Here is a 144,179-nt window from a genome sequence, read left to right on the forward strand (position 1 = left end):
TGGTGCCATATCTAAATTACTGTTGTGACCGGCAATTACTCCGGTTAAGTTATCTCCTTGTACACCTACCACCATTTTTTTTTTTACCTCAATCCCTGAAAAAAAAAAAATGAATAAGAAGTGTGTGTACCTGAAAATAGTGCTATTAAAAACTATAGGTCACCCTGAAAAAAAGGCCTAACACAGCTTTGTAGATGGTAAAATAAAAAAAGTTGAGTGTAAGAATATGACCATCATTTTTAATGCACAGTAAACGCTGTAAAAACAAAACCCACACTTTTTTTTTATTCACCCCACAAAGTTTTTTTCCCCTCCATTTTCAATACAAGATATGGTAAATTAAATGGTGCTATTAAAATCCCTCATAAAGCCATGTAAATAGAAAATAAAAAAGTAATGGTTTTTGAAAGGTAAGGATGACAATATTCTTTAAAAATTTTGGGGTTTTGCCACCTTGGTCTTACAGGTACACCCATTGACTGAAGAAAATAATGCACTAAGGAGTTGTTGGACTTGAATTAAACTTTCTATGTGTGAATGTAACGATATATGTAAGTGACTACAATATTTGAGCAAAAAGATAAGTTTATTTGGGAATAGAAAGTAGGCCCTAGTACCCTATTGGGTCAGCTCTTGCCTGGATACAAGATTGGATACAGTGGAGGCATTAAAGGGGTTCTCCAGGAATTAAAAAAATGAAAATATTAAAATATTATTTTATAATAAACATATTCACAAATACCTTTCATTACTTAGAATGGCTTGTTTTGTCTAGGGAGCAATCATTAGGAGAAATAAAATGGCCGCTGTCCTATCAGTACACACAAAACCTGTCCTAATCACACAGGAGGACAAGTCAATTCACCACAATGAGCCAAAGTGCTGCCTCATCCTCCTCTGTGCTTTGCTTGTCAGGAATCATAATCCTGAATACAGGTGAATCTCTGTGGGAATGGAGATGATGAGGAGACATGAAAGGAGGGTGAGGTGTGGCTAATGAGCAGCAGCACTTGTATGCAGTCTCCATTACCACAGTCTGTCTTCTCTGTACTTCATGTCTCCTCATGAACTAAATTCTCCAGACATTCAGCTAAAGTTCTTATCATTTGTATTCAGGATAATAATCCCTGACCAGCAGAGAAGAGGATGAGGCAGATCTTTAGCTCAGTGTTGTAAAGTAACTTGTCCTCATGTGTGATTAGGATAGGTTTTGTGGTTTTATTTCTCCTGATGATTGCTCCCCAGACAAAACAAGCCATTATAAATAATGAAAAGGTATTTGAGAATATATTTATAATAAAGTAATATTTAAGTATTTTCATTTTCTTAATTTCCAGAGAACCCCTTCAAGTTCCGTATGGCATTTGCATAGTTAAAGCTGGGCCTGTAGATCCTGTACACGTACATTGGGCCTGTAGGTTGGCGAAGCTGGCATCTCAGCAGGTCCCATAAATCTCGATTGGGAATAAATCTGGGGCCAAGAAAGTGTTGAAATGCAGTGGAGACATTCCTGGGAAAGCCTTGCTGTGTGTGGTCGAGCATTATCCTGCTAAAAATGGCAGTTGGAAGCCCTGCATGATTGGCAACACGTTGTCTGCACATATTACTGAGCCGTTAAGTGTCCCTCATATCACTACTAGGGGTGACCAACTGTTGTATGCAATGGGTCCCCAGATCGGCACACCAGCAGTTGGGGCAGTATGTCACTCCATAGCAAAGGCAGGATTTAAGTTGTCACCATGAGGCCTCAATACAGAAACTGGATTCATCACTAAAGAGTCCAGCTTTCTTGTTCAGGACACCACTAAGGCAATGGTGGCTGGCTGACAATGGCAGGACACGTAGTGGGTGTCTTGACACCAAATATCCTTCTGCTAAGCACCTGGAAATGGTCCTGGAAGAGACAGAAGCATGTAATGAAGGGTGTCACCTGTGTTTGGATAATAGAAAATGAAACTGGGAGCTGATCTTGCTTGTTGGTGGATCAAACAATCCTCTCTACTCGTGGTTTGTCTAGACTGCCCAGGTTCGGTGGTTCGCTCTTTATCTTTGTGCTCTAACAGCTAGGTCAGAATGGCCTTAATGGTGGGACAGTTCATCAATGATGCACCCCCTCTCAAAGTCTGTCAACTGAGCATGTCTTTGAATGCATCATAGAGGCATGGCTTGAAGTCAAAGATTTCACACTAAGAGGTACACTTCCCAAACATAGCCTCTGAGAGCCTTTTGCACCCTCTTTTGGTAAGACCCAGTTGTTTTTTTTTTTTATCAGACCACATCTATAACTGTTTACATATCTGCCATAACTGCATGTTGAGTTTTGGAGCAATTCAACATTTTTATCTGGGTGCATTCTTTTTTGTCAATGAGTGTAAACACGTAATCGTTCAGTTTACGACTTCTGTGAAGGGAAAATGTTATCTGAAGGGTAATCCTAAAGATAAGTTAGTGTAGAATTGTGGTGACCGTATGACATCTGTTGCTCTAGTAACGGGCCTAGATAAAGATGTCCACAGAAGGGTATTACACTGAATAGTGAAACGTGTGATGCTCTCAGTCACTACAGTGGGCTCTCTATTGTTACACTGATTGGCTGAAAAAGCTGAGCAAAAATTATATACAGAAAACTATCCACCAATATTTATTTTTGAAATGTAAAACAATTACATAGAATAGTCACATATAGGTTGTCAACCCGTTTGGGTCATTTATATCGCATGCATACTGGGAGTGCATGGAGCAGCCTCAAGAGCTAAGCCAGCTACACAGGCAGCGGGTACTGGCTGTGTAATACAGCTGAGATCTACCTTCTATGACTGAGATTGATCTGATCCTGGTTAGTCAAAGCAACCCTCTGGCTAAAGAAAAAAAAAAATCCCAGTAACTGGGGAATGAACAGCACACTTACCTTTTTAGCTGAAAATCCATCAATATCTGGTTTCCTCTTCTGCCATCCAAGACAGCCACACTGCTTTTCAGACTGCCTGATGCATACTGTGTATTTTGGAGCCCAAGACACCTCCTGCTGACCTTGGATTGGCCAGCAATGCTCATGTGAACAATGCTGGCAAATCCAAGAGCAGGGCTGGGCAAGTAGAACGTGTCTTGGGCTACCAGTGCACAGTGTGCATTGTGCATCAGAATGTCTGAGCAGTGGTGTGGCTATCCTGGACTGCTAAAGAGGAGCACATGAATTAGTGAGTCTCCCGCTAAAATTATGAAAAGGAAGTCATACAGTGTGCTGTCCGCATCCGTATTTCCGGAGCCCGGCCCTGAACTTCCGGTCCTCGGATTCGGAAAAAAATAGAACATGTCCTATTCTTAGCAGTTCTCTGGGGGTGACGGCCAGGTGTATTGCGGATCCGCAATACACTACGGACGTGTGAATGGACCCTTATTGTAATATTTTTTTTTTTCTTGAACCAGAGGCTGTGTTAAAACTTCAGTAGTAAGCGTGGTATCCGAGTAGTTAGCCAATAAAAGGGTTCCCTCTGAGCCACCATGTCATGGCAGCCATGGTAATCTTCCTATTAAGCCCTAAGCCCTGCTAAACTAAATGGTGTCATGAAAAGATACAACTTGTCCTGCAAAAACATGCCTTCATACGGCTATGTGAACAGAAAAGTAAAAACGTTATGGCTCTTGGAAGGTGGAGAGAAAAAATAAAAAATGTTTAGTGTCAAGGGGTCAATATGTTATATAAAAATGATAACTATGTCCCTTTAAATGTGTGTAAGTAACTATAAATGCAATACAATTTTCTGCTTCCCCTGAACTACAGAGAATATTTTATATACGTTTCAGTCCCTTGAATATCTTTGTCTAGCAGCATAACACAAGCACAAGACAGTGAGTCATGAACACATACAAACATTTATTTTAAATATGCAATTGATATTAAATACAGCATATAAGCAAATCTTGGCAGTAAAAACAGCTCTGGCCAACTCATCCGTCTAGTAAAGGCTGCATAAAATGTGCAATCTGCTTAAAAATAAGTTGTTTTGTGGCCCAGTACAAGTTACAAAAAAACATAGTAGATATTGTAGCTATTTACCCCCCTCCCAAATTTAATAAATTACAAAGTTTCTTTTTACAGGTAAAGGTAAGCACTTGCTGTGTGAGTACATAGTCCGCTCTTACCTTTACAAAATGAATAAGAAAGCTGAAGTCTTTGTATGCCTCGTGCCAACACGGTGGCATAAGATATCTGAACTGTAGTAAGCTTTGTTTGTTTCTTGCAGCACTTTTGGGCACATACTATTTTCTAGGGAAAAAAGCTGCCAGTCTCTGCTTTTTGATTGGAAGGATATGTATCTCTTGGGAATTTACTTTCTTTATCTTCATGCCTCTGTTCTTCACTTGCTTTCGTAAAGCATCGGAATTCTCTCTCACCTCTGTCTGACTCTTCATATCGTAGCTCTGCATCATAGAGTCCTGGGGCAAATCTCTCTTAAAGGAAAAGTTTTTGGTTGAAACGCCAGAAAGTCCTTTTATTTTGCCACAAAATATGGCAGGAACGGCATCTTTCACAGAAACAATGACCTTTGCTGTTTGGGAACTGCTCACCAGCTCAATGTTGTTGGACATTTTCGGCTCATAACTCACTCTGCCGCTTGGCTCGGAAACCCATTTTGGTTGGCGCAATACTTCAGCAGTGTTGGTGCAGATGACTCTGTTGTCCTGTTTCTGTGTCAGTTCATTTTGGACTAAGGAAGAGTTCAAGGTTGTAGCAGGGAAGCTTTTACCTGTGGAAGGACCTACAAGGTCACACTGTGACATACTTGATGCAGATGTGCCAACTTGAGTACTAGTGCTTGCACATCTCTTGTGTACAGGGACTGAGAGATCTAAAACACCATCCTCCTGGAGAACTTCAGCACTTGTATCATTGTCAACCAGTGGCTCAGTTTTCATGGAAAGATCAAGCGCTTCATTTTCATTATTTATTTTAATGACAGAGTGTCGATGGAACTGTGGAAATTCAGTTTTTGCTGTGTATTCAAAAGGTTTAGTTTCTTCTTTCTCTTGGGTAGTTTGGGTAGCTTTGCAACTCTTCAGGATTTCTACTGTAGATTTAGGAAGGTCCACATTTCCCTTACCGTCCTTTTCAGTCTGTGGCACTGGGATTGGGATTGGTATAGGCAGAGGCACTGGTAGGGGAACAATGACAGGATATGGAACCAGGAGGGTGGCTGGTGGAACTAAAGGAGCTAAAGGGGAACTGAAGACTGGAGGGGGAATGGGGTTTATATCTGGAGATGAATGACAAGGAGAGGGTGTGCCTAAACTTGGGGGAGGAAATAAATCCTGTAGAACAGCTGAAAAGCCTGGTGTTTGAAAAACTGGAGGAAGTACAGCTTCCTGTACAGGACTGGACATTTTTTGGTCTAATATTTGTGGCTGACCAACAGTAGTAGCAGTCGTTCCTGGGAAAAGGTGGTTCTGGATGGTGGGGCCAGGGCATGGAGATGCTTGAGGCAACACCAATGGAGAGTTCAATTGCTGAAAAACATGCTGCTCCAAAAGTACGGGCAGTGGTACAGGACCTTGTGTTGTTATAACATAGGGTGTGCTGCTGCTGCTGGTGTTTATTTGAGGTGGTGTGCCACTTGCAACCTGCCAATGTACCTGGTAGTACAACAGGGCTGTCTCCCAAGCAAATAGGTTGAAGAACAGTTGCAGCCACTTTCAGTGCTACCCCACTCTGGGAATCAGATGAGGGGCTATGGACAGGGGCAGCCGGCAGAGTAACAAGGGGGGAGAGCGTTTTTTTCATTAGACCAGATGGGTTAATATTCCAGGCTTCTGCAGTAATCAGCTGTGTGACCCCATTCTCCAGCTTGTTTGGGATAGTGGAGGGATTGCCATTCAAGTCCATTTGCAGATCTGGTGTTTCTTTATAGAGTTCTTCCATCTTCCCACTGCTTTCCCACTGACTTTGGGTTGTTACTAGTGTTTACATGGCATTGTAGAATCATCTGGACATCCCGTTATGCAGGGAATATGTGCATCATGTTAAGAGCTTCAGAAGCAAACAGAAAAAGAAAAAATGTTAGATATTTTACAGCTATAATTCTAAAAAACCGAAGTATAAAGAGTGACAAACTTTATATTCCACAGATTTCCATTCCATTGCATTGTTAATCGCCGTGCAGCCATTGACAATGCAGACTGGCTATACAGTACGGTCTTTATTTGTTATTTGGCCTAACTGGCTGCGGGGTACTAAACCGCGCACAGTGGCTGTACGCTAATGCTTTCTCATAAAATGAAGACTAGTAAGATGATTTCCCTGGTAACAACAGCTGATTCCAGGGCATCCCAGAGGCAAGACATTCTCTTGATCAGCTCATTGACGAAGGACATTTCATGTGAGAAGGGATACCCCTTTAAATGCACACAGCCACTGTGACACCTGTTTGTGACTAAAATATCTGTTCTGAAGAATCAATGTTTGCTTTCCCTAGGATTTTAATCAATGCCCTTTCCCATGGCTTATCCTGGCACCCATCTGATGTGATGTCAGTGTCCCTGCTGAAGCCTATAGATTAACTATTGTAACAACTAAACACCGTGCAGAAAGTGATTGGAAATCTGATGCTTTTCGTGTAACTTACTGTAGACACTTGTGAGCCGGAAATGCTGGTGACACTTATTAATCTGGCTACACTTATTGTGGTGGGAAGCCATGCTGAAGGCTTTATACACATGCTCCTGTATTATGCTTTCTTTCTTTTCCTTCCACGCTGGCAGGCTTTGTGAATCTGTACGCATTCCCACTTGAAATGCTTGTCCACACTTACAGGTAAGGCAGCGCTGTCAAGAAGCTCTCATACATAACACAGCACACAATGACCCTTGCAGGAGCTTATTAATCTGCTGCAGAAGAATGAAGGAGCTGGCCTATTACGCCTGACACACATCACAAATTAGCAGTGTAGTTACCACCAAGTCATGCATGTGACAGATGCTGACAGACCCTTTCCTTGTAACGGAAACAAATGAAAACCTTAAACTGACCTTTTCAGCGTCAGTTTTCTAAAACTGTGATGACCTTCAGTAAATGCTAATCCGGCTCTCAACTAATCTACACATCACATCAAGCCCACAGAGAGAGACAACTCTAGACAGTGTCATTTATGTGCATGTCTATCAATGCTGAGCACGTTTGAATCTTTAGCACCAGATGCAGTCATAGCCCAACATGTATTCAAATATCAATGCCAAAACCTAAAATAATAATGCTGTTTTCTTGGAGAATCCAAAGTGCCTCCAAATAACAGATAAAATATAGGGAGATAGCTGTTGATCATGATCTACTGGAAATGTTGCGGCCATTACCGAGTAGATCACCAGGCGGTTGTTAGTCACTTTTATTGGGGCAACTTTGTCACACATTATTGGGAACATAATTATGGCAATATTAATAGGGGCACTATGATAGCACATTACTGGTCGAAATCTTGACATTATTGAATAATTTTTTTTTATAAATACAAGGAATAATTCCATAATATAGCACATTCAATTGAAATGACATGCTTTATTTTAAAGGGAACCTGCCACCATGAAAATGCAAAGTGAGCTATAGGCACCAACTTATAGAGCAGAAGGAGCTGAGCAGATTGACAGTTTTATGGGAAAAGATTTAGTATAACTTGTATTTCATTCATTTAGTCCTGCTCATTCTGGACTTTAAAGGCAGGGAAATGGTCCTATAAGTGACTGACAGCCTCCCCTCTATGACTCTGTACAGACAGAGAGCAGTCAGACACTAATAGGACTGCTTCACTTCACAGCCCAGAATGAGGGGGAATATAAATGTATAAAATACAAGTTAGGCCCCTTTCACACGGGCGAGTATTCCGCGCGGGTGCGATGCGTGATTTGAACGCATTACACTCGCACTGAATCCTAACCCATTCATTTCTATGGGGCTGTTCACATTAGAGTTGTTGCGATACCAAATTTTTGATTTGGTTTCGATACCATGAAAAAGTATTGCGATACTCGATACCATTCGATACCACGCAAAAAAAATAAACAAAAAAAGCCACGTGCATTCCTCATTTTTAAAAATGGCGAATCGCGCAGTTTTTATTTTATTTTTTCTGTTCCGGCATTCACCACCTAGATTTTTTTTTATATTTTAATAGTTTGGACTTTTCTGACGTGGCGACGTAATATGTTTATTATTTATATATTTTATATGTGAAATTGGGAAAAGGGGGTGATTTATACTTCATATTTTAGTGGGGGTTTTTTTTGTTTTTTTTTTACACTTTTTATTTAATAACTATTTCCCCTCCTTAGGGGCTAGAACCTGGGATCTTTCATCCCTTTTCCTATTCAGCCTGATAGATCTCTATCAGGGTGAATAGGACTTCACACTGTCCCTGCTGCTCTGTGCTTTGTGCACACAGCATCAGGGATGTTACCATGGCAACCAGGGCTTCTGTAGCGTCCTGGCTGCCATGGTAACCGATCGGAGCCCCAGCATTACACTGCTGGGGCTCCGATCAGAAGCTGCCACTGCACCACCAATGAGGGGAGGGGAGAGGTCCCTGATTTTAATACTGGGGGGTTGAGATGGGCCGGCGCACTGTGCCACCAATGATTTTAATGGGTTGGGGGGCACACTGCACCACCAATGATAATTACCCCTTTATACAGGAGGCGGGTACTGGCAGATCAGCGGCAGTTAACTGCCGCTGATCGCAGCTCCCTGTCAGGGGCAGGGTGCCGGCAATGCGATTCTGCTGCCAGCACCCGCCTCCTGTATGTGTTAGACTGACTACTATATGGGACTCCAGACTTTCACTATCAGGCCACACAGAGCGGCGCCCAGCGATGTCCCAGCACTCACCATTAGTCCTGGGCGCCGCTCCGTTCGCCTGCAGTGCTCCATTACTGTCTCCTCTCCTGCTCCACATGCTGCTGATTACTATCGGAGCGATGGGAGGAGACATCAGCTTCACTAGTGGGCGTTCCTTCTCCCTGGCTGTAGCGCTGTCCAATCGCAGCGCAGGGAAAAGGAACGCCCACTAGTGAAGCTGATGTCTCCTCCCATCGCTCCGATAGTAATCAGCAGCATGTGGAGCAGGAGAGGAGACAGTAATGGAGCACTGCAGGCGAACGGAGCGGCGCCCAGGACTAATGGTGAGTGCAGAGACATCGCTGGGCGCCGCTCTGTGTGGAAATAAACCTATCATTGGTGGCGCAGTGCGCCCGCCCCTCCTCCGCCCCTCTCTTCTCATTGCCGCCCCTCTCTTCTCATTGCCGCCCCTCCTCCGTGGTGCCGCCCCTCTCTTCTCATTGCCGCCCCTCCTCCGCCCCTCTCTTCTCATTGGTGGCAGCGGCAGCAGCACAGGGGGGAGGGAGGACAGCTTCCTTCTCCCCGTGCTGCTGAGAGAACATGAGCGCGCCGATAGCAGCGCGCTCATGTTCAGAGATACTAGACTGCGCAGAAGCGCAGCCCAGTATCGAAAAAACGGAAATCCCGGTATCGTATCGATACTGGGACAAAAGTATCGATTGGGTATCGAAATTTCGATACCCGCAACAACCCTAGTTCACATGAGCAGTGATTTTCACGCATCACTTATGCGTTGCGTGAAAATCGCAGCATGTTCTATATTCTGCGTTTTTCACGTAACGCAGGCCCCATAGAAATGAATGGGGTTGCGTGAAAATCGCAAGCATCCGCAAGCAAGTGCGGATGCGGTGCGATTTTCACGCATGGGTTCTAGGTGACAGTCTATTCACTGTATTATTTTCCCTTATAACATGGTTATAAGGGAAAATAATAGCATTCTGAATACAGAATGCATAGTATAATAGTACTGGAGGGGTTAAAAAAAATAAAAACGTTAACTCACCTTATCCTCTTGATCGCGTAGTTCCCGGTCCTAGCTGTGGGCTAAAGGACCTGTGGTGATGTCAGATCACATGCTCCATCACTATGGTGATGGACCATGTGATTGGAGCATGTGATCTGACGTCACCACAGGTCATTTAGCCCACAGCTAGTAAAGAAGGGACCGGGAACTACGCGATCAAGAGGATAAGGTGAGTTAACTTTTTTTATTTTTTTTAACCCCTCCAGTACTATTATACTATGCATTCTGTATTCAGAATGCTATTATTTTCCCTTATAACCATGTTATAAGGGGAAATAATACAATCTTCAGAACATCAATCCCAAGCCCGAACTTCTGTGAAGAAGTTCTGGTTTGGGTACCAAACATGCGCGATTTTTCTCACGCGAGTGCAAAACGCATTACAATGTTTTGCACTCGCGCGGAATAATCGCACATTTTCCCGCAACGCACCCGCCTCTTATCCGGGCAAAAAAACTGACGCCCGTGTGAAAGAGGCCTTATACTGAATCTTTTCCCATAAAACTATACATCAATCTGCTCAGCTTCTCCTGCTCTATAACCTGCTGCCTGCAGGTCTAACACCATGTTCAACATGACAGGTTCCCTTTAATGGGTCACTTTTATGGGGACTAGTGTTGAGCAAAGCAAAGCATTTGAAATGGAATTCGGTCTGAAAATATTTATATATAACCGTTTAGACATTAATGGCTGTGTGTTCAGTTATTTTGACGGCACACTATACACTGACTACTTGGTATCAAAGTGTCCAATCTTCAGTGTTGTCCCATGAAAAGACATGATAAAATATTTACAAAAATGTCAGGGATGTACGCACTTTTTTACAATAGTGTACCTTTACAGTTCTAAGTTTGACTGTGATATCCTGTCACAAAAGCCAATACATAAATCAATCAAAAGTTTTTTGCCGTTGTTTACCTCACTCCTTAGGCCTTATTCACATGTCAGTGTTTTGGTCAGTGATTTCCATCAGTGATTGTGAGCCAAAACCAGGATTGGAGCCTCCACAGAGATAAGGTATAAGGGAAAAATCGGCACCTATTCTGTGTTTAGAGCCGCACCTGGAGTAAAAAACACTGATGGAAATCACTGACCGAACACTGACTGTGTGAATAAGGCATTAGATTCTTTCATACGGGCGAGTTTTCTGTGAACACTTTGTACCCGCACTGAATCCTGACCCATTAATTTTAATGGGGCTGTGTACATGTGCAATGTTTTTCACGCATCACTTGTGCTTTGCATGAAAATCGCAGCATGTTCTATATTCCCCATTCATAGAAGTAAATGGGGCTGTGTACATGTGCAATGTTTTTTACGCATCACTTGTGCTTTGCATGAAAATCGCAGCATGTTCTATATTCCCCATTCATAGAAGTAAATGGGGCTGTGTGAAAATCGCATTGCATTGCATTGCATCCGCAAGCAAGTGCGGATGCTATGCGATTTTCACGGATGGGTTCTAAGGAGATGATATTAAATCGGAATGAGGTCCATTCACTGTATTATTTTCCCTTCTAACATGGTTATAATGGAAAATAATAGAATTTTTGAATACAGAATGCTAAGTAAAATGTCCATTAAGGGACATTATACTTAGTAGCATTCTTTAATACAGAATGCTATTTTCTATTATAACCATGTTATAATGAAAAATAATAAAATCTACAGAACCCAAACCCGAACTTCAGTGAAGAAGTCCGGGTTCGGGTCTGGGTACCACATTCAGTTTTCTATCATGCGCGTGCAAAACGCATTAAAATGTTTGCACTTGAGCGGAAAAAACTGAACAGCGCAATCGCAGACAAAACTGACTGAAATTGTGTGTGCATTCGCGCGGGTTTCCCCGCAATGCACCCGCAACTCATCCGGACCTCTTCCACGACGCACGTGTGAAAGGGCCTTAGAGGATAAGACTACATTCACACAAGTGTCAAATAAATCCGCCAGGCTGTTCTGGCAGAGAGTAACCTGTTGGAGTTCTCTGGATCCAGCATAGCCGAATACTGCCGTGTGCCCCACTGGACATTGTTGACTATAATGGTATGTGGCAGAGATTTGACCGTTCCCAGGCTACATGCTGGGATTTGGCTGGACAAAAACCAATGCATGTAGCAATTTTTGTCTGTCCGAATCCCAGTTGACATGCTGGGGAGTGGCCTGATCCCCAGCATATCCTATTAGAGTCAATGCACTATCCGGCTATGCTGAAACCTGCAAACTCCGGCAGGCTGTTCTCTGCCGGAACAGTCTGCCGGAACAGTCTAACTAACCTTTTTTATAACTTTAAAACTATTCTAAATACCCTAAAAAAAAATGTCCAAGATGAGATGAGGTTGCTGTGCTACGCGTTTCCGTAGTTCTCATGCACAGCAATGAGAGCTGCTGAAACAGCAAAAGGCCAGGGGAGGTGGCCAGGCCTCATCTCGCCTTATTAAAAGCGAGATAAGACAACCCCTTTAATGTGAAAGCCGCATTATATACTACTCCGATCAGAGCATCTCCACAGAGTTGTCAGTAAATGGGCAAATTGTTTTCTTGAATCTCCGAATGTTGCAGATTACATGCTAGGATATATGAAGCATCCAAGAGTCTAATTATTGGTGTTTGAATTCCTGCATTTGGAATATACAAATTGTACGGTGAAAGGGAAAAACAAATGGTCCATTTCCTAAATATTTCATCCTCCAAAACATAAAGCATGCAAGGAATAAGCTTATCTGGAGATGTCAGCGTTGCCAAGCAGACAATTGTGCACTTAATGGCAGTGCTTTGAAGGTTACACTACACAGCACACAAGTTCATGTGAGGTTCAGCTGCTCCTTTCTCGAGCAAGCAACTAAAGCAGCAGACAAGGGATCTTCTTTTGTTTTGCAGGATAGATGAAGCTGGTGGCAGGGAAGCTGATCTGCCAGCAAAACACAATAAAGTACAACGTGCATGTTTACAATGCTCAATGCTTCAAAACCCGGGCCAAATGAACACTACAGGAATGGGAGGTATGAAAACTGCAGTTCTATTCATTTACAGTAATAAACCATTTCAGTATGTACTGTGACATGGAAGTACACAAGAAAACCAACGCTTCAGACAGGGGGAACATTGCCAGACCATACACAAGATAATGTTCAACCAAGAGTCAAGACCACCCAATTGGATGTCCAAGAAAGCTGGCATGATACTGGTGCTAAGGAAACTGACTTGGTTGTCCATAGTAATCCGATTCCATCTTTTATTTTTTCAGAGCTCCTCTGGCAAATAAAAGGATCGATCTCATTGGTTGCTATGGCCAACTGAGGCAGTTTGGAGGAATGTCCCCCAATGTTTTTTTATTTACCTTTTTTTTTTGGAGCGCAATACGCTGCAGCCAGATGTTACACCAATAGGATATTACAAAATGTGCAACAAACACAGCTTTTTTTTGTAGAAGAGCCCCATTCACACAGGGTTTTTGCCAGGGAAGTTTGGAGTGGAATCTGGTAGCGGCGCTTGATCAGCCTCCCACTGTTTTTAATGGGAGGCTGCGCTGCACTTAATGCAGCTGTGGTTTATCAGTTTATAGCTGCGTAAGAATGTTTAGGTATCATTTAAAAGCCAAAAATGCAAAGAAAAAGATGTAACATGGCAACACCCTAATGGGGTTTTTTATGGAAATAATGTATTTATTTTTTAAATGGGCCACAAAGGTAGCTGCAACTATCAGGCATAATTAGTTCACTTACACAATGTGAACTCCGGAAGCCTGATCCGGCAGAGGTATAAACAGACGGAGTTCAAAAAATCATGCATGCAGTGCTTTTTTGTCTGGCTTTTGACTAGATCCCCTTTGATCCCATTGTAGTCAATGGGGATCCGGCGGTGGGCAGCCCTATCCGGCTATGCCGGATATGGTAAGTTTCGTCTGTCTATTCCTCTGCCGGAGTTCACATTGCATATGTGAACGTAGCCTTATACTTATCCTTACCTTCTGGCTTCGGCTGAAAAACCTACAGGAAAATCTTGTATTCCTCTCAGTGGGAGAGAGAATCCTTGACTGACAAATCAGCCCCCCACTAATGGGTACAGTGAATTGAAATTAAAACTACTCTATTATTTTATATATCTGAATTAGAAATACGAGTGTCATAGCATTCTCACTGTTAGGCCTCATGCACATGACCATTTGTTTTTTTGCGGTCCGCGGTTCCGCAAAAAATGGAAGCCATCCATGTGCCTTTCGCAATTTTTGGAACGGAGCGGATGGCCCATTGTAGAAACGTAAAACGGACAAGAATAGGACATGCAATATTTTTTTTTTGCAGGGCCTCAGAACTGAGCAACGGATGCGGACAGCACACGCAGTGCTGTCCGCATCTTTTGCGGCCCTATTGAAGTGAATGGGTCTGCATCCGAGCTGCAAAAATGGCGTCTCGGATGCGGACCCAAGCAACGGTCATGTGCATGAGGCCTTATTGTATCAGTGCACTGACTACTGTCAGTTTTCTTAGCGCTGTTATGGACAGGTGTATCTGATAACCAGTCCGACTATTGCTGACAACAGACACTCGCATGTTTTAAAAAATCTCAAACATCATGCATGTGTCCTCCCAGTAGTCAGTGGACTGAGATAATAAGACCTCTTTCACACGAACGTAAGGGCTCCATGCCCATGCTGTGGACCACAAATCACTTGAATGGGGTCCGCGATCCGTCCGTTCCACAAAAAGATAGAACAAGTTCTATCTTTTTGCAGGACGAAAGAACAGAACACCACAGAAGCACTCCATAGTGCTTCCGTGGGGTTCCGTTCTGTGCTTATATTCCGCACCGCATCTCCAGATTTGGGGACCCATTCAAGTGAATCGGTCCACATCCGTGATTCAGAATGCACATGGCTGGTGAGCCGTGTATTGCAGAACCGCTGTATGCGGTCTGCAGCACGGGCACGGAGCCCTTACGTTCGTGTGAAAGAGGCCGAAGAGTGAGAATGTCGTGACACCTATGACACTCATATTTTTAATTCCTTTTTTCAGTTCAGATCCATATATATCTTAAAGGAAATACAATATAATTAGTTGCAATCCCCTAGGATACTTACCTCCCTATATATACATTTTCTTCTACAGGAAAATCTACCACAAAACCTCCTCCAAAAACTCTCTTTGTGAACCCTTAGTTTTCCTTTAAACCTTGAGTCACATTTACCTGCTCCATTGCAATAGGCTGTGATGAAGGTGTCCAACTACGGGAAATCACAGGGGGTATTACAAAACAGTGCTCCAAGGATTCAGCCCCAACCCCTGGTGCTCCAACTTGCTCATTTGCAGATTAATAAAAATGTAAATATGATTAGCTCCATCAGGCAGTAAGCCCAGTTTAAGGCCTATTGCACACGACCGTATGGCTTTTTCAGTGTTTTGCGGTCCGTTTTTCATGGATCCGTTGTTCCGTTTTTCGTTTCCGTTGTGTTTCCGTTTCTGTTCCGTTTTTCCGTTCCATTTTTCCGTATGGCATATACAGTATACAGTAATTACATAGATAAAATTGGGCTGGGCATAACATTTTCAATAGATGGTTCAGGAAAAAACGGAACGGAAACGGAAGACATACGGATGCATTTCCGTATGTGTTCCGTTTTTTTTGCAGATCCATTGACTTGAATGGAGCCACGGACTGTGATTTGCGGGCAATAATAGGACATGTTCTATGTAAAAACGGAAATACGGAAACGGAATGCATACGGAGTACATTCAGTTTTTTTTGCGGAACCATTGAAATTAATGGTTTCGTATACGGACCGTATACGGAACGCAAAAAACGGCCAGTAAACGGGGAAAAAAAACGGCCGTGTGCAATAGGCCTAATAGTGTTGACCATGCTGACAAAGCCAAGTTGTATAGTTTTGTGACCAGTGAGCTCTAACACAATTCTCCTTTCTACTGATCCAGTGTATTTTAAGGTGGAAATCTCTGTTCCCAGGCATAATTATCTTCTTTTGCTATATATAGGAGGAAATTACACAGATCGGTAGTGACTGTAGAGATACTTCCATCAACTATGCTTACTATAACATTTGGATTAGGTCAGATAATACAATTCGAGAAAGGACTTCTCACATCATTTTTTAGGTGGGCAGAAGGCAATGGATTCCAAAATGTTCATATGTACTGACATCATATAAGCAAATAAACTGCCTTGTGTTGAATTAAGAGGGAAAGCAAGACTAGATGATTGGACCTCTACTGCCAAGAATAACGTCATCTACCTGCAGCATTATGAGCAAATATTACACCTTCCACAGCTGCGTATATTCTTATTAAATCCAAGAAGTTATAATTGAGGATTTAACCAGTTCTAATTGTAGACCTGCTCATGCACAGTATAGTGGAGTGAAGCTGGTAAGGATCAATTGTCACCATGCTTCAGTGCATCTGCTGACAGGAGGTATGGCTTCAGTTTTTTCACATTAAAGACAGTGTAGTCGTATGGTCTGATTCTGTCTCAACAAGCCAAGGTGCTTATGAAAGTTATTTTAATTTGATTAATTGCAGTTAATCATGCTGGCAGAAAATGCAATCTACAACAGCCACATTATACACATGATTTAGTATAAACATTGCAATCTACACTGGATAATGTCCTGTCATGAGTACTACAGCCCCAACCTGCAATGGTAAACACTCAGAGCCTGAAATCTATAGCATTCTTCTTGCTTGATGCAATTTTTTCAGCCTTGAGATGCCATAGAGTTAAGGCTACTTTCACATTAGCGTTCGATCGGATCCGTTCTGAACGGATCCGATCATAATAATGCAGACGGAGGCTCCGTTCAGAACGGATCCGTCTGCATTATTTTTAGCATATAACAGCTAAGTGTGAAAATAGCCTCGTACGGATCCGTCCAGACTTTCAATGTAAAGTCAATGGGGGACGGATCCGCCTGAAGATTGAGCCATATTGTGGCATCTTCAAACGGATCCGTCCCCATTGACTTACATTGTAAGTCAGGACGGATCCGCACGGCCAGGCGGACACCCGAACGCTGCAAGCAGCGTTCAGCTGTCCGCCTGTCCGTGCGGAGGTGAGCGGAGCGGAGGCTGAACGCCGCCAGACTGATGCAGTCTGAGCGGATCCGCTCCATTCAGACTGCATCAGGGCTGGACGGCTGCGTTCGCGTCCGCTCGTGAGCTCCTTCAAACGGAGCTCACGAGCGGACCGACGAACGCTAGTGTGAAAGTAGCCTAATTCTGGTACAAAGTCCACGTGCAAACTTATGGGGTCACTTATCGAACTGGTGTTAAGTAGAACTGGCTTAGTTGCCCATAGTAACCAATCAGCTTCTATCTTTTATTTTGGAATATGAAAGGTGGAATCTCATTGGTTGCTATGGGCAACTAAGCCAGTTCTACTTTACACCAGTTTGATAAATGACCCCATAAGTGTTATAGGCATAGGTAGAAAATGGTTCGGATGACCTCATTGGGCTCACTGACATCTGTGGGGTGCAAAATCTGATGGATGACAAATGCACGTATTCTCGATGTGTCATATGTAATATGCTAACATGTCTAGCTCATACACATCTGCGGTATGCAAAATATCTGCTCTCCATAAAGGGTAATGATATCCTAGACATTAAAGGGGTTTCTCAAGGAAAACTGTTGGTCTATTCTTCATATGGACCCTCAATATGTGAATGCTTGGCTCCGACCCTCATGAGCAAGGTAATGTTTTCTAGTATAAAACATACCAGACATTAAGCCCGTTACAATAACGGGCGCTAGAACAGTAGTGCATAAACATTAGTAGGAACAGTCTATATTTAATGGCAAGGGAACTTGACCACATTGTATGGCTGAGACTGCTGGCACTATAGCTGGTGGCGCTGGCACTGTGGCTGGTGGCCAAGACTGTTTGCTGTGGCTGAAACTGCTGGCACTGACTGCTGGCTGTGGCTGAGAGTGCTGCCTGCCGCTGGTGGCTGAGACTGCTGGCACTGACTAGTGGCTGTAGCTGAAACTGCTGGGTGCAGCTGGTGGCTGAGACTGCTTGCACTGACTGATGGCTGTGGCTTGTGGCTGAGACTACTGGCACTGAGTGCTGGCTGTGGTTGAGACTGTGGCTGAGACTGACTGGTGGCTGAGACGTCTGGCACTGACTGGTGGCTGAGACGGCTGGCCCTGTGACTGGAGGCTGTGGCTAGTGGCACTGACTGCTGGAGCTGACTGGTCGTGCTGAGACTGTTGTCAGCGACCGGTGGCTGAGACTGTTGTCAGTGGCTGCTGTCTATGGCTGAGAGTGCTGGGACTGTGTGGCTGTGTGATGCAGAGACAGTAATGTCGGCGCGCAGTGCGCACTCATGTGGGCGGCGGTGATTGGGCGGTGTGCTGGTGTGGGCGGTACAGGTAGCGTTTGGAGCGCCGTGTGTTGATTGGTATGCGCGCCACGCATGCCCAGTTCAATTATCGGCATACACACACGGACGCGCAGCCCTGAGCACGTACACAGGGCTTTTATTACTATGGATTAGGGTTAATTTACACTGCATTTTATGCGTACTTGTTGGCATAAATCAAGAGATACTCCCAAAATTTACTCCTACATGTCACCCATGTACTTCCACAGCTTTTGTTAAGCACAAGATAATAATAAAAATAAAAAAAGCAATGAATGACTACGAACCATGGATTGGGTGCAGAAGAGAGGCATGTTGTCCTATGATCTGCTGCACAAGGAATGTAAAAAAAATGCATGTTTGCAGAAGCTATTGGAGATGGTGGCACCTTCCCAAATGAAAGAAACATAGATGTGAAAGCCAATTACTGAAGAACATTTGACCTTGCATTTCCGGGCAACTGAGCATTCTTATGAAGATTTAAAGATTACAAATGGTAAATCGCTATAAAGGCTTGGTTGTATTGTTCCTGAGATGTGTTCTGTCATTAAAAGATGGATATATGAATGCAAATGAATGAATGTTTATTAAAATCTATTACAATTACAATCCAGGGAAGGAAATGATTAAGGAAAACCAACTCAAATATTGATTTAATATTGCAGGAACAGACACAATGTACAATGTGCCGACATGCAGTGAATGTGCTGAACCAGACTCGAGTATGTTAGTAAATGTATTTGAACTTGTTTTGCCTAATCTCCAGAGTATGGTGATTGTCAGTGACTGTCCAGCAGAAAAGGCCACACTTGGACCTCCTGAAGTGAAATGTGAGTCTTTATTACCTCCATTAGGACTCTCTTTCACATACCAAACATATACATTCCAATCACACATGCAGTCATCAATAAAAAATAAAATAAAACAAGCTTTTTTGCTCTTGTGTTTTAGGGTGGTGTCAAACACACTTCTTTTTGTGGCAGTTTTTGACCCAAAGCCTGAAGTGGGTCTAATAAAAGTCCTTCCTTTATATCTCTCATTGCCCTTCTTATCCACTTCAGGCTTTGGCTCCAAAAACCGCCACAAAAAGCAGTATGTGTGACAACACCCCTAGAGCTCATGCACACGAACATGTGCCAGCCATGGCCGTATTGAGACCTACAAACAACGGGTTGTCAATATACGGGCGCCAGCCGTGTGAGCACCACATCACAGATGATCCTGAAGATACAGATCTGAGGCATAGAGCAGAAGGCCACAGAAGCACTACGGGGCACTTTCGTGGCATTTCAGTCAATGCCTCCACTCAGCGAAAAAAACTAAACATGTTCTATTTTTTGGAGGTGCAGACAGATCGCGGACCCAATTTGAAGTGGTCTGCATCTACCACCGCAGGACACTTGGGCGGTGCCCATGCATTGGGGCTGACATTTGCGGTCACCAATGCATGGCACAGGCAGGACATGTTCATGTGCATGAGCCCTTACTAAGGGCAGACTGAATAAAGAAGCAGTTATTAAATCGCTAGAGGTCTGCCTGACATGCCTGCATAAAGTGCAACAAATCAAGGATGCATAAACTGTTGTGATAAAGCATTATGACAAACTAAAGAAAAGTTAACTTTATATTGTGGACTTTTCATATTTCATACAGTGGTAATCATACTTCGCTGAACTCTGCCCCTGGGTTCTGGCTCCATCACTGCCCAGCCACTGTGTGTGGTCTGTCAAAGTCTACAAAGGTGAACAATCCCTTTAACCCCTTTCCGACATCCGCTGTACATGTACAGCGGATGTCGGGTCTTTAAAGAGGACCTTTCACCTCTCCTGATATGCCTATTTTAATAGCTTCATGCATTCCCCATGTAATAACAATTCTGGAGCATCTGTTCTTATGGCTCTATGATGTACCATTCCTTTATTATTTCTACTAGAATTTATGAATGAATTGCTAGCAGTCTGCAGTAAGGCCCCTTTCACATGAGAGAGTTTTAAGAGGCGGTGCAATGCGTGACGTGAACGCATAGCACCCGCACTGAATCCTGACCTATTCATTTCAATGGGTCTGTGTACATGAGTGTTTTTTTCACACATCAGTTCTGTGTTGCGTGAAAAACGCAGCATGTTCTATATTCTGCGTTTTTCACGGAGCCCTGCCCTTATAGAAGTGAATGGGGCTCCAATGAAAAATGCATTGCATCCGCAAGTAAGTGCGGATGCAATGTGTTTTTCACTGATTGTCTCTAAGAGATGTTGTTTGTAAACCTTCATTTTTTTATCACGCACATGAAAAACGTATCAAAACACATTGCACCCACGTGGAAAAAACTGAACAACTGAACACAATCGCAGACGAAACTAACCGAACTTACTTGCAAAATGGTGCAAGTTTCACTGAATGTACCCTGAACGCATCTGGAGCCAATCCGTCACGCTCGTGTGAAAGAGGCCAAAGGGTACAGAGGGGAGTTACCCAGTTGGGGATTTGTACCTGCACAGTTTGAAAATAGCAGCACTGATTAGATAGAGTGAGTCTGTGCAGGTACACCCCCAACTGGTTACCTTCCCTCTGTACCCTTACTACAGACTGCTAGCAATTAATTTATAACTTTTAGTAGAAATAATAAAGGAACGGCACAACATAGAGCCATAAGAATAGAAACTCCAGAATTGTTATTACAAGGGGAATGCATGAAGCTATTAAAACAGGTATGTCAGGAGCGGTGACAGGTCCTCTTTAAAGATGGCACTACTCCGGTGTGAAGTGAGGACCATAGTTGCTGGACACAGCAGACACCTGAGGCTAATTTCTAGGATCTGACACTGACTTCTGCCCGCTGGACCCTATTGACCATAATAGGGTATGACATCCACTACCCAGCAAACCCGGCTACCCAGCTTCATGTCCCCAAATAAACTGAATAAAAAATGAATACAATGTCATACACACTCCAAAATGGTATCAATAAAAACTAGTGATCATCCCACAAAAAAATGGCTTGTACACAGTGGCGTGCCTAGGGTGTTAGGCACCTGGGGCAGGTCCTTTCTATGCCCACCCCCCGAATACTTAACCACATACCTCTTACATCCAGGAACATCTCCTGTCATGTAGACCTTCTCTTTCCTCTTCTCTGTTAGACCGCCATGACAAATTCTTTCAGCCGCATTTCGTCTCTACAGAGTTTGTAATACAGACGCGTTATATTTCTCAGTTTTTCCATCAACCTCCTCATCCTGGTGTTCCCACAGTGTCCACCTGCTGCCACCCCCAATACTGTGCCTGTTGTGCCCCCCAATGCCCCAGGTACTACACTGCTGAAAAAATAGTGACCCCAGAAGACATAATTTGGGTCATTCATCAAAGTGGTGTAACGTAGAACTGGATTTCCAAAAGAGCTGTCAAAAATGAAAGGTGGAATCTGATTGGCTGCTATGGGCAACTAACCCAGTTCTATACGCCAGTTTGATAAATTACCCTAAATATCCCTATAGTGTCTACAGCAGTTATAGTGTCCCCCTACAGTGCCCCCAGTAATAATAACACTCTATATTGTGCTCCAGGTAATAATCACTGTATAGTGTCCCCAGAAATAATAGAATTGCCCCTACAGTGCCTCCCCAATAACAACGCCCCCCCCCCCCACACTGCTCCCACACAGTAATTTCCTCCACACTGCCCCCCACACAGTAGTTTCCCCCACACTGCCCCCCACACAGTAGTTTCCCCCACACTGCCCCCCACAGTAATTTCCCCCACATTGCCCCCACAGTAATTTCTCCCACACAGTAATTTCCCCCACACTGCGTCATATAGTAATGTGCCCCACAGAGTAATTTCCCCCACACAGTAGTTTCCCCACACACAGTAATTTTCCCCCACACAGTAATTTCCCCCAATAACAACGCCCCCCACACAGTAATTTCATCCACACTGCCCCATATAGTAATTTTTCCCCCACAGTAATTTCCCCCACACAGTAGTTTTCCCCCACACTGCCCCCCACACAGTAGTTTCCCCCACACTGCCCCCACACAATAATTTCCCCCACACTGTTCCCACAGTAATCACCCCCCACAGTAATTTCCCCCACACTGCCCCCACACAGTCGTTTTCACCCACACTGCCCCCCACACAGTAGTTTCCCCCACACGGTAGTCTCCCCCACACTGCCCCCAAACAATAATTTCCCCTACACAGTAGTTTCCCCTACAGTAATTTCCCCCAATAACAACGCCCCCCACACAGTAATTTGCTCCACACTGCCCCCATATAGTAACTTGTCCCGCACAGTAATTTCCCCCACACAGTAGTTTCCCCCTCACTGCCCCACACACAGTAGTTTCCCCCACACTGCCCCCCAGACAGTAGTTTCCCCACACAATAGTTTCCGCCACACTGCCCCCACACAGTAGTTTCCCCCACACGGTAGTTTCCCCCACACTGCCCACCACACAATAATTTTATATCAAGACACGGAGGCTCATATTTGCTTAACTCTTTCTTTACTGGAATTTAGCAGCAAAGACAATTGAAGAAAAAAAAACCATAAGAGTAACCATGGTAACAACTCCACCCCTTCTACCCCTATATAAGGGACATCTCTGGCTGGCCACTTCCTCTTTCTTTGCTGCTCCAGCAGATAAGTACCTTGATTATTTTCTCTATACTAGGTTTTTAGTGGTATTATCATTTATTATCTTTATTATTCTTATTCTTTTAGTACTTGGAGATATTTTTGCCCTTTTAGGTTTTAGGGCTCTTGTGCCTGCCCTATTTGTCCCCACAGCTTCCGACTGTATTTTACCCCTCCCCATTTCGGTTTTTATATGGTCCGTTTACTTGCACGTCCCTTTAGTCCTTTTGCCATTTTATCAAATTGCCGCCTATTGTTTTTTCTTCATCCCGGCTCGCTGCACATTCCCTCCGTGGTCTGGGCAGTCTTGCGGCCATTCCCCCCCCCCTCTCTTCTCCTTACCTCTCCCTTGTTCCCGGCCTTCGCGCGCTTTGTAATCTCGCGAGGGACGGGATTTTCTCTGCCGCAGCCTTGCTTGGTCTCTCCGGCGCTGAGATCTCGCGATTCGGGGCGAGATTTGCGGACGTCATCTTGCCTGAGACTCCGCTCATTGGCCCTTACACTAGGGAGGTGTAGGCTTGTGCTAGCCACTCCCCCTCTAGTGTCCGTTTTCCCTCAGTGCCTCCGGCGTTTTCTTCTGAGTCGCATTACTGTTCGCTTTCTCCATCTCTTACGTCGGTGTTTGCTGTTGGGGTGACTAACTCCTTCAGTTTAATAGTTCACTATGTCTACTGTTCCTGCCTCCCCGGCCGTCTCTATTCAGGATAGACACTCAGGTCAGGTACCTACCCCCACTCCTCACAGAGTTAATGAGTCCTCTACCCCTGTGGCTCAGGCTTCTGGCTTGCAGCAATCTATTTCTGATGCTATAGTTGCGGCAATGGGGACCATGTCAGCTTCTCTGACTCAATCAATTTCACAGGCCCTCGTGTCTCACCCTGTTTCTGATATGCCCCCTCCTGCCTCCAGAACACTCATGAATGATGGCTCTGTCCCATCAATTGACTGCGCGAATAAGTCGCGTAAAAGAGCTAACCCGCGCCCGGCAGAAAGGGCACGATTATGGAAAACCGCCCGGGCTCTTCCGGAGCCGGTTTCTGATTCAGACGCAGAGTCTGTTGAGGAGGCTTTTGAAAATTGGTCCAATCATTCAGGGGATGATTTAAATGATATAGCAGTTGACCCTGCACTTGAAGGCCCGTCTCTGACAACGGGTGTCATAGTTGAACCTACGTTAGACGTCAAGGACGCAATTATTGACCCTATGGGGGACCCCCTTTTTAACCCTGACCAGTTGCATCACCCACGGTCCTCGGAGTGGCTTCCCGCCACCCACGTGACCCAGTATCTGGAAGCTAGAATCCGCACGCCTCTTTCCAAAGAGGCCCGCAGCAAGCTTCGGGCGGAATGCCCTCGTCCCCTTATCCCTAATAGGATATGTGAAACCCCTAGCGTTGACCCTAAGGTGGTCCAATTCCTAGCTAAATCTGGGTTTAACCCACGCAAGGGGCTTGACTCTGCCTTAAAAGCGTGTCAAGATAAACTTCTGGATGTCACTGGCCCTCTCGCCAAAATTTTTGATTTAGCCGAGGCTGCTAGAATGGCCGGCACGCAGGTAGATCCTGAAGACCTTAGTGGCTGGGCCCAAAGGGCCATATGTTTGATAGGCAACGTGAATACTTCCATTGCCATTGAGAGGAGGAAAGCTATTTTAATGAAGATTGAGCCCAAACTGGCCAATTTGTCCCTATCTGAATCGGGTAAAGAAGCTCAGGGCCTCCTCTTTGGGGATCCTTTCATAAAGGAGCTAGGCAAATATGTAGGGGCCTTTACGGCTCTTGATAAGGCGCAGAGCTCAATGCGCCGTGTTTTCCAGCCTCGTTTTTCCTCCAGGGCCGGCAGTCTCAGGGGCCGACTGTCCGGCCGCTCCAATTTCCAGCCCAGAGGCACAGGCAGAGGCTCCTTTAACTATCGTCAGTCCCTCCAGGACCCCAAATATCAGCCAACCTTCTTTCCTTCACGAGGAGGTTTTTCCCGCTCCAGAGGTTTCCGAGGCGCTCCAGGATCCAGACGCCCGTATGGTAAGTCATCTCTGTGTGCCATATCCTATTTCACATCAGGTTGGGGGAAGACTCCGTTTCTTTTCCCATGCGTGGTCAAGGATAACCTCAGATCAGTGGGTCCTCTCCACGGTTCAGGGGTTCATCATCGAGTTGGTGTCCACCCCAAGGAACCTCCCTCACATTCAGAGTTTTCCTTGCTCAAACCTAACCCAGTCCCTCTTGGACGCGGAGCTTGCATCACTTTTCCAGAAACAGGCGATAGAGTTATCTCCCGTTCCTCATTCAGGAATACTAAGCAGTATCTTCCTGGTCCAGAAAAAGGGTGGCCAATTTCGTCCAGTCATAAACCTCAAGCAGTTGAATGTCTTCGTTCGTTACAGACATTTCAAGATGGAGGGCATCCATCTGTTGAGGGATATGCTGCAACCAGGAGACTGGTTCGTAAAATTAGACCTGAAGGATGCATATCTCACAGTCCCGGTGGCTCCGGCATCCCGCAGCCTCCTTCAGTTTCATTGGAAAGACCAAATCTGGCGCTTTACTTGCCTCCCGTTTGGTCTGTCCTCCGCACCATGGTGCTTTACAAAACTCATGAAACCAGTGGTGGCCTGGCTCAGAGGGAGGGGGATTCGTCTGATCATTTATTTGGACGACATCCTGATTATGGCCCAAGGTCCTCTCCTTCTGCTTGGTCACCTGAGGTTGACCAAAGACCTTCTTCAAGACTTAGGATTTATTCTCAATCTGGAGAAGTCTTGCCTCATTCCGGCCACGTCCATAGAATTCCTAGGGTTTACCATAGATTCTGGGAGTCAAACGCTCAGCTTGCCTGCAGTCAAAGTCAAAGCGATCCGCAAAGAGATTCGTCATTCTCTCGCCCTCCCACAGGTTTCCCTTCGTCAGCTAGCTCGTCTGATAGGTCTTCTTTCCTCGTCCATCCAGGCGATCTTCCCAGCTCCTCTCCACTATCGAGCTCTTCAGAGGCTCAAGATCGCTCACCTCAGAGCGGGGGCCTCATATTCGGACACTCTGGTTTTGGATACGGAAACCAGACACGAATTGGTGTGGTGGATCCACAACTTGGCAGTGTGGAACGGCCGTGCCATTTTTGGCCCACGTCCGGACCTGGTCATCGAGTCGGATGCCAGTCTCATGGGCTGGGGAGCCCATTGTCAGGGGATATCCACGGGAGGAGCATGGTCCCCAGACGAGCTGCACTTGCATATCAATGCTCTCGAGCTCTTAGCGGGGTCCTTTGCGATCCGCAGCTTTGCACAGGACTCGGTTCGAGCGTGTATTCGTTTACGGATGGACAATATCTCCGCTGTCCGTTATGTGAACTGCCTGGGTGGGACACGTTCCAAGGTTCTATGTTCTCTAGCCAAAGACTTTTGGGAATTTTGCCTTTCCAGGGGAATATCGGTTGTGGCCGAATACCTTCCAGGACTCCACAACACTTTGGCCGACTGGAGTTCTCGCTGTCTTTCAGATTCCAGCGACTGGAAGTTGGATTCGACGGTTTTCCAAGATATTCTATATCTTTGGGGTCCGTTATCCATCGATTTATTCGCGTCCCGGTTGAACGCTCAACTCCCCAGATTTTTCAGTTGGCGTCCGGACCCGGAGGCAGAGGCGGTGGATGCCTTCCTCCAGCCCTGGGGGGAATCTCTTCTCTACGCCTTCCCTCCGTTCGCACTCATCCCACGGGTGCTTGCTCACGTTTGTCACCAACAGGCTCAATTAGTCTTGATAGTGCCATACTGGAGGACTCAGTCTTGGTTCCCCCAGTTACTGAACCTTTTGTCGGAGGAGCCTCGGCTCTTACCGTCTTTTCCTCGGCTTCTACTCGACCCTTATGGTCGTCCTCACCCTCTACTTCTAGACGGGTCGCTTCTTCTTCTCGCATGTCGAATTTCAGGGGTTCCTGGGATTCCTCGAGTTTTTCGGCGGCGACTAGGCAGCTATTGGAATCTGCATGGGCTCCGGGCACTAGACGAGCCTATCATGCCTCATGGGACGTCTGGTGTCGTTGGTGCGATCCACGGGACTTGGATCCCGTACAAGCTCCTGTAACAGAGATTCTTCAATTCCTCACTTCACTCTTTGAGGCGGGGAAGGCTTTCCGTACTCTCAACGTGTACCGTTCTGCCATTTCTTCCAGGCATGCCGGTTTTGACGGGTTCCCCGCCGGCCAACATCCCTTAGTGTGCAGATTGTTACGCGGTTGCCGGTTAGCTCGGCCTCCTAGACCTCGTTTTACTTCCACTTGGGACGTTGCTACAGTTCTCAGATTTCTGGAGTCTTGGCCTTCCAACGCTTTGTTGTCTCTTCGTCAACTTTCGGCCAAGTTAGTAACCCTTCTTTGCTTGATTTCGTGCAAACGGGTCTCGGACGTCCGCGCTCTAGATTTTGACGCACGCTATTTTACTCCGGATGGGGTTCTGTTCAATATATCTAGACGTACTAAGACGGGTATTAAGTCCGTTTCTTATCCGTCTTTTCCTTCGTCTCTGCAGTTATGTCCGGTGGCTTGCTTGCGGGAGTATGAAGCTCGCACGCTGCCTTTCCGCGATGAAAATGCCCCTCAGCTTTTCATTTCCTTCCGTCGGCCTTTTTCTCCGGTTACCAGTGTCACTCTGTCCCGTTGGGTTAAATGGATCTTGTCCCTTTCAGGTATTGACACATCCATATTTACCGCGCATTCGGTGCGCGGTGCAGCGGCTACCTCTATGTCCATAGCTGGTGCTCGTTTGGAGGATGTTTTAAGACTGGCGGATTGGTCCCGAGTCGCTACCTTTCGAGAGTTCTATTTTAGACCGGTTCCTCATGCTTTTTCCTCTGTGATTGCTCAGCTTTAAACTAGCAAATATGAGCCTCCGTGTCTTGATATAAAATTCAGGATTTTCCTAAGTTATGACGTAAAGTCATGATTTTATGAAAGACACGGAGGCGAGTATTTCCCACCCGTTAGTTCTTTTACCCATCCCACTGATTTTTGGTATTTCTTAACTATCGCTTATATTAGCTTTAACATTATTGGTGTATTGTTCATTTATTTATTGATCCGTGTTTAAATTCTCGGATCCGGATACTTATTATTATATTACCATGATTTCCCATTTTTTCCTCCAGGTTAAATGCCTTCTGTCAGATTTCTCCAGAAAGATCGCTTTCTACCATCGGTTCCCAGGTTGTTGCACCTTTCTGATACTCACCTTCCAGAGGTTCCGTTGGCTATTCCGCGGCTGATGTTCCGGCTGCTGTTGTCCGTTTCAGGGTTCAGTTTTTTCGCCGTTTGAAGACTGCAAAGAAAGAGGAAGTGGCCAGCCAGAGATGTCCCTTATATAGGGGTAGAAGGGGTGGAGTTGTTACCATGGTTACTCTTATGGTTTTTTTTTCTTCAATTGTCTTTGCTGCTAAATTCCAGTAAAGAAAGAGTTAAGCAAATACTCGCCTCCGTGTCTTTCATAAAATCATGACTTTACGTCATAACTTAGGAAAATCCTGAATTTCCCGCCCAAACTGCCGCCACACAGTAGTTTCTCCCACACTGCCCCCCACACAGTAGTTTCCCCCACATTGCCCCCCACATGGTAGTTTCCCCCACACTGCCCACAACACAATAATTTCCCGCCCAAACTGCTGCCACACAGTAGTTTCCCCCACACTGGTTCCCACACAGTAATTTCCCCCATACACAATAGTTTCCCCCACACAGTAATTTCCCTCACACAGTAGTTTCACACAGTAATATCCCCACAGTAATTTCCCCCACACAGTAGTTTCCCCCACACTGCCCCCATATAGTAATTTGCCCCCACATAGTAATCCCTCCAATAATTATTTGCCTCCACATAGTATTCCCTCCCACAATAATTTGCCCCCATACAGTACCCCACCATAATATTTTCCCCCCACATGTCGTCCTCCAAAGTGGCCACATAAAATAAAAAAAATACAAAAAAGAAATAAAAGCGAAATACTCACCTGCGCTTGCAGAAGAGGAAGGCGCGCACACTTCACGTGCTGCTGCGTCCCGACACAGGCACGCGATGACGTCATCACGCAAGGCTGCGCCGAGATTTCACTACTGCATAGGCCTCAGGCCTACTAGGCCTGAAGCCTATGGCAGTAATCGGCGGCGGGGCAGAGAACTATGCGCTCCCGTGCCCTGCCGTAGTATGTGGGCGGCAGCGCTCCAGCAATAAGCGCTTCCATCTGTATTGATGGAAGCACTCATTTCTTCTGGCACCCCCCTGAGAGCCGGCACCTGGGGCGGTCTGCACCCTCGGAGACGCCACTGTGTACACATAACTATAAAAAGTTATGTCAGAATACAGAAATGGAAAGAAAATATTTTTTTCCAGAGTTTTTATATTTTTTCAGTGTTAAAACATAAGAAACACTATATAAATGTGGTATTATTGTAATCGCATTGACCTGGGGAATTAAGTAACCAGTCAGTTTTACTGCATAGGGGATGCCATAAAAACCATAAAACTGTGGGAGAATTGAATTTTTTTCCAATTCCACCCCTTTTAGAATTTTTTTCTAGCTTCCCACTACATCATATGCAATATTAAATGGTGCCATTAGAAAGTACAACTTGTCCTGTAAAAAAAAAAATCCCTCATATGGCTATGTAAACAGAAAAATAAAAAAAGTTATGGCTCTGGGAAGGCAGGGAGTAAAAAATGAGAAAGCAAAAATGGAAAAATCGCCATGTCAGGAAAGGGTTAGGATTACAAGTGGGCAAGGGGTGAAAAAAATCCAACAGCATCAATTCCATTTTCTAAGTTATAATCGGTGCCTGGCCATTATGAACAGTTATTTGTAATGACTTTCCCTTCTCCAGCCAGTAGACAAATGTTCGGAATTGGTTATTCTAACAAAATGTTATCTAGTGTATGGCCAGCCTAATGTGAGGACTTGCAAGTTAAAAATGTCAGCGCGATTTGTGAGATAAAAAAATCTGACATTTACAAAACTGCTGTTGTGTTGGCATCAGCTATGGAAAAACTGCAGAGTGATGAAGAATCCAGCTTTGCCCTGCAGAGTCTCAGAAACTGGTGTTATTGGGGATTACTGTATCCCGTCAGCCTTCTATGTACTGTAGCACACTTCATAATATACAGACAACCCAATTTTTTGTAGCAAGGCTTAAAGGGCTTCTGTCACCCCCAATTGTGCAATTTTCATTAGCCGACATTAGCTATTTGCTAATGTCAGCTGAGTGCAATCATACATGTCCTACCTTTGTCTATGGCTTATTTCTTGTAAAAATCATACTTTTATCATATGCAAATTTCTTCACCACCGCATCTGCCGCTTCTAGACACGCCCCATCTCCTCTTGATAGACAGGGCCAGCAAGCGCTCTCCTCCTCCAGCTGACCCCGTCTGGTGCTGAATTCCTGCGCCGTAGCGTTCCTCAATCGGCGCAGGCGTACTGAGTGAAGGACGATAATCGGCAGTCTTCTCTTCCGGGTGTAGTGTGACATAATCGGCGCAGGCGCACTGAGGAAGGAGCTGGCAAGCGTGCGTCCTTCACTTAGTACGCCTGCACCGATTGAGTAACATTATGGCGCAGGCGCGGGAATTCAGCAGCAGACGGGGCCAGCGGGAGGAGGAGAGCGCTTGCTGGCTCTGTCTATCAAGAGGAGATGGGGCGTGTCTAGAAGCGGCAGATGTGGCGACTACCAGCAAGTACACGCCCAACTTGCTGGTAGTGAAGAAATTTGCATATGATAAAAGTATGATTTTTACAAGAAATAAGCCACAGACAAAGGTAGGACATGTATGATTGCATTCAGCTGACATTAGCAAATAGCTAATGTCGGCTAATGAAAATTGCACAATGGGGGATGACAGAAGCCCTTTAACTGAGATTATTTTCAACTCACTCTAATCTCTCAAGCATTACATTACTGAGATGTGTGCTGGGCTAAAGGGGGTATTAGGGTTCAGCCACATGTCGCGGCTGTGCTGCGTTTTGCATGCAGCAAAAATGTGTTTGTTTTTTTCCCTTCTGCTTCATATACACCACACAGGCGCGCATGTGGCTGCACCATCACACTGCCCCATGTTCCAGCTAGACAAGTGGCAATCAACAACAAATTTGTTGGCGCTCATTTGCATTGACTGATGCAAAGTTTATAGGGGTGGAATGATTGTCTCCCCCATTCAGTTGTACTGATTATCAAAGGGGCCATGTGCTGCCGATAATCGAGGACCTTTTATGCCGCATAAAAGATGCGATCTGCCGACAAGCCAGCATTTGCCCATTTGTCAGATGATCTGCAGCACAATTAGGGTGGTTTCACACGTGGCCGATTTTGTGGCAGAAAATTCAGCAACTATAAATCAGTTCCTTTCATTTTAATGGGGCTGAAAAGACATGGATTTCTGCAAGTACATTAAGGTAAATAGAACTGTCTTTCAGTTGCTGAATTTTCTGCCACAAAATCTGCTGCGTGTGAAGGACTGATTATCAGAATCGTGCATTCTTATGAACTCTTGTTGCGGAAAATTGGCCAAAAAGGAGGCCAAATAAGGGTGGCTGTACACGGTGTGGATTATGTGCAGTTTTCCACGTGGAAAGAAAATCACAGAGTAAGGGCTTATTCACACGAACACAAGGGCTCCGTGCCCGTGCTGTGGTCCGCAATGTGCAGGCACCGACCGCGGATCACTTGAATGGGGTCTGTGATCCGTCCGTTCCGCAAAAATATAGTACAAGTTCTATCTTTTTGCGGAACATAAGCACGAACCCAGACACCAGTAAAGCACTCTGTAGTGCTTCCGTGGGGTTCCGTTCCGTGCTTCGGCACCACACCGCATCTCTGGATTTGCGGACCCATTCAAGTGAATCGGTCCACATCCGTGATGCGGAATACACACGGCTGGTGACCTGTGTATTGCGGAACTGCTGTATGCGGTCAGCAGCACAGGCATGGAGCCCTTATGTTCGTGTAAATAAGCCCTAACACCTTATTCACACGTCAATGTTCGGTCAGTGATTTCCATCAGTGATTTTGAGCCAAAACCAGGTGCAGCTCTAAACACAGAACAGGTGCAGATCTTTCCCTAATACCTTATGGCCCCTTTCACACGGGCGAGAATTCCGCACGGGTGCAATGCGTGAGGTGAACGCATTGCACCCGCACTGAATCCGGACCCATTCACTTCAATAGGGGTGTTCAGATGAGCGGTGATTTTCACGTATCACTTGTGCGTTGCGTGAAAATTGCAGCATGTTCTATATTGTGCGTTTTTCATGCAACGCAGGCCCCATAGAAATGAATGGGGACGTGTGAAAATCGCATAGCATCCGCAAGCAAATGCGGATGCAATGCGATTTTCACGCATGGTTGCTAGGATATTATGTTAGTAAATTGATAAAAATCAATTTACTGTATTATTTTCCCTTATAACATGGTTATAAAAGAAAATAATAGCATTCTTAATGCTACTAAAATGTGGCTTGAGGGGTTAAAAAAAAAATATTAACTCACCTCATCCTCTCGTTCGCGCAGCTGGCATTGTCTTCTTTCAGGACCTGCAAAAGTACATTTGATGACGTAATCGAGCTCACCACGTGGTGAGCGCAGTGATGTCGGTGCAGGTCCTGCTGAATGAAGATATAGTGAATACTAATAAGCGCTTCCATTATGGAAGCGCTCATTAGTACCAGGGGACCGGGAAGCAGTGAACGCTCTGTACTCACCACTTCCTGGTCCTCGGCTGTCGGCTGTGCAGGGCTGCGCACAGCGTGAGGTCGCTCTGTGACCTCACGCTGTGCGCGCCAGTTTAGAGCACAGTCGACTGAGGAGGGAGAAAATGGCAGGCGGCGTCCGTCCAGGAGCAGGAGAGGTAAGTGTTTTTTTATTTTATTTTATAAAAAATGTGGCTGCTGGGGGCATTATGGGGGCTAATAGGAGGCATATGGGGCTAATAGGAGGCATATGGGGGCTAATAGGAGGCATATGGGGCATTTGGAGGCATATTTGGGGGCTAATTGGAGGCATATTTGGGGGCTAATTGGAGGCATATGGGGGCATTTGGAGGCATATTTGGGGGCTAATAGGAGGCATATGGGGCTAATAGGAGGCATATGGGGCTAATTGGAGGCATATGGGGGCTAATTGGAGGCATATGGGGGCTAATTGGAGGCATATGGGGTCTATGGGGCTAATTGGAGGCATATGGGGGCTAATAGGAGGCATATGGGGGCTAATAGGAGGCATATGGGGGCTAATTGGAGGCATATGGGGTCTATGGGGCTAATTGGAGGCATATGGGGTTAATTGGAGGCATATGGGGGCTAATTGGAGGCATATAGGGGCTAATTGGAGGCATATGGGGCTAATTGGAGGCATATGGGGGCTAATTGGAGGCATATGGGGGCTAATTGGACGCATATGGGGTCTATGGGGCTAATTGGAGGCATATGGGGTTAATTGGAGGCATATGGGGGCTAATAGGAGGCATATGGGGGCTAATAGGAGGCATATGGGGGCTAATTGGGGGCTAATAGGAGGCATATGGGGGCTAATTGGAGGCATATGGGGGCTAATTGGAGGCATATGGGGGCTAATAAGAGGCATAATGGGGGCTAATTAGAGGCATAATGGGGGCTAATGGGGCTAATAAGAAGAATAATGGGGGCTAATGAGGCATAAGGGCTTATAATGGGGGCTGATGAGGCATAAGGGCTGATATGGGAGTGATGAGAGGCATAATGAGGGCTAATGAGAGGCATAATGTGTCATCCACAGATCCCCCATAACAGTGTGTCTTCCACAGATCCACCATAACAGTGCGCCTGTGCACTGACGAGAGACAGAAAGAAGGGGAAAGAATCCGTGGAAGCAAGCAGAGGACGGCACAGCAGATGACTCAATAGCTTCTTTTGTAAGTAAATTGTTTTATTATAACTGTATCCCTGCAGACCGCAACTCTCTCGTATTTTGTAATCTTATTTCTATATACTTATTTTGTTTTTGCCCCCCCATTTTTGACTGTGGTATCTTTGTGCCCCCCCCCCCCCCTATATATTGTTCCTAGAGTCGCCACTGGGTGCAACGGATGCGGACAGCACACGGAGTGCTGTCTGCATCTTTTGCGGCCACATTGAAGTGAATGGGTCCGCACCCAAGCCGCAAAAACTGTCGTGTGCATGAGGCCTAATAGACTTTTTTTCATGCACTGGTGCTGCAGTGTGAAACGTGAAAAAAATCTTCCTTCTCCTGAGGTTTGCTATTACCCCATGTTTTGGGAACATTTCAGCCTGTATGCCTTTAACATTGTTCCACAGCTGGAATATGCTGAGGGAAACACTAATTGACTATTTTAACATCAGCCTGACATTTAGAGATGTATTCCCATAGAGCTAATAATTTCTAATGATATGCTTGGCCTTAGCTTGCGGTAAATGCCTTCCAGAAAACAAAGCCTTCAAATCATCCTTGACAGAAGCTGAGACTGAAATATTCCCGTCCCTGCTCATCAGCATAAAGCAGGGAACACTGCCACCAGCACAACAAGCCAACACTGTAGGCTCTGTTATCTCTGTGCTTCGATGTTTCTATGTGCATATAGTATTGCCTTTGAATTGACTACCACCACTATTTCACACTGTAAGGCCTCATGTACACAAATGTGTGCCGCCTGTTCCTTGCATTGGGGACCACAATTGCACGTGCACCGTCCATGTGGCTGGTGCTGATGGATGCAGACCCATTCAACTTGAATGGGTCCGTGATCCGACCGCACCGCAAAACATCAGAGCATGTTCTATTTTTTTGTGGTGTGGAGGCACAGACAGAAATGCCACATATGCACTCCATAGTGCTTCTGTGGCCATCCGTTCTGTGCCACCGCACCATATTTTCCAGATTGCGGACCTGTTCAAGTGAATGGGTCCGCATCCATGAAATGATGCGCACACGGCTGGTGCCCGTATATTGCCTGCCACAATACGGCATGGGCGGCACATGTTCATGTGCATCAGCCCTTAGACCATGGTATTTTAGTCAGTATGTTGCATTAGTATTTGAAAGCCAAAACCAGGAGTTGGATCTTGCCATTATACTTGGACCCCCTTCTAGTTTACCTAAACACTTAAATGTGAATGAGGCCTTATGCAGATCTAACAACCTGGTGCACAATGACCATAAATGTCAGTATCTTGCTGCTGTAGCTCATCACATTAGCTGGTTGAGTATCACAATGTGTACTTTGCATAACATAGCTGAGAAGGTACAAAAATGGAGATCTGTATGAATGACTTCCAGATAAGAATGTATGCATGGCCCTTTATTCATCTGAAGGTGGTGTAAGGCCCCTTTCACACGGGCGAGCATTCCACGCGGATGCGATGCGTGAGTTGAACGCATTGCATCCGCACTGGATACCGCACTGAATATCACTTGTGCGTTGTGTGAAAATCGCAGCATGCTCCACTTTATGCGTTTTTCACGCAACGCAGGCCCCATAGAAGTGAATGGGGTTGTGTGAAAATCGCAAGCTTCCGCAAGCAAGTGCAGATGCGGTGCGATTTTCACGCACGGTTGCTAGGAACACACGCAATTTCTCAGCGCGAGTGCAAAACATTGTAATGCGTTTTGCACTTGCGTGAGAAAAATCGCGCATGTTTGGTACCCAAACCCGAACTTCTTCACAGAAGTTCAGGCTTGGGATCGGTGTTCTGTAGATTGTTTTATTTTCCCTTTTAACATGGTTATAAGGGAAAATAATAGCATTCTGAATATAGAATGCATAGTAAAGTAGCGCTGGAGGGGTTAAAAATTAAATAAATAATTTAACTCACTTGATCACGCTGCCCGGCATCTCGTCTGTCTCCTTTGCTGAAAAGGACCTGTGGTGACGTCACTCCGGTCATCACATGTTCCTTCACATGATCTTTTACCATGGTGATGGATCATGTGATGACCGGAGTGACGTCACCACAGGTCCTGTTCCTACAATGAATGCTCACCACAGGTCCTGTTCAGCAGAGGAGACAGAAGAGATGCCGGGCTACGCGATCAAGTAGACTAAGGTGAGTTAAATTATATATTATTATTTTTTTAACCCCTCCAGCACTATTGTACTATGCATTCTGTATTCAGAATGATATTATTTTCCCTTATAACCATGTTAAAAGGGAAAATAAAACAATCTACAGAACACCGATTGTTTGGGTACCAAACATGCGCGATTTTTCTCACACGAGTGCAAAACGCATTACAATGTTTTGCACTCGCGCTGAAAAATTGCGTGTGTTCCCGCAACGCACCCGCACATTTTCACGCAACGCCCGTCTGAAAGAGGTCTAAGAGTTGCTTGAATAGGCTTAAAGGGGTTGTCTCACTTCAGCAAGTGGTATTTATCATCTAGAGAAAGTTAATACAAGGCACTTACTAATATATTATTACCCATATTGCTTCCTTTGCTGGCTGGATTCATTTTTCCATCACATCATACACTGCACGTTTCCAGGGTTTACAACCACCCTGCAATCCAGCAGAGTTGGCCGTGCTTGTATACTACAGGAAAAGGCATCGGCCTCTCTGGTGGCCAGTCCCGTCGGAGTGTGCATAGGCTGGAACTTTTTCTTATAGTGTGCAAGCACGACCAATGCTACTGGATTGCATGGTGGTCGTAACCATGTAAACAAGCAGTGTATAATGTGATGTAAAAATGAATCCAGCCAGCAAAGGAAGCAATATAGATAAAAATAATACATTAGTAAGTGCCTTGTTAACTTCCTTTACATGATAAATGCCATTTGCTCAAGTGACACACTTAGATGCAGAATTTTAGCAGATTTGATGAAGAATTAGGCACTGAATCCATACCTCCATAATCATCACATCCTGAGCATGTGAAGGAGCTCCTATAGGGTAAAGTTTCCCTATGTCAGCTCATGAGCTCGTGCTCACAACTGTATTACACCTCCATATGAATTGTACTTACCATTATATAGCATCTATACAGGCAAATTAGGCCCTACAGTACCTCCGCTTGCTTTCGATTTCAATATGTTTACCAAAAGCTGTAAGAATTATAGATTTTTAACTGAGAAGTCTAATTTTCCAAGAAACATAACTGAAAGACATTAAACAACTAAATAAGAGGCAGAGATTAGTTTATTTGTACAATGTGAGCCATGCTGCGTGGCAGGAATCCATCCTATCATATCATAACTTCATGGTTTAGATAATAATTAGGGGGGACATCTATACTAGAATAATAATTATGGATTCCATATAGCTTGCAGAATACACTGATGTAAGCCATGTGTACTGTGCATGGGATGCATACTATTGAGAAGTTTCCCAAACAAGCTGTCAGGACAAAAGAGAACAATCTCTCCCAGATTGAGCTTACACAGTCTGTTAAGTGAAAAACAAAAGGTTTTGCACTCAAGTCAAGTCAATCAGTTTTGTCTGTGACTGCATTCAGTGTTTCAGTTTTTCCATCCAGATTGCATCCAGTTTACATCCAATTTTTACAGGCGTGAAGAAAAACCTGAAGAATAAAACACAGAATCTCCCATCAACCACCGGTGAAAAATGGACCGCATCTGGATGCCATGCTGTCAGTTTTTTCACTGACCGATTCACTTAGGCCTCATGCACACGAGCGTTATTTGGCTCCGCATCCGAGCCGCCGTTTTTGCAGCTCGGGTGAGGACCCATTCACTTCAATGGGGTCGCAAAAGATGCGGACAGCCCTCCGTGTGCTGTCCACATCCGTTGCTCTGTTCCGTGGCCCCGCAAAAAAAGTAGAACATGTCCTATTCTTATCCGTTTTGCGGCCAAGAATAGGCATTTCTACAATAGGCCGCCCGTTCTCGCAAATTGCGGAAAGGCACATGGGCTGCTTCAGTTTTTGCAGATCCACGGTTTGCGGACCGCAAAAAACGGCACGGTCGTGTGCATGAGGCCTTAGGCCTTTTGCATACGAACGTTGTGGGCCGTGGCCGTATTGCGGCCTGCATACAGCGGGTCCCAAATACATAGGGCACCGGCCTGTGTGCACTCCGCATCACAGATGCAGACCCACTTGAATGGGTCCACAATCACGGAGATGCAGAACGGAAGCACGGATCAGAACTCCACGGAAGAACTATGGAGTGCTTCCGTGGTATTTCTGTCCGTGCCTCCGCACAGCAAAAAAAAATAGAACTTGTTCTATTTGTTTGCAGTGCAGACGGATCACGGACCCATTCAAGTTGAATGGGTCTCGATCTGTCCCAGCCCCCGGACGTTTGCCGTGCATTGGGGACCACAAATTGAAGGTCCCCAACGCACGGAACAGATGCACAACGTTTGTGTGCAAGAGGTCTTAGGGCTCATGTACACAAGTCCATGCTGCAGACCGCTATATGCGTCCGTGTGCATGCCATTTGCGGATGCGGTCCCACTGACTTGAATGGGGCTGTGATCCACCAGAGACAGTCCACACCACAAAAATAGGACATGTTTTATTTTTTGCGGTGTGGAGACATGGACTAAAATCCCACAGAAGCGCCTCGTGGTGCTTCCATTGGCTTCCAATCCGTGCCTCTGCTCTGTATCTTAAGGATTGCGGACCCATTCAAGGCTGTGATACAGAGTGCAGACGGCTGGAGCCGTAGCTGACCCACTGTTTGTGGTTCGCAATACGGGCATGTGGCACACACCTTATTCCGCTTTAACAAAAAGAAGTTTTCTAACGAGATGTGATGAGCCATTAATTTCAATGGTTCTGCATTAAAAACGGAATGTGTTCCGTAAGCATTCCGTTTCCGTATTTCCGTTCTGTTGAAAGATAGAACATGTCCTATTATTGCCCGCAAATCACGTTCCGTGGCTCCATTCAAGTCAATGGGTCCGCAAAAAAAACGGAACACATACGGAAATGCATCCGTATGTCTTCTGTATCCGTTCCGTTTTTGCTGAACCATTTATTGAAAATGTTATGCCCAGCCCAATTTTTTCTATGTAATTACTGTGTACTGTACATGGCATATGGAAAAACGGAACGGAAACACAACGGAACTCAAAAACGGAACAACGGATCAGTGAAAAATGGAGCGTAAAAAACTATAAAAGCCATACGTTCGTGTGAACTAGGCCTAAGAGAATGGTGAATTGAAGAACCAAGACATGTCATTACACTTCGGTAATTGACTTGGGAAAAAATACAGCTGTAATGTAGTACTATGTGAATGGCCATTACAGAGATCTTGCTGCTGATCTTTTTATACCTGGGCCTGTAACCTGGACAAGGGGACATCCTCTACCTGTACAGGAAAGAAGGTTTCCATAGATAGGGATTCTTTGCTGTAAGAGCAGTTCGATTACGTGACTCTATGCCACAAAATGCTGTGACAGAGTTCAAAAGTTCTTGAAAGTGATATCTCCATTTATAAATCCATTTATGGGTGCTAGAATCTAGAGATGGAACGTTTAGCGATGGATTTATTCTGACAGGAATTTTACCTTTCTCTGTATTAACACAGACTAGGTCTGTCTTTAACCTTACAAACTATGTAATTATGGGAGTCATAATCAGATACATTCTCCTAAGGACTAAGGGTGGGCATTTATCAAACTGGTGTAAAGTAGAACTGGCTTAGTTACCCATAGCGACCAATCAGGTTCCACCTTTCATTTTCCAAAGGAGCTGTGAAAAATGAAAGGTGGAATCTGATTGGTTGCTATGGGCAACTAAGTCAGTTTTACTTTACACCAGTTTGACAAATCTCCCCCTAAGGCCCCATGCACACGGCCGTGTGCGGGCCGTGGAACCGCGGCCTGGATCCCTCCTGAGAGCAGGAGCGCAGGGCATCACTGGTTGCTATGACGCCGTGCGCTCCCTGCTGCCGGCACAGTACAGTAATACACTGGTATAGATCATACCAGTGTAGTACTGTATTGCGGCGGCAGCAGGGAGCGCACGGCGTCATAGCAACCAGTGACGCCCTGCGCTCCTGCTCTCAGGAGGGATCCAGGCCGCGGTTCCACGGCCCGCACACGGCCGTGAACAACGGCCGTGTGCATGGGGCCTAAGGCAGTGCTTCTCAAATAGTGGGGGGGCGCCAGGCTCCGTAAAGGGGGGCTCGTTCAGGTCCGGCCTTTGGGGTGTGCGGGCTGGGCGCCGGGCGGCCGACAGCTCGCAGTGTAATATGCGGCAGGGAGATGAGCGCTTCCATTGTGGAAGCGCTCATCTCCCTTCCTCTGATCAGAGGCCGGTGCAGGGGCTGGACGCGATGTACGGAGCGGGGGCCGGGGGAGGGACTGGGAGGAGGAGCTGGGGGCCAGCAATAGCGGTGGGGCGGTGCGGTCACTGTACTATAGCCCCGCCCCACCGCTCCCTCCGGTATACTAATATAAAATGTATTATTGAATTAAAAGTTATTAAACATGCCTCCCTCACTCCTAATAGTACCGTATATCCGAATTTCTTCAGTATAATGCCGGCAGGCAGGCCAGGCGGCCGGCGCGTCCCTCAGTGATGTCACGTGCCTGCGCCGCCTGCTTTATGAATGAAGCAGGCGGCGCAGACAAGTGACGTCACTGAGGGACGCGCCGGCCGCCCGGCCCGCCTGCCGGCATTATACAGAAGAAATTCTGATATACGGTACTATTAGGAGTGAGGGGGGCATGTTTAATAACTTTAAACGGCGGCGGCGGGCACACGGAATCTGTGGATGGCACAGTTAAGGGGTGGGGGTCTGTGGATGGCACTGTTATGGGCTGGGGGGGCACTGTTATGGGGTGGGGGGTCTGTGGAAGGCACATATATAACAGTGCCAGCCACAGATCCCCCTGTAACAGTGCCAGCCACAGATCCCCCCCATAAGTGTCCGTCATCCACAGATCCCACCATACTATTTACAGTCGCACGGGGGGCGCAAAATGTTTTCTTCTTCCTAGGGGGGGCTTGACAGAAAATAATTGAGAAGCACTGCCCTAAGGGCTAATGCACATGGCGTTCCCGTATTGCGACGGACCTCGGCTGTATGCACCCCGCATCAAGGATGCAAACCCATTCACTTGAATGGGTCCACAACCCGGAAGGTCGGTACTGAACGGAGGCACGGAACCTGATGGAAGCATCAAGGTTCCTCTCCGTGCCTCCGCACCGCCAACAAATTGAACATGTTCTATTCTTTTGCAGTGCGGACAGATCATGAACCCATTCAAGTTGAATGGGTCTGGATCCATCTGTGGAATCTGCACATTGTTGCCCGTGCATTGGTGACCACAAATTGTGGACCCCAATGCAGGGAACGGCCGACCAACAGCCCTGAAGTGAAAACTCAGCTCTGAAAAAGCTTTTATGCAGACGGATCTGCGGATCAGTCTGTGTAAAAGTAGCCTACGGACGCGGATGCCAATCTTGTGTGCATCCGTGTTTTTTTCACTGACCCATTGACTTGAATGGGTCCGTGAACCGTTGTCCGTCAAAAAAATAGGACAGGTCCTATTTTTTTTGACAGACAGGAAACACGGATCGCGGATGGGTCTGCAAAAAAAAAACCGGAAAACGGCACAACGGCCACGGATGCACACAACGGTCGTGTGCATGAGGCCAAAGTGTGTGTGAAGTTACTTTTTGTAGAGGGTATTACATACAGAAGATGTTTAGTAATTGGATCCCGTTACAGGACACCTGCAGAACCCTGTACCTCATGAGGCTTGTTTCTCTTTTTTGACTGGGAAAGGTAGGCTTGTAGCTCCATGAATAAAAATGTGTATCAATGCTGTCTTGCCGTTTCCAATGAATCCAGATGGAAAATGTAGGTGACAATACTGTGAGGTAAATGATCCACATACAACATATACTATAGTTACTAAAACTACACAACAAATAATCAGGAATAAGCGCAGATGTCATGGCTTCACAGAATTGAAGCTTGGCATTTGCAGTCTATAAACTTGCATTGATTTATTGGAAATTGCCAGCATTCGTCAGAGCATGAATCTGGAACTGAAGTGACATTTGATGTTTCGGCATGCGTACTGTCATTTCTGATTTTAGGTGAGTTTCGATTCTTACAGCACCACACTTTACGTGTGACATTTTTCAGGTCACGCACTTTTTGCATTTTTCTTTGGTTTATGAGTAGGGCCAGACAGGAAATGGATCTGTTTGATGCATTGGTAGAAATCGGTTATAAAAGTCACTCAGCAGGCACATAGAGGAAATCATAAAATGAGATGTTTTTTTAATGGTACGCCTATAAAATGCACTTGTGAATGTTGTATGCAGGTCCACTTAAATGTGCGCTGAAAGTTACAGATTTGGCAGCAAACTGCTATAACAGAGCGCTGCTCGTCTCATAAACTGATACAAGTCACATCTGGTTTTGTAAGCGAGTCACTTTCAGTTTTACCATGTTATAAACTGCAGATGTCAGGTGACACTAAGCAGACAACGTGTAAAAACCAGCTAGAACACAATAAGCTACAGATAACATCAAAACTACCAGGTTATTTCAAAGAGACATTTGGATAGAAATATACTAATGGCTGTACGCCAGAACTGGCATACAAAAGTCAAATATTTTTGCGCAAGCTGTAGATTTGCACTTTTTTGCCAATTTGTGTTTTCCCCATTTAGAGATAATACACAACTCCACAACTCTGTATATTAAAGAGGTTCTCCAAGCTTTTTACAAAACCCATCCTTTCTTCTGCCCTGTGGAAGATACTTTGGATAAGGCCTCATGCACACGACAGTATTTTTTCACTGTCCGCAAAACGGGGTTCCGTTGGTCCGTGATCCGTGACCGTTTTTTCGTCCGTGGGTCTTCCTTGATTTTTGGAGGATCCACGGACATGAAAAAAATGTAGTTTTGGTGTCCGCCTGGCCGTGCGGAGCCAAACGGATCCGTCCTGAATTACAATGCAAGTCAATGGGGACGGATCCGTTTGACGTTGACACAATATGGTGCAATTGCAAACGGATCCGTCCCTATTGACTTTCAATAGAAAGCGTCATACTTACCTGCTGGCTGCTGCGATGTCTGTGTCCGGCCAGGAGCTCCTTCTACTGGTAAGTGACAGGTCTGTGCGGCGCATTGCTAAATGAACTGTCACTTACCAGTAGGAGGAGCTCCCGGCCGGACACAGACATCCCAGCAGCCAGCAGGTAAGTATGATGCTTCTACTATTGTTAAGTAACCATGGCAACCAGGACTGCAGTAGCGTCCTGGTTGCCATGGCTACCGATCGGAGCCCCAGCTATTAAACTGGGACTCCGATCGGAACTTCGCTGCCACCAATGATCGGGGGGGAAAGAGAGCGGAGGCCGCACACTGGCCACCAATGTTATTAATGCAGTAGAGGGAGGGAGGGGGGCCGGGGGGGGGGGGGCGCACACTGGCCACCAATGTTATTAATGCGATACTGGCCACCAATGAAATTTAAACTGGGGAGGGAGGGGGGTCTTCCCCCTGCTGCCTGGCAGCCCCTGATCTCTTACCGGGGGCTATGATATGCACAATTAACCCCTCAGGTGCAGCACCTGAGGGGTTAATTGTGCTGATCACGGCCCCCTGTAAGAGATCGGGTGCTGCCAGGCAGCAGGGGGCAGTCATGTACACAGTTCGTTGTATATTCTAACTAGAAGCATCCCCATCACTATGGGAACGCCTCTGTGTTAGAATATACTGTCTGAAAAAGCTTTTATGCAGACGGATCTTCGGATCCGTCTGTATGAAAGTAACCTACGGCCACGGATCACGGATGCCAATCTTGTGTGCATCTGTGTTTTTTCACGGAACCATTGACTTGAATGAGTCCGTGAACCGTTGTCCGTCAAAAAAATAGGACAGGTCATATTTTTTTGATGGACAGGATACACGGATCACGGATGCGGCTGCAAAACTGTGCATTTTCCGATTTTTCCATGGACCCATTGAAAGTCAATGGGTCCGCGAAAAAAACAGAAAACGGCACAACGGCCACGGATGCACACAACGGTCGTGTGCATGAGGCCTAATACATATCCACCCTGCTGGCGATGTCTACACTCAAAGAGCCTGCAGGCTCAGCCTCTCCGGTCCTGATGTCTTGATGTGTCCAAGTAAGGGTACTTTCACACTAGCGTTATTCTTTTCCGGTATTGAGTTCCGCCCTAGGGGCTCAATACCGGAAAAAAACTGATCAGTTTTATCCTAATGCATTCTGAATGGAGAGTAATCCGTTCAGGATGCATCAGGATGTCCTCAGTTCAGTCCCTTTATGATATTTTGCCAGAGAAAATACAGCAGCATGCTGCAGTATTAATGCCGGATCCGGTACCAAGTGTTCCGGAAAACCGGAAACGGTTTACCAGTCTGCGTGTGCACAGACCTTTAAAATAGCGAAAAGAATTAATACCGGATCAGTTCTTCCGGATGACACCGGAAAGACGGATCCGGAATTTCAATGCATTTGTCAGAAGGATCCATCTAGAAATGATATCAGTTTGCATACGGATTTCTGGATCTGGCAGGCAGTTTCGGCGATAGAACTGCCTGCCGGATCCTCACAACGCAAGTGTGAAAGTACCCTAAAAAATAAAATAAAAAAATCTGACCCTTTAAAGAGCCTCTGTCAGCATGACAGCAGTGTGAAACAGGCATGAACAATACATAGTGCCTGGTAGAGATGATCATGCCGATTAAAATTCATATATGCATATTCCATACCTCCCAACTTTTGAAAATCTCAAAGAGGGACAATATATGCCGTTGCGCAACATGGCAATCTTTTTCATACTAGGTCACGCCTCTAACTCCGCCCAAAGCATAATTACTGACCCCGTCACAACTGCAGCAGCTGGGAAACGGTTAGGTGAGTGTAAGTTCCTTTAGTTTTTTACAGCATGTGGAGCCCCTGTGACAATTCTTTTCTTGCACTTCAATATCCATTTAAATATTAGCAGATAAATCATCGGATTATAGATATTTTAAGGTCCAAATTGCGCAAAATAAAGAAGTTATGGTCTTACATACAAGTAGAAATCATACAGATAGTTTAGTAAGGAGCAATTTAGTAAATTTATTAATGCACATTTATGAATTAATTCCCCAGGTCAAAAAGAGGGACATTTAAGGATCAAAGAGGAACAGAGGGACTTGGGTCAAAAAGAGGGACACTTGGGAGGTATGCATATTCTTATGCAAATGAGCACATTGGAGCATGGGGGGGGGCTCTACTTACTATAGCATTACAAAGTTAAGAATAGAGGTTTTCTATTCTTAGAAAGCTAATACATATTACTGGTTTATTCACAGGCACAATATCTGATTAAAACCTCTACTCTCAATATAGTATGGCTATTTCCCTTTATTATGGGTTAAATGAGGGAGAAAAATAAGTGTAGAAAAAAATCTAGAATTCTCTCCTGGGATTTGAACCTGGTAAATCTACATGTAAGGGCTCATTCAGACGGCCGTATGCTGTCCGCAAAAATGCGGATCTTTTTTAGTGGATTAGATGCTGTCCCATTAATTTCTATGGGGCCCTTTTCTTCCATTGCATGGCTCAGCAAAAGCAAAAAAATTAAACATGTCCTATACTTGTCTGTGAAAATCAGGACATGGCCCTATTGAAGTCTATGGATCAGCAAAAAAACTGAATGTAATCCTTTTTTTGCAGACATGCTTAACTGTCCGCAAAAAAACTGATTTGCATTTTGGCAGACAGCATACGGCCATCTGAATGAGCCCTAAGGCTGACTACTCACCTTCATACTATAGCCTTATATTGAGATGAGTGGTTTTCTTTACTTAGAAAGTTAATACATATTACTGGTTTCTTTATAATAATATATTGTGCCTGTGAATAAACCAGTAATATGTATCAACTTTATAAGAATAGAAAATGTCTATTTGCAACATGCTAAGGCTATAATAAGCAGTTTATATGATATGTACATGCTAGGACACAGCTCTGTCTTCAGCATGCTGTTGCTTAACCCTCAAGGGGAAGGGTGTGTGTGCAGAGCACGGGACGTTACAAAAGCAGTGCTCTAAGGATTTAGCTCTGCCCCTGATGCTCCAATGTGCTCATTTGCATGTGAATAAAAACACAGATATCTCTGCAGCTGTTTAACATACAGACAAAAGAAAGTTATTGTTTAAATCAGCATGATGCCTGGTTTAGGCCTGTTTCACGCTGCTGTTTTTAGATTCGTCAGGCTGTTCCAGTAGGGAACAGTCTGCAAGATCTCTCTGCATTCCAGCATTGTCAGAAACTACTGCATCGCTGTCCAGCCTCATTCATTATATTTAGACCAGTGGAGATCCGGCCACAACCCGGGGCAAGCATGCCGAGAATCAGCCGGAAGAAAACCACTGCGTGGTTTTATAGTGAATGGGGTCGGAGGGTGTCAGGTAGCTTCTGGTAGTGCTGGATCCAGACATCTCCAGTAGGCTGCTCCCTGCCAGAACATACTGCTGGAGATGCTAGACCCTAGTGTGAAACTAGCCTTAAAGGGATTATCCAAACCCTATAATGCCCAGGCCCCTCACACAGGTTGTACTTACCTTGCTCCCCGACACCCACGTCGCTTCTGATGCATGCACGGCCGATGCTGCATTTCCCTGTCGCGCAGATCAAAACATCCGGTATGAAAGGGGGGGGGGGGGGGGGGTCGGTCAGCCAATAGCACGCTGTGATTGGGACGCAGCTTGCTATTGGCTGCCCGCCCCCCAATGTTTTGATCTGTGCAACGGGGAGATGCAGCATCGTACAGACATCAGAAGCGACGCAGGTGCCGGGGAACAAGGAGATGGCTAATTGCTATATTTAAAAGGACTCTATCACCAGTGACTTATCGATCCAGTTATTTGCATATACACATAGCTGCAGTTCAGCTGATTAATCTCAGTTTTTCTTTTGTTGACCTGAGGCTCCGTGCCCAAGTTATTAAACTTTTTCCTAATATTCAAATTAGGCGACTGGTGCAACAGGGGTGTCACCATTGCTCTTGTTGCACCTATGCTTTGTCCCTTTCTGTAGCCAGACCCTCCCTTGCTGCTTTGCCACAGTCCGACGCGGTCAATCAAAGCAATCAAGGTGGTGCTGGTCACAGAAAGGGGCAGAGCTTGGATGCAACGAGAACAACGGTGACATCCTTGTTGCACCAAATGCCTAATCTGCATATTAGGAAACAGTACCATAACTCAGCCTCAGATCAACAAAAAAAAGCATTTTACTCAGCTGAACTACAGCTATGTGTCTATGAAAATGGTGGACAGGGACCACTTTTTAAAGTCTAAAAGGGAATCTTTATTTGTTTGAAGATGATGACATATAAGTAGAGTTGAGCGAACACCTGGATGTTCGGGTTCGAGAAGTTCGGCCGAACATCCCGGAAATGTTCGGGTTCGGGATCCGAACCCGATCCGAACTTCGTCCCGAACCCGAACCCCATTGAAGTCAATGGGGACCCGAACTTTTCGGCACTAAAAAGGCTGTAAAACAGCCCAGGAAAGAGCTAGAGGGCTGCAAAAGGCAGCAACATGTAGGTAAATCCCCTGCAAACAAATGTGGATAGGGAAATGAATTAAAATAAAAATTAAATAAATAAAAATTAACCAAAATCAATTGGAGAGAGGTTCCATAGCAGAGAATCTGGCTTCCCGTCACCCACCACTGGAACAGTCCATTCTCAGATATTTAGGCCCCGGCACCCAGGCAGAGGAGAGAGGTCCCGTAACAGAGAATCTGTCTTCATGTCAGCAGAGAATTAGTCTGCATGTCATAGCAGAGAATGAGGCTTCACGTCAGCCACCACTGCAACAGTCCATTGGCATATATTTAGGCCCAGCACCCAGGCAGAGGAGGGAGGTCCCGTAACAGAGAATCTGTCTTCATGTCAGCAGAGAATTAGTCTGCATGTCATAGCAGAGAATGAGGCTTCACGTCAGCCACCACTGCAACAGTCCATTGGCATATATTTAGGCCCAGCACACACACAGGCAGAGGAGAGAGGTCCCGTAACAGAGGATCTGGCTTCATGTCAGCAGAGAATCAGTCTGCATGTCATAGCAGAGAATCAGGCTTCACGTCAGCCACCACTGCAACAGTCCATTGTCATAAATTTAGGCCCAGCACCCAGGCAGAGGAGAGAGGTCCCGTAACAGAGAATCTGGCTTCATGTCAGCAGAGAATCAGTCTTCATATCATAGCAGAGAATCAGGCTTCACGTCACCCACCACTGTAAGAGTCAATTTTCATAAATTTAGGCCCAGAACCCAGGCAGAGGAGAAAGGTCCCGTAACAGACAATCTGGCTTCATGTCAGCAGAGAATCAGTCTTCATATCATAGCAGAGAATCAGGCTTCACGTCACCCACCACTGTAAGAGTCAATTTTCATAAATTTAGGCCCAGAACCCAGGCAGAGGAGAAAGGTCCCGTAACAGACAATCTGGCTTCATGTCAGCAGAGAATCAGTCTTCATATCATAGCAGAGAATCAGGCTTCACGTCACCCACCACTGCAACAGTCCATTGGCATATATTTAGGCCTAGCACACAGGCAGAGCAGAGAGGTCCCGTAACAGACAATCTGGCTTCATGACAGCAGAGAATCAGTCTGCATGTCATAGCAGAGAATCAGGCTTCACGTCAGCCACCACTGCAACAGTCCATTGTCATAAATTTAGGCCCAGCACCCAGGCAGAGGAGAGAGGTCCCGTAACAGACAATCTGGCTTCATGTCAGCAGAGAATTAGTCTGCATGTCATAGCAGAGAATCAGGCTTCATGTCAGCCACCACTGCAACAGTCCATTGGCATATATTTAGGCCTAGCACACAGGCAGAGGAGAGGTTCATTCAACTTTGGGTAGCATCGCAATATAATGGTAAAATGAAAATAAAAATAGGATTGAATGAGGAAGTGCCCTGGAGTCCAATAATATATGGTTATGGGGAGGTAGTTAATGTCTAATCTGGACAAGGGACGGACAGGTCCTGTGGGATCCATGCCTGGTTCATTTTTATGAACGTCAGCTTGTCCACATTGGCTGTAGACAGGCGGCTGCGTTTGTCTGTAATGACGCCCCCTGCCGTGCTGAATACACGTTCAGACAAAACGCTGGCTGCCGGGCAGGCCAGCACCTCCAAGGCATAAAAGGCTAGCTCTGGCCACGTGGACAATTTAGAGACCCAGAAGTTGAATGGGGCCGAACCATCAGTCAGTACGTGGAGGGGTGTGCACACGTACTGTTCCACCATGTTAGTGAAATGTTGCCTCCTGCTAACACGTTGCGTATCAGGTGGTGGTGCAGTTAGCTGTGGCGTGTTGACAAAAGTTTTCCACATCTCTGCCATGCTAACCCTGCCCTCAGAGGAGCTGGCCGTGACACAGCTGCCTTGGCGACCTCTTGCTCCTCCTCTGCCTTGGCCTTGGGCTTCCACTTGTTCCCCTGTGACATTTGGGAATGCTCTCAGTAGCGCGTCTACCAACGTGCGCTTGTACTCGCGCATCTTCCTATCACGCTCCAGTGCAGGAAGTAAGGTGGGCACATTGTCTTTGTAGCGTGGATCCAGCAGGGTGGCAACCCAGTAGTCCGCACAGGTTAAAATGTGGGCAACTCTGCTGTCGTTGCGCAGGCACTGCAGCATGTAGTCGCTCATGTGTGCCAGGCTGCCCAGGGATAAGGACAAGCTGTCCTCTGTGGGAGGCGTATCGTCATCGTCCTGCCTTTCCCCCCAGCCACGCACCAGTGATGGACCCGAGCTGCGTTGGGTGCCACCCCGCTGTGACCATGCTTCATCCTCATCCTCCTCCACCTCCTCCTCATCCTCGTCCTCCTCGTCCTCCAGTAGTGGGCCCTGGCTGGCCACATTTGTACCTGGCCTCTGCTGTTGCCAAAAACCTCCCTCTGAGTCACTTCGAAGAGACTGGCCTGAAAGTGCTAAAAATGACCCCTCTTCCTCCTCCTCCTCCTCCTCCTCCTCCTGGGCCACCTCCTCTTCCATCATCGCCCTAAGTGTTTTCTCAAGGAGACATAGAAGTGGTATTGTAACGCTGATAACGGTGTCATCGCCACTGGCCATGTTGGTGGAGTACTCGAAACAGCGCAACAGGGCACACAGGTCTCGCATGGAGGCCCAGTCATTGGTGGTGAAGTGGTGCTGTTCTGTAGTGCGACTGACCCGTGCGTGCTGCAGCTGAAACTCCACTATGGCCTGCTGCTGCTCGCACAGTCTGTCCAGCATGTGCAAGGTGGAGTTCCACCTGGTGGGCACGTCGCATATGAGGCGGTGAGCGGGAAGGCCGAAGTTACGCTGTAGCGCAGACAGGCGAGCAGCAGCAGGATGTGAACGCCGGAAGCGCGAACAGACGGCCCGCACTTTATGCAGCAGCTCTGACATGTCGGGGTAGTTGTGAATGAACTTCTGCACCACCAAATTCAGCACATGCGCCAAGCAAGGGATGTGCGTCAAATTGGCTAGTCCCAGAGCTGCAACGAGATTTCGCCCATTATCACACACCACCAGGCCGGGCTTGAGGCTCACCGGCAGCAACCACTCGTCGGTCTGTTGTTCTATACCCCGCCACAACTCCTGTGCGGTGTGGGGCCTGTCCCCCAAACATATGAGTTTCAGAATGGCCTGCTGACGTTTACCCCGGGCTGTGCTGAAGTTGGTGGTGAAGGTGTGTGGCTGACTGGATGAGCAGGTGGAAGAAGAGGAGGAGGAAGCCGAGAAGGAGGAGGTGGCAACAGGAGGCAAAGAATGTTGCCCTGCGATCCTTGGCGGCGGAAGGACGTGCGCCAAACAGCTCTCCGCCTGGGGCCCAGCTGCCACTACATTTACCCAGTGTGCAGTTAGGGAGATATAGCGTCCCTGGCCGTGCTTACTGGTCCACGTATCTGTGGTTAGGTGGACCTTGCCACAGATGGCGTTGCGCAGTGCACACTTGATTTTATCGGATACTTGGTTGTGCAGGGAAGGCACGGCTCTCTTGGAGAAGTAGTGCCGGCTGGGAACAACATACTGTGGGACAGCAAGCGACATGAGCTGTTTGAAGCTGTCTGTGTCCACCAGCCTAAATGACAGCATTTCATAGGCCAGTAGTTTAGAAATGCTGGCATTCAGGGCCAGGGATCGAGGGTGGCTAGGTGGGAATTTACGCTTTCTATCAAATGTTTGTGAGATGGAGAGCTGAACGCTGGCGTGTGACATGGTTGAGACGCTTGGTGACGGAGGTGGTGGTGGTGGTGTTGGTGGTACATCCCCTGTTTGCTGGGCGGCAGGTGCCAACGTTCCTCCAGAGGCGGAGGAAGAGGCCGAGGCGGCAGCAGCAGAATAGGCCGAGGCGGCAGCAGCAGAAGAGGTAGCAGGGGGAGCCTGAGTGACTTCCTTGGTTTTAAGGTGTTTACTCCACTGCAGTTCATGCTTTGCATGCAGGTGCCTGGTCATGCAGGTTGTGCTCAGGTTCAGAACGTTAATGCCTCGCTTCAGGCTCTGATGGCACAGCGTGCAAACCACTCGGGTCTTGTCGTCAGCACATTGTTTGAAGAAGTGCCATGCCAGGGAACTCCTTGAAGCTGCCTTTGGGGTGCTCGGTCCCAGATGGCGGCGGTCAGTAGCAGGCGGAGTCTCTTGGCGGCGGGTGTTCTGCTTTTGCCCACTGCTCCCTCTTTTGCTACGCTGTTGGCTCGGTCTCACCACTGCCTCTTCCTCCGAACTGTGAAAGTCAGTGGCACGACCTTCATTCCATGTGGGGTCTAGGACCTCATCGTCCCCTGCATCGTCTTCCACCCAGTCTTGATCCCTGACCTCCTATTCAGTCTGCACACTGCAGAAAGACGCAGCAGTTGGCACCTGTGTTTCGTCATCATCAGAGACATGCTGAGGTGGTATTCCCATGTCCTCATCATCAGGAAACATAAGTGGTTGTGCGTCAGTGCATTCTATGTCTTTCACCGCTGGGGAAGGGCTAGGTGGATGCCCTTGGGAAACCCTGCCAGCGGAGTCTTCAAACAGCATAAGAGACTGCTGCATAACTTGAGGCTGAGACAGTTTCCCTGGTATGCATGGGGGTGATGTGACAGACTGATGGGGTTGGTTTTCAGGCGCCATCTGTGCGCTTTCTGCAGAAGACTGGGTGGGAGATAATGTGAACGTGCTGGATCCACTGTCGGCCACCCAATTGACTAATGCCTGTACCTGCTCAGGCCTTACCATCCTTAGAACGGCATTGGGCCCCACCATATATCGCTGTAAATTCTGGCGGCTACTGGGACCTGAGGTAGTTGGTACACTAGGACGTGTGGATGTGGCAGAACGGCCACGTCCTCTCCCAGCACCAGAGGGTCCACTAACACCACCACGACCATGTCCACGTCCGCGTCCCTTACTAGATGTTTTTCTCATTGTTATGGTTCACCACAACAACAAATATATTATTTGGCCCAATGTATTGTATTCAAATTCAGCGGGATATAAATTTGAGGCCTAGTATTTAGGCGCTGGGTGACCGGTATGGATTTAGTGACAGAATTAGACTTGGAAATGCACAGAAGCGTGTGTGTGAAGTTATTCTGAATGACCCTATGTGCACCTTCAATATGATCTACCCTTTTAGGGATAGATTTCAAATAGCTCTGATATAGCAGAAACGACTAAATTATGAAATTGCTAAATTGGGAATTGTATTTCAACCCAGAACAAAAAATGTGCTTTGACGGACACTAAATAACTTTCCCAGCCACAACAGGACAGCGGTAACGAGAGATTTAGCGGGATATAAATTTGAGGCCTAGTATTTAGGCGCTGGGTGACAGGTATGGGTTTAGTGACAGAATTAGATTTGGAAATGCACAGTAGCGGGTGTGTGAAGTTATTCTGAATGACCCTATGTGCACCTTGAATATTATATACCCTTTTAGGGATAGATTTCAAATAGCTCTGATATAGCAGAAACCACTAAATTATGAAATTGCTAAATTGGGAATTGTATTTCAACCCAGAACAAGAAATGTGCTTGAACGGACACTAAATAACTCGCCCAGCTACAGCACTAGGGACAGATTTAGCGGGATATAAATTTGAGGCCTAGTATTTAGGCGCTGGGTGACAGGTATGGGTTTAGTGCCAGAATTAGACTTGGAAATACACAGTAGCGGGTGTGTGTGAAGTTATTCTGAATGACCCAATGTGCACCTTGAATATTATATACCCTTTTAGGGATAGATTTCAAATAGCTCTGATATAGCAGAAACCACTAAATTATGAAATTGCTAAATTGGGAATTGTATTTCAACCCAGAACAAGAAATGTGCTTGAACGGACACTAAATAACTCGCCCAGCTACAGCACTAGGGACAGATTTAGCGGGATATAAATTTGAGGCCTAGTATTTAGGCGCTGGGTGACAGGTATGGGTTTAGTGACAGAATTAGACTTGGAAATACACAGTAGCGGGTGTGTGTGAAGTTATTCTGAATGACCCAATGTGCACCTTGAATATTATATACCCTTTTAGGGATAGATTTCAAATAGCTCTGATATAGCAGAAACCACTAAATTATGAAATTGCTAAATTGGGAATTGTATTTCAACCCAGAACAAGAAATGTGCTTGAACGGACACTAAATAACTCGCCCAGCTACAGCACTAGGGACAGATTTAGCGGGATATAAATTTGAGGCCTAGTATTTAGGCGCTGGGTGACAGGTATGGGTTTAGTGACAGAATTAGACTTGGAAATACACAGTAGCGGGTGTGTGTGAAGTTATTCTGAATGACCCAATGTGCACCTTGAATATTATATACCCTTTTAGGGATAGATTTCAAATAGCTCTGATATAGCAGAAACCACTAAATTATGAAATTGCTAAATTGGGAATTGTATTTCAACCCAGAACAAGAAATGTGCTTGAACGGACACTAAATAACTCGCCCAGCTACAGCACTAAGGACAGATTTAGCGGGATATAAATTTGAGGCCTAGTATTTAGGCGCTGGGTGACAGGTATGGGTTTAGTGCCAGAATTAGACTTGGAAATACACAGTAGCGGGTGTGTGTGAAGTTATTCTGAATGACCCAATGTGCACCTTGAATATTATATACCCTTTTAGGGATAGATTTCAAATAGCTCTGATATAGCAGAAACCACTAAATTATGAAATTGCTAAATTGGGAATTGTATTTCAACCCAGAACAAGAAATGTGCTTGAACGGACACTAAATAACTCGCCCAGCTACAGCACTAGGGACAGATTTAGCTGGATATAAATTTGAGGCCTAGTATTTAGGCGCTGCGTGACAGGTATGGGTTTAGTGACAGAATTAGACTTGGAAATACACAGTAGCGGGTGTGTGTGAAGTTATTCTGAATGACCCAATGTGCACCTTGAATATTATATACCCTTTTAGGGATAGATTTCAAATAGCTCTGATATAGCAGAAACCACTAAATTATGAAATTGCTAAATTGGGAATTGTATTTCAACCCAGAACAAGAAATGTGCTTGAACGGACACTAAATAACTCGCCCAGCTACAGCACTAGGGACAGATTTAGCTGGATATAAATTTGAGGCCTAGTATTTAGGCGCTGGGTGACCGGTATGGATTTAGTGACAGAATTAGACTGGGATATGGCCAAAAAATAAACAGACTATTGCTGGTTAAATGCACTTGGTGTGACAGCTTCACCCTGATGTAGGCTTTAGCCAAAAAACAACCACACCATTGAGGGTTAAATGCACTTGGTGACAGGCGCAGCTTGCCCCTGATTTAGTATATGGCCAAAAAATGAACAGACTATTGCTGGTTAAATGCACTTGGTGTGACAGCTTCACCCTGATGTAGGCTTTAGCCAAAAAACAACCACACCATTGAGGGTTAAATGCACTTGGTGACAGGCGCAGCTTGCCCCTGATTTTGTATATGGCCAAAAAATGAACAGACTATTGCTGGTTAAATGCACTTGGTGTGACAGCTTCACCCTGATGTAGGCTTTAGCCAAAAAACAACCACACCATTGAGGGTTAAATGCACTTGGTCGCAGCTTGTGCTGGCGCACCACAAGACACAAAATGGCCGCCGATCACCCCAGAAAAATGTGACTGACAAACGGTCTGTGCAGCCTAAAAACAGTGAGCAATTGAGGATCAGCAGCTCAATGATCCACAGCTGCAGATCGATCAGTTAATCAAGTCCTTTGGAGGAGTTAATCTGCCTAATCTCGCCCTACTGTCGCAGCCGCAACCTCTCCCTACGCTAATCAGAGCAGAGTGACGGGCGGCGCTATGTGACTCCAGCTTAAATAGAGGCTGGGTCACATGGTGCTCTGGCCAATCACAGCCATGCCAATAGTAGGCATGGCTGTGATGGCCTCTTGGGGCAAGTAGTATGACGCTTGTTGATTGGCTGCTTTGCAGCCTTTCAAAAAGCGTCACAAAAGCGCGAAGAAAGCGACGAACACCGAACCCGAACCCGGACTTTTACGAAAATGTCCGGGTTCGGGTCCGTGTCACGGACACCCCAAAATTCGGTACGAACCCGAACTATACAGTTCGAGTTCGCTCATCCCTACATATAAGCTACTCCATATTGCCTTCCTCTGGTTGAACTTTGAAGGAAGAAATATCCCTTAGGGCTCGTTCACACGACCGTATGTTTTTTTCAGTGTTTTGCAGGCCGTTTTTCCCGGATCCGTTTTCCCTTTTTTTTTTGTAGTGTTTCCGATTCTGTTACGTTTTTCCGTATGGCATATACAGTATACAGTAATTACATAGAAAAAATTGGGCTGGGTATAACATTTTCAATAGATGGTTCAGCAAAACGGAACGGATACGAAAGACATACGGAGTACATCCCGTATGTGTTCTGTTTTTTTTTGGCGGAACCATTGACTTGAATGGAGCCACGGAACGTGATTTGTAGGCAATAATAGGACATGTTCTATCTTTCAACGGAACAGAAAAACAGAAATACGGAAATAAAATGCATACGGAGTATATTCAGTTTTTTTGGTGGAACCATTGAAATGAATAGTTCCGTATACGGACTGCAAAGAACGGCCCGTATACGGAACACAAAAAACTTTCTTGTGAACGAGCCCTTATGCAATATGCACCCCACCCATGAACATCTCTGTATCAGGCCAGTAATAATTTATGCTGTGGGAGACCAGCCCATCAATAGATATGAACTGAATGATCCCTGTATGCCTAGTAAATGGATTTATATAATAACACACACATACTGTATATATATTGAGAACAGCACCAATGCATGTCACCCAGTGGAGTTAGGAATACAGCAGGTCGTCCAGCCGATGGTTCCCCACATCAGCCATATATCAATGATAAAAAGAAATCTTGTGACACTGCATTTCCTCCATGCAACTGTTTTATTGATTTACTCCATGGTACATAAAAATGTCCAGTTTCAGCTATATCCTACCCCTTTTCAAGCATTATCTACTGGATTGGATTACTATTGGATATATGCATATATTTCATTTAAATAGTATGACCACACTAAACACTGTACAATAAAGCTACATGTTGAAGCCTTGGTTGTAGGCTGCCAAATAAAGTACATAGTGACACCATTATAATGTTTATTGGCCCTATAAACATTTCAATTATTTCCATCTATTTCCCTTTAACAATGCATTTTCTGAAATAAGCGACCACACACAGGCACATCGAGCAGCTGTCCAATTACTAAAAAAATGACAGTCATCTGTACCAGGGGCGTAGCAAGCAACTATAGGGCCCCATAACAAAACTTGAAATAGAGGCCTACACCATATTCAGCAGCAAGATACCAAAATGATTATTTTGGTACACAGTGATGTCACAATAGTGGGGTTATGTACTCAGTGATGTCACAATAGTATGGATTATGTGCACAGTGATGTCACAGTACAGGGATAATGTACACAGTGATGTCACAGTACAGGTATAATGTCCACATAGTGATGTCACAGTACAGGTATAATGTACACCGTGATGTCACAGTACAGAGATAATGTACACTGATGTCACAATAGTGGGGCTATATACTCAGGGATGTCACAATAGTAGGGTTTTTGTGCACAGTGATGCCACAGTACATGGATAATGAACACAGTGATGTCACAATAGTGGGGTTATATACTCAGTGATGTCACAATAGTATGGATAATGTACACAGTAATGTCACAATAGTGGGGTTATGTACTCAGTGATGTCACAATAGTATGGATTATGTGCACAGTGATGTCACAGTACAGGGATAATGTACACAGTGATGTCACAGTACAGGTATAATGTCCACATAGTGATGTCACAGTACAGGGATAATGTACACAGTGATGTCACAGTACAGAGATAATGTACACTGATGTCACAATAGTGGGGCTATATACTCAGTGATGTCACAATAGTAGGGGTTTTGTGCACAGTGATGTCACAGTACATGGATAATGAACACAGTAATGTCACAATAGTGGGGTTATGTACTCAGTGATGTCACAATAGTATGGATAATGTACACAGTGATGTCACAGTACATGGATAATGTACACAGTAATGTCACAGTAGTGGGGTTATGTACTCAGTGATGTCACAATAGTATGGATTATGTGCACAGGGATGTCACAGTACATGTATAATGCACACAGTGATGTCACAATAATGGGAAAATGCTGAAGGATAATGTACACAGTGATGTCACAGTACAGAGATAATGTACACTGATGTCACAATAGTGGGGCTATATACTCAGTGATGTCACAATAGTAGGGGTTTAATAATAATTAATAGGTCCACATTCAATTTTCCATGGTTCATAGTCATCACTAACTGCATGGGCCCCCTTACTTACTGTTTGCTACCCAATTACTACCCATTAACTGTACTGATTTGAAAGCTTTAAAGTTAGATACCTATTTAAAAAAAACTTGAAATGTTCCAGTGTTCAGACTGACGACTAGAGCTGTCACAGTAAGCTGATCTTTCCTTGCCTCTGTAGCTCACAGTTTGCTGCACTGTTGGATCTCATTCATGTCTGTCATGCAATAGATTTGGAGCTTTCATTATTTTCTCTCTCCTCTTATAGAGAAGAGGAATAGAAATAACAACACTGATGTGAACAAAGCTTATAATAATAAGACTAAAATCATACATGCTCTCGGAAGGGTCTCCAGTCTGATGTATGACTTTGGAAATGCTGTTTTGTGCCCTGCATTTGTCTAAAGGTTCTTACAAAAGTCTATTATTGTATGAAATGCTACAAAACAGTGTAAAGCAAAACTGAGTCACCTGCTGACCTAAGCTTCTATCTAGTGCCAAAGCATGAATCTGGGGTTTCAATGAGAACGTCTGCCTCCATTTGTTCTGCCAGAGGAGGTCAGATAGTAGCTCCATGCTCTTCATATAGCAATCTCTGTAAGCCGTAGCTGGGCAATATGATGTTCAAATAAAGCGTCCTGCAAGCAGAAGGTGCAGTGTTGAATAGGAATGTGCTGAAGCTAGTATATGGGGAATATATAAATATATATATATATCTATAGGGAGCACTACTGTGGGAAATAGAGGAATGCACTGGTGTGACTAATTTGGGTAGGGTGGGGCACCACTGTGACTACTGAGGGAACGGAGGGAGGCACTATGGTGACTGCAGGGAGAAGGCTCATTGCTACTACTGAACATTGCTGTAATTACTGTTGGGACATGGGAGACTACTGTGACTACTAGTATGTGATAGGGGAGCACTGTGAGTATTTAGGTGACAGGGTGGACATAGTTGTGATTACTGATTGGGGACACTACTACACAACCTATTGCTAACAGGGGAGAATGGTTGTGCTGTGACTACTGTGAAGACAGTGGATAAAATCTGTAAAGGACCTGTTAAGGGTCCATTCACATGTCCGCAATTTTGCAGAACAGGTGCGGACCTATTCATTTTCAATGGGGCTGGAATATGCTGTCCGCATCCGCATTTGCTGATCCGCACTTCCATTCCGCCAAAAAAATAGAACATGTCCTATTCTTGTCCTCAATTGCTATTTTCTATGTTTTGCAATTTGAGGATCTGCAAAACACATACGGACGTGTGAATAGACCCTAACAATTCATCAATGCCAGTAGAGAAGATTTGGTTTTGTGTTTTTTTTTTCCATATCAATAGTAGAAGGTTTCCTATATACCATCTTTCCTGGCCTCCCATGTTATTGTTGGAGGAAGCCACGTCTGCCCAGACACAGAGGAAATGTAGCATTACATGTTGAATGTCCAGATTTATGGCCAACCATGTAATACATGGACAGGCTGGGCCTATCAGAGTGCATTCTGCTATTACAGTGGTGGATCCCGCACAAAAAGGTCAATATGCAGTGCATATGTACAATGTACTTAGGTCCTCTTACACAGACCAATTCTAGACCATAAAAGAGTCCTAAATTATGATTTGCGAGTTAGGGCTCATGTACATCCATGCTGCCGTTTCTGCGGCCCGCAAAACACTGATACCGTCTGAGAGCCTGCCACCATTTCTTTTGCACTCCTTCACAAATGTCCTATCCTTATCCACAAAACGAACAAGAATAGGACATGTTCTATTTTTTCACATGGAAGGGAATAGGTCCGCAACCGATCCGCAAAAGTCGATATTCAGTTAGGGAGCTAGTCAGGGAAAGTGAAAGGGGGCTGAAGGACTCATGAATGGTTCATCCCCCGCATTCATTTTGCATATTGTCAGCCGAACCATACATGCTGTCAACAAACAATGGTGGCGCATGAAAGATGTGTTCAACCATTTTGCTTGTTTGTCATGTGATCAGCGACACGGGCCAATTATCTTGAACAAGAGTTCATACAAAAATTCATGCTAGATATTGGCCTGATCCTCCACTTGTGTAAAAGGGCGCTAAGAGTTATATGTGAATTCACCAAAATCTCCTAGCTAAACAGCGTTTTATGTTCTTGTACACTGAGTCCAGGTTTTCCTGTCCCGGGCACACTAGTTTTGTAGCAGCATGACTATTTAAAATATCTGTTCTACATAATAAGCCCCAGCCAATATAATTGGTACATTAAAGAGTAATAGCTGTCAGGGGAGAAACTAAATCTACACGCAGATGCTGCAGTCTCAGATGGGCAGTTCAGAAACTCGAGGGAGCCAGCCGTGTGGAAATACTCTGACAAAACATATCTGCATATCTGTTCAATTATGAATGCAATGAAGAGCAATGCATGCATGACTAAAAGGGCGCCTCTTCCTTCACAGGATACCGATCACAGGCTTCTCATGTATCAGCAGATATGTGATCACTAAAACACCTGAAAGGATTCATTAGTGTGGGACTAAATTCCGTATCCGCAGCCGCTGCTCATAGGATTACTTCCGACTAGCAACATGTATTTTGTGGAGAAGTGGACCAGAGACTGGAAAGATCTGGCTATTCTGAATAAATATACATTTATGTTACGGTAATTAACTCCTTGGTCAGATTTACAGCACTGCGATGGCCCTCTGCAGTCTGTGTCCGCCTGCGTCATCTTGGTTTTCAGCGACCATATAAGTGGTTGTCATGTGTCTATATGTCACAGAAATCCACAATAATGTTCTCATACAGTTACGGGTACACAGTCCCACAATCAGTAGACAGCGCATACTATGCTCCTGTGGGTTACTTGGCGATATATACGTTGTCTAGGGGGTCCTCGCTCTCATTATGGAGAGCACCTAGTACAGTGATGGTGAACCTCTTAGAGACCGAGTGCCCAAACAGCAAACCAAAACCCACCTTTTTATCGCAAAGTGCCAACACGGCAATTTAACCTGAACACCAATATCATATATCTTCCATGTACTTTATCATTTAGCTATAATAACCTGCCTACATTCAATGTGCTGCCTGTGCTGTTCATAGCATGTCCTGCACTGATGAAAGGCAGGAAAAGTCTAAGGCATATAGGTACACCATAGACTTTCTCCAGGGTGCGGGTGCCCACAGAGAGGGCTCCGAGTGCCGCCTCTGGCACCAGTGCCATAGGTTCGCCATCACTGACCTAGTATGTGTGGTACTTGTGTGGAGTATTGTAGGCCAGGCAATGCCCCTCTGGGTTTCTGGGAAAGATATTCAAATAAAACGAAACAAATCTTCAAAGGTTCGCTCATCTCTAATTAAAACATACAAAAATGTTTCCTTTCTCAATAAAAAAGCTTCAAATTTTAGTGCTGAATATTAGGGGGCTCTAAAATCTTATCTACTTTTTCAGAAGGCAACAGCACTGTTTTCTGAAGTGAATGTTGGTGGGCCGTCCCTTGGGTAGAAAAGATGTAAACCGAAGATTATGGAAAAGGAACCAGTATCCACAGCAATTACCCCAGTAGTAATAGTACACCAGGGACCTTAAAGAGGACCTGTCTCCACTTCTGACCTGTCTATCTCAGTAAATAATTGTTTTCCAAATGGAATGAGACTTCTGGGCCATCTTTTTATGTGACTCTGTTTTGTAATTACTTTAGTATTCCTACTAGAAATGTATTAACAAAGGTACAACTGAGAACGAGTGAAACGTTTTCAAGAAATCTACAGTACGTCCAGTTGCCTTGATTTATTCTTTACAGATATACCATGACCTGGATAAATGAGAACCTTCACAGACACGTACAACTGAGTGTTTCCAGAGAGAGTGTGTCCCTGCACAGTCTGACACCATCCAATCTATACTGCTAGTGTCAGATGTGCAGGGGACCCCCCCCCCCCAAACTGGTAACGCCCAAAACACAGAGGCTCCAGTATTGCTATGGCATGTTGGATGGAAGCAGTTACAGAGGTGACAAGCAATGAGGTTATTGGAGGATGGCACTGATTGCAGCTCAATGCAGGAACAGTCTTATACCTATGGGCACTTGAGGTGTTACATGCTTAGCTCTCTCTCTCTCCAACATCTCTATTTTGCTGAATGGAAGGGGAAGATTGCTGTGTACATTGCTAGGTTATGTCAGTGGCCAGAGCTAGTTAATTGCCACAATGTCTGACAGACCATTCTCTGACTTTTAATAAATGGTGTCTGGGTGGAAGAGATATTAAAATAAGGTTTATCTCCGCCCCCATGTTTCAAAGATAAGAGGCCATTTGCTGGAAAAAGCAATCTCCTTTTTGTAATCAGTGGGTTTAATTGATAGAAAAGTGACAATTCTGGAAATGCTCTTAAGACATAGAGAAGACAAGAATATGGGGAGAATAAAGCACCTCTATTCTGTTACTTCTAGATGTGTCTAGTGAGAAATCTGACTACCCAGCGGATGATCTATGCAATTACTTATTTATGCCAGAGGAAAGGGAGTTGTAAGGGGAGGCAGTGTGTGCTGCTGGACTGATTAGCAGCCGTGTGGGGTCAAACACCGGACTGGACTCTAGTGCCGATCCGGGTTTTGACACCTAGCTGCCTTCAAAAGACAGTTGGGTTCAGCAGAAAGGATCTCTGTATTGGGATCTGAGGCTTGTGCTGGGCTTGGAAGTCTGAGACCAATGTGAGGAGAAACAGGGCGCCTAAAGTCTGTTCATGGACTCTTTGAATGGAATCCAGTCGGCACTGAATCCTGTGCTCACGTTGCAGCGGGAAGGAGCAAGCTTCACGTGGAATGTGTGAAGAAATCCCAGAAACCGTATCTTGCTTCAGAGTATATTCTCTTATTTCTTAGCCATTCAATATATATATTGAATGACTGAGAAATAAAAGAATATACTCTGAAGCAAGATACGGTTTCTGGGATTTCTTCACACATGGACTTTTTGAGGCAGAACTAACACCAAAACCAAAAGGTGACTTTTTGTGTTGAATGTGACTTTTTGGTTATGAACTTGCCAAGAGTGTGAATAAACACTGAACTGTTTGATTTAAGAATTGGTTGGTGCCTCTATACTGCATCCGCTTATCCTGTCTACCACAGCGAATCCCCACAATATACAGAAACCACCCTCATTGGTTAAAGGAGTTTTCCGAGATGTTATATTAATGGCAGCTCAGCCAATACAAAAGTGTGGTTGAGCTGCCCCAGCCAGGGCCTCATTTGAATGGACATCACCGATGCTTCAGCAACAACTGCTGCCCCTTCATTCTGCTGATCGGTGAGAACCATCAATGTACTATCCAGGAAAATCATTTTGATACAGAAGCAAAAGGTTATTGAAATCACTCTGAAATTACCTACTAGTAGCCAGTAACTTTTTATAGCAATTCTTCTGCAATGCAACATATTTTTCGGCAATGCAAGATTTTTCTTAAAGGAGTTGTCCTATCAGCATCCAATATATTATCAAAGCTGGATTTTCCATTAAGCACATGTATCCTATGCCTGTGGGAAAATGGAATTAGTCCTCAGGGTGAGCATTGGTAGGTGAGATGACTGTGCTGGAGACAGAAGAGTTGGCAGAGGAAAAAGGAGGAGCAACGGTGTGCACAGTAGCTTGGACCACGGCAATAACGACCATGAAAATCTACGCTGTCAGAAAAAGGAGGGGGCCCCACCTGTCCTCTGATCGGAGCCCCCACAGCCTGATTGTGGGGCTCCAGTTAGTTTCTATGACAGTCTGTTGCCATATGAGGGCTCCTAGGCCTGTCACAGTAAGGCCAAGTTTACACTAGTTATTTCTGTCAGTTATTGTGATACAAAACCAGCAGTGAAGCCTACTCAGAAATAAGGTATAATGCCTCATGCACACGACCATATGTATTTTGCGGTCCACAAAAAACACGGATGACGTCCTTGTGTATTCAGTATTTTGCGGAACGGAACAGCTGGCCCCTAATAGAACAGTACTATCCTTGTCCGTAATGTGGACAATAAGTCTCCATTCACACGTCCGCAAAATGGGTCCGTTCTGCAAAGTTGCGGAATGGATCCGGACCCATTCATTTTCAATGGGGCCGCAAAAGATGCGGACAGCACACAGTGTGCTGTCCGCATTCGCACTCCCGTTCCACATACGCACTTCCGTTCTGAAAAAAATAGGACATGTCCTATTCTTGTCCGCAAACACGGACAAGGAAAGGCATTTCTATTTAAAGTACCGGCAATGTGCAGTCCGCAAAATACGGAACACACATGGCCGGTGTCCATGTTTTGTGGATCCGCTATTTGCGGACCGCAAAAAACTTGTGGACATGTGAATGGACCCTAATAGGACATGTTCTATTTTTTTACAGATCGGACATACGGAAACAGAATGCATGTGGAGTACCTTCCGTTTTTTTTTTTTGCGGACCCATTGGAATGAATGGTTCTGAATACATGGAAATAAAGTACGTTCATGCACAAGAGGTCTAATGGAAAGATTTACTCCTGTTTTGTGTTTTTGACCCGCACCCAGATTTGTGAACTTGCCTTAAGCTGCCTGCAGACCTGTGCCAGTGGCAAGACTTAATATGCAGCCTATAAAAATTCCACAGACTGCATGTAATACAAGGCACCAACAAAACAGACCAGTGAGGATGAAGTAAAAGGGGTTTATTAAGAACATAAACAAAGTCCAAGTAAACTTCACTGGGCAAACATAAAACAATGGCAAGCCAGGAGTAGTCCCAATCCATGCATAAGTCTCTGTGCAACTTGCCAGGTAAACGCATGTGTCACGGAAAGTCCCGGGTCCTAGGTCCCACTGGAACGGCCGGAGTCCCAGCAAACTTCAGTCAGCATCTAGCAGTACTGACCTGCACCTGGATAAGGAAGGATACAGTGGGCACTGACTGACCTAGGAGGCCACCTTTTATGTGCCTGCTAACAAATCCCAGGGCGCCAAGTGTCCACTCCCCATAGGTCATGATCCTGCCCTACACCTGTGTACAAGGCTTTGGTCGGTCATTAGGCAATTAGACCAATGCCGGCCCCCTAATCTGCTTTGAACTTGCGGCCAGGTGCTATTACCTTCGCTGGTTGGTGAAGCGCATAAGAAGCGCGTACGCGCAACCGCGTATCCCCTTGCAAACCCGTTTTCAAACGTAATGCGGATGCACGAAAGGCTCTGCGAGAGTGGCTCTGCGAGCATCGACATGGACACTGGAATGGAATCCACAACAGGCACCGGAGACTAGCTCGGCCGCAGCGTACTGCCACTAGCCCGGCCAAGCTGTCCCTGAAAGCCATGCGGTCTTCCCCTCCGGCACACATGCAAACGCATCCCCGCGTCGGTTCGCAAAGGGGTCAGAGCTGGTGTATCAATGGAGACACACGTAACCTGTCCCGCAGCTCCACGAGGATCCTTTTTGGTCACACCGGAGTGCGAGACAGGTGAGGATCTTACACTGCAATAGTATTCTATTGCAGTCTATAGTACAAGCCATCGAAAGGTTGTTTAACTCCCCTAAGGGGGTTAAAATTACAGTTAAACAAAAATATAAAAAATTCAAACCAAATCCTTTCCCAGCTTTAAATTTAAAAATAAATACTAAACAAATAATTGGCATTGCCACATCTGAAAATCTCCAAACTATTAAAATGAAAGTGAATGTACAGTGAAAAAACCTAAGATGTGTGATTTGCCAATTTTTGGTCACCTTGTCCCCTCTAAAAAGTTGAAGAAAAAGTTGTCAAAATGTTGTATGTATCCCAAAATGGAACAAATAAAAACTATAGCTCGTCCCACGAAGAAACAAGCTCTAACACAACTCTGTAGACAGAAATATAAAAAGTCATGGGTGTCAAAATATGGTGATAATATGGTTTCTTTTTTTTGAAAGGTTTTTAATTTTTTTAAAGTGGTAAAAGATAATAAAAACAATATAAATTTGGTAATGCCGTAATAGTTCTGATCAGCAGAATAAGGTCCCCCAAAAAACACAGCACAGAATTGTTTTTTTCAATTTTACCCTACAAAGAATTGTTTTCCAGTTTTCCAATACAACATATGGTTAATTTAATTGTGCCATAATGACTTGTCCCACACAAAAAAGTCCTCATATGTCTATGTGAACAGAAAATTAAAAACATTGTGGCTCTTGGAAGGTGGGGAGAAAAAAAAAGGGGTTTTCCAAGACTTTAATACTGATGACCTATCCTCTAGTATCTGATCAGTGGGGATCCAACACTTGAGGCCCCGTGCCGATCAGCTGTTCGAGAAGGCAGCGGTGCTCGCAGTAGTGCCACAGCATTCTCGCAGCTTTCCCTAGGCCGAGTGACGGCATGTTCATGTGTCATGTGGCCTAGGCGCAGTTCAGCCCCATAGAAGTGAATAGGTCTGAGTTGCAATACCAAGCACAGCCAGTATATAATGTACAGCATTGGGCTTGGTAAGCACGGAGAAAGCCACAGCACCCACAGGAGCGCTGGTGCCTTCTCAAACAGCTGATTGGCGGGGTCCCAGGTGTCGGACCCTAATAATCACATAGCAGACGGTAGGTCATCAGTATTTAAATCTCGGAAAACACAGTTCTGCCCAGACTGCCCCTTTAAGAGCTGCCATGCAAGTATTGACTATGTTATGTTCTTGTTTTATAATAAGTTCTTTACTGGTTATGTACGTCAGCATAATGGATATGGATTGGAAAGCTGGGTTATTTATGGCAAGCAGCAGCATCTAGCCATCTGTGTCTACAGTCTCCTTATGGAAATCCAATACTGTATATAAAGCTTGTTCACTAGACTACTTACAGTGCTTTGTTAGGCAGCGTGTTGTGTTTGGCCGCATGCTATAACACAGAGGGCATTTCTAAATACATTGAAGATTGAAAGAGAAGTATTAGGATACGGCTACATAGCGATCTTGTGACAGGCGTCGCACCCAAGTGTCACAGTATATATATAAATGAACGAGATCACAGCACGACTTGAATGTTTGCCACAACCACGACCCTAGAATTGCAAAAAATCCAGTAGGGTTGGATTTTTTCGGATTCTGGGGTCACGGCAAAACGTGAGTCGCACTGTGACCGCATTCATTTCTACACTGGGATCTTTGGGCACAACCATGATCACCACGTGGCCCTACCCTTAGGCTCCATTCACACGTCCGCAAAATGGGTCCGCATCCTTTCCGCAATTTTGCGGAAAGGGTGCGGACCCATTCATTCTCTATGGGGACAGAATGTGCTGTCCGCATCCACATTTGCGGATCCGCACTTCCGCATCCGTGCTTCCGTTTCCGCAAAAAAATAGAACATGTCCTATTCTTGTCCGCAATTGTGGACAAGAACAGGCATATTCTATTATGTCGGCAATGTGCGGTCCGCAAAATGCGGAAAGCACATTGCCGCTTTCCGTGTTTTGCGGATCCGTGTCTCCGTGTATCCGCAAAACACATTGCAGACGTGTGAATACAGCCTTATTAGGGTACAGCAACACGGTCAGCTTTCCTGATGCAGTTTTGGAAGCCAAAATCAGGAGTGGATCATAAAAGGAGAGAAAGTGTAAAGGACAAACACAACTTTTTTTAATTCACTCCTGGTCTTGGATTCCAAAACTGCACACAGAAACATGACCATGTACCCTTAAGCTGTATTTACAGGGCCGAGCGATTATTGGGAATAACTGTTCCTGTGAACGCTCGTTCCTGATAATCTGCCAGTCTAAAGGTGCAAAACTCGTTCATCGGGTGAAATGATCTGAGGTGCGGACATCTCAATCATCGTTCCTGGGCAGCAGATCGTGATGTGCAAACAGCAAATGTTGGATCTGCCTGTATGTGTAAGGGCTGAGTGATACGACTGTGCTCAGTCCTGGAAACACAGCCATGTGTCAACCTCATCTCCCGAAACGGCCGCAGCTTTCCTGACTTGAACTGACTACATCATAGTGTTTTATGATACAGTCAGTTCCTATCTGATCACGAGTCTATTGTACTGTACTCACATCAACATGCGATGAAATGGGAACTGACTATAGTAAAACACTATGATACAGTCAGTTCCTATCTGATCACGGGTCTGTTGTACTGTACTCACATCATCATGCGATGAAATGGGAACTGACTATGGTAAAACGCTATGATACAGTCAGTTCCTATCTGATCACGGGTCTATTGTACTGTACTTACATCATCATGTGATGAAATGGGAACTGGCTATGGTAAAACGCTATGATACAGTCAGTTCCTATCTGATCACGGGTCTATTGTACTGTACTCACATCATTATGTGATGAAATGGGAACTGACTATGGTAAAACACTATGATACAGTCAGTTCCTATCTGATCACGAGTCTATTGTACTGTACTCACATCAACATGCGATGAAATGGGAACTGACTATAGTAAAACACTATGATACAGTCAGTTCCTATCTGATCATGAGTCTATTGTACTGTACTCACATCATCATGCGATGAAATGGGAACTGACTATGGTAAAACGCTATAATACAGTCAGTTCCTATCTGATCATGGGTCTATTGTACTGTACTCACATCATTATGCGATGAAATGGGAACTGACTATGGTAAAACACTATGATACAGTCAGTTCCTATCTGATCACGGGTCTATTGTACTGTACTCACATCATCATGCGATGAAATGGGAACTGACTATGGTGAAACACTATAATACAGTCAGTTCCTATCTGATCACAGGTCTATTGCATTGTACTCACATCATCATGCGATGAAATGGGAACTGACTATGGTAAAACGCTATAATACAGTCAGTTCCTATCTGATCATGGGTCTATTGTACTGTACTCACATCATCATGCGATGAAATGGGAACTGACTATGGTGAAACACTATAATACAGTCAGTTCCTATCTGATCACGGGTCTATTGTACTGTACTCACATCATCATGCGATGAAATGGGAACTGACTATGGTGAAACACTATGATACAGTCAGTTCCTATCTGATCATGGGTCTATTGTACTGTACTCACATCATCATGCAATCAAATGGGAACTGACTATGGTGAAACACTATGATACAGTCAGTTCCTATCTGATCACGAGTCTATTGTACTATACTCACATCATCATGCAATCAAATGGGAACTGACTATGGTAAAACACTATAATACAGTAAGTTCCTATCTGATCACAGGTCTATTGCATTGTACTCACATCATCATGCGATGAAATGGGAACTGACTATGGTAAAACGCTATGATACAGTCAGTTCCTATCTGATCACGGGTCTATTGTACTGTACTTACATCATCATGTGATGAAATGGGAACTGGCTATGGTAAAACGCTATGATACAGTCAGTTCCTATCTGATTATGGGTCTATTGTACTGTACTCACATCATTATGTGATGAAATGGGAACTGACTATGGTAAAACACTATAATACAGTCAGTTCCTATCTGATCATGGGTCTATTGTACTGTACTCACATCATTATGTGATGAAATGGGAACTGACTATGGTGAAACGCTATAATACAGTCAGTTCCTATCTGATCATGGGTCTATTGTACTGTACTCACATCATTATGTGATGAAATGGGAACTGACTATGGTGAAACGCTATAATACAGTCAGTTCCTATCTGATCATGGGTCTATTGTACTGTACTCACATCATTATGTGATGAAATGGGAACTGACTATGGTGAAACGCTATAATACAGTCAGTTCCTATCTGATCATGGGTCTATTGTACTGTACTCACATCATCATGCAATGAAATGGGAACTAACTATGGTAAAATGCTATGATACAGTCAGTTCGAGACTGAACATGTCTCTGTGAATTAGGCCTAAACATGTGTCAGTAAAATATATAGATGTGTCTCATTGCATTTGAAATGTATTGGATTTAGTAAGCATGACAGAAAACTATCTTTCAGCAAAATATTCCCAGAAAATGACAGGAATCTGACAGATGTAGTTCAGTCCACACTGGTGACATCTAGAGCTCTAGTTCTGGACACACAAGGGTTAACTCCACACGCTACACTATCTATAGAGTCTTACAAATAGTCCAAAAATAACACAGCACATTATTCACAGCACCTCCCCAACCATGGCTTTTCAGGCTGAATTAATTACTGGTGCATCCCATATAGCCCATCCCCCATTCCTTACAATGCAGGATGCATGAATACTTAATTATTGTGCTCCAAGGATGCCAACAACTTCACCGCACTACAACCGCCAATGCAATGTCATCTGATCATACCGCCACTTTGAGAATTCATCATATTGTGTTCCGCATGACACAAAGGGAAATAACTGCAGCAGAACAGAAATGTCTCGTCTTAGTCTAATGTGAATGATTACAAGGAGCTACACGCTGAAGTCACCGCAGAGTGCTATGGTCAAACATGGGACCCAGCCTGGTGAAGAGGAAACGAATGAAACGGGGAGAGCTTCAACCAATGTCATCAGCTGTGGGTGGTGTTCTGCAGCAGTATGAAGTCCTACAGTACCTGATGGTGAATCTATGACTGACAAGAAGGTGCCCATATCTCTTCATAGATGAGGTTCTGCAGGAGCTAAGCTATCTATCGTATTGTGTTCTTCCCCAGCTGACTGACAGAAAATTTCTCTCAAAGGGGAAAGCAAAAATTGGTCCTAACAATGAGGAACACTAGAAGGAAGGGAACTAGAGGAACATCTGTAGGAAGCCAATGAAGGAGGAAGGCACCTGCTGGTGTAGAGATATGTAGTGGATACAGCTTCAGAACCACACATTACAGAAAAAGGAAACAACTCTAAATATACCGTATGTAGACATAATGGAGATTTATCCTGAGAGAAATTCCTAAAGGCACCTTTGCTTAAGGCCTCATGCACACGACCGTTTGTAATTTGCGGTCCACAAAAAATACGGATGACATCTGTGTGCATTCCATATTTTGTGGAACGGAGCAGCTGGCCCCTGATAGAACAGTACTATCCTTGTCCATAATGCAGACAATAAGGGTCCATTCACACGTCCGTATGTGTTTTGCGGACCGCACATCGCCGGCACTCTCCTAGAAAATGCCTTTTATTGTCCGCAATTGTGGACAAAAATAGGACATGTTCTATTTTTTTGCGGAACAGAAGTGCGGATCCGCAAATGCGGATGCGGACAGCACATTCCGGCCCCATTAAGAAATGAATGGGTCCGCACCTGTTCCGCAAAATTGCAGAACGGATGCGGACCTATTTTGCGGACGTGTGAATGGACCTTAATAGGACATGTTCTATTTTTTTGCGGAACGGAAATACGGAAATACGGACATACGGAAACAGAATGCACACGGAGTAACTTCAGTTTTTTTTTTTTGCGGATGCATTGAAATTAATGGTTCCGCATACGGTCTGCAAAAAACCCAGAACGGACATTGAAAGAATATACGTTCGTGTGCATAAGCCCTAATTCTGTGTTACCTAAATTTTCACCAAATTTATCAAGTGTCGCACCTTGTTTGATAAATTTGGTGCATCTTTAAACTAGACTAGAACTGTTACTGAGTAAGTGCGCCATTTTTTGAGTCTTTTAGAAAAAGTTTAACCATGCTCACTTTCCAAAAGTGTAGAGAATGGCATAAAAACCACAAAAAGCCACCCATGTTCTGTGCGGACACCTCAGAACACCGCAGCAGGAGCCTGCTCGTGGCGTAGATCCATTCAACTGAGCTAAGCGGGGAGCGGGAGGGCGCCATTCAAAATGAAGACCCATGACAAAACCTGCAGCGGTTTCTGCTGGGGGATGCATTGTGGATTTTGACACAAATAAAATCCATTGTGTGAACCTACCCTCACTTGTTAGACGCAGATTTGACTGTGGACTCCATAGAATTCAAAGGGAAAGAAAAGAAACCTCAACCTAAAACGCTTGTAAAAACTCCTCTAAAACCACCACATTACAAATCTGCCACCAAAACCGACCGGTTTTCAGCTCCTGATTTTACTTACCCTATGGCCTCATGCAAACGACCGTTGTTTTGGTCCGCATCCGAGCCGCAGTTTTTGTGGCTCGGATGCGGACCCATTGAAGTGAATGGGTCCGCATCCGAGCCACAAAAACTGCGGCTCGGATGCGGACCAAAACAACGGTCGTTTGCATGAGGCCATAGGGTAAGTAAAATCAGGAGCTGAAAACCGGTCGGTTTTGGTGGTTGGTGGCAACGCATCCGTTGCTCCATTCCATAGCCCGGCAAAAAAATTGATGTTTTGCGGACAAGAATAGGCATTTCTACAATGGGCCGCCCGTTCCGTTCCACAAATTGCGGAAGGCACACGGGCAGCTTCCTTTTTTTTTTGTGGATCCACGGTTTGCGGACTGCAAAAAACTGAAAGGTTGTGTGCATGAGGCCTATGAGTTACTATTACTAATCTCTTTAGGCCTCACGTACACAACTGTATTTGAGTCCATGTCCCATGAATTGTTTGCGGATTGTACGTGGACCCATTCATTTCCATTGGGCCGCAAAAAAATGCGGACCGCACACGGTTATCATCCGTGCAGCCATTCCGCAAACTATATATCCTATTCTTGTTTTGTGTACATGAATAGCCATTTCTATAATAGGGACAGAGGAAAAGGCGCCATGCACATGGTCGGATCTGCGATTTGTAAACCCCAAAACTACAAAGGCCGCATGCATGAGGCCTAACATTGATCCAAGTTTTCCACAGACGGGCTTCTAATTTCTGGCAGTATGTCATACCAACCTATTATAAAACAATCCGGCAGTGTAGCTGGCACACAACGTTTCGTTAATGATTACTCGACAGTTGTAGAACAGAAATAAAGGGAAGGACTGGTTCAGCACACAAATGAAACATTACTAACCAAATCTCGGGACTGTGAATCCAATCATCCTCATCAGTTCCCTCCACCCTCTGCCTTATTATAGAGCCGCCAAATATATCTGGCTGTCAAAAACACACCTCAGGGATTTGTGACTGGGAGGCACAAGGCAGCAGCTGTTTGGCAACATTGGGAAATTCTACAGAGCAACTGCAGGGGCATTGTATCTCCTGAAATCTGCAGATTCTCCTCTGATCCGGGCAGGTCTGACATCAGGATTCTCCACAGTGCAAAGAATACCATCCAAAGGCCATTGGCATCGTATTGTTCCGTCTGATTGCTACATGTGTCCAACAAATGTGACAGAGCAGGTTTCCAGCAATAGGAAGGTGAGTATATCACTACTTATGGCGAAATATAGGGGAACCCTCTGCTTACAAAGGGCCACTAGAATGAGAGGATGCCCACAGCGTCCCCTGGCACCATACTGTACAATCCGAGGTTTCCACTGGAATGAGAGGATGTCCACAGCTTCCGCTGGCACCATAAATTCTATATTTCCACTGGAATGAGAGGGTGCCCACAGCTTCCCCTGGCACCATATTGTATAATACAATGTTTCCACTGGTATAAGAGGATGCCCACAGCTTCCCCTAGCACCATAAAATACTATATTTCCACTGGAATGAGAGGATGTCCACAGCTTTCCCTGGCACAATACTGTACAAGACTAGGTTTCCACTGAAATGACAGGATGTCCACAGCCTTCCCTGGCACGATACTGTACAATACTAGGTTTCTACTGGCAAGAGAGGATGCCCACAGCTTCCCCAGGCACCATAAAATACTATATTTCCACTGAAATGAGAGGGTGCCCACAGCCTTCCCTGGCACGATACTGTACAATACTAGTTTTCTACTGGCATAAGAGGATGCCCACAGCTTCCCCTGGCACCATAAAATACTATATTTCCACTGAAATGAGAGGGTGCCCACAGATTTCCCTGGCACCCTACTGTACAATACTAGGTTTCCACTGGAATAAGAGGATGCCCACAGCTTCCCCTGGCACCATAAAATACTATATTTACACTGGAATGAGAGGGTGCCCACAGCTTCCCCGGCACCCTACTGTACAATACTAGGTTTCCACTGGCATAAGAGGATGCCCACAGCTTCCCCTGGCACCATAAAATATTATATTTCCACTGAAATGAGAGGGTGCCCACAGCTTCCCCTGGCACCTTACTGTATAATACTAGGTTTCCACTGGAATGAGAGGCTGTCCACAGCTTCCCCTGGCACCATACTGTATAATACAATGTTTCCCTTGGAATGAGAGGGTGTCCAAAGCTTCTCTGGCATCATACTGTACAATACTAGATTTCCACTGAAATGAGAAAATACCCACAACTTCCCTTGGCACCATACCCTATAATACTAGGTTTCCACTTAAATGAAAGGATGCCCATAGCTTCCCCTGGCACCATAAAATACTATATTTCCACTGGAATGAGAGGGTGCCCACAGCTTCCCCTGACACCACACTGTATAATACTAGGTTTCTACTGAAATGAAAGGATGCCTACAGCTTTCCCTGGCACCATACTGTACAATACTAGGTTTCCACTGGGATGAGGCTTGACTATATTGGTCGGATTGGTCACCATGATCATTATTATATGACAGGTCTTTGGTGGCACTCAGTGTTACTGTATCTGAAGATATGGAATATCCAACAATCAGAAATCTTTCCTAAGGTGCTTTCTGGTTATGGTCTCCCATGGGCACATGTGGAAGAGCCACTCCTTTCACCACTAGACTGGTACAGGGCACAACCACACATGTCAGGGAGCCCTGATACCACTTTGCAGCCTGGTCACATTAACCCTTTATGTAGAATAAGCATATTTTTTTTGTTTATGACGATTTCTCTTAGTAGAAATCTACACAAAGCTGGCTCGGGGGCAATCCTGCCAGGAACACACATCTGTCCATAGAAATAATTTTCCAACAATATCTCATTTATTTTTATTTATTTTTCACACATGCTGCCCCATCTCCCCATCTGAATGCAGGTAATATATGAATAAATGCATCCCCTGCTGCCACCAGATAATGTGCTGGGACGAGCAGCGCACAGCCCCTCCTGGTAACATCTGCACAGGATCCTGGTGCACATCCATTGCATCCCCTCCTTGGAGGAGATGACAGGGCTGGAGACATGACACAGATCCGGCCGTATCCTCTCATAACCCAGCTAAGCTGCTGATGCTGCTGGCTCCTCAGTCACCTGGAGGGCTCCCTTACCCAGCTCAGCCTCTCCTGCCATGATATGACAGTCCCTGGTACATGCCAGCCAGTGGGCAGTGCCCTCCCTTACCTGCTCCGTGCACTGGCCGGACCTTCACAGTAACCCAGGCGGTGTCCTGTCCAGCGAGAAAAGCCCGGTGCCCTGCGCTCTTACCGCTGCCCCTCGCCCATTGCCCAGTGCTCCAGCCCGCACAGCCGCCAGTATCCGTGTGTGTGGATGTGTGTGCGGCGCTCCGCTCCTCCCTCTCCGTGTCTCCGGCACCGCCCGGCGCTGATGTGACTGAGGCGTCTGTCTCCCTCCTCTGGCTCAGGGAGTGGGACTCTTCACCCGAATGTCATTGTGGACCTTCTCCTCACACCTTGCCCATAATGTCAGCCCCCTTCTCCTCACACCTTGCCCATAATGTCAGCCCCCCTTCTCCTCACACCTTGCCCATAATGTCAGCCCCCTTCTCCTCACACCTTGCCCATAATGTCAGCCCCCTTCTCCTCACACCTTGCCCATAATGTCAGCCCTTTTCTCCTCACACCTTGCCCATAATGTCAGCCCCCTTCTCCTCACACCTTGCCCATAATGTCAGCCCCCCTTCTCCTCACACCTTGCCCATAATGTCAGCCCCCTTCTCCTCACACCTTGCCCATAATGTCAGCCCCCTTCTCCTCACACCTTGCCCATAATGTCAGCCCTTTTCTCCTCACACCTTGCCCATAATGTCAGCCCCCTTCTCCTCACACCTTGCCCATAATGTCAGCCCCCTTCTCCTCACACCTTGCCCATAATGTCAGCCCCCTTCTCCTCACACCTTGCCCATAATGTCAGCCCCCTTCTCCTCACACCTTTCCCATAATGTCAGCCCCCTTCTCCTCACACCTTGCCCATAATGTCAGCCCCCTTCTCCTCACACCTTGCCCATAATGTCAGCCCTTTTCTCCTCACACCTTGCCCATAATGTCAGCCCCTTTCTCCTCACACCTTGCCCATAATGTCAGCCCCCTTCTCCTCACACCTTGCCCATGTCAGCCCCCTTCTCCTCACACCTTGCCCATAATGTCAGCCCCCTTCTCCTCACACCTTGCCCATAATGTCAGCCCCCTTCTCCTCACACCTTGCCCATAATGTCAGCCCCCTTCTCCTCACACCTTGCCCATAATGTCAGCCCCCTTCTCCTCACACCTTGCCCATAATGTCAGCCCCCTTCTCCTCACACCTTGCCCATAATGTCAGCCCCCTTCTCCTCACACCTTGCCCATAATGTCAGCCCCCTTCTCCTCACACCTTGCCCATAATGTCAGCCCCCTTCTCCTCACACCTTGCCCATAATGTCAGCCCCCTTCTCCTCACACCTTGCCCATAATGTCAGCCCCCTTCTCCTCACACCTTGCCCATAATGTCAGCCCCCTTCTCCTCACACCTTGCCCATAATGTCAGCCCCCTTCTCCTCACACCTTGCCCATAATGTCAGTCCCTTTCTCCTCACACCTTGCCCATAATGTCAGCCCCCTTCTCCTCACACCTTGCCTATAATGTCAGCCCCCTTCTCCTCACACCTTGCCCATAATGTCAGCCCCCTTCTCCTCACACCTTGCCCATAATGTCAGCCCCCTTCTCCTCACACCTTGCCCATAATGTCAGTCCCTTTCTCCTCACACCTTGCCCATGATGTCAGCCCCCTTCTCCTCACACCTTGCCCATAATGTCAGCCCTTTTCTCCTCACACCTTGCCCATAATGTCAGCCCCCTTCTCCTCACAGCCCCTGTATTCTGGCTTTATGCCTGTGCGGTTTTCCACGCCTGACTGATTAGCTGTCATGGCTTTACATGCAGCAGATCTGGAGGGTTCTACAGTACCAGCAAAGTGACTGTATTTTTCATCAATGCACATGTGTGTGCCCCCACCGCAATATATACAGACACTGGCTGTGTGCACTACCTATCACAGATAGAGACTCTCTGACTTGAAGGGGTCCGCAATCCTCAAGATACCGAGCGGTGCAGATCGGAAGCCAATGGAAGCACTATGAAGAGCTTCTGTTGGATTTCGGTCCATGTCTCTGTACCGCAAAAAAATAAAATAAAAATAGAACATGTCCTATTCTTGTCCGTTTTGCGGACAAGAATAGGCATTTCTACAGGGGGCCACCCGTTTTGTTCCACAAGTTGCGGAAGGCAGACGGACCGCAAAAAACGGAACGGTCGTGGGCATAAGGCCTTATTTTGAGGTGTGGACTGTCTCTTGCAGATAGCAGCCTACTCTGAGATAAGATATAATAGACAGATCTGCACCTGGTTTTAGCTCACAATAACTGATGGAAATAACTGACCAAATAACTGGTGTGAACTCAGCCTCAGCTGTAGATTTGTAGCGTTGTACAGTACTAGCAAACTGGATGAGATTTTAAAGAGGTTTTCCGGGCTTTTAATATCAATGACCTATCTAGGGGTGCACCACCAATGAGGCCAGGTGAGGAGATCGCCTCAGGCAGCACCAGTTAGAGGCAACAGGGGGGCAGCAGAAGGGCCATGGGCGCTGTTTCAGTTTTCGTCTCAGGCAGCAGAAAGGCTATGTGCACCCCTGAACCTATACTCAGGATAGGTCATCAATATCAGATCGGCGGGGGTCCAACACCCAATATCCCCGCCACTCAGCTGTATGAAGGAAAAGCACGCAGAGTATACACATGCCATCTTCCATCTCTCTTCCTTCTCACCATAGACATAGCAGCAGTGGACAGGAAGAGAGACGGGAGACGGCATGCATGGTGCATTCCTTCTCTTCATACAGCTGATCAGACCCCCGCTGATCTGATATTAATAACCTATCCTGAGAATACATAATCAATATTAAAAGCCCGGAGAACCCCTTTAACAAATCTCATCCACACGCTGTATAAAAAAACGCAGCGTAAGGGTCCATTCACACATCTGTATGTGTTTTGCAAAACACGGACACCGGCAATGTGCGTTCTGCATTTTGTGGACCACACATCGCCGACTCTCATAGAAAATTCCTTTTCTTGTCCGCAATTGCGGACAAGAATAGGACATGTTCTATTTTTTGTGGAACGGAAGTGTGGATCCGCAAATACGGATGTGGATAGCACATTCCGGCCTCATTGAAAATTAATGGGTCCGCACCTGTTACGCAAAATTGCAGAATGGATGCGGACCCATTTTGCAGACGTGTGAATGGACCCTTAATTGACAGATTTGAAATCTGCAGCCTGTCAATTTATGCTGTGGATCTCCTCCGATTTTCCACTGTGTGGATATAGACTCACATTTGTGCATATTTTTTCATGGTGGTGAAATTCTTGCTACTGTGGTTAATTTCATGGTGGTGTCACACAATTTTTTTTCTGCAAAAACATATTTTTCCACAACTTTTTGTGGCATTTTCATTGCATTGTTTTTACAGTGAAAAATCCTGTGCCCAGATGTTACACGTTGGACAATTGTAAAACATAAAACACCCACAAACAATGCTTTTTTTTTTCTGTGGCAGCATGCCCTGGTTGTGGCTTTTTTTTCGGGTTCTTTCTCATAGACTTCTCTATAGGAAAAAAAAAGTCTGGGAAGAAACACTAGAAAAATGTGTTAATACCTTCATCCCAAATGATTGCTTGATTTCCTCCCCACACTAATATACTCCTGCAATTTTTAAGTACTAAAGAATGCCATAAAAAACAAGATTTTTATGGCTTTTTTGTGTTAACACTAGTGTAGAGCAAACTTGTGATTTTAAGTTTGGCGTACAAGGTTCACGTTATCTAAGAATTCCGTTATGGGTTCCGCTACCACGGACCAGAAGTTGTGGTTTGTGGTAGTGGAAAACATAACAGAATTCTTTGATAACCCGAACCTTGCATGCCGAACATGAAGACCCAAGTTTGCTCAACGCTAATTAACACATTATTGAATGCATTCTTTTTTTAGGCGTTTTTCCCTAAACCAAAGGGGATGAAAAAATGTTGCAACTATTTTAGAACTGTAATTTGGCTGTGAAAACGCAGCTAATACGCAGGCGAGTCGCGTGTTGGAACACAAAGTTAAGCATGTCTGTTTTTTAGTAATGGTTGAGTCGCAGTCACAGCATGTCACGTGGCGTGTTGTGACACCATTGATGTACGCTTCATGAAATGTTGCGCACCGTGCCACCGCGTAGCCCTAGCCTGATCGCCTTAAGCTGCATAGCAACCAGCTGACTGGTATATGAATGCTCCATCATACACTCACCTTTGTGGCATTATGTGGCTGTATGAAGTGATCAGGAGTAGTGATGGACGAACACCTGCCTGGACAGTTCGCGAACGCGCTTTCGCAATCAAATCTTCGCGAACCCTGTGTTCGCGGCAGGCCCCATTGACTTTAATGGCAGGCGATCCTGAAAAACCTTCAGGTCATATTTGCATCCACCAAATACTAGAAGTGCACAAATTGTCCCACAACATGTACAGTGACATACCATAGGGGGATCAATGGCAAAAATTCCCACAAAAAAAATATTTTAATCAGGGGCCATTTTTATGCGTCTTAAAGGGAAACTCTCAAAAATATGCCCTGCTGGAGCCTAGAAAAAATTTATTTTAGGCCAAGGGAGTACAGACCCCCAAAATTAGGCATTTACCTGACAGAAAAGAACTTGTGATTATGTGGCTGGAGGTACATTAGGCGGTCACCGGATAAATGTTTTACTGTAGGCCAGTACAGGCCCCCCAAATTAGGCATTCACCTGACAGAAAAGGCCTTAAATGCCGCTGTATATACATAAGATAAGGACCATTCTTTGTTCTGGGTGGTGGCGGATATGTGTGGGCTTGCATGAGGAAATTCAATTACACGTGGTCGGCTGTTAAATTCCTCAGAGATCCATGCCTCATTCATTTTTAGAAATGTGAGTAGTCCACACTGTCATGAACTAGGCGAGTGCGCTTATCGGTCACGATCTCCCCTGCTGCGCTGAATGTCCTTTCGGACAAGACACTCGACGAAGGGCAAGCCAAGAGTTCCATGGCAAATTGTGCCAGCTCTGGCCACAGGTCAAGCCTGCACACCCAGTAGTCCAGGGTTTCCTCGCTTCTCAGAGCGTCCCGATGTAGTCAGACACCTGGCGGTCTAGGCGTTCCCTGAGGCTGGATCCGGAGGGCAGCTGTCGATGGGTTGGCTGCAAGAATGATCTCATATCCGAAGTGACAAACAAATCTTCAAACCGCCCTCTTTTTGCAGGCGCAATAGGATTGGTACCTGCACCTGTTTCGCTGTGGGTGGAAATTCCTCTGCCAGCACCTGCAACAGCAGAATGCAGCAGTTCTCGCAGCAAGTCCTGGAAATGCTGCATTCTGACAGCCCTCTGTAATGCTGGTAACATGTCCGCCATATTGTGTTTGTACCGGGGGTCTAAGTACGTTGCAACCCAGTACTGGTCCTTGCCCTTTATGCTTTTTATATGGGGGTCCTTCTTCAAACACTGGAGCTTAAAAGCCCAAACTTTGCGTCTGATAGGGCAAAAAATACGGTATGTATGACATATGCAAAAGTAGCCTTTACGCTTACACAACGTCCATATGCTGCCCATTGACTTCAACAAAGAAAAAAAACCTCCTACTTTGAGCATATGTCTCAGCAAAGTAACAGAAAGAGTAGTAGACCACACTTTCTGGGCTTTAAAAAATAGAAGAGAATAAAGACTAACAAGGATATTTATCAAACTGGTGTAAAGTAGATTGGTCTTAGTTGCCCATAGCAACCAATCAGATTCCACCTTTCATTTTACAAAGGCGCTGTCGAATATGAAAGGTGGAGTATGATTGGTTGCTATTGGCAACTAAGCCAATTTACCTTTACACCAGTTTGACCTCATGCACATGACCTTATGTATCTTGTGGTCTGCAAACCACAGATCCACAAAATACGAATATTGGTCGTGTGCATCCCGCACTTTCCTCAGTCCCTATTATAGAAATGCCTGTTCTTGTCTGCAAAACAGGCAAGAATAGGACATGTTCTGTAATATGCGGATGTCTGTACCACGGGTGTCCACAGGGGGGGCAAGTGCCCTCCCCCCCGGGGCCAGCAGCACTAGTGGATCGAGGGGGGGGCTGCTCAGAAGTGGGGAGGCGGCGGCGAGGCACAGGGAGATGAACGCGGCCATTCATCTCCATAGTCATCTTTATCGCTGTCCTCAGGACAGTGATAAAGATGACTGTGCTGAGGCAGTGGAGGGGAAAGGCATGTCCCTTTCCCTTCCTCTGATAGGCTGAAGGCACTAGGCCGGCGCAGGCGGCGCGATTACATCATCGCGCCGCCTGAACCGTACAGCACGGGACACAGGCCGGAAAAGGCCTGCATCACATCGCTGCCAAGGAGGTGAGTATAAGTGTTTATTTTTTTGTGTACAATACTGGTGGCTACTGGCACATAATGGGGTTCTTTGGCTACTGGCACATAATGGGGGTCTCTGGCTACTGGCACATAAAAGGGGGCTCTGCCTACTGGCACATAATGGGGGTCTCTGGCTACTGCCACATAACGGGGGTCTCTGGCTACTGCCACATAATGGGGGCTGTTATTACTGTCACATAATGGGGGGGGCTGTCATTACTGGCACAAAATGAGGGGGGGGCTGTCATTACTGGCACATAATGGGGGGCTGTCATTACTGGCACAAGGGGGGGCTGTCATTACTGGCACATAATGGGGGGACTGTCATTACTGGCACATGATGGGGGGGCTGTTATTACTGGCACATGATGGGGGGCTGTTATTACTGGCACATGATGGGGGGCTGTTATTACTGGCACATGATGGGGGGCTGTTATTACTGGCACATGATGGGGGGCTGATATTACTGGCACATGATCGGGGGCTGTTATTACTGGCACATGATGGGGGGCTGTTATTACTGGCACATGATGGGGGGCTGTTATTACTGGCACATTATTGGGCGCACTATAGGGGCATCTACTGAGGCCATGTCACCACCAGACATCTGAGAGGCTCTGTCAGATGTCTTTCAGAACCTCCTCCTTGAGCTTCCTTTTGTTTTGCTTTCAATTTCTCATTTCGTTGGCCTCTCTCAGCTGTCATGTAGTTGCACTGATTGCATCTCTTTGGATCCCTTCCCAGACTGCTTCACTTTGCGGTTTGTATTCCTTCCTGGAGTGTGTGCATGCTGATCCTACTTCTGAGTCTTCTACAGATAAGTTTTGTTCATTCATTTGTGTTTTTCTGTTTGCTGGATCCCAGGTGACCCTGACTCCCTCCGTATCAAGTGTAGGGAGCCGGTGGTCGTGTCCCCTCACTATTATAGGGTGTTCAGGTGTTATACAGTTGAGGTACAAGGATATGCAATCATCTACCATTGGGATTTTCGCATAGGCTGAGCAGTCAGGGAGAGAGCCAGGTCTGATGCAGGGCTCTCCCTTTTGTTCCTTAGTTTTGTATCCAGTTAGTCGGATATTCATTTTGTGTCTTCTAGTTTCCTGTACACCTTCCGTGACAGGCCACAAAGAAGGGGTGTTTTATATGGGGGGCTCTGTACAGTAGAACTTTATACTGGGACACATTATGGTGGGTACTATGAGGAAGGGGGGAGAGGAGTACTATGGGGTCATCTACGGGGGGCACTAAGAAGGGGTATTTTATACTTGCAAATTATGGGGGTCACTGAGGGCATCTACTGGGGCATTTTATACTGGTACATTATGGGGGGCACTAGGAGGAAGGGGGGAGAGGAGCACTATGGAGACATTTGCTGGGGGCACTATATAGGGGTATTTTATACTGGCACATTATAGGGGCACTATGGGGACATTAGCTCAACTGGGGGCATTACAAGGGGGTATTTTTTGCACTGTCACATTATAAGGAGAATTATTTCTACTGGGGGGCGGCATTATGGTGGGCTTTATTACTCCCCCATGGTATGAGCCCCCTAGTAGCAGCACAGCCTCTCCCTGCTCTGCTATCCCTCTGCCCCTTCTCCAAATCCTTATTATGAAATCTTTCTCATTAGGATAAAGCACATCAGCTCCGCCGGGCCCCCCAGCCAAAGTGTTGAAGTGGTGTCCGAGATCCCCAAGGGCCAAGCCAAGTAATTGTAAGTTTTCATGTGAAATATGTTTGTTATACACATATAGCCTACACTGTGCCACACAATATACAGTATACACTGTGTAGTCTGTTCTATAAGCACCATTGTTTTGTGGCGGCGGCGGACAGAAAATAATTTCGAAGGGCCCCACCCGAGATCAGGCTCTGGATCTGCCACTGTACAGCTCATGCGTTATTATACTTTGTGATAATGAATATGCCCCTCCCCTTCATTACATTCTCAGAAACAAGCAGAGCATGGATGTCAAAATTATGCCCCCCCCCCCTGGAAAAATTTCTGCGGACGCCCATGGTCCGGATGACATCAGACCCTTAGAAATGAATTGGCCCACTTGCACTCTACAAAAAATATGTATCAGACAAAGGCACAAAGTACACTATTTGTGCAGGCGTCATCATAGGAGTAAATGTCCATAGGAGTAGCTGGTAAACTAGCTTTGATGCGTTTGGCTGTTTTCAAGACTGATTTTACTTTCCTGTCCAGATCTTCACTATGGGAACTGCCTCAAGATCTGTCAGACACTCCTCCTAACCAAAGTTCTTATTTTAACCCTGACCAGAAATTGTCCTCAAGACGAGATGCCTCAGAAACCTAGCTGCTTTGGAATGTTTCATTTCTCCTACAAGTATTACATGAAAAAAAATTAAAATAATAATAACAATATTTTTTTTTCATGTTTATGCTTATATAGTGCAAGCCTAATGATGTCGGCTGCAAGGTTCACCACTGAGCCACTATCATATGTCCTTCACTCATAGCTTTTTTTTTTTTAAAGGCATACAAACCGCAAAGTCGCACAAGCAGTTTTGACAAATCATTGTCCGGCCACGTCCTGATTTTTACTGACAAGTATAGGACATGTTTTATTTGTTTTGCTGAGCTGCAGAACGGAAGAAAACGGATCCGCATTTTTGTGGACAGCATACAGCCGTCTGAATGAATGAGCCCTTAATATATTATACCTTGGCTTTAATTTTGGTACACGAGTTAATATTAAAATAAAGCCATCATAAGATCCATCAACAACTTACAACTTACTGATGCCCGTTGCCGTATTGCGGACCGCATTTGCAGATCCGCAATACATGGGCACCATTCCGTGGCCATTCCGCATCAAGGATGCAGACCCATTTATTTCAATTTGTTTGCAAATCTGGTGATGCAGAGCGGTGCGGTACGGAACGGAACACTACGGAAGCACTACTAGTGCTTTCTGGGGTTTCGTTCCATGCTTCCGCACAGCAAAAAGATAGAACTTGCGCTATCTTTTTTTGGAACGGAAGGATCGCGGACCCATTCAAGTAAATGGGTCTGCGATCCCCATGTGCCTGCCCCACGGACGGTGGACGTGCATTGCGGACCGCGATTTGCGGTCCACAGCACGGGCACGGGCTTCGAGCCCTTATATGTCATTAATGTCTGATAGGTGCAGGTTCTACTTCCAGGGCACCCACCTAATGTTTCACAACTCCCACGAACTATGAGGAATACATGTGGAAACACGGCAACGTTGTACTGTACCAGCAAAGCGTATGAGGTTACACAACTCTCATGTACACTTTGCACATTTTATCTGTGTGGAACCTGACCTGCCGTGTGGATTTCCAAATTCCAATGAAGGGTGAGATCTAATCCACACCAAAAACCTCTGTTAGAAATTGCAGATTTTGGTCCAAATATGGTGCAGAAACATACATAAATCCACATGGAAATTTGTGCAAATCTTATGTTCGTTCAGCCACACTCGTGTGCAGGCAGGCCTCATTGGAAAAGGGTGAACTCTGCAGCTAAAACCACAAACATAATTGACATTTTGCAGATTTGGAAATCCGCAGCACAGGTCAATTTCCACGCATGAAAAAATCCACAAAGGGTACATGAGAATTGTGTAATCTCATACACTTTGCACGTACTGTATAATGCTGCATTTTTTCCCCGAGGAATCCGGTGCAAAAAAAAATGCATGTATTCCGCAACGTGTGCAGTCCGTATGTGATCTGTTTTTTGCGGATCGGAAATGGAAACAGTAACTTATTAATCACCAAACACATGAGCAATATGGGCTGAGCATAGCATTTCTACAGTATGGATCCGCAAAATACGGATAACATATGGATGACATACAGATGTGTTCCATATGGGTTCCGTATTTTTGCGGACCCATTGACTTGAATGGGGCCTCGGACCGTGATTTGCGGACAATAATAGGACATGCACTACTTTTGTGCGAAATGGAAATACAGAAACGGAATGCACATGGAGTACCTTCCGTTGTTTTTGCAGAGTCATTGAAGTGAATGGTTCCGCATACGGTCCGCAAAAAAAATAGAACGGAAGCGGAAAGAAAATACGTTCGTGTGCATGAGCCCTTAAAGGGGTATTCCCATCTTCACTTTTCATACTTGCATTCGTTGAGCACGAAGTTCACTTCCTGGATTCGGCTGGGCTTGATTGACGTCTTCTCCTGAATGTCCTGAACGCGCATGCCGCCGCGCATGTGCCATGATGACTTATTCCTGGCCTGTATAGTACAGAGCCGGCGTGCGCGTTCGCGGCTCTGTACTATACTGGCCAGGAAGAAGTCATCATGGCGCATGCGCGGCGGCTTGCGCGTTCAGGACATTGCGCGGCCCGGCCAGGAGAAAATCTTCAGTCTTCTGCACAAGCGCGGCCCGGCGGGATTCGACAGGAGAGGTGACCGTAACCAGGGGAGACGAGAGACAACAATCAGGTAAGAGGGGACTTATTTTCTCAAAAAGGGTGGGAATTGGGTAATTAAATGTATTTACAAAAATGATCACTGTCACATCATTAAAGGGGTATTCTCATCTTCCCTTTTCATACTTACCTTCCTTGAGCGCGACGTTCACTTCCTGGATTCTTCTCCTGGCCGGGCCCTGCTTGTGCAGAAGACTGAAAATTTTCTCCCGGCCGGGCCGCGCAATGTCCTGAACGCACACGCTGCCGCGCATGCGCCATGATGACTTCTTCCTGGCCTGTATCGTACAGAGCCGGCGTGCGCGTTCACGGCTCTGTACTATACTGGCCAGGAAGAAGTCATCATGGCGCATGCGCGGCGGCGCGTGCGTTCACGACATTGCGCGGCCCGGCCGGGAGAGAATCTTCTGCACAAGTGCGGCCCGGCGGGATTCGACAGGAGAGGTGGTCATAAACAGGGGAGACCAAAGACAACATCAGGTAAGAGGGGACTTATTTTCTAAAAAAGGGTGGGAATTAGGTAATAAAATGTATTTAGAAAAATGATCACTGTCAAATCATTAACAGAATTAACAATGATCATTAAGCTGAGAATACCCCTTTAACAGATTTAACAGTGATTATTGTGATGGGGAAACCCTATACCCTATACTCCAAACATGGACAAGGAAACCATATGTGAGTGGCCACACATAGATATGCATTACTGTGTCCAGATGTTTGGGGGTCGCAAAGAACGGCATTGGGGCTGCATGTGATTCCCAGACTGCAGTTGCTTTAGAGTGAATTCACATGCAGCACATTTGTGGCAGTAATTTCTGCAATACTCCTGTTCATATGCAGGGCCGGACTGGGGATAAAAACCAGCCCTGGAAAAAGTTGCACACCAGCCCCACAGCGTTGCGTCATTATTTACTTGTTTATAAAAGGGGAAAGCATTCATTTTAAAACACGTGTGTAAACACGAATATGAACTTTGCCCCACAATAGCTCTTTTGTAGAACCCCATTGTTCATATTACTGTTTTACTGGCTAGGGCAGCGCTAAACCCCGGCCATCAGTGACGGTGACGTCACTGGGCTTCCTGGCAGCCCCATGGAGAGCCCCGGTACGTCACCAGATCTTCAAAAAATGCATTTGCCCTGCGCGATTTAGCGCAGGGCAAAGGAGAGCATCGGAGCATGAACTGCTCCGATGCTCAAGTCAGGGGGGCTACCGGGGTGAAAATGGAGGTATGTCCGGGTTCAGCTCTGAACCCGAACAACCCCTTTAATTTATACTCAGATATAGTCCTCCTGTAAGTACCTGGCCTTCCCCCTCTGTCCTCCTCTTCCTCACCCCCTTCCCCTTCTGTCCCCCTTGAATGTATGTCAGCAGCAGCACCAGGAGAAGGACTGGAGCTGCAGGCTGCACAGGGACAAGTGAGTGACTGGCACCCCCTTCCTGCTGTCACAGAGTTGCTGGGTTCTCCTGGAAAAGTTGTTGAAGTGCAGCTGCCTGGAGGTGGCGGGCTCCAAGCTTTTTACAGCCACTCTGACCTTCATGCATGGAGTTTCAGCTGCCTGGAAGTGACCTCCGGGCTTCTATGTAGGAAGGCACAGTAGACTGCTGGGAGCTGCCTGTGTGGAGGCTGAGCAGCCTGCTGGATGCAGAGAGCTGTGTGATCACTGTCCCCTCCTGTACAGAGAGCAGCAAGGGACTCTCCAGGAGTGGCATCGGCTGGGCAGATCCGCTTCTAGGATCTGGGCACCATGGACATTCTGTAGCCCTCACATGCTTCTTTATGTATCACAGCAAGGAGATTGGGGCAGTTGACAGCAGGGCTCCGGCTGGAGGTAGCACTTTGTGAAAGGTTGTCACACAGGTTGTCAGGGGCTGGGAGTGGAGAACATCTTGGTGTGTAACCTGGTGTCACTGTGCTGTACAAAGGATCTGCTGGGCATGGTGCCTCCACAGAGGGCAGGGAATCAGATTGACTGAGGAGGGCTTGTACTTTGGAGAAGAATATGTGGCTTCATGTGACAGAGCAGAGGAATCGCATAGAAGAGTGTGTGGATGAGGATACGTCGTGTCTCCAGGAGCTCTGCCCCTGACATCTCCAAGTGACAGACACTGCTGGACCCCCCTGGCACCCTGCACACAGAGCCTTCCTGTATGTATGGCTGGTGCCAACTTGTGATCAGATCTGACAGTCTGAAGCCAGGAAGCGCTGCCACCCTGTCCCCAGGTCTGCTCTGTGCATGCACCCGGAGCCCTCTGTGCCCACGTCGGTGTCAAATATTTAGACAGCACTCCTTTTTTAGTGATAATTAAATGATTTTATTTCATGTTATTTCAGCCGGAATAGGTGGTTTTTTTGTCAGTTGCAACAGTTTCAGGCGTAATAATCGCCCTTCATCAGGCTGACAAGACATAATGTACAGAAAGAGAAGTTCATACAGTGATCAAAAAATAGGAGTTCATACAGTGATCAAAAAAAATAAAAATAAAAAAAAAATAAAAAAAATATATATATATACACATAAGTGTACATAGATGTACCAAAAAATTCATATGATAATCATATAAATCAAAAATACATGATAGCATAAATACATGATTGTGCTGCTAAGAATCACATGCGAAGGAGGCGGGCCCACTGGGCATAGTTAACATCACATATGCCATACATATTCCTGGGCGTTCCATTTAAAAAAAAAAAAAAAAAAAAAAAAATAGCACTGGGTGTTAAAGTGCTAGAAACAAGATTCCTGGTTATGTACGTGGTGTGCACCGTGGCCAATCGGAAAAAGACGATTGCCCCAGAGTACAACAGCACATACATGGAGACATCTATAATTGCATAGAAAAATTCATACTTCCTGTTTATGGCAGCGAGCCATATAGCTACATATAAATGGTTAAATTTGCATGGTGGGGCAGTCGGGGCGCACCTGCGGCAGAGGGGCTGTCACAGGTTAGTCCCAAGCGTCACACCACTCAAATAGGGCTGAGGCAACATGAAACAGTGCATAGTAGAGATATAAGGGTAATAAACTCCTAGGAGTGCATAATAAACCTTTGTACAATGGAATGTCCAGAGGTAAAACAGGCTTACAGGATACAAGGCTATCTAGAATACAAGAACCAGTACATAATATCAAGGTATACAGGTATCGGTAGAATGACTCACCACTCTGAGGACCACACTAAGTATACAGCCGGCGCTTGTTTGCACATGGGGTGCGCCATCTTTAAAAGTACCCTGGTGTGTTGTGGTAGGTGGGTGGGAGTCATGTGATGCCAGGGATGGGCGGGCCTGGTTGTTGAAGCAGGGCCTGGAGTGCAAATTGCATACCGAAGTGCGAGTATGCCGATGCGTCACTTCCGGTATGTCACTTCCGGTATGTCACTTCCGGTAGTCTGACTAGTACCCGGAAGTGCCGTGCGTGTCACTGTGGATGTGTAGTCATGTGACCTGGTCACATGATCGCACTGTCCCTGTCGAAACTACAGGGAATCGGAGAGGTGAATTAGCCTTGCGCAAATAGGGGGGCGATATTTAGGACAACTAGTATAAGTAATGTCCCTACCCCTTGGCCTGCATGGGTGTTGGGATGGGGGAATGTCCACTAGGAAGTGCCTGCATGCGTCGGAGGGTGATGCTGGGGAGCAGGCACAGTGTCCCTGTAGATAGCATCAGGACAAGAGGCATCAAGTACATATCTATATATATGTATATATATCCCTGCTCAGATATGTGAAATGAGATCATACGCGGCCAGTTATGGGGTGGCGGCCCAGAGGGGTGCCTGTGCGGATGATCAGTAATCGTCTGAATCAGAGGTATATGTACATATCCATAGGACATCCAAGTCATGAGCCCATATGTGACCATATAATATTAGGATACAAAACATCAGACAGTCTGCATAGAAGATACATTTAAATCCAATAGGTACAATTCATGACATACTGGGTGACAGAGAACTGTCACAGGTATACCCACTTAATTGTTTTGCCCGGTTGTTTAGCTCCAAGCTACATCGGTGAGGGAAGAGCGTGGAACCAAGCAGATCGGGCCGGGTTGGACGGAATGAACACTCACGCGTCCACACATGAACATGAACAGAAAATCAAGGTAGCACCGTGTGGAAGACGGGTGGAAATAGCACCACAAGATAGTGGGGCACGGTTGGACAACGAGATGGTAGATCTTGACTACACCCTTGAGATGCTCTGCAAAGGTATCTTGGGACCGTAAAGTGTGCTTTGCGGAAGTCACCATCCGCTACTGAACAGTTCTGGTCCTGTAATAGAAGCACATAAAACAGATTTAAGATACATTATGAAGGACTGAATAAACAATTGGCTTACAAATAATCCTTGTTTAACCCGACCGGTTGTAGGGTATTTAACCGACGGATCCAGGACATCTCTCTCTCCTGGAGCACCGCTTGGCGGTCCCCCCCTCGTCTAAGGGGAGGGATCCAGTCAATTACCTGGAAACGTAATTGGCTGATGGCGTGTTTGTGTTGTAGAAAGTGTTCGACAAGAGGGGCATCCGTTTTTTTGGTACGGATGTTCGATTTGTGTTGGCAGATTCGTTCTTTGATTTTTTGAATGGTCTGGCCAACATAGCCGAGGCCGCATGGGCATTTGATGAGGTACACCACGAAGTTTGTCTGACACGAGAAGTGGCCTACAATCTTAAACGTCTTCCCTGATGTAGGGTGAGTGAAGGTGGGACCTTTCGTGACGCTGCTGCATTGGGCACATGACAGGCACGGGTACGTGCCACTAATAGGTGAACCAGTGATGGTGGTCTGGATCCCGGAGCCCTTGTTGCTCCCGATGTCAGATTTAACTAATAAATCTCTGATGTTTTTTGCTCTTTTATAGGACATGAGTGGCACTTCTTTGAAAACATTGGGAAAATTACCGGCAAGGATGTGCCAGTGTTTATTGATGATTTTTTTGATCTCCCTACTTTGGTGTGAGAATGTGGTGACGCATGGGATACGTTTTTGGCCGGAAGATTTCGAACGCGCCTTTGGTGTCAGTAGATTGTTTCTTGGGATCTCAGCTATTTTTAAGGTGTGTGAGTCAAGAATATAGGATGGAAAGCCCCTTGCCAAAAATTTAGATGACATCTCGCGGAGTCTGTGGTCCAATATAAATGGGTCGGTGCCCACGTCGGTGATGCCATGCCCCGCAACCATAGTGGAGGTGATGTGGGAGGCTCTGTGCTCTGGATAAAAAGCAGCTCTGGAGGTAAAGACAGGGGTAGGGACCGTTACTACGGCATGAAAGATGTGGAGTCGGGTCGGGGCAACAGGGTGCTGTTAAACTCCAGTAGAGGGGACGGGCTGCTTCTCCTGGGCACCAGTGACACTGGCAGGGGCAGCGGTGTGGGACCGGGAGGGGGCTTGCAGGAGAGCCACCGAGGGAAGCAGGGAGCTTGCATGAGCTTATTGGGGAAGCCGCTATCGTACAACAGCAGCCAGAGCTGCCGGAGGTACGTGAAGTATCGGAGGCTGCATAACTACCTGTGCAACGTGCTGGAGAGACCCCAGGGATGGGCATTTGTCTACCACGTCTTTGTGAGTACCGGACACCGTGCTGCTGTGTATAATGCACCGCCACTCGCCACATGTGGGCATGGCCCTGGCATTCAATACATATCAGGGAAATCTATACTGTGCATTTATAATGTGTGCAGGGTGCCTGGGGGGTCCAGCAGGGTCTGTCACTTGGAGATGTCAGGGGCAGATCTCCGGGAGACACGACGTATCCTCATCCACACAATCTTCCGTGCCATTCCTCTGTCACATGAAGCCACATATTCTTCTCCAAAGTACAAGCCCTCCTCAGTCAATCTGATTCCCTGCCCTCTGTGGAGGCACCATGCCCAGCAGATCCTTTGTACAGCACAGTGACACCAGGTTACACACCAAGATGTTCTCCACTCCCAGCCCCTGACAACCTGTGTGACAACCTTTCACAAAGTGCTACCTCCAGCCGGAGCCCTGCTGTCAACTGCCCCAATCTCCTTGCTGTGACGCATAAAGAAGCATGTGAGGGCTACAGAATGTCCATGGTGCCCAGATCCTAGAAGCGGATCTGCCCAGCCGATGTCACTCCTGGAGATTCCTGTAAACTGGAGACTGTATGTACACTAATATACACTACATAACACTGACAGCCTGCACAGTCACATGTGGGCACAGCCTGGCCCCTTCTTACCCCCAGTATTTGCGGCTCCTCAAGTCCTCTCAGGGCATCGGTCATGACGGCGGCATACACAGGGGTCGGGCTCTGCTTCCGGTCTGCGGCCTGGGCCCGGCATATTGAATCTGGAGGTGAGGCGGCAGGAGCCTGAGGCCACTTGCAGGAAGAGAGGGGCGGCCACACACAGGACAGCCAGGCCGGGCCAGGAGGATCACGGGCTGCCACTCACAGCGACACCAGGTGGTCGGAGGGAGCAGTGCCGCTCCCACGGAGGCCGGCCTGCTCAGCTCCACCTACCGTCCACATCAGAGCTTTCGGATTCGGCACGCCGGCCAGAGAAAAACTGCAGGCACATCTTAAAGCGGCCCCAGGGCCGGCGGCCTACCGGGAAATTTCCCGGTATCCCGGTAGGCCAGTCCGGCCCTGTTCATATGAATTGGACTTGCAGAAATTGATGTGTTTGCCGCAGTAACAGTCCCATTCAAGTGGGGACTCATGCACACGGCTGTTGCCGTATTGCGGCCCGCAAACAGCGGGTCCTCAATATGCAGGCACCGGTCGTGTACTCCCCGCATCACAGATGTGAACCAATTCACTTGAATGGGTCTGCAATCCAGAGCTGCGGTACGGAAAGGAGGCCCGGAACCCCATGGAAGTACTACGGAGCAGTGGCATACTGCCAATATAGGCAGACCATGCAGCTGCTATGGGGCCCGTTGCACAGGGGCGCCCAAAGCGCAAGGAAGGCCTCACCCACTTCTCTTCCCCTATGCTCAGTCAGGGCCCCCGAGTGGGGAACTTCCTGGCTTAGGAGTCCCTGCTCTGACTCCATATATGGATGTGTCCATATATGGAGTCAGTGTTATAAACGTGAAAGGGGTATTCTCAAGCATGGTCACTATGCTTGGGGGGATACCCTGTGTATACAAATCTAATTTAGACTGTCTGTGAGGATTCAAGCTCACATTCATCTACATTAAAGACAATAACCTTAACCACTGGGCTATAGAGCTCAGTCATTACTGAAAAACCTCATAGAAGTTTCTCTTGTGTCATACAAGAGAAACTTCTATGAGGTTTTTAATACAAGAGAAACTTCTATGAGGTTTTTCAGCAATGACTTAGCATTAAAGGGGTTTTCTCATCTCAGACAATGGGAGCATATCGCTAGGATATGCCCCCATTGTCTTATAGGTGCGGGTCCCACCACTGGGACCTGCACCTATATCAAGAATGGAGCCCCAATAGTGAAGGAGAGCGCACTGCGCATGCGCAGCCGCCCTCTATTCATTTCTATGGGGCCACCGAAAATAGCCAAGCACTGTCTCGGCTACTGCCGTATGCCCCAGAGAAATGAATGGGAGCATGGGCCACACATTAGCGGCAAGCTCCTATTCACTCCTATGGGAGAGGCGGGGATTAGTGCTTGGTGGTGGACGGACCCCGGGAAATCTGGGATCCTCCAGTCATAGCGCTCGCCTCTCCGGTCTCGATATAGGTGCAGGTCCCAGTGGTGGGACCCGCACCTATCAGACAATGGGGGCATATCCTAGCTGGGGGCATTTTAAGCTCTATAGCCCAGTGGTTAAGGTTCTTGCCTTTAATGCAGATGGTTGTGAGTTCAAATCCCCACAGAAACATTTTAAAAATAGAGTCTAAATAAAACTCACTTCATAAAAAATTAGTTTTTTCTTTTCATCGCAATATTCTGACCGTCATAACTATAGCTATGTCTACCGAGATGTATGGGGGCTCATTTTTTGGGGGACGATCTGTCATTTTTTACAATACCATTTTGGGGGGTGTATGACTTGATCACTTTTTATTCAATTAACTTAGGCGATAAAGTGATAAAAAAAAACGTGAATCGACCTTATTTTAAATATTTTTCTGTTACGCCATTCACCATATGGGCTAACTTTTTCAAATATTTTAATAGTATAGGCGTTTTCGCATTCGGCGATGCCCATAATGCAATTTTTTTGTTTCTTTTTATTTTGGGGAATGGGGATGATTTTAATTTTTAATATATATATATATATATATATATATATTTTTTTTTTTTAATCTTTTTACTTTTTTTTAACATTTTGTTAGGTCCACCAATTGGACCACAATTTACAATCATCAGATGTAAATTGCTCCATTAAGGTCCATTCACACGTCCACAAAATGTGTCCGCATTCGTTCCGCAATTTTGCAGAACGGGTGTAGACCAATTATTTTCAATGGGGCGGGAATGGGCTGTCCGCATCCGCATTTGCGGATCCGCACTTCCGCATTCGTGCTTCCGTTTCCGCAAAAAATAGAACATGTCCTATTCTTGTCCGCAATTGCAGACAAGATTAGGCATTTTCTATTATAGGGCCTGCGATGTGCGGTCCAGAAATTGCGGAATGCACATTGCCAGTGTCCTAGTTTTGCGGACCTGCAAAATACTTATGGACGTGTGAATGGATGTGGCTTGAACTGAGATATACTAACAATGAGCCTGGACGTCTAGAGGGGGCATGTGGCATATTCTGGGGCCATAAGGGTGTGAACTGTTGCATTTTGGGGGGCATAATAGGCGTTGGATAACCCTTTTAACCATTAGGATACCAGAGTTTTGTTTTTTTCATTTTTCTTCCCCATCTTCCTTGAGCTTTTTAATTTTTCCGTTCACATATCCATATGAGGGCTTATTTTTATGCGGTACAAGTTGTACATTAAGATGGCGTACAAAGTAGTGGGAAGCAGGCAGACAATTCCAAATGGGGTGGAATTGAAAAAAAACAACAATTTCTTCACCGTTTTACGGGTTTTTATCCTACGGTGTTCCATTTGTGGCAAAACTGACCTGCGCCCTTCATTCTCTGGGTCAGTAGGAATACACTGGGGGTGTGGCAAGGGAGGAGCTAGGGCAGGTGGTAGGATAGGCCATGGTAGGTAGTGGGCGGAGTTAGGGGGGCCCAATTCAGATTCTTGCTATGTGACCCAATGATTTCTATGTACGCCCCTGCTACGGAGTGCTTCAGTGGTGTTTCTATTTTTTTGCAGTGCGGATCGATCACGGACCCATTCAAGTTGAATGGGTCTCGATCCGTCCCAGCCGCCGCACGGACATTGCCCGTGTATTGGGTACCACAAATTGCAGTCCCCAATGCATGGAACGGCCGCACAACGGCCATGTGCATGAGGCCTGAATGGAAGTTTCTGTAACAAATCTGTCATGTGTGAATCTACCCTTAGGCTAGGTCTACACGACGACTTTTGTTGCACCAATGTCACGCGACATGCTGAGACTGTCGCATCGCAGTTGCAGCATGTCGCATTGTAACAACATGTACTGTCATTATAAAAATTGTCGCGCAACACATGTCGACGTGTAGACCTAGCCTTAAAGCCTGGGAAAAGCACTTATTTCTGCTAGAATTTACATGCAATAAAGGTTAAGCTCCTGGATAAGATCCATTTATGCCGATCAATTAATGTGAGCTATAGTGATTGCTGGTAATGATAACTAGCAAACCATGTAAATGAAATAAAAAATGTAATTATTGCTGTAAGGAGACCAGTAACTTAATAAACACATCTATTATATGGTCAAGTCATTATCAGAAGAAGCTGATGGCTTATTGACTGCTGCGGTGCAAAATCTGTTTAAGGGCTCGTTCACACGAACTTGTGAAGCCCGTTCCCGTGCTGGGGTCCGCAATGCACGGGCACCGTCCGTGGGGCAGACGCATGGGGATCGCAGACCTATTCACTTGAATTTGTCTGCGAAACTTCCGTTCCGCAAAAAGATAGAGTAAGTTCTATCTTTTTGCGGTGCGGAAGCACGGAACGGAACCCCAGAAAGCAGTCCGTAGTGCTTCCGTAGGGTTCCGTTCTTCCGTTCTGCACTGTTCCGCATCTCTGGATTTGCGGACTAATTGAAATGAATGGGTCCGCATCCGTGTCTTGTGGATTTGGAAATGCGGTCCGCAATACGGCAACGGGCAGCACACGTTCGTGTGAACGAGCCCTAATCCTGAAAACATCAGTAAGTTGTTGATGGATCTTATGATGGCTTTATTTTAATACTTGTGTACCAAAATTAAAGCCAAGGTATAACATATTAAGGGCTCATTCAGACGGCCGTATGCGGTCCGCAAAAATGCGGATCAGTTTATTCGTGGGTCTATGGGTCTGCAAAAATGCAGAATGCAATCATTTTTTTTTTTTTTGCAGACATGCTGAAATGTCCGCAAAAAAAATGGATCCGCATTTTTGCGGACAGTATACAGCCGCCTGAATAAGCCCTAAATGGGTTGTTCACTTTCCAGACCCCTCCCACTTTGCCACCCCCTGGAGAGGTAAGCATACTTACCTGCTACCCGCTGCTGATTTGTGGCTCCTTTGGTCCCCTGCTACCGTTGCTGCTCTCTGATCCCCCTGCATCAACATCTAGTTGTCCGTTTCTTTAATCATTCATTTCACACTAAATAATAAAAATTGAGTAAAAAAAAATATATATTTTTTGTATGGTTAACCTAATTAGCAGGGGGGGGTTCACGGAGAATGGTTTGTGCCCACAGCTTAATTTGCATATAGTACACATATAACAGTATGACAGTTGTTCTAATTTCTCTGCTGTTTATCTGCTTCAGCAACCTACAACCAGCTTTGTGTGTATATCATATACATATGAAATATATATATAAAATTATATATATATATATATATATATTGGACCAACCACAATGAAAAAAGTTCTGAGACACCTCCTGAACTTGAACTCAGACCTTTGCAAAATGGTCCAAGTTTTTGGATCAGCCCAAAAAAAAGGCATGGAAATGTGAATAAGGCCTATTACTTCAATAATATGTAAATTCACAGTTCATCATTATGTATTCAAGTGCTAAATAGAGACTCATAAGACCTCATGCACAAGACTGTTGGATGTTTTGCAGTCAGCAAATTGCAGATACGCAAAACACAGATACCAGCCGTGTGCATTCAGCATTTTGCGGAATGGAACAGCTGGCCCCCAATAGAACAGTCCTATCCTTTTCCGTAATGCGGACAATAATAGGACATATTCTATTGTCCCCAATGGACAGTGTGTAATATAAGGGTACTTTCACACTTGCGGCAGAGGATTCTGGCAGGCAGTTCCGTCGTCAAAACGTAGGCAAACTGATGGCATTTGTCAGATGGATCAAGATCCTGATCCATATGACAAATGCATTAAAATGTCGGATTCGTCTGTCCAGTGTCATCTGAAAAAACGTATCCGGCATTTATTTTTTTTCACATTTATTGCGGCTGTGCATGAATGGGTCCACAAACCCGGAGATGCGGTGCGGAAACACGGATCGGAACCCCACGGAAGCACTACGGACCGTTAGATGCGGATCGCGGACCCCATTCAAGTGAATGGGTCCGAGATCCACATGCGGCTGCCCCACGGTCCACAGCGCGGGCACGGAGCCCTTATGTTCGTGGGTATGAGCCCTAAGGCTACTTTCACATCTGAGTTTTTGTATGGATCAGCAAAAACGCTTCCGTTAGGGTAATACAATCGTCTGCATCCGTTAGGAACGGATCCGGTTGTATTGTCTCTAAAAAATACATGACAGATCTGTCTCTAAAACTATTTTCAGTCAACGTTTTTTTATTTTGTGTCAGAGAAGACAGATCCGTCACCATTGACTTACATTGTGAGTCATGACGGATCAGTCTTGCTCAGCATCCCAGGACGCACTGAAAAACGCTGCTTCGTTCCCTTCAGTTCAGTTTTGTCCCCATTGACAATAAATGGGGACAAAACTGAAAAGTTTTCCCCTGCTATTGAGACCATATCACGGATCTCAATAGCGGAAAGGGAAAGCGCAGATGTGAAAGTACTGTGATCTAAGACATGTCAAATTTAGTGCAGATTTTGTGTGAAAGGCCTCATTCACGGTCCGCAAAACGGGGTTCCGTTGTTCCGTGATCCGTTTCCATTTTTGTTTCTGTGTGTCTTCCTTGATTTTTGGAGGATCACCAGGAAGGAAAGTGAAAAAAAATCTGCCTTGCAAATGATAGGAAAAAAACAGACACGGATCACGGACGTGGATGACAATCTTGTGTGCCTCCGTGTTTTTTCACGGACCCATTAACTTGAATGAGTTCGCGAACCGTTGTCCGTGAAAGAAATAGGACAGGTCATAATTTTTTTGATGGACTGAAAACACGGATCACGGACGCTGATGACAAACGGTGCATTATCCGAGTTTTCAACGGACCCATTGAAAGTCAATGGGTCCGCAGAAAATCATGGAAAACGGAACAACGGACACGGAACACAACAACTGTCGTGTGCATGAGGCCAAATGCAGTGAAAACTACATGAAAATCTGCACAGAAAGGAAAGTCCTCATAAACTACATTGCAATGTGCAGAAAGGAAAATGTGCATAAACTACACAGCAATGTGCATATACTGTAGAAGTGTTTGCAATGGTTTTGGGTTGAAGATACTGCAACCTGGGACCATTTATTAGACACTGTCCACATTGTGCCAGACTGCACCACGTAGAACAAATATCAGGGTGCCATCTACAGATGGCCATCTTCATGACTGCCACGTTTAGAAGACGCAATGTAAGTCAAGGGAAATACTGGTAGTGTACTGATTTTACTTAAAGAGGACCTTTCACCGATCCTGACATTGTGAACTAAGAATACAGACATGGAGAGCGGCGCCCGGGGATCTCACTGCACTTACTATTATCCCTGGGCGCCGCTCCGTTCTCCTGCTATGCCCTCCGGTATCTCCGGTCACTAAGTTATAGTAGGCGGAGTCTGCCCTTGTTCTGCTCTAGCGCTGGCCAATCGCAGCGCAGAGCTCACAGCCTGGGAGGTTTTTTTCTCCCAGGCTGTGAGCTCTGCAATGCTATTGGCCAGCGCTAGAGCAGAACAAGGGCAGACTCCGCCTACTATAACTTAGTGACCGGAGATACCGGAGGGCATAGCAGGAGAACGGAGCGGCGCCCAGGGATAATAGTAAGTGCAGTGAGATCCCCGGGCGCCGCTCTACAGATGTCTGTATACTTAGTTCACAGTGTCATAATCGGTGAAAGGTCCTCTTTAAAAAGACAGTGCTTCTGTCATGCACACCACTCAAGGACCAAGAAAATTATTTCTGTCAGATCTGACTTCCTTATAAGAGCGCAAGATTTATGAAGTGATAGATCCATCAACAGCTTAGTGCCATTTTCATGTAGCAATAGGACATTCTAGTGAAAATGACCTGAAAAGTGAAATTAACAAAAAACATAGTGAAGATATATCACAAAGACCCTTCATTTAAATTTGATGTCTACATGGCCAGTGTTCACAAGGAAATGTGATCATGGCACCCACAAAATTGTATGGGGCCATACTATACCTTCATGTGTCTCCATAAAAACATACTGTATTTTGGAATGAGTTCTTTCCCTTGAAGAAAATAGACCAGACAATGCTAAAAATAACAAAGAAGCTTTACTCACCTCCACTAATCCCCCACCACTGCCATTCCTACACTGGTTCACTTCTGGCTGCTTTCCACATCTAGTCATGGTGTGCTGGAAGGGCCTGCTCAGCCAATCATTGGACCTGGTAGTGACGCACCTGAACCAGTGATTGGCTTAGCCTTTCTTTTCTGGCGTTTAAGACACGTTGAGCCAGCAGAGGAAATTGAGAGTAGTGTGAACAGGACCAGCATTGGAAAAGCAGCACTTAGGGGTGAGTAATGCTTCTTTGTTATTTTTACCATTGTCTGTCTTGTCGATGCTGTTTATTTTTAATATCTCCCTGGAAAACCCCTTTAACCCCTGAAAATGAATCAATCAGAACAGACAATCCAAGGGAATGGACATGAATAATGTTTTGCTATTCTATTACATCTATCTTGCCCCACTGATTTGTGAGGAGTTCCCTTTAAATGACACAGAGTTGTTAAAATGTCATATGACCTGATTTAGGCCTCTTTCACACTACAGTATGTTGCATTCAGTGTTTTGCGTTCCGTTTTTCACGGATCCGTTGTTCCGTTTTTTGCTTCCGTTGTGGTTCCGTTTCCGTTCCGTTGTTCCGTTCCGTTTTTCCGTATGGCAAATACAGTATACAGTAATTTCATATTAAAAATTGGGCTGGGCATAACATTTTCAATAGATGGTTCCGCAAAAAACGGAACGGATACGGAAGACATACGGATGCATTTCCGTATGTGTTCCGTTTTTTTTGCGGCCCCATTGACTTGAATGGAGCCACGGACTGTGATTCTCGGCCAAATATAGGACATGTTTTATCTTTCCAACGGAACGGAAAAACGGAAATACGGAAACGGAATGCATACGGAACACATTCCGTTTTTTTGCGGAACCATTGAAATGAATGGTTCCGTATACGGACCGTATACGGAACGCAAAAAACGGACCGTATACGGAACGCAAAATACTGTAGTGTGAAAGAGGCCTTATGATGAGATTAAATTAAACCTGCTGTGAAATACGGGTCGTTAGAGAATATGCTGATCATGGTAACGGAAAGTTTCAGTGACTGTCTCTTACTACAGTTTTTGTTTTACCACTCCTATTACTTTAATGTATTTTTTCCGAAACCAGCAAATTTAGGGCTCATGCACACGAAAGTATTTTCTTTCCGTGTCCGTTCCTTTTTTGCAGACCATATGCGGAACCATTCATTTCAACGGGTCCGCAAAAAAAAACAAAAAAAAACAAAGGTGTTTGCATTTCCATTCTGCAGAAAAATAGAACATGTCCTATTATTGTCCGCATTACGAGCAAGGATAGGACTGTTAGTTACTAGTAGGGGCCAGCAGACATCATCCGTATTTTCTGCAGATCCGTTTTTTGCAGGCCGCAAAATAAATACGGTCGTGTGCATGAGCCCTTACTCTGTTTATTCCAGTGGTTTGTCTTTTCAATCTTCCCTCGAAAAAAATGAAAATATCCTCTTCCTCCTCTTAGAGAAAGCATGTTTCTGAATAACTGAATAGCAAAATGTAAAAAAAATTAAAATAAAATAACATGGTACAAGGAACATTAACCCATTCCTAATAGAAAAAAGGTTAATGTTCCCATTATTAAACATAACAGTCCTTGGTTTTCTCTTTGTCAGCTTCTGCTAAGTAACCTGTGCCACCTGTAACAAAGCGTCTGGTAAGAGACGAGCATTACTTGGGGCATTGTGCTCCAGGTCGCTAGCTGCAGGGCACATTCATCTTACTTATGCCAGCAATTACAGTGGCAGTAAAATAACAGCAGTTATAACTATCCCTGCAGGCTGCGGTGGCTGTAGGCTACTGTTTAAAAGCTCACACTGAAAGAAAAACCATTCTTATACTTTGACTTTAGGTTTCATGTTTTTTACAACTATATATCTTGCAGAATTTAACTATTTAACATAGTGTGTGGACATTACAGCCTCCAAATATTTCTTGTAGTCCTTGTATTTTTCCTATAGGACAGATGCACACTGTACAGGACGGGTCTACAACCTCCTCTCATCTTGGGGCCACATTGCTAAACTGTACCACCCCGCTCAGCTGCAAAAACATAAAGGGATATGGCCATTTGGCACATTTATACCAGCACATGGGGGTTCCACTTTTGGGCCCAAGTAGCATGACAACAGATAAATAATCGCTTTAGTACTCCCATAAACTACAATGTAGATAGTTGTATACACACATGGTCACCTTACCACCTTATATCCACCACGGTAGACTTCTAATCATAGCCTTAAATGCCTCATATAGGAATCAGTGATGGTCAGTTCGCATTGTTCACCCGCGAACACATGCAGGCTGCCATCTTTTCTCACAAGTCCGGCACAGTTAAGCCCTTACCTGTGCCTGCGCCGCAAGCCGGTCTGAAACAAATGCGGTCAGCGAGAGCAGGCAGTTCCGAGAACAGCCCGATGAAGGCCCCCGGTGGCTGTTCTCGGAACTGCCTGCTCCGGCTGACCGCGTTTGTTTCAGACCGGCTTGCGCACAGGCACAGATAAGGGCTTACCTGTGCATCGCCGGACTTGTGAGAAAAGATGGCAGCCCGCATGTGTTCACAGGCGAACAATGCGAACTGGCCATCACTGATAGGAATACCCCTGTAAAAGAATACTCTGAATAAGGCCTCATTCATACAACCGTATTTTTGGTCTGCATCTGATCCACACCAATTCATTGCAATGGGGCCACAAAAAATGCGGACTTCACAAGTTCCCACTTGTGTTATGGCAGCTATTTATAATGGACCAATGACAGCTATTATGGATCCATTTTCAATTCCCACTTGTGTTATGGCAGCTATTTATAATGGACCAATGACAGCTATTATGGATCCATTTTCAATTCCCACTTGTGTTATGGCAGCTATTTATAATGGACCAATGACAGCTATTATGGATCCATTTTCAATTCCCACTTGTGTTATGGCAGCTATTTATAATGGACCAATGACAGCTATTATGGATCCATTTTCAAACAGACATTGGCAAATACCAATGAAAACTCTGACATAACCTTTTAACACAAATGTGAACACAGCCTTTAAAAAATCAACAGAACATGTGATTTGACACAGGGCATTCATAATTTTGCATAAGCAGACATTATTTTCTTAATAGAACAAAGCATATTCCCCAAGTCTTGTCTAGAGAACAGAACTGCTTTTTATGGCTGGATCTTCCAGAGGACAAACAGACATTATCATTTCCTGAGTGCTGGTGCCAAGGAGGATAGAAACACCATTTACTCTCCCCTGTTATACAAAATTATTGTCATAAAGGGATTCAGGTAAAATAAAAGTATAAAAAATTGCTGAAAAATATTTTAAACTGACCCTCCGGTTCAAGAAAGATATTTACATTAAGGCCTCATGCACACGACAGTTCAGTTTTTTCCGGTCCGCAAAACACGGAAGCCGCCCGTGTGCCTTCCACAATTTGCATAACGGAACAGGTGGCCCATTGTAGAAATGCCTATTCTTGTCAGCAAAACGGACAAGAATAGGACATATTATATTTTTTTTGTGGGGCCACGGAACGGAGCAACGGATGCGGTCAGCACACGGAGTGCTGTCCGCATCTTTTGTGGCCTCATTGAAGTGAATGGGTCCGCACCTGAGCCGCAAAAACTACGGCTCGGATGTGGACCAGAACAACGGTCGTGTGTATGAGGCCTAAGTGGGTAACAAATAGAACACTTGTCTGGCGACCTCCTTTTTACCTTTGTAGTTGCAGATTCGCTAATTCCGAGGCTTCTCTTCTGCTATCCGAGATGGCCGCATGCTTCTCAGTCTACCTTATGTAAACTGTGCATTTAGGAGCTCAAAACACTTCTTGCTGTTCTTGGATTGGCCAACAATGCTCACGTGAACAGTCAGTGTTCATAATTGACTGGGCCCCACAGCAAATTTTTGAATGAGGCCCCCATCCCAGCAAATTCTTCACAATCCCCTTCTCCCGTGCAACCCCCACTCCTGTGACTAGTCAAGATGAGGCCTGACAGCTGCTCAGTCCATTTCCTAGTGTCTCTGTGTACAATGTCTTGGCCCTGACAAGAAAATCTTTTAGTCCTCCTCCTGGGTGAGCCCTTCTGAGTTCGGGCCCCAAAGCAGCCTCTTCCTCTCCTTCCCCTATAGCTACATCCCTGTAAACAGTGTCGGCCAATCTAAGAGCAGGGCTGAACAAGTAGGAACCATCTTGGGGTACCAGTCACTGTGTGCATCAGAAAGTCTGAGAAGAGGTGCAGCCACCTTGAAATCGCAGATCTGCAGCTAAAAATATGAAAAGTCACCGGGTAAGTGTCACGACCATAGACAGGGAAAACACAATCACACGGTGAGCCCTAACTGGAACCCAAACCACCGTCCCTAGCTACTTGCAGAGCAAGCCCTAAGCAGCGAGTCCACAACTGGTCCACCATCCCTGTGCTGGTAAGTGCAGAGAGCCAAACCAAGGCCCTGCGGTAAAAACTGTTCACACAACAGAAAACAAAACTAACAAACACACAGAGAAGGGTTGTACAGAAATGGGTCAAAGCCGGTAGGTCAATACAGTACCAAACCTCTGAAAATAAAAAATCTATATTTTCTTAGCATTTTCTGACAGCCATATTTTTTTTATATATTACCGTCTACAGAGCTGTATGAGGACTTGTTTTTTGCAGGACAAACTGTAGTTTTTATTGGTCCCATTTTTGTAGTACAAACAATTTTTTGATCACTGATTTTTTATTTTTTGGGGGGACAAGGTGACTAAAAATTGACAAATTGTGTGTTTTTATTTCTCTCCATTACGGCGTTCACCGTGCACGAAAAAAGATTTTCATAGTTTAGACATTTTAGGACGTGGCGATTATATGTAATTTTATATGTAAAATTGGGAAAGGAGGTCATTAGAGTTTTCAAAAAAAAATTATATATTCTTTATTTTATTAAACTTTTTTCTACTGGCAACCAGCAAACTCGGAGTCCACCACAGCCAGTACAGCAGAGCACAAACAATCCGTGACACAACAAACGTGCATACATACTAAGGCCATATTCACACACCGCAGCCAGCATGCATCGCAGAACCAGCATGCATGGGGATACCCACAGCCAGTACACAAAGCTCATGCAGCCAGCATGCACGGCACCAGAGACATGAGCCACAGAGATGCAGACACAGGAATCCACAAACACAGGTCACAGTTCACACACTACACCGCAGCCAGCATGCAGTCCCAAACAACTAGCATACACAGGTGTCAGCCTGCAGCCAGTACACGAGGGAGCCTGCAGCCAGCCTACACGGCAACAGTGATAAGAATGGCACAGAGATGCAGACAAGGGGAGAGCAAAATTCACAGGCAGCAGTTCACAAAACACTGCATCCAGCACGCAGCCCCAAGCAACTAGCATACACAGGGGACAGCCTGCAGCCAGTATGTGAGAGGGCATGCAGCCAGCCTACACGGCCAAAACTGTCACAGTGAACCGCACCGTGAGAAGGGGTTTTATACCTACAGTATATAATATACATGGTTTTTCTGTGTATGTATGTTTATATATATATACAGAATATATTATTGCTTGTCTATCACTGGTCATATGGAATACATTCCTTCAGCTTCATTTGTCTATCATTAATGGTCAATGGGTATAAACACCAGATTTCATGTTCAGCATGCTACACAGATCACAGTGCAATCCCCCCACCCAACAAAAGCTGGTATAAAAACTCCAGGATGAGCTACATTTTTTAGCCACTAAGTATTTCATTCATTAAACCTCTTTTAGTATATTCTGCTTTTCAGTCATTCTTTCACCATCATAAAATCAACCCATTAAGACTAGAGATAAGCGAATTTCATATTTTGTGCATAACAGAAACGAGACAGTTCCGTTTTGCAGCCCATAGACTTCTATTATGACAAAATGAATAATGGAATGCTTCTAAAGGCATTCCATTATGCATTACGGCATAGAATTGCGTTATGGTCCGTGGTAAGAGAATCCATAACGCAATTCACCTTTAACCATCAAACGAATTGTGAACGAACTTCATAAGCGGAAATTCGCCCATCTCTAATTATGACAAGAAAGTGGAAGAAAATTTTAAATTCCTATTCCGCAGCGGCACGGGTTAAGCACTACATGGTGCCTAATGAATTTAGCTGTATTTTTTGTAATGCTTTTGGGCGATTGTAATAACAATGGGTAATATAAAGTAAAATATTGCAGAATATAATAAAATAGACAGCATTTGTGTGTTTCATTTCCCTGAGAATATCTAGTACTTATCTTACTCACATTTGAAAGCCCATTATTAATAAAAAAAAAACAATGCACGTGGAACACAGTTCATGTCAGTGAATAACAAGGATTGAATTACCAGCAAAACCTTGCCCTTACGTATGCTGGGATTTCTCCTAACAAAAAGAACTGTCCTTGAAAAAGCTGTTATGTGAATAGTTTAATATACAGGACTATAATTTGCATATTTTCAGTGGCTTCTTGTTTCTAGTCTGTATTCAGTTTGTTTTTTTCCTATGTTTTGTAGATAGATACAGTATGTATCAGCCATAACATTAAAACAACTGACTGGTGAAGTAACATTGATTATTTTGTCAGTCAGTTCTTGAAGTTGATGTATTGGAAGCAGGAAATATAGGCAAGTGTAAAGATCTGACAAAAAAACAAATAGTGATGGTTAGTTGAATGGGTCAGGGCATCTCAAAATCAGCAGGCTTTGTGGGGTGTTTCCTGTGTGCAGTGGTTAGTGTGGCAGGCGCAGCACTATGAAGTGCCTTTTGTGCTGTGGCATTAGAAGAATTTTGATATCTCTGACCAGTCTAACCAGGCTGTCAATTACTCTGTAATTCCTCTTGCGCCGTTCTATGGAAGCAGTAGGTGTAAAGAGCACACCAAATGCTTGAAATAACTTCTTTATTAATTTCAACTTTTCTTCATATATAACATTGCCGCCTCCACAGCAGATAGTCCATGTACAAAACACATGTTGAATAAAGTATCACAAAATGGTGGTTCAAATGTTCAATCTTGTCATTCAACATAAAATGGTGGATATATTTCTCTCTTGAGTATCTGTACTCTCACTTTAAGTTATTTAAGCACTTTATGATCTCTCTGAGAGGTATATCTGAGGTCTAACTAATAGTTCACTTGCTGAATTTGGTCGCAATGTGCAGTATGCAGTTAGCAGTAACTATTTGCAGATTGGTTGAGTATGCTCTGGTATGGTTGTATGCAATTTGGATTGCAATATGGAATTTGAATTTGGATTGTGAACTTTGTAGTTTGCAAGTAAATACACATATAACTGGTTCAGTATACAGTTCTAATCACTATATTAACAATAAGAACATTATATAACTGTTTTAAATGCCTATTTTGGCCTCTCTGCTTGCATAAAACACAGCTCTTAGTGGAGTGAATGTCTGTTCAACTTCTCTCCTCTGGTGTAATGATTCTAGCAGCTCCTGCCAGGGGAATTTCCCACACAGGCTGTGTGTGAGGCTGGCTGTGATTAGTCAAAATTCCTGCTGTGTGTGAGGCTGGCTGTGATTGGTCAAGACTCATGCCCATCAACAACAGTTTAACTCTATGCTTTCTGTTGTTTTTGCTGTGTCATTGAGCTTACCTCACATCCATATAATGACTCTTAAAGGCATATTTCTGCTTCTGTGAACACAATATATACAGTACAGACCAAAAGTTTGGACACACCTTCTCAAAGAGATTTCTTTATTTTCATGACTATGAAAATTGTTGATTCACACTGAAGGCATCAAAACTATGAATTAACACATGTGGAATTATATACATAACATAAAAGTGTGAAACAACTGAAAATATGTCATATTCTAGGTTCTTCAAAGTAGCCACCTTTTGCTTTGATTACTGCTTTGCACACTCTTGGCATTCTCTTGATGAGCTTCAAGAGGTAGTCACCTGAAATGGTCTTCCAACAGTCTTGAAGGAGTTCCCAGAGATGCTTAGCACTTGTTGGCCCTTTTGGATTCACTCTGCGGTCCAGCTCACCCCAAACCATCTCGATTGGGTTCAGGTCCAGTGACTGTGAAGGCCAGGTCATCTGGTGCAGCACCCCATCACTCTCCTTCATGGTCAAATAGCCCTTACACAGCCTGGAGGTGTGTTTGGGGCCATTGTCCTGTTGAAAAATAAATGATGGTCCAACTAAACGCAAACCGGATGGAATAGCATGCCGCTGGAAGATGCTGTGGTAGCCATGCTGGTTCAGTATGCCTTCAATTTTGAATAAATCCCCAACAGTGTCACCAGCAAAGCACCCCACACCATCACACCTCCTCCTCCATGCTTCACGGTGGGAACCAGACATGTAGGGTCCATCCGTTCACCTTTTCTGCATTGCACAAAGGCACGGTGGTTGGAACCAAAGATCTCAAATTTGGACTCATCAGACCAAAGCACAGATTTCCACTGGTCTAATGTCCATTCCTTGTGTTCTTTAGCCCAAAAATTCTCTTCTGCTTGTTGCCTGTCCTTAGCAGTGGTTTCCTAGCAGATATTCTACCATGAAGGTCTGATTCACACAGTCTCCTCTTAACTGTTGTTCTAGAGATGTGTCTGCTGCTAGAACTCTGTGTGGCATTGACCTGGTCTCTAATCTGAGCTGCTGTTAACCTGTGATTTCTGAGGCTGGTGACTCAGATGAACTTATCCTCTGCAGCAGAGGTGACTCTTGGTCTTCCTTTCGTGGGGCGGTCCGCATGTGAGCCAGTTTCTTTGTAGCGCTTGATGGTTTTTGTGACTGCACTTGGGGACACGTTCAAAGTTTTCCCAATTTTTCGGACTGACTGACCTTTATTTCTTAAAGTAATGATGACCACTCGTTTTTCTTTACTTAGCTGCTTTTTTCTTGCCATAATACAAATTCTAACAGTCTATTCAGTAGGACTATCAGCTGTGTATCCACCTGACTTCTCCACAACGCAACTGATGGTCCCAACCCCATTTATAAGGCAAGAAATCCCACTTATTAAACCTGACAGGGCACACCTGTGAAGTGAAAACCATTTCAGGTGACTACCTCTTGAAGCTCATCAAGAGAATGCCAAGAGTGTGCAAAGCAGTAATCAAAGCAAAAGGTGGCTACTTTGAAGAACCTAGAATATGACATATTTTCAGTTGTTTCACACTTTTTTGTAAAATACAGGCGTGGGTTAGTTATGCTACATTTTTCAAGCTGGTATAAGCTTTCTGAGGCTCCTTTCACACTAGCGTTCACCGGTCCGCTCGTGAGCTCCGTTTGAAGGAGCTCACGAGCGGACCCAAACGCCTCCGTCCAGCCCTGATGCAGTCTGAATGGATGCGGATCCGCTCAGACTGCATCAGTCTGGCGGCGTTCAGCCTCTGCTCCGCTCGCCTCCGCACGGACAGGCGGACAGCTGAACTCTGCTTGCAGCGTTCGGGTGTCCGCCTGGCCGTGCGGAGGCGTACGGATCCGTCCAGACTTACAATGTAAGTCAATGGGGACGGATCCGTTTGAAGATGCCACAATATGGCTCAATCTTCAAGCGGATCCGTCCCCCATTGACTTTACATTGTAAGTCTGGACGGATCCGTCCGAGGCTATTTTCACACTTAGCTTTTTTTTGCTAATATAATGCAGACGGATCCGTTCTGAACGGAGCCTCCGTCTGCATTATTATGATCGGATCCGTTCAGAACGGATCCGATCGAACGCTAGTGTGAAAGTAGCCTGAGACTGGAGAAAATGGCTGGCACGGCAGAACATTAGAATAGCTTTATATGCAGATAGAATTCTCCAATATGTTCGCTCTTGCCTACACTGACTATCTCCCCCTAACTATCTGAATTATATATATAAGTTAACTGTCTAATGTAATACAAAAAAGCACAGAGCACAGCAATGACACTGCTGTCTCTTTTATAACTGCAATAAACTTTAGCTGTGACAAAGCCTTCTCATTGGCCCACAAGCTAGAAAAAGGGAGGGATGATCACCTGATGTGCACTGTGTTAAAAATAAATATATAAATATTCGTCATTACGAATATATAGCACTATATTCTAAATATTCTAATATTCTAAATATTCGCGAATTCTCGAAGTGCCGATATTCACGATAAAAATTTGTTTTTCGAATATTCACGCTCAATACTACTCATTTCCAGCGGTTCTGACCTTCCTTCAATCCAGAAGCCTATATGCACTTCCTCAGTCCTGGCCAACGGAGAGGCAGGCGACTTTTTCTATGGTGTGCAAGTACGGCTACCGCTGCTAGACTGCAGGGTGGTCATAACCCCTGGGTACAAACAGTGTATAATATGATGGAAAAATGAATAAAGCCAGCAAAGGAGGCAATACATTAGTAAGTGTCTTGTATTAACTTTCTCTACATGATAAATGCCATTTGCTGAAGTGAGACAACCTCTTTAAGGCTCACTCTTGTTTGTGAAATATGGCTTACCCGACTGATCCTAGAAGAGGGGAGCACAAATTGCTGAAAAAGTTAATGCTGGCTATGATAGGGTTGAACCTAAGTTTAATTTTTCTGGACAATTTATCCAAAAATCACGGACAGCCAACATTTTTTATGGACAGATTGGAAAACTATAATGAACTACAGTATAAAGATTATAAGTAATAGATGTATAAAGGTCAGATACTGATACTAAACACTATGCTAGCATTTACTGTGAGCTCTAAAATTCTGAAAATTACAACCAAAGTGACCTGCTCAAGTACCACCAAATCAGTGGCGTAGGGATCGCCATAGCAACCATACTGTTATAGCTGGCTAAGTGTACATCTATACACATGACAGCTGCCCCAACACACCCAGCACTGCTATATCACTGCTATATGACAGCTGTCCCAGCACACTCAGCTCTGCTATATCTCTATATATGACAGCTGCCCCGGCAAACCCAGCTCTACTACATCTATACACATGACAGCTGCCCAAACACACCCAGCTCTACTACATCTGTACACCATGACAGCTGTCCCAGCACACTCAGCTCTACTATATCTCTATATATGAAAGCTGTCCCAGCAAACCCAGCTCTACTACATCTATACACCTGACAGCTGCTCAAACACAGCCAGCTCTGCTACATCTATACACATGACAGCTGCCCCAGCACACTCAGCACTGCTATATCTCTATATATCTATCTACTGTATAGCAATACTTAGAGATATATAGATGTAGTAGAGCTAGGTGTGCTGGGACAGCTATCATATATAGAGATATAGCAGAGATGAGTGTGCTGGGACAGCTGTCATATAGAGATATAGCAGTGCTGGGTGTGTTTGGGCAGCTGTCATGTGTATAGATGTACAGTTAGCCAGCTATAACAGTAGAAGTCTCAATATGTTCTTGTGGTTAGGTGCTCTGCCTCTGATACAGAAGGTTGTGGGTTCGAATCCCAGCAGAAACTACATACAAGCACTGACTTCATTCATGGACATACAGGGAGGGACACAGGAAGAGGCTGCAATCGCATCGCTGACATGAAGGTAAGTAGAAGTGTTTTTTTATTTTATTTTTTAATACCCGACTGTTACTTCCATGGGGAGAGCGGGAGGCACTTGATACTGGCATACTGGCACATGGGGGGGGGCACTTACTGGCACATTATTGGGGGGCATTATGGGGGACACTAGGCCGGCAGCCTAGGTAAGGAACCAGTGGCAGGTAATACCACTGGACAAAGTGCACCGGTTAGACTTGGGGCCAGAGCCCTGTTCTTCACAGCGCCCCTGATGGTGGGGATGAACAGGCTACTTTCACACTAGCGTTTTTGATGGATTCAGCAGGGTTCAGCAAAAACGCTTCTGTTACTGATAATACAACCATCTGCATCTGTTATGAACGGTTGTATTATCTTTACACATAGCCAAGACTGATCCGTCATGAACTCCATTTCTCAACAGATCAGAGCTGTTTTGGTGGCATGAGGGGGCGACTACACAATATTAGGCATGTGGTTTTAATGTTATGATTAACATTATCTATCTATCTATCTATCTATCTATCTATCTATCTATCTATCTATCATCTGTCTCAATACTGTCTGTAAATACAACAATATTTTGTAGGCAATGAGAGAGAAAGAAGAGGTTCCCAATAGACAGATGGCCTTTACTGTTCTTCATCTCCCTCATTTCCCTGTCACAAATACAGAACGTCTATCTTTGCAAAACAGAACTGGCAGTTATACATATGCATCTGCATTTCCATAATTGCTCTGAAGCTTACCTGCCCTTTAGGGTCTATTCAGACTCTCATTTCACATGCCTATTATATTTTATTTCAATTTCCTCTATCATATGGTAATTAGATAGAGCCTTAGCAATTACAGTTAGAAGCACTTTAATTTTATGCATAAATGGATTCATTGTTCATAGTTGAAAATAATATAAAAACTAAAAAAGCAGCATAATAAAATCAGTGCGAAATGTAAGCCACAGTGGAAAAGATATTCACTAGTTAGCTTCATAACACATAGGCTGTAAATCTGCACAAAACTGTGGCCTCATATCAGACAAGTAACCTGAAAATTATGATCTGACCAGTTTTGCGAATTTTAATGTATCATCTCAGAATGCATATCAAATTACTTTATTTTGTGGTTAGTTGTCCTTTGGCTAATGGCAACCTGATTGAAACAGTTGGCATCAGGCAAAAGCCTATATCTGTCTGAATGTGTAGCCATCATCTAACTTCTCGAACAAATGTAATTTGAGCTGGTTTTAGAGCTGAATTAATAACTATTTCACTTGACTTTAATGGCAGCTAGATTTTATAAAACCTGTCATGTTGGTGCTTTACATAAATGCTTCCCGAATTTTTACACATTTTGTTATGTTGTGGACTTGCGATAAAATAAAATAAAAAAAAATTAAACTTTTACCATAATGAGAAAGTGAAAACTGAATTTTAGAAATGTCAAATTTAATAAAAAGGAAAAACAAAAATTTCACATAGACACAAGTATGCATACCCTTTGCTATGACTTTACATTTAGCTCTGGAAGTCTCCCATTTCTCATCCCCTCAAGTCATGAGGAGGAAAGAACTGCCTTTAGAGCTTCTAGATAGGCTTGTATGGAGACGCAGATCTGGAGAAGGGTGCAAAAAATGTTATGCTGCACTGAAAGTTCCCAAAAGCACAGTGGCCTCTATAATTCTTAAATGGAAGAAGTTTGGAACAACCAGGAATCTTTCTAGATCTGGCCACCCCACCAAACTAAGTAATCGAGGGAACAGGGCCTTGGTAAGAGAGGTGATCAAAAACTCAATGGTCATCCTGGCTGAGCTCCCAAAGACACATAAATGTTTGCCAACAAGTACCTAAAGGACTCTGACTGTTGTAAACAAGATTCTCTGAACTTCTCTGAAGACTGAACTTTTTGGCCTCAAATCTACAGGTCCTTCTCAAAAAATTAGCATATTGTGATAAAGTTCATTATTTTCTGTAATGTACTGATAAACATTAGACTTTCATATATTTTAGATTCATTACACACCAACTGAAGTAGTTCAAGCTTTTTATTGTTTTAATATTAATGATTTTGGCATACAGCTCATGAAAACCCAAAATTCCTATCTCAAAAAATTAGCATATTTCATCCGACCAATAAAAGAAAAGTGTTTTTAATACAAAAAAAGTCAACCTTCAAATAATTATGTTCAGTTATGCACTCAATACTTGGTCGGGAATCCTTTTGCAGAAATGACTGCTTCAATGCGGCGTGGCATGGAGGTAATCAGCCTGTGGCACTGCTGAGGTGTTATGGAGGCCCAGGATGCTTCGATAGCGGCCTTAAGCTCATCCAGAGTGTTGGGTCTTGCGTCTCTCAACTTTCTCTTCCCAATATCCCACAGATTCTCTATGGGGTTCAGGTCAGGAGAGTTGGCAGGCCAATTGAGCACAGTAATACCATGGTCAGTAAACCATTTACCAGTGGTTTTGGCACTGTGAGCAGGTGCCAGGTCGTGCTGAAAAATGAAATCTTCATCTCCATAAAGCTTTTCAGCAGATGGAAGCATGAAGTGCTCCAAAATCTCCTGATAGCTAGCTGCATTGACCCTGCCCTTGATAAAACACAGTGGACCAACACCAGCAGCTGACATGGCACCCCAGACCATCACTGACTGTGGGTACTTGACACTGGACTTCAGGCATTTTGGCATTTCCCTCTCCCCAGTCTTCCTCCAGACTCTGGCACCTTGATTTCCGAATGACATGCAAAATTTGCTTTCATCCGAAAAAAGTACTTTGGACCACTGAGCAACAGTCCAGTGCTGCTTCTCTGTAGCCCAGGTCAGGCTCTTCTGCCGCTGTTTCTGGTTCAAAAGTGGCTTGACCTGGGGAATGCGGCACCTGTAGCACGGTGGCTCTGGATGTTTCTACTCCAGACTCAGTCCACTGCTTCCGCAGGTCCCCCAAGGTCTGGAATCAGTCCTTCTCCACAATCTTCCTCAGGGTCCGGTCACCTCTTCTCGTTGTGCAGCGTTTTCTGCCACACTTTTTCCTTCCCACAGACTTCCCACTGAGGTGCCTTGATACAGCACTCTGGGAACAGCCTATTCTTTCAGAAATTTCTTTCTGTATCCTACCCTCTTGCTTGAGGGTGTCAATGATGGCCTTCTGGATAGCAGTCAGGTCGGCAGTCTTACCCATGATTGCGGTTTTGAGTAATGAACCAGGCTGGGAGTTTTTAAAAGCCTCAGGAATCTTTTGCAGGTGTTTAGAGTTAATTAGTTGATTCAGATGATTAGGTTAATAGCTCGTTTAGAGAACCTTTTCATGATATGCTAATTTTTTTAGATAGGAATTTTGGGTTTTCATGAGCTGTATGCCAAAATCATCAATATTAAAACAATAAAAGGCTTGAACTACTTCAGTTGGTGTGTAATGAATCTAAAATATATGAAAGTCTAATGTTTATCAGTACATTACAGAAAATAATGAACTTTATCACAATATGCTAATTTTTTGAGAAGGACCTGTAAGCGTCAGGTCTGGAGGAAACCAGATACTGCTCATCTCCTGCCCCATACCATCCCTACAGCGAAGCATGGTGGTGGCAGCAGCATGCTGTGGGGATTTATTTAGTGGCTAGGACAGGAAGACTGATCAGAGTTGAGAGGAAGCTGAATGGAGCAAAGTATAGAGAAATAGAGAGCACACCTGATCTAGTGTGCGCTGGACCTCAGGCTGGGTTGAAGGTTTACCTCCCAACAAGAATGTGGTCTGGCATTATCTTGTTGAAAAATGCAGGGTCTTCCCTGAAAGAGATGACGTCTGGATGGGAGCATATGTTGTTCTAGAACCTGAATATATTTTTCTGCATTGATGGTGCCTTTCCAGACATGCAAGCTGCCCATGCCACACACACTCATGCAACCCCATACCATCAGAGATGCAGGCTTCTGAACTGAGCGTTGATAACAACTTGGGTTGTCCTTGTCCTCTTTGGTCCAGATGACATGGCGTCCCAGATTTCCAAAAAGAACTTCGAATCGTGACTCGTCTGACCACAGAACAGTCTTCCATTTTGCCACACTCCATTTTAAATCATCCCTGGCCCAGTGAAAACGCCTGAGCTTGTGGATCTTGCTTAGAAATGGCTTCTTCTTTGCACTGTAGAGTTTCAGCTGGCAACGGCGGATGGCACGGTGGATTGTGTTCACTGACAATGGTTTCTGGAAGTATTCCTGAGCCCATTCTGTGATTTCCTTTACAGTAGCATTCCTGTTTGTGGTGCAGTGTCGTTTAAGGGCCCGGAGATCACGGGCATCCAGTATGGTTTTACGGCCTAGACCCTTACGCACAAAGATTGTTCTAGATTCTCTGAATCTTCGATGATGTTATGCACAGTTGATGATGATAGATGCAAAGTCTTTGCAATTTTTCGCTGGATAACACCTTTCTGATATTGCTCCACTATCTTTCTGCGCAACATTGTGGGAATTGGTGATCCTCTACCCATCTTGGCTTCTGAGAGACACTGCCACTCTGAGAAGCTCTTTTTATACCCAATCATGTTGCCAATTGACCTAATTAGTGTTAATTGGTCTTCCAGCTCTTCGTTATGCTCAAATTGACTTTTTCCAGCCTCTTATTGCTACTTGTTCCAACTTTTTGGGGATTTGTTGACACCGTGAAAATTTGAATCAACGTATTTTTCCTTTAAAATGATACATTTACTCGGATTAAACGTTTGATCTGTCATCTACGTTCTATTGCAAATAAAATATTGACATTTGCCATCTCCACATCATTGTATTCAGTTTTTATTCACAATTTGTTTAGTGTCCCAACTTTTTGGGAATCCGGTTTGTAGAACATGTCCTATTCTTATCTGTTTTGCGGACAAGAATAGGCATTTCTTCAATGGGCTGTCCGTTCCGTTCCACAAATTGCGGAAGGCACACGGGCAGCTTCCGTTTTTTGCGTATCCGCGGTTTGCGCACCACAAAAAACGGAACGGTCGTGTGCATGAGGCCTTACCCAGTGTTTTCCCATTTAGTATTGTGAGGCAGTGACAGGCCTCATGGTTGTTAGGGGCGATATATGGCAGGATTGCTGTTTTGACTCCTGGGTCCCGCCGCCTACCAGGGCATTACTACTTTGTCACCGCACTGCGCTGCGCCCTTTTGTCAGAGTCGGTCCCACTCAATAGAGGCTACCTTGGCGTACTGAGTGGGCTTATTCCTTTTGATCAAAATGTACACTAATGCCTCTTGTACAGCATGCAGTATGGGGGGCTGTACACTTCAATATAGCGCTGATAAGCGAGTTAGATCAATGCATAGCATTGTGGATGTGCGATCCAGTTCTGTTTCTCCCCCCCATGTATATTAATGTTTATTTTTTTCTTTACTGGTGTCAGCACTCCTCCCATTTGGCACAGGTAGTTTTAATCACACAAGTCTGCATATAGTGGTTATTGACCTGTAGCTCTTGATAGCAATGGACATGTTGTGTTAGACAACTGTTCACATGGTGCAGTACTGCGTGGTGACCTTTGTTTTTGTGGTGCTGTTCTGGTGGGTTGGTGGGACCCAGTGCCATGGGTGGCATTGTCAGACAGCAGGGTTGCTGTTTTGACTCCTGGGTTCCGCCGCCTACCAGGGCATTACCGCTTTGTCACCACACTGCGCTGCGCCCTTTTGTCAGAGTAGGTCCCACTCAATAGAGGCGACCTTTGGCACGGTGAGTGGGCTTATGCCTTTTGATCAAAATGTACACTAATGCCTCTTGTACAGCATGCAGTATGGGGGGCTGTACACTTCAATATAGCACTGATAAGCGAGTTAGATCAAAGCATAGCATTGTGGATGTGCGATCTAGTTCTGTTTCTCCCCCCCATGTATGGCAGGATTTGCTGTGTCTTCCCCACAATCACAAGGTCTGAAGAAAGACCAGGTGCAGTAATCACCTGGGGATAAATGAATCCTCAGAGTGAGAGGGGGTGGGGACTTGCACACAGTGGCTCTGTGTGGTCTGAGCTGGGAGGGCTGAGAGACCACTATCCCCCCAAGAGACACTGGTGTGGGAGCAGCCTGGAGGTTAGGCTGGGAAAGCCGCATCTCATCACGGGTGTGAACTGTGGTACGCTTTAGGTGAGTCAGGGAAACCTATGCGTATAGATAGAGCCCAGACGGGCAAGGTTTTTTATTTTGGCTTTGTATGTTTTTTCTTTATGCCCTGTGCCACAATAAAGCACAGTTTGGCCCCTGAATCCTGGTGTCTGTGAAGAAGCGTGTGGTTGCAAGCCCTGAAAAAGAGCTAATCCCCCACAATTGGTGTCGGATGCGGGCACATGTCCGTGCTGAAAAGTAAAAAGCAATGCGATTGCTAGGGGCAATAACATCACTGAAAGGAGCGGGTGCTGCTCATGCTGTTCTGGACACTTTTTGCTGGGTTGCAAAGGAGTTACTGTGCAGGATTTAAAGGGCCAGAAGCCGAGTACGAGAGACTGACCGGTGGAAATGGCTGCTCCTTGTTTGGTCGGGAGATGTGGCGGCCAAGCCACTCCTTGGTGACTTCTTCAAAAACAATACATGTGGCTTGAGGTTCACTCTTAGCCACAGTGCTTGCACCATTCCATTCTTAGATCTCTTCTTAACCGGTGACAGGGAAAGCAATACTGTGGTTTCTCTTACTTATCACAAGGAGACAGCTGGTACTACCATTCTCCACGCGACATTCTGTCATCCACCACATGTGATCCACAACATTTCCAAAGGTGAATTCATTCGTGTTAGACGCAATTGTTCTTTGGATCGAGCATGTAGCAGTGAGATGGATGCCATTGCTGGCCGCCTTTATGTTAGAAAGTATTTCAGCAATTCCCTACGGTCAGCAAAGGCCTGTGCATTGCGCACATCCCGGGCTGATCAAATTTTTCCTCAAACTAGCTGTGTTCATTCTAGGAAATCTCATAAAAGAAGTTTTTATAAATCAGCTTCGGTTTTTGTTACTAATTTCAGTCTAGAATATTCACGCATTTGTCAAATTGTTAAGAAACACCTATCAGTTTTGTACTCAGAACAATAATGGTCAAATATCATCAGTGGCGGCACTAGATGCATTGCACGCAGGGCAACCACATTAGGTAATAGAGTCGGCCCTTCAATGTTTTCAGAGGTGCAGCAAAATCAACCTACCTGATTAAGACATACTGGCAATTTTAAATGTGGCCACAAAACTTGTATGTATTGTACAGTCATCCAGACTGGCAATCACATTAATTCTATTGCTAACCATCAATCCTTTGTCTTAAAACAGTGACAGTGACCCCATCGGTGGTTTATTGCATTACTTGCACCTTGTGCCACCTCCAATAAGTTGGCTGCACCAATAACAGCTTAAAAAACAGGATCTGCAGACACATCTCTGATATCCCACATGCACAAACCAGAAATGTCTCTGCGGCCAGTTCACATTATGCGGCTGTTTATGGAGCTACAGTAGCATCAAGGGTATGTAAGAACAAGGTCTCGAAAGAGTTAATACTCCGGTCAGGGATGGAGATCACAGGAAGAAGCTTTTAAATAAGGAGTCTTTTTCGATCTTCCGTATGGGCTCCTGCATCCCTTATGGTTTAAATCGCAAACATGATTTAATCGTGCCAGCTCTACGCCTTTTAACTGAGGGAGAAAAGAACATTTGAGGAAAGAGCCTGTGAGCACATCTATGCTGATCCTTCTCCATCAAGTGAGACTCCTGTACCAGGACCACATCACAGCGAGCTTTTACAATATCAGACCAGAGTTGAGAGCGTCGGAAGGGAGAGTTCAGGCCCCTCACGTTGTTAGAGAAGATCTTTAGCCCCATAGTACCTAATTATAGGATGCAGTGTTAAATGCAGACTGACATTTGCTGTACAGTTGTTCAATAGTAGAGCCCCAAGACTATAAGTATTCCAAGCATAGTATGCCTTTAAACAGACAACAAAGAACAGGAGAATAAAAGTGCAACTTAAACATTTACAAACAAAAGCGGGTGAATCCCGCATAGAACCTCAGTGTCCATTGCGGTTAACGAGGTGGTCTGCAGAGGTGTTATAGCAGACCGCAGGGGGGGAAGAAGTAAAAGTGCGGATGACAATCACGCATGCAAACCACCTTCCCAGAGCCCTAATGAATCAATAGGGACAGTGCATGAAAGATTTCAAACAGGTTCCCAATCAGGGGATATCTTATCTGGCTTGTTGGAGTCTCTGTTCCTTTTCTGCTGGAAATCCGGTAGTAGACCCCACTTGTGAAGAGCGAGCACCGCTTCTTGAGGAGAGCTCCAGAGGTGTTGGCAGGGCCGTCTTTACCAAGGGGCAAAAGGGGCAGCTGCCCTGGGCCCAGTTGCTCCTGGGGGGCCCAAGGCAGCTGCCTCTTGAGCCCTGCTAGCTACTGCCCCGGGTGTCAGGCTGTCGGCTACACAGGCATCATGATCATACTGTGTTAATGATCTTAATTCTAGGACCTTAATGAGTTTTGAGTTTTGCTCTAGAACCTTAATGACATCATCACCATGTGACCAGTAACCTAGCAATTACTGGTCACATGGCTATGAGGTCATCACAGGTCCTACTGAGTGTTGCAGAAGTTAACTGTGGAGCTTTTTTGTGTAAAGATTACGTCAGAAAAAGGTGACAGGGGCTGTTATGTTAATATACTGTAAACTACTGTATAGTGGGGTGCTGTATACTGTGTGGTGGGCTGTATACTGTGTGGTGGGCTGTATACTGTGTGGTGGGCTGTATATTGTGTGGTGGGCTATATATTGTGTAATGGGCTGTATATTGTGTGGTGGGCTGTATACTGTGGGGGGGGGGGGATGGCCTGTATACTGTGTGGGGGCCTGTATACTGTGTGGTGGGCTGTATACTGTGTGGTGGGCTGTATACTGTGGGGGGCCTGTATAGTGTGGGGGGGCCTGTATAGTGGGGGGGAGTGCTATACTGCTGTACTGTATAGTGTGGGGGGCAGTATCGTGTATAGTTTGGGGTGCTGTATACAGTGAGGTGTTGTATACCGTGAGGTGCTGTATACTGTGGGCTGCTATACTGCTCTACTATATACTGTGGGGTACTGTATAGTGTGGGGTGCTAAACTGCATACTGTGTGGTGCTGTATACTATAGGGTGCTATACTGCATACTGTGGGGTGCTGGGGTGCACTGTAACACTAGGGTGAGCCGAGCCACCCTGGTCTCCTTCCTGCAGAGCGGTGCCCACTTCCAGCCTGAGCCCAGCTGCCCAGAGCACTGATCCTGAGCCGCTGGAGTCTTCAGAACTGGAAGTATTTACAGTCATTCACTGGACTCTACCAGATGTGTGGCTTTTTTGTGTGTGTGTTGTGGTGGAGGGCGTGATTGCATGCTAGGGTGTGGGAAGGCGGGATCCAGGGGGCCCAAGTAAATTTTTGCCCAGGGTCCAATCAATATTAAAGACGGCCCTGGGTGTTGGGTGCCTTTGTGCAGCACTATTAACTTTACTGGGAAACCCCATCGATACCGAATCTGCTGGTCTCGTAGGATTTTCGTTATTTGAGAGTACTCCCTCTTCTTAGCCATGGTGGCTGCTGATAGATCAGGGTAGATTGTGATCCCTGCAAAGGATGGTGATGGAGCGGGGTTATGCCACAGAGCCCTAAGGAACTCATCCTTGATGTGATAAAAATGGATCCGCGCTATTACATCGTGTGGTAGGGATGGGTCCAGATTTTTAGGTTTAGGAACCGGGTGAATGCGATCAACAATAAGATCTGCTTCTGAGACAACAGGTAGTGCTTCTTTGATCCGTCCCTTGAGAAGGGGGTCCAGTCCCTCAGGGTCAACTGTCTCCGGTACACCCCTAATTCTTACATTGTTTCGCCTGTGGCGATCTTCTAAGTCTTGCAGCTTTGCTCTCAGGGCTGTCACCTCCTCCTCTAGTGCCTCATGGGCATCTATTAGTGTGTTATGCGAGGTGGCAAACTCGGGCATTTTTCCCTCCACATGCGCAGTGCGGTCTCCCAGGCTATGGAATTCGCGCCTTAACTTTTTCAGGGCGCAGAAAATATCTTCCTTTATGGAGGAGCGGAGTGACTCCAACATGGTTCGCATTGAGTCAGCGGTGAGTGGCTTGGTAGGGGATGGAAGCTGGGGAGAGTCAGCAGGGCCTAAGGAAGCTCCCGAGGATGAGGCCGGGGAGGAGGCTGCAGGAGAGGACAGGGTCGGCGCGCTTACTTGTGCCGAGCCGCATGGTGCCGCCAGGGAGAAGAATTCAGTGAGTTTCTTCGGCGCTTCTTGTTTCCTTAGTTTGCCCATGATAGCAGCGCTGCAGAGGGACTCTGTATGCCACAAATGCCGTACAGAAAGTCACTGTGGAAGCCAGTGTAGGGTCCTAGGGGCGGAGCTGCAGCTCTAAGCGTCTGGCGCCATTAGCGAGAAGGCCATGCCCCCCGCAAACATGATTTAATATTACATTATTGATCCTTTTCATTTTCTCATTGCATATAGCCTTTTTGGATTTTTATGTGTTCTATGTATTCTAGTAAAAAAATGTGTACAGAGGGGTGGCTATGGTTGGTTATGGCCACCTGTGTTTTTTTTGTCAGCTGATCATTATTTAATCCTAGCTCATGCGGTCTTTTCCTTGTCATGAATAAGGATCAACATAGCTAGATCCGAAACGCGTAGACATGGACTGTTTTTGTGGTTTTTAATGCACTGAAATAATACGATTGTTTGGAAGCTGGACTTTTCCTCTGCTTTATTTGGATGCTTTCCTGCACGCCAAGGCTCCCGGCGTTGCCCGTGCCTCCTCTCATGTCACAGCCTAAGTGAGCGCAACGCTCTTGCTTTTTTCTACAAAGGAATAGTAGTACGTGAATAGGTCAGAACCAGGCGGACAACGCAGTACAAAAACAAGAGACGGAGAGTACTCAAAAGACAGGCTGAGATCAAATCCCAGACAGGAGGCACAGTACAAATCATGAGACAAGCCGAGGTCAAAAGCACAAACAAACCCAAACAAATCCATGAATCAGGAACCTAGCTATCACTGGCACTGGTGTATGGCCTGGAACGGGTGTAACTGAGCACCAAGTGCCAGGATCAGAACCTAATAGATCAGGACTCGGCATTCCATTAGGACTCTTTCACATGAATGATATGGATATGGATTGTGTCAGGATGCGTCATGGTGCGTTCAGTGAAACTCGCACCATTTCGCAAGCAGTTTTGTCTGCAATTGCGTTCAGTGTTTCAGTTTTTTCCGCGTGGCTGCAATGAATTTTGATGCGTTTTTCCTCCATGTGAAAAAAAAATTAAGGTTTACAAACAACGTCACCTAGCAACCTTCAGTGAAAAATGCATTGCACCCGGACTGCATCCGGTTTACCTCCAGATGCACTGCGTTTTTCACTGAAGCCCCATTCACTTCTATGGGCCCAGAATATAGAACATGCTGCATTTCTCATGCAATGCAGAAATGGTGCGTGAAAAACAATACTCATGTAGACAGACACATTGAAATTAATGGGTCAGGATTAAAGGGCTTCTGTCACCCCACTAAAGTCATTATATTTTTTTTTTGGCCTACTTAAATTCCTTATACTGCCATATATCAATATATAATGCTCTTACTCATTTTCCTTCAGCAGTTTCTTCAAAAAACAGACTTTTATAATATGTAAATGACCTTTCTACCAGCAAGTAGGGTGGCTACTTGCTGGTAGCAGCCGCATCCTCCTTTCATAAAGACGCCCCCTCCTCATGTTGATTGACAGGGCAAGCGAACGTGCTTGTCTTCTGGCTGGCCCTGTCTGCGTTCAACATCTGGCGCCTGCGCCGTACCTGTCTTCAGTCAGCGCAGGCGCACTGAGAGGAGGACGCTTGCTCGGCTGCTCCTTCCTCAGTGCGTCTGCGCCGGGTGTAGATGTGATGTCATCGGCGCAGGCGCATTGAGGATGGAGCGGCCGAACGGGCATCCTCCTCTCAGTGCGCCTGTGCCGACTGAAGACAGGTACGGCGCAGGCGCCAGATTTTGAACGCAGACAGGGCTAGCCAGAGGACGAGCGTGTTCGCTGGCCCTGTCAATCAACATGAGGAGGGGGTGTCTTTATGAAAGGAGGATGCAGCTGCTACTAGCAAGTATCTGCCTTACTTGCTGGTAGAGAGGTAATTTACATATTATAAAGGTCCGTTTTTTTGAAGCAACTGCTGAAGGAAAGTGAGTAAGAACATTATATATTAATATATATCGCAGTATAAGGAATTTAAGTAGCCAAAAAAAAGGAAGAAATGACTTTAGTGGGGTGACAGAAGCCCTTTAAGTGTGGGTGCTATGTGTTCACATCATGCATTGCAACCGCGCGGAAAACTTGATCACGTGAAAGGGGCCTTAGTCAGAACACAGGAATAAAGCAGCAGAGCAATCATCACACTGCTTGTCTCCTCCATTACATGCCTGCTGTGGCGAAAAATAGCGCATTGCATCCTGTTGCTAAAGATGCTGTCGCATCACCAGGGGGCATGACTTTGCAGCGCATCTCTCCTGGCGCAACCGAAGCTGGAGATCTCACCTCTGGAGCCCAGACTGGTAAGTTTGTGACAGAGAGACTCTTGAAAACAGGTTTCACTTAGCATTATGTTATTCTGAAGCTTATGCACTGTCACTTGCACAATTTAGTCGACGGATATATTTCTTTTCTTTCCCCAGTATAATACACAATATAGTGAGATAGAGGTCCTCTGGTGTACACTAAGAACAATTCTCAAAACATTCCCAGGAAACTCCTACAAGAACTGAGGTCATTTTGTGTGAAACTACAGGAACAAGCCCAGATTTGTGATAGGGAGCTATGAAAATATTTCTAATCTTCGTATATAGAAAGGCACTGTACACGTCATGGAAACCAGTACAAGTAGTGGAAAACAGTTCCAAAAGCAGTGAAAAGCTACTAACAGTGTTGGTAAAACTTGTACATTTTGGCTTTAAACCACAAAACTAACACATTTGTCCTGGAGGAACGGGGACTCCGGACACCTATTTTCTCCACTTGACCTGTGAAGTAGAAATGAACTAATTTGTCATTTAAGTCCAGTTCCCTGATGTGATTGTGGACATGTGTTGACAGCACACATATCAATTCATTTTAATGTGATTATCCATGCATCCTTGTTTTTCCATTGGTCCACCAACAATGTGGACATGCACTACTTTGGTCCGTGCTGGGGACCAAACACACCAATTGAAATCTATGAGTCTGTGAAAACCACTGGCCGAACAAAGATGGTGGCCATGTTTTTCACGGACCACTGGTCTGAGATGCTCTAGAAATCCCTTTTCAGCATAGGAGTTAATGTGGAATACAAATGACACACTGAGGGCAAGAATGGACACGTGGATATCTTAACGGATGAAATGCTGGCCACCACAGACATTGTCAAAAACACTTAGGCCTCGTTCACACTTCAGTGTTTAGTCAATGATTTCCATCAGTGATTTGTGAGCCAAAACCAGGTACAACTCTAAACACAGAACAGGAGCAGATCTTTCCTTTCTACCTTATGTCCGTGGAGGCTCCACTTCTGGTTTTGGCTCAAAAGTCACTGATGGAAATCACTGACCAAACACTGAAGTGTGAACGAGGCCTTACATGTGAAAGAGGCCTAAAGTATATAAGTGTACCCATTTTTTTGTTTTATTTTACAACCAGACTTAGTAACTCCATCCTTTTGTACCCATTTTGGTAATTTGTACCATAAACTGGCTGATAGGCTGTTACATAAATTATCATGCAATGTTTACTTTTGGTGGTCATTTTGTATTAAATTATCCTTTCTTATTTTCAAGTAGCAGAAGGACCCGGCTTCGCACAGGTATATTTCATCTATTTCATTTAATGTTTGTGTGTGTTGTTAAAAGATATCGACAGTATCCCCGTAACAGTGACCTCCACAGCGTCTTTCCCCCTTAACAGTAACATTCACAGCGCCATCCCCTTTAATAGTGACCTCCGCATCGACCGCCCCTTTATTAGTCACCTCCACAGTATCCCGTCTCATTAACAGCGATTTCCACAATAAATCGCCCCTTTAACAGTGACCACTATAGAGCTCTGTTCCCTTAAAATAAGACCTCCACAACATCCTGCCTCCTTAACAGTGACCTCTACAGCACCCCGCCCCTTAACACTGAGTTTCATAGTGGACCGTCCCCTTAACTGTGACCTCCACAGTTCCCTGTCCCCTTATCCCCTTAACAGAGACCTCCACAGCGCCCGCCCCTTTAACAGTGACCTCCACAGGCAGAGCCGCCATCAGGGGGGTAAAGCCGATATCCCAGTAAGGGGCCCGGACCCAGGGGGGGCCCGGCCGGTCCCGAATTTTTTTTTTGTGTCAGTGTGTCAACTTTAAATCACCGCTCATATCTTTACTATCTTACACTGACTCAGCTCCAGCAACAGGCAGTGTAGGCGGCACTCACTCACTGATGTCAAGCGCCTGCTCCTCCCAGTAGGCGGCGCAGGCGCATGACGTCAGTGAGTGAGCGCTACCGCCCACACTGCCTGTTACTGGAGGGAGCTGAATGTAAGGTAGTAAAGAGATGAGCGCTGATTTAAAGTTACTGTCTGCAGGATACGGATTACAGTTTATAAATGTATACTACTGTGAGCGGCGGGGAGGGGGATCTATGGATGGCGGAACTGTTATAGGGAGGGGTATCCGTGGATGACACTGTTATGGGGGATCTAGACTGTGGATGGCACTGTTATGGGGGTCTGTGGATGACACTTATGGGGGTGATCTGTGGATGACACTGTTATGGAGGGTGATCTGTGGATGACACTGTTATGGAGGGGGATCTGTGGATGACACATAGCATAAGATGCTATATATGTGTCATCCAGTGTCATAACGCTCCCTTAGCAGTGTCATCCACAGCGCCCTGCACCTTTAAAACTGACCTGCAGCTATCCGTGACTAATTAAACACAAAAGCAGCACACTTTTACATTGCTATTGCTCTCAATGCCTCAGAGTGCCCTCACATGCTGCAGATTTAGATGCAGAATTTTCTGCGACTGAAAATGAGTTCCATTCACCTGAATGAACCGTGCAGAAATCCATGTGTCTGCCGCTCCATTCGAATGAATAAAACTCATTTTCAGTCTTGGAAAATTCTGCAACAAAACCTTCAAATAAAACGAATTTTCAGTCTTGGAAAATTCTGCAAAAAAACCTTCATTGTGTGAAGATACCCCTACTCTGCGACTTCTCAAAACTGTTTTCATGCAGTTAGTTAAATTCAAGGTCAACAAAGAAGCTGAAAAATCAAGGCTAATAAAGTGCATTGCTAGATTTTTTCTTTATATTTTTAGACAATTTCTCTCTGTAGATAATGTTAGGAGCTTATGGCCTTGATGACATTAGCTCCCTTATGCAGTCGAGATTCTCTGATGACCACATTGCTCCTTCAAGAATATTGCACAGATTTGAGAAAGCAACTCTCTAGACTGATGGCCAAAAAGCACCATAGGTTAGATGATCCTGATCTGGATCCATCCTGTATTTAAGGGTCAGGGGCTATCCCATAATTAACGTAATTTTTTTAAAATCAGAAATCATATAGCACATGATAATATCTTTAAACAAATTTAGAACCAGCCTTGTACCCCACATGGATCCAGAGATACCCATTTATTGCTCCAATTGCTTTGCTAGATTTATTTCGATCTGGCAGCTCAGGGTGTGTGTCCTTTCTCAGGGAGTGTGTCATTTCTGCTGCAGCTGGTGGCAGTTGAAGGATGGAACTGATCATTTGCTTCCACCTCAGTTACCTGGACAAATAATTGAGAAAAAAGAGCAAACAGCAGGTGGCGCTATACTGATAGATTTTACTGAATAACTTAGTGACTATACTAGATTTTTAAATACATGCAATTACAAAAGTATTCAGCTCCAGGTGCTGGTTTGAAAATTGTAGAATATTTTTCTTGGGACAACCCCTTTAATGCATTTGTGTCCATTGGAGAGATGTTCTAATCCAAAGTAGGCCCGTCCTATTAACAGATCCTGTTTATAGGTTACTAAATATTTCAGATTAATCATGACCAAATGGTGGTTTTGTACTTGTTTGCACTGGCTGTAAGTACATGTATTTCCACGGATATAAGCCAAAAGCTGCCCCAGTGTAGCATCCATAATTCAGACTGTTTTTCGATGACTACAGTTTCTTCTCTCAACAGGACCTCCATCAATCAGTGAGAATTGTGACATATTTATTGTTACATCGTTTCTCTGTTCCATTGTCATGGCAGCAAGCTTTCTAAATCATGAAATCCCTCGCTTCTCTTCAGCACAGATAAATGTACAGTTAAGCTCATCCCTTCATATATCACCACATTTCCTGAAGAAGAAAATCAATTCTTTGAATGAACAGTCTGTATTGTTTTCCAGCAGATGCAATAACATTTCCATATCGCATATGCATCAAGTGCGCTGTACCCCATAAAGAGGATGAAATATTACACTATTCCCTACACAGATTTATTAGTATTGTCCCCGTGATCAGTAAATGCCCAGTGCACCAGGCAGCAGGCATTTCAAGGAGGGCCACGGGAGCTTATGGCTCCCGTCCCCTCTGTTCTGCCTCATAGGCTTCAGGCCAGGCCTATGAGGCAGTAGAACTGTGCATGAGATCTCTATTACCTCACAGTGACCTCCTGCGTTGGGTCTCGCGAGATGACGTGATGATGCGGCGCAGGAGGACACGGTGATGTGTTCCTTACCGCCCGCGGCGCAAAGGTGAGTATTTTTTTTTTTGGGGTGTAACTTCCCTAAGGCAGGCCATATTAGAGGCACTATGAAGGTGGGGGGCATTATCAGTATAAGGCCTCATGCACACGGACGTTTTTTTTCACGGTCCGCAAAACGGGGTTCCGTTGGTCCGTGATCCGTGACCGTTTTTCCGTCCGTGGGTCTTCCTTGATTTTTGGAGGATCCACGGACATGAAAAAAAAGTCATTTTGGTGTCCGCCTGGCCCTGCGGAGCCAAACGGATCCGTCCTGAATTACAATGCAAGTCAATGGGGACGGATCCGTTTGATGTTGACACAATATGGTGCCATTTCAAACGGATCCGTCCCCATTGACTTTCAATGTAAAGTCTGGAGTTCTGTTATACCATCGGATTGGAGTTTTCTCGAATCCGATGGTATATTTTAACTTGTAGCGTCCCCATCACCATGGGAACGCCTCTATGTTAGAATATACTGTCGGATATGAGCTACATCGTGAAACTCATTTCCGACAGTATATTCTAACACAGAGGCGTTCCCATGGTGATGGAGACGCTTCAGGTTAGAATATACAAAAAAACTGTGTACATGACTGCCCCCTGCTGCCTGGCAGGTGCTGCCAGGCAGCAGGGGGCAGACCCCCCCCCCCTGTTTTTAACTCATTGGTGGCCAGTGGGCCCCCCCTCCCCTGTTGTTAACTCGTTGGTGGCCAGTGTGCGCACCCCCCTCCCTCCCTCCCTCTATTGTTTTAATACATTGGGGCCAGTGTGCGCGCGCCCCCCAACCCCCCCTCCCTCCCTCTCTTGTTTTAATACATTGGGGCCAGTGTGCGCGCGCCCCCCCAACCCCCCTCCCTCCCTCTATTGTTTTAATACATTGGGGCCAGTGTGCGCGCGCCCCCCAACCCCCCCTCCCTCCCTCTCTTGTTTTAATACATTGGGGCCAGTGTGCGCGCGCCCCCCCAACCCCCCTCCCTCCCTCTATTGTTTTAATACATTGGGGCCAGTGTGCGCGCGCCCCCCCAACCCCCCCTCCCTCCCTCTATTGTTTTAATACATTGGGGCCAGTGTGCGCACCCCCCCACCCCCCTCCCTCCCTCTATTGTAATCATCATCGGTGGCAGCGGAGTAGAAGATTTTCATACTTACCTGGCTGCTGGCTGCTGCGATGTCTGCGTCCGGCCGGGAGCTCCTCCTACTGGTAAGTGACAGCAATGCGCCGCACAGACCTGTCACTTACCAGTAGGAGGAGCTCCCGGCCGGACGCAGACATCGCAGCAGCCAGCAGCCAGGTAAGTATGAAAATCTTCTACTCCGCTGCCACCGATGATGATTACAATAGAGGGAGGGGGGGGGGGGGGTTGGGGGGGGTGCGCACACTGGCCCCAATGTATTAAAACAATAGAGGGAGGGAGGGGGGGTTGGGGGGGCGCGCGCACACTGGCCCCAATGTATTAAAACAATAGAGGGAGGGAGGGGGGGTTGGGGGGCGCGCGCACACTGGCCCCAATGTATTAAAACAATAGAGGGAGGGAGGGAGGGGGGTGCGCACACTGTGCCACCAACAGTTAACAACAGGGGAGGGGGGGGGCCGCACAATGATATTCAAACTGGGGAGGGGGGGGGGGTCTGCCCCCTGCTGCCTGGCAGCCCTGATCTCTTACAGGGGGATATGATGGGGTTAATTGTACTATCATATCCCCCTGTAAGAGATCGGGTGCTGCCAAGCAGCAGGGGGCAGTCTTGTACACAGTTTGTAGTGTATTCTAACTAGAAGCGTCCCATCACCATGGGAACGCCTCTGTGTTAGAATATACTGTCGGATCTGAGTTTTCACGAAGTGAAAACTCAGCTCTGAAAAAGCTTTTATGCAGACGGATCTTCGGATCCGTCTGTATGAAACTAACCTACGGCCACGGATCACGGACACGGATGCCAATCTTGTGTGCATCCGTGTTCTTTCACGGACCCATTGACTTGAATGGGTCCGTGAACCGTTGGCCGTGGAAAAAATAGGACAGGTCATATTTTTTTCACGGCCAGGAAACACGGCTCACGGATGCGGCTGCCAAACGGTGCATTTTCCGATTTTTCCACGGACCCATTGAAAGTCAATGGGTCCGTGAAAAAAAACGGAAAACGGCACAACGGCCACGGATGCACACAACGGTCGTGTGCATGAGGCCTAACTAGAAGAAAAAACAAAGAGGCAGTTATACAGTATATTATACAGAGGGGCCACATTATATGTATTATACAGAGGGGCCACATTATATATATTATACAGAGGGGCCACATTATATATTATACAGAGATGCCACATTATATATTATACAGAGGGGCCACATTATATGTATTATACAGAGGGGGCACATTATATATTATACAGAGGGGCCACATTATACAGAGGGGGCTAGTATATATATTAATTTTACAGAAAGGCCATTATATATTATAATTATACAGAGGGACCATTAATAATGGCCACTCTTTATAATTATAATATATAATGGCCCCTGTGTTTGTTCTAATACTGTACAGGTGAAACTCGAAAAATTTGAATATGGTGTAAAGTACATTATATTTCAGTAATGCAACTTAAAAGGTGAAACTAATATATGAGATAGACTCATTATATGCAAAGCGAGATATTTCAAGCCTTTATTTGTTATAATTTGGATGATTTCAGCTTACAGCTTATGAAACCCCAAAGTCACAATCTCAGGTACCCTTTGCTCAGGGAGTACGGATTAATTAGCTGACTAGATTGTGATACTTTGAGCCTAGAATATTGAACCTTTTCACAAAATTCTAATTTTAAGCTGCATTAATGCAATTCCTTTTGATTTGCAGTACTGAAATAAATGGACTTTTGCACAATATTCAAATTTTTCGAGTTTCACCTGTATGGAGCAGGAGCTCCATATGGTATTAGAATGTATTGGCTCCGATGAGACAAAGTTATTGCTTCGCTCAATAACTTCATAAATTAATTTGTATTGTAAAAAAACATTTCCCGAACTCGGGTTCGGTTTCAAGTGGTACCTTGGAACATCCGAAGTTGATTCGCTCATCCCTAATTATAATATATAATTCCCCTCTCTGTATTATTATAATATATGATGCCCCCCCTCTGTATTATTATAACATATAATTGCCCCTCTGTATTATTACAATATACTGTATAATGGCCCATAGAAATACCGAAAAATGGCCAGCACTCCGGTCTTGTGAAAATTCAGTGACGTTTATTCACACTTCAACGCAATGCAGCATTTCAGCCCTCTCAATGGATCCTTTGTCAAGCTAGTGAACACAGTGCTCTCTACATATTTAAATAGGTGAAACTTATTAAGGTAACATGATTGCTCATTAAAATATATTTTGCAAATGCCAATATAAAACATGATCACAAGAGTCATTAAAGTGTATTGATATACATAAACCATCATAGTGTTGACACAGTGTACAAATAATGCGAAAATAACTTTAGATCACATATAAAAGTCAGCATTACATACATAAATACTACTAATTATCATATAAAGTGCAGCTGTGCTAAGGTGTATATAAAAGTAAAAACTTAAGAGAGGGACAAACCCACGTCATGAAATCCCATGTTGCGATCCAGCGTTGGCGTCCACTGGCATATACTGCGCAGGCGCCAATGTATGTCAATAGAAAGCGAGATCCTGCCATGTCCCGCGCATGCGCATAGACCGCCTGTACACAAATGCCGGCACACACCCAGGTCTTGCGAGTTCTCTCCATTTCCCGTGCATGCGCACTGCGCGGCCGCATTCAACTCAGCGGCAATTACGCCACTGCGCATGTCCGAAGGGTCGTAAACCTATGTAGTTGTCACTATGTGACCATGGTAACCATATTCATATGCGGTCTAGAGGGAACAGTAGCCGCCAGGAACGGGGTGATGTCTATGGAGACATGTACACAGGGGGTGAATCCAGTGCACAGTCCCCACCGTCACAGGAGACCAAGGGCTAGTTATGGCCATGGTTCTAGTCACTACACCCCCGCTCCCTGCGGTCATAGATGGGGACAGTGTGGAGACGGGTGTTGAACACTGGCACAAGCAACCACCTCTGGGTGCATGCACCTGTGTGGAACGAAGGACCGGGCACTCTCGTGTCACATGTCCCTCGCTCCTGCACCCATCTACCACATCTGGCCTCCTCTGCCCCATTCAAAATAACCGCAAAATTTCTAAAATGTATATCATTCAATCCATTGGTCTCGAGTCCTCAGTCATGAAAATTCACATATGGAGAGATTTACCAAAAACGAAGAAAGAAAGAAAGATAGATACAAAAAACATATATAATGATCGCATAGAGATTTCATGTCGGACGATGTCCTCTCAGTTAAGACAAAAGTTTCCATCAAGATAATCTGTAAGAGACAGAAGAGAAAAAGGGGATAAATGGAGAGCACAATCTTAACTTATACACTCTCAGACAGATCTCAAACATCCCACTGGTACATGATTATGTCACCCTAAAATCAACATTAAGTCCACGGGGTTTTAAGGTTTGCAATTGAAAAATCCAGTACAAATCCTGCTGCTTCAGCGTCACCGACCTGTCACCCCCCCCCTTCCCCGTCATGGCATGGCGACCTGGTCAATGATCCTAAAGCGCAGGTCCTTCTCAGTGTGTCGTGCTTCTACATAGGAGGAGTCACAAGTTAAATGTTGTTTAATCATATATTTTTCACCTGTCTGTGGGTGCACAAAACAAGCCCCCCTTAACATAAGAGGGCAGTTCACACATCCATGGCAGGGGAAGCAGCCTTTCTTGAATGCTCCAAAATATGTGCTGAATGAGACATTACTGGTGCCAATATCAACCCGCACAAGTTGATATTACGTGTGTGTCTGTATGAGGATTGGCAAACTCAGGAATATTTTTGAAGTTACTGCCCAAAATAGGCCAATGTCCCTTCAAGATACCTCCGATTTTGTCACTCAAGGGTGAGAACTGCGTAATGAAGGGAATGCGTTTTTTGTCCCTTACCTCATTTGTCCCTTTTTCCAAGAGGGTTTTCCTAGATTGTTGCATGGCCCTCACCTTATGCTGTTCTACCAATTTCTTTGGATATCCTCTTTTGATGAATTTTTGACCCATTGTAGTGAGTCTATCAATGGTCTCCTCATCCTCTTGCACTATTCTCCTAACCCTAAGTAGCTGGCTATAAGGTAATGACCTAACCATGCTCCTAGGGTGACAACTGTCATACTGAAGCAAAGTGTTTTTGTCTGTTCTTTTCGTGAAAAGGTCAGTGTATAAAGAATCCCCCCGTCTACTCACTGTTACATCAAGAAACTCTATTTTGGTTTCGGAGGTAACCAATGTAAATTTAACCTCTGGGTCAATCCCATTGAGGAAGTCACCAAACTGGTGCAACTCCTCAATGGAGCCCGTCCACAATAGGAAGATGTCGTCTATGTAACTCCACCACCCCAGAACCTGTCTGAAGTGGTGGCTAACATAGACGTACATCTCCTCCAAGTGGGCCATGTAAATATTAGCATAATTTGGCGCTACGGCCATAGTGGTCCCGCGTAATTGGATAAAGTACTCATCCTGAAATAAAAAATAATTACAGGTGAGCACAATATCCAGTAGCGTGATCAGAAACTCTCTACATTTCATGGAGTAAGGTGAGTCAGCCAGACAATTTCTGACTGCACCCACCCCCTAACATGTGAAATGGGAGCTCCATACGGTATTAGAATGTATTGGCTCCGATGAGACAAAGGTATTGCCTCGCGAAGTCTCGCGAGGCTTTGCTCAATAACTTCATAAATTAATTTGTATTGTAAAAAAACATTTCCCGAACTCGGGTTCGGTTCCAAGTGGTACTTTGGAACATCCGAAGTTGATTCGCTCATCCCTAATTATAATATATAATTCCCCCCTCTGTATTGTTATAATATATGTTGCCCCCCTCTGTATTATTATAACATATAATTGCCCCTCTGTATTATTACAATATACTGTATAATAGCCCCCCCAAAATGCCATTTTGTTTGTGTCAGTGCAGCGATGGATGCTATTTCTGCACTGGTCGAACAACTGCAGGGGCTGTCTTTGGCGGTAGCTGACTTCCGCACGACCGTCTCACAGATCCAGAGACCACAGTCGGCTGGTTCCGGCAGCGGGAACCAGGCCTGTCTTGAACCTATGTTCGCTCTCCCAGATAGATTTTCCAGGAGAAGTGACACTTTAGGTAGAGAGACACTTGAGTTCATGTCTGGTGACCAGTCAATGGAGCTGTGGAGAGCTACCCCTGGACCTGGTGATAAGAACTTTAAGCTTAAGAAGAGAATTTGCGTTTTCTGTGGAAAAAGGGGACATTTTGTTCACATATGTCCTTATGTTCAGCGTCAAGGTGAAAAAGAAAAAAATATGTTAGTCCTCATCTCACTCTTGATGGTGTGGGTGGGCAATCTGAGAACTTACTTTTGTCATTTGCTGGTAGTACCCGATTTCTCCTGTCTGCCGAGGTGGTGCTAGATAAAAAAAAACCTGTGTGAATTGAAGTGTTTATTGACAGTGGGGCAGGGGTAAACCTAGTTGATGGCCAGTTCATCTGTATGCATGGGTTGACAACAATTGCATTAGACAAAAATATTTTGGTGTTTGCAATTGATTTCGCTCCACTTACACAGAAATGTTTGTCACAAATGGTGCAGGATATCCGTTTAACCTATTACGGACACAGGGCATACCTGTATGCCCTGATGTCTTGGTACTTAAGGACACAGGGCGTACAGGTACGCCCTGTGTAGTTCCGATCACTGCCGCGCGGCGGGCGGTGATCGGAACTGGGTGCCTGCTGAAATCAGAGTGTGAGCACATTACTGACACTCTGCTTGAAACGGCTGACATCATCACACAGATGTCAGCCATTTAACCACGTCCATGCCACGGTCCGTAGAGTTAACAGAGAGGGAGCCCATCGGGGGCTGCTGTTCCTTTTCAGCCCCCGATTCTTGACGGGATCACAGAGGGAGGGGGGCCCCCCTCCCTCCCCATCACCTGCTGCTCTGTTGTGGTAGCGAGTAATGGTTACCATGGCAGCCGGACACCTTCACAGGCTTCCGGCTGTCCATGGTGCTGATCAGACTTCTGCTAAAGGCAGAAGTCTGATCAGACTAAGGCCTCATGCACACGACCGTTGTGTGCATCCGTGGCCGTTGTGCCGTTTTCCGTTTTTTTTCGCGGACCCATTGACTTTCAATGGGTCCGTGGAAAAATCGGAAAATGCACCATTTGGCAGCCGCATCCGTGATCCGTTTTTCCTGGCCGTGAAAAAAATATGACCTGTCCTATTTTTTTCACGGCCAACGGTTCACGGACCCATTCAAGTCAATGGGTCCGTGAAAAATCACGGATGCACACAAGATTGTCATCCGTGTCCGTGATCCGTGTCCGTGATCCGTGTCCGTTTTTTCCTATCATTTCAATGGCAAACTTGACTTAGATTTTATTTTTCATTTTTCATGTCCGTGGATCCTCCAAAAATCAAGGAAGACCCACGGACATAAAAACGGTCACGGATCACGGACCTACGGACCCCGTTTTTGCGGACCTTAAAAAAAAACGGTCGTGTGCATGAGGCCTTAGTGTAAAGTGAAAATACAGTACAGTACACTATATAGTGTACTGTACTGTATTATACAGACATTAGACCCACTGGATCTTCAAGAACCAAGTGGGTCTGGGTCAATTTTTTTTTTAAGTGAAAAAAATGTAAAAACAAAAATAAAATAACATTTATCACTGATTAAAAAAAAAATAAAAAAAATTCCCTACACATGTTTGATATCACCACATCCGTAACGACCTGATCTATAAAATGGTCATGTTACTTTCCCCGCACGGTGAACGCCATAAAAAATAAAAATAAAAACTATGATGAAATTGAAATTTTGCCCACCTTATTTCCAAAAAAGGTAATAAAAGTGATCAAAAAAGTCGTATGTACGCCAAAATAGTACCAATCAAACCGTCACCTCATCCCGCAAAAAATGAGCCTCTACATGAGACAATGGACCACAAAATAAAAAAAATATGGCTCTCAGACTAAAACATGATTTTTTGTTTCAAAAATGCTTTTTTATTGTGTAAAACCTAAATAAACAAAAAAAAGTGTACATATTAGGTATTGCCACATCCGTAAGAACCTGCTCTATAAAAATACCACCTAACCACCTAACCCCTCAGGTGAACACTGTCAAAAAGCTATTTTTTTGTTACCTTACATCACAAAAAGTGTAATAGCAAGCAATCAAAAAGTCATATGCACCCCAAGATAGTGTCAATCTAACCATCATCTCATCCCACAAAAATGATACCCAACCTGAGACAATCGCCTAAAAACTGAAAAAACTATGGCTCTCAGACTATGGAGACACTGAAACATGATTTTTTTGTTTCAAAAATGATATTATTGTGTAAAACCTAAATAAAAAAAGTATACATACGGTGTTAGGTATCGCCGCGTCCATAAGAACCTGCTCTATAAAAATAGCACATGGTGTAACCTGTCACATGAACGTTGGAAATAATAAAAAATAAAAACGGTGCCAAAACAGCTATTTTTTGGCACATTTTTCCATTTTTATCCATTTTGTCCCGTAACAAAGCAAGGGTTAACAGCCAAACAAAACTCAATATTTATTGCCCTGATTCTGTAGTTTACAGAAATGCCCCATATGTGGTCGTAAACTGCTGTATGGCCACACGGCAGGGCGCAGAAGGAGAGGCACACCATATGGTTTTTGGAAGGCAGTTTTTGCTGGACTGGTTTTTGGACACCATGTCCCATTTGAAGCCCCCCTGATGCACCCCTAGAGTAGAAACTCCAAAAAGTTACCCCATTTAAGAAACTACACCCCTCTAGGTATTCAAAACTGATTTTACAAACTTTGTTAACCCTTTAAGTGTTCCAAAAGAGTTAATGGCAAATGGAGATGAAATTTCAGAATTTCAATTTTTTGTTACTTTTCCTCACAAAAAGTGTAATATAGAGCAACCAAAAATCATATGTACCCTAAAATAGTACCACCAAAGTGCCTCCTTATCCCGTAGTTTCCAAAATGGGGTCACTTTTTTGGGAGTTTCTACTCTAGGGGTGCATCAGGGGGCTTCAAATGGGACATGATGTCTAAAAACCAATCCAGCAAAATCTGCATTCCGAAAACCAAATGGCGTTCCTTTCCTTCTGCACCCTGCTGTGTGTTCGTACAGCAGTTTACGACCACATATGGGGTGTTTCTGTAAACTGCAGAATCAGAGTAATAAATGTTGAGTTGTGTTTGGCTGTTAACCCTTGCTTTGTTACTGGAAAAAATGGATTAAAATGGAAAATTTGCCCAAAAATTTAAATTCTGAAATGTCATCCATTTGCCTATAACTCTTGTGGAACACCTAGGGTTAAAAAAGTTTGTAAAATCAGTTATAAATACTCTGAGGGATGTAGTTTCCAAAATGGAGTAATTTTTGGGTGGTTTCTATTTGCTTCTAAACTTCTAAGCCTTGTAACGTCCCCAAAAAATAAAATGACATTCCCAAAATGACCCATACATGAAGTAGACATATGGGGAATGTAAAGTAATTTTTTTTAAAATTTTGGTAAATTTGGTGGTTTTTTAAATAAATAAAAATGATTTTTTTTCTTTACTCCATTTTACCAGTCTCATGAAGTACAATATGTGACGAAAAAACGGTCTCAGAATAGCCTGGATAAGTAAAAGCATTTTAAAGTTATTCACACATAAAGTGACACTGGTCAGATTTGCAAAACATGGCCTGGTCCTTAAGGTGAAAATGAGCCCAGTCCATAAGGGGTTAAAGGTGGGTGATTTTTATCAAAAATCCATTTCATGTTTTGTGCTGGAGGGACTTCTTGCTCCCTTGGTGCTAGGTTTACCATGGTTAAGCAAACATAATCCTACCATCGATTGGCAAGCGAGACAGATTCTTGATTGGAGTGATTATTGCATAGACAACTGTCTCAGCACGTCGCTTTCTGTTGTAACCACTAAAGTTGTACCTTTTCTTATTTCTGATTTTCCTGATTTAGTCTCTGAAAGTGGAGACCAGGAGTTACCTCCACATCAGGAGTATGATTGCCCTGTCAAACTTGTTCCTGGAGCTAGGTTGCCCAAGTCTTGTATAATCTTTCTGAACCTGAAAGAGCAGCCATGCGAGAATATATCACCGAGAGTTTGGCTAAAGGTCATATTAGACCATCCAAATTCCCAGTGGATGCAGGGTTCTTCCTTGGTAAGAAAAAGGACGGAACTCTTAGGTCATGATTGGACTTACGTGAGCTTAATCGCATTACTGTCCGTGATCCTTATCCCCTTCCTTTGATCCCTGATTTGTTCAATCAGATTGTCGGTGCCAAGGTGTTCTCTAAGTTGGATTTGAGGGGGGCATATAATCTGGTAAGGAGCAAGGAGGGGGACGAATGGAAGACGGCCTTTAATACCCCTGAAGGTCATTTTGAGAATATGGTCATGCCTTTTGGGTTAACCAATGCTCCTGCGGTTTTTCAACATTTCAATGACATCTTTCATCATCTGGTGGGTAGGTTTGTTGAGGTGTATCTGGATGATATTCTAATTTATTCTCCTGACATGGAGACGCATCAGGATCACGTGAGACAGGTGTTACAGATCCTAAGAGAGAATAAATTGTATGCTAAGTGTGTATTTGCAGTTCCGGAAGTGCAATTTTAGGGTACCTACTCTCATCTTCAGGTTTTCGTATGGATTCTGGAATGGTCCGTGCTGTGTTGGACTGGGATCGACCCAAAAATCTGAAAGCGCTTATGTGATTTTTGGGGTTCACCAACTACTACCGTAAATTTATTTTGAACTACTCGACTGTTGTTAAACCTTTAATGGACATGACTAGGAAAGGTTTGGATATCTCAGTCTGGTCTGATGTGGCATTACAAGCCTTTTCAGGTGTGAAGAAATGTTTTGCTTCTGCTCCTATACTGGTGAAACCTGATGTGTCACAGCCATTTATTGTTGAAGTTGGCACATCCAAAGTCAGGGTAGGAGCAGTCTTGTTGAAGGGTCCTTCACCTCGTAAATGGCGCCCATGTGCTTTATTCTCTTAGAAGCTCTCAACTGCTGAAAACAATTATGACATAGGTAATAGAGAGTTGCTGGCCATTAAGTTGGCTTTTGGGGAATGGCGTTTTTGGTTGGAAGGAGCGATTCATCCCATTACGGTAATTACCGATCACAAAAATCTGGCTTACCTGGAGTCGGCTAAACATATGAACCTAAGGCAGGCCAGATGGTCATTGTTTTTTAACAGATTTAATTTCGTTGTCACCTGTCACCCTGGGGTTAAGAACGTCAAGGCGGATGCTTCATCGCATTGCTTTCCTGGGGGGGGGGGATTCGGAAGATCCTGTTCCGATATTAACTGAAGCGGTGGTAATATCCGCCCTTTATCCCAACCTTGAAGCAGAGGTGATGGAGGCCCAGGGAGATGCATGCACCGCATTCCTGTCCTTCGGAAAAGTTGTTTGTTCCTTCAGAATTACGGCACAAGGTGTTCGAGGAACATCACTATACAGTTCTTACAGGACACCCTGGGAGCAGATCCACGGTCGATCTCATTTCTCGTAGATTCTGGTGGCCGGGGTTGCGTAAATGTGTTGAGCGCTATGTGTCAGCTTGTGAGACTTGCACGTGCCAAGGTAAGGTGACACATACTCTGCCTTCAGGATCTCTACTTCCATTGTCTATCCCATCCTGACCTTGGACTCATTTATCCATGGACTTTATCACAGATTTGCTGAATTCCTCAGGAAAAACTGTGATTCTGGTGGTTGTTGATCGCTTCAGCAAGATGTCACATTTTATAGCATTATCAGGTCTACCTAATGCTAAAACTCTCGCACAAGTGTTTGTCGATAACATCGTGAAGCTACATGGTATTCCCTCCGATGTGGTGTCTGATAGGGGACTCAGTTAGTTTCCAGATTCTGGAAGGCGTTCTGTACATGCCTGGAGGTACAATTGTCCTTCTCTTTGGCCTTTCATCCTCAGTCGAATGGACAGACTGAACGCACTAACCAGAATATGAGACTTATTTGAGATGTTTTGTCTTATAAATAACCGTAGGCAGGAGTCATTTTTTTAAGTCGCCGTTTTTTGGGGCATATGGTTTCCATCTGCAGTTTGGCACATTTTCTGGTATTGAGACTTCTGGTATACCTGAAGAGGAAAGATTTTCCTCTTCTTTGTCATCTATTTGGTGGAAAATTCTAAATAATAAAAAAATGGGCAACAAGTTTAAACGTATGGATGACAAGAGACGTATGAGTAGTCCGGACCTGAGAGTGGGTGATTCTGTTTGGCTGTCCACAAGAAACAAGTTGAAGGTACCTTCTTGGAAGTTGGGTCCAAGGTTTATTGGTCCACATAAGATCTCTGCCATTATTAACCCGGTAGCCTTTCATCTTGAACTTCCGCAGGCTTTAAAAATGTATAATGTTTTCCACAAATCATTGCTGAAGAGATATATCGAACCTGCTGAACCGTACTCCTTGCCTCCCGCTCCTGTCATGTTGGAAAGTAATCTTGAATTTCAGTTTGTCAGGATAGTGGACTCACGATTTCTCTGTAGATCCCTTCAGTATCTCGGAGCCCACATGCACCACGTCACGGTTTCTCAGCATGGCAAGGGGTCCTAACCACTACTCTGACTATGGTGTGAACACGGTCTGGGGATGATATAATTCAGCTCACAGCCAAGCTCCCCACAATTGCCCAGCACACATACTGTGGTTGTACAATGTGGATGAAGCCAGGCCGCGAGCCACACCCACACCAGACCATGTGATGGAGGTTACCAGGTGCAAAAAAGTGCTAGAGTGCCAAGTAAAGGCAAACACACTCAAATCTAACAAGACAGAAAATGAAAAACAAAAAAGTTTAGTGGCAATTCTGGAGGAGCTGCTCAGCCCATGACACTGTAGCGTGTCTTTAGTTAGGGGAGCAGCCCGACCGCATGTGGACCGCAGTAATCGACTAACCCCAGCAAAATATGCATACAATGGAGGATATCGACGCGGTCCACATGCACCACAAGAGCAAACTACACAGAATGTAGCAATCATAGAGAACACACAGAGAGAATGCACCAAACAGATATAACACTGACTATGCTGGCAAGACATAAGTAAAGGTATTAAAAGCTGAGACTTTTGCCAATATGTTCCAGTCATGGAGATATCGGAGCCCACATGCACCACGTCACGGTTTCTCAGCATGGCAAGGGGTCCTAACCACTACTCTGACTATGGTGTGAACACGGTCTGGGGATGATATAATTCAGCTCACAGCCAAGCTCCCCACAATTGCCCAGCACACATACTGTGGTTGTACAATGTGGATGAAGCCAGGCCGCGAGCCACACCCACACCAGACCAAGTGATGGAGGTTACCAGGTGCAAAAAAGTGCTAGAGTGCCAAGTAAAGGCAAACACACTCAAATCTAACAAGACAAAAAAAGAAAAACAAAAAAGTTTAGTGGCAATTCTGGAGGAGCTGCTCAGCCCATGACACTGTAGCGTGTCTTTAGTTAGGGGAGCAGCCCGACCGCATGTGGACCGCAGTAATCGACTAACCCCAGCAAAATATGCATACAATGGAGGATATCGGCGCGGTCCACATGCACCATTTTCTGCCCTTCAGTATCTCGTTCACAGGAAGGGTTACGGTCCAGAGCAGAGAATGTGGGTTCCAGCGGCCAACGTTAATGCTAGTCGCCTTGTGAAAGCCTTTGACAGGCCTCATCAGGATAAGGTTGGTCCTAGGTGTCTGGAGGTCACCCATATAGGGGGGGTACTGTTATGGTCCCTTCCATGACAGAGGTTAGAAGATCTGAGAGACTGGCTGCACGTGAGGTTGTCTGACAGTCTCTCTGTTTTCACTTATTGCAGTGTTGTTGTTGGTAATGACCACACCTCTTGTCTCAGGTGCAGCTTGTGGTCAATACTGCTCCGCTATTTAGTCTGGACTCACATTTCTTACTAGGCGGTTGATATTCTCTGCTTGGAGTTGGAAGAGCTGGTGTGTGGTCTTCATCTGAGTTCCTGCTCATCCATTTTCTATTGAAGATAAGTGTACTTCTCTTTGTATTGTGTTGTTCCCATTTGCTCTTTGTTTACTAGGCCTCAGGGAGATGCTGGTTTGTTCATCTGGGAAGAAACCAGTAGTCTGGGACGCTGTCACTACTCCTAGGGCTATTCAGGGTTACTAGGGCCTAGGTTTCTGGTGTATGAATATTCCCAACTTTAGGGTCTAATCATACTGACAGAAGTCAGGGCTAGGTTTAGGGTTTTCATAGGTGTTTACCGTTTCCCTTTCCCTAGCCCTGAGGCGTAGTTCCTGGTCATTTTCCTTCTGTTGTCATTCTGGTGTTCCTCCCCTCCCCTTACACCATGACATAAACACTTTAAAAAGTTGTAAACACATATTGAACGCCACTTTTCTGGTGCAAGGAAATCTCCCCCAAAGTGTCCAATATCATAGTAAAAAAAAAGGTTTTTGGAGTGTGAAAGTAAGCTAAAGAACTGAAAAGCATGCACAAAGAATACATACAAATGTCAGGTTACTTATAGTGACCAAGCAAACCCAGCTTCCCAATGCTGTATGGTAAGAGTTTCTCAGCCTTAATACAAAACTATGGTTGACAAGGAGATAACAGAGAAAAAACTGCATTTGCAGTCCTTTAAGGAGGACCTGTCACCTCTCCTGACATGTCTGTTTTAGTACATACTTGCATTCCCCATGTAATAATTCTGGAGAATCTATTCTTATGATTCTATGTTGTACCGCTCCTTTATTATTCCTTTATAAAGTCATTAATGAATTGCTATCAGTTTGCAATGAGGGTCCAGATAGATGCTATCAGTTTTAGATGTGTTCCTTAGAATAGGCCATCAATGTTAGATTGGTAGGAGTACGACTCGGTACCCTCACTGGTCAGCTGTTTGAAGGGACCATGGCAGTCTCTTCATCTACCTGCACATCATCAACTTAATAGAGCACTGGTGCAGGGTACTGCAGTTTCATCCCATTCACTTAAATATTTTGTGTGTTAGCCCAGCACTCCAGCACTGCTGGCCCTACATGCGGGCACGGGCACTGGGCTCCATCATTCCCTTCTGCCGCCGTGCACCATGCTGACAAGTGTGGGCAGCAGGTAGCTTAACTATTGTATCTGTGCTCCATGCCAGAGCTTACTTCCTGCTTTAGTCTTGTATGTTTGGGCATGCACGGGCGTGTCTCTTGTCCCTTGTGAGGCAGCACGTACACGCCCTCTATCTCCCCAGCCTATGGCTGAGTTGCAGGAAGTATTTAAGGGCGCTTCCTGCCCCAAGAAGGCGCCTGAGAAAACTTGGTCACTAGCTTGTCTAGTTCCTTGTGTAAAGGTGTTTGGAAGTTCTGCTTTTCTGTGTACCGGACTCTGATTCTTGATTCAACAGACTTTGCTTGATTGCCGCCTGCCTCTAACCTTGTACTTCGTTTATGGACTTTGCTTGATCGCTGCCTGCCATGACCCCGGACTTCCTGACTGAGTCATTCCCCTTGGTGCTTTGCACTGGTATCTCTGACCCTATGGTCAGCTGCCACTGACTCGGGGGCTGCTCTGGAGTGGAATCTGGTGATTATCCTAATGGCCCAAGCCTATCCTCACCATCAGAGGCTCTATTGAAGACCAGGTAGTCACCTCCAGGGTATAGCTGGTCAGTGGCACAGTGGGTCGACACCCGCCGGCATAACACTGTGCCACTGCTACTAAGCAGATGACCCCATAAGCATGAAGAGGCTGCAGCACTTACCCGAGCTCCGTAGCCTTTTCAAACAGTTGATCAGCGGACTGGCGAAAGTCAGACCCCCACCGATTTGATGTTGATGTTCTATCCTGAGGATAGGCCTTCAATATCCTGATACCAGAAAACCCCTTTAAGGGCACAGTGTAATTTATCAAATTTATACTCACTTTTTATGGTATGCAAAAAATTTAAGTATTTGGTGAGCTCTCTGGATATGTAAATTATGTCTTACCACTGCAACAGATAATGCCCCCCAATCAAGTGGATATTCTGATTTTTCTTTTTGGGCTTTCTTCACGTCTTTTTTTTAACTAGAATTTCATACATTTTGACAAGCATACCAACAGGATGCTCATGCTGTGTTTAAAATAAACATTCCAAGAATCCCAAATAAATAATCAAATGTTATAAAAAATATATATAAAATGCACTATTTGTAATACGCTTTATAATTCCCTTTTTTTTTTTTTACTTGAATTTCATGCATTTTGACAAGCATACCAACAGCATGCTGTGGTTAAAATGCCAAGAACCCCAAATAATTCAACAAATGTTA

At 45.2% G+C, this 144,179-nt stretch overlaps 1 protein-coding gene across 1 annotated transcript; it reads right to left on the reverse strand.

Moving 5' to 3' along the window:
* Positions 1–3,663: 3,663 nt before the first annotated feature.
* RAI2 (retinoic acid induced 2) lies at positions 3,664–75,078 on the reverse strand. The gene is given in 3 exon segments (XM_044286006.1): positions 3,664–5,631; positions 5,633–6,025; positions 74,927–75,078. Coding segments are annotated over 2 exon segments (1,656 nt in total). The 5' UTR covers positions 5,918–6,025; positions 74,927–75,078; the 3' UTR covers positions 3,664–4,260.
* Between the last annotated feature and the right edge of the window lie 69,101 nt (positions 75,079–144,179).

Source organism: Bufo gargarizans, chromosome 3 (genome assembly GCF_014858855.1).
Source record: "Bufo gargarizans isolate SCDJY-AF-19 chromosome 3, ASM1485885v1, whole genome shotgun sequence".
Classification (NCBI taxonomy): Eukaryota; Metazoa; Chordata; class Amphibia; order Anura; family Bufonidae; genus Bufo; species Bufo gargarizans.